This window comes from Oncorhynchus clarkii, chromosome 20, assembly GCF_045791955.1.
Source record: "Oncorhynchus clarkii lewisi isolate Uvic-CL-2024 chromosome 20, UVic_Ocla_1.0, whole genome shotgun sequence".
Taxonomy (NCBI): Eukaryota; Metazoa; Chordata; class Actinopteri; order Salmoniformes; family Salmonidae; genus Oncorhynchus; species Oncorhynchus clarkii.
The window spans coordinates 7,660,964-7,792,273 of record NC_092166.1 but is presented as its reverse complement, the minus strand read 5'-3'; the positions used below and the strand labels follow the sequence as shown (position 1 = coordinate 7,792,273).

General features: G+C 41.8%; 4 protein-coding genes and 1 long non-coding RNA gene across 8 annotated transcripts; 2 read left to right on the top strand and 3 right to left on the bottom strand.

The window, feature by feature from the left end:
- Window positions 1-21,417: 21,417 nt before the first annotated feature.
- Window positions 21,418-30,924, bottom strand: LOC139376667 (zinc finger protein 585A-like). Its single transcript, XM_071119504.1, has 7 exons — window positions 30,869-30,924; window positions 29,396-29,598; window positions 29,163-29,267; window positions 28,979-29,074; window positions 28,205-28,315; window positions 27,129-27,255; window positions 21,418-24,982 (listed from the first exon to the last, which is right to left on the bottom strand). The coding sequence occupies exons 1-7, from the start codon at window positions 30,903-30,905 to the stop codon at window positions 22,056-22,058; spliced, it is 3,606 nt and encodes a 1,201-aa protein (XP_070975605.1). The 5' UTR covers window positions 30,906-30,924; the 3' UTR covers window positions 21,418-22,055.
- A 4,912-nt stretch (window positions 30,925-35,836) lies between these two features.
- Window positions 35,837-36,199, bottom strand: LOC139376665 (zinc finger protein 614-like). The gene has a single exon (XM_071119503.1). It carries the CDS (start codon window positions 36,197-36,199, stop codon window positions 35,837-35,839), a length of 363 nt encoding a protein of 120 aa, XP_070975604.1.
- A 2,935-nt stretch (window positions 36,200-39,134) lies between these two features.
- On the top strand, window positions 39,135-52,589 carry LOC139375822 (tetratricopeptide repeat protein 19, mitochondrial-like). Of its 2 annotated transcripts, XM_071117719.1 has the most exons (10): window positions 39,135-39,947; window positions 40,205-40,296; window positions 41,302-41,412; window positions 41,795-41,833; window positions 42,312-42,368; window positions 42,734-42,795; window positions 43,184-43,278; window positions 45,895-46,049; window positions 47,959-48,121; window positions 50,316-52,589. In XM_071117719.1, exons 1-10 carry the CDS (start codon window positions 39,665-39,667, stop codon window positions 50,474-50,476), a joined length of 1,218 nt encoding a protein of 405 aa, XP_070973820.1. In that variant the 5' UTR covers window positions 39,135-39,664; the 3' UTR covers window positions 50,477-52,589. The 2 variants fall into 2 exon arrangements, with proteins under 2 accessions (XP_070973820.1, XP_070973819.1); XM_071117718.1 differs by lacking the exon at window positions 41,302-41,412 and having other exon boundaries at window positions 39,676-39,947; window positions 50,316-51,355.
- Window positions 52,590-53,241: 652 nt separating this feature from the next.
- LOC139375819 (nuclear receptor-binding protein 2-like) lies at window positions 53,242-113,876 on the bottom strand. Of its 3 annotated transcripts, none has more exons than XM_071117710.1 (18): window positions 113,446-113,876; window positions 81,235-81,357; window positions 80,743-80,844; window positions 80,336-80,425; window positions 79,833-79,873; window positions 78,564-78,658; window positions 77,222-77,245; window positions 76,900-76,983; window positions 73,137-73,192; window positions 69,941-70,036; window positions 66,139-66,271; window positions 63,633-63,735; window positions 63,482-63,532; window positions 60,716-60,845; window positions 60,263-60,316; window positions 59,396-59,459; window positions 58,715-58,770; window positions 58,238-58,395 (listed from the first exon to the last, which is right to left on the bottom strand). In XM_071117710.1, exons 1-18 carry the CDS (start codon window positions 113,560-113,562, stop codon window positions 58,306-58,308), a joined length of 1,509 nt encoding a protein of 502 aa, XP_070973811.1. In that variant the 5' UTR covers window positions 113,563-113,876; the 3' UTR covers window positions 58,238-58,305. The 3 variants fall into 3 exon arrangements, with proteins under 3 accessions (XP_070973812.1, XP_070973811.1, XP_070973814.1); XM_071117713.1 differs by lacking the exon at window positions 113,446-113,876 and adding an exon at window positions 81,497-81,532; XM_071117711.1 differs by lacking the exon at window positions 77,222-77,245 and having other exon boundaries at window positions 53,242-58,395.
- A 1,873-nt stretch (window positions 113,877-115,749) lies between these two features.
- On the top strand, window positions 115,750-117,992 carry LOC139375825 (uncharacterized). The gene is made up of 3 exons (XR_011627850.1): window positions 115,750-115,824; window positions 115,932-116,050; window positions 117,905-117,992. It is a non-coding gene; the product is annotated as an uncharacterized lncRNA (long non-coding RNA).
- Window positions 117,993-131,310: the final 13,318 nt, after the last annotated feature.

Below are 131,310 nucleotides of genomic sequence, written 5' to 3'. Positions count from 1 at the left end.
GTCTCAGACAATTATTGAAAAAAACATATATACATATATATATATATTAAAAAAAACGTTTACACAGCAGACATGATTTTACGCACTATACATGCCTGATGAAACCATAACTGTGACACATTTTGCAGGATGTCCAACATTTTTTTTGAAGTAGTTTGTTTCATCCGACTGGTCAGGTATAAGGACCTCTCTGTATTCAAAATGGTTTATTAAACAGTAATTACGCCAAACAGTTTGACGGACCGGAATTCTGCGTGAGATTATGCCAAAACTACCAAACCAGTCGGACGCAGACCTACAGTTACACATGAATAGGAAAATCAGACTTCATGGGAACAAAAGTCCGTTTTCTTTGCAACACTCCTTTTTCTGCTACAGCTGTGGAAATATTATCTGCTAGACAGGGTCTTGTTGTAATTGTAGGCCAGAAGGCAGAAGGGCGTGATTTAGCCTAATCTTAGAAATGCTGAGTCTGCAGACCCATGACGAGACATTTTCTACATTAAAATATGATAAAATGTCATTTGATACAGAATGTTTTGATACAGAATGTTTCAAATGAGAAAGAATGCAAGGTTCCGTTTTTATTTAAAAACAAAGCTAGTAGCTAAAGATGTTTAAATAATTGTTTTGGGCCACTGGAAAGAGATGTTTTAATAAGCTTCTATATCCTGAGTGAAAAGGTTATTACATGTAATTCTAAACTGTCAGTAGGTTAATCTATCACCTCCATAAGTATAAAGAGGGGTAAATCAGGATTTTGTGGTTGTTATTTTGTGTATGGAATATCAGAGCTCAACTCTTCAATTAAACAACCCTCCTTGGGTGGTCTCATCAGGTAAAACTATTTGCTGCCTTTCTCATCGACATTGTAAAAAATAGTTTCTGCACCAATCCTGGCCACTACAAGTATTGTGAGTCACACATTCATTTTGTACACTGTGGACAGTGATTAAAAGGGGGAGGATGTCAGCCCTGTGGTGTCTCAAAGTATCACACGCACAGGGATTCAGGTGAAATGCAAAAGGGCCCTGCCACCACTTCTTGACAATAAGCCTGGTCTGCTTATTTTTTATATAAAGAAATGTACAAATTATACATTTGTGACATCACTATTTAAAAATGGTTTAAAATAATAATTCAATACATTAATATATGAGATGTGTATGTAAAACTTTGACATTTTAGTCATTTAGCAGATGCTCTTATCCAGAGACTTACAGTTAGTGCATTCATCTTAAGATAGCTAGGTGAGACAGCCACTTATCACAGTCAAATATACAGAATACAAACATTCCATTCCAGCTAAACAATGGATATATAGCATTTAGCAAAAAAACAAACATTTTCATGCACATCTAAAATTAGTAATAATAATAAAAACAGTCATATTTTACACATACATGAACGATTGATTATAAGCAATAATTTCTGATGAAAAAAACAGAAATGTGAAATATGTGGATATAGCGTTTTGGAATCAACTCTTTATATTTAGGCCGAGTATGCCTGCTGTTGAGGCCTACAATGGGAATATTTGTTGTTGGGGTATTTGGTATTTTATTAGGATCCCCATTAGCTGTGGTGAAAGCAGCAGCTATTCTTCCTGGGGGGTCCAACACAAAACATTAAATATGACATAATACAGAACATTAATAGACAGCTCAAGGACATAACTACATACAAAACAATTTAAAGCCACATGTTAGCCTACATATCAATACAGACACACAAACTATCTAAGTCTAATAGGGGAGAGGCGTTGTGCCGTGAGGTGTTGCCTTATCTGTTTTTTGAAACCAGGTTTGCTGTTCAACTGTTCTTCAGGTCCTGGACTTCTCTGGTCAGGTCGGCCATTTTTTTATTAGTTGACTCAACCCGTATTTGGACAAAACACTTGAAGCTATTTTCTTGTTGTTGTAACAACTGCTTATAGAAATATTTTTATTCATTTAAAAGATCCTTTACCACTGTCCTCAACGGTACTCCCGCTAGCTTTGGTCTTTGTCATGGTAGCTACGTAGGTTACACTGTTATTCCTCATAGTTCCAGAAAGGGCAGATCGCAGGGAATAAAGCACGTCTCAGGACTTGTCTTGGGAACTCATACTGTACACCTTTAGAAGAAAAAGGGTTCCAAAAGGGTTCTTCGGGTTTCCCCATAGGAGAACCCTTTTTGGCTCCAAATAGAACCTTTTTGGTTCCAGGTAGAACTCTTTTGGGTTCCATGTAGAACCCTCTGTGGAAAGGGTTCTACCTGGAACCAAAAAGGGTTATTCTATGGGGACAGCCGAAGAACCATTTCGGTTGCAGGTAGAATCCTTTTGAGTTCCATGTAGAACCCTTTCGACAGCGGGTTCTACATGGAACCCAAAATAGTTCTACCGGGACCAAAAAAAGGTTGTACCTGGAACCAAAAAGGTTCTACCTTGAACCAAAATGAGTGTAGGTGCATGTTATTGTCCTCTAATAAGCTAAGAGGAAGTTACAGTGTATCTTGCTGTAACAAACCAGTTCACATAACGAGACTGTTATTTACATTCCTCCTCTACAGGGCCTCATAAACATGGATTTAGAGTTTTGAAAGTGTGATGGAATTAATTCTGGGTAAATCACTGTTGTAGTTGCTGGGTATCTCAGGCCAAGAATGCAAAGCTCCCACAGCAACTGTTAGCAAGCCAAGCTTCATTGTTTCTTTCTTTTTATATGTGTAATCATTAGTTGTTGTGTTCACCGGATAATGTCAAACCTGTCGAGCAATATGTAATGCCCTTGTTGAATTGTTAACTCAGGGGCAAAGGTGTTGAAAGAGAACAATTCACCAAACACCTACTCACAATGTGGGATGGTTGCCTTGGTTAAAGAGAATATTCAGAAATAAATATATTTTCCTAAGAAATGATCTTGTGGAAGCTAACCAATTTGGTATTTATCTGGGCACAAACACACACACACACACACACACACACACACACACACACACACACACACACACACACACACACACACACACACACACACACACACACACACACACACACACACACACACACACACACACACACACACACACACACACACACACACACAGTCTAGCAGACTGGAAGGCTGCTCGTACCCTACAATGACTGCAATGGAAGATTTTATTTTTTTTAAATGCTCAAGAACAGGAGGGATAATAAAGTCCCTTTATTTTTTTCCCTCACAGGATTTCAGTGAAATGTAGCATAAGCCCACCCTACGGAATACATATTAGGAACCCCTCTGCTAGTCAAGTCTGCACTAGTGAAGCGCCCCCCTTCTTTCTAAACCTTTCCTAGTAACTTTACCTTAATATGTGAAGTTCCTAGGAAAGGGGTTAGGGAGGAATGATGGTGCTTGACCAATATGTAGTCCGTACACACCACCTGGGCCCCACCTGCAAAGACACCACCCACAGATCCAGATCCCATAAACACATCCATTAAAGCCAGGCTGGTGTGTGTGTGTGTGTGTGTATGCGTGTGTGTGTGTGTGAGAGAGAGAGAGAGCGAGAGAGAGGGACATTGAATGTTTCTCACCAGATGGGCACAGAGGATTCCCATGACTCCGTGCCTGACTACCGGTAATCACAGAGCAAATGTAGTTTCTTGACTCCCCATTACATGAACGTAAACATCAATTCCCTTTGTTTCTGAGGGAGACCCCACTAATCTTTAATTGGCAACGACTCTTCTGCTCAAATGATGTCTCAGAAGTCCTGATCTTCTTCATGGGAAAACCAATACTATCTGTGTCTGTTTTTCCATGGGTGTAAATTCATCAAGTCCAAACTAGTGATGAAATGTGGTTATCAATTTAGTAAAATTGTCATTCAAGTCCAGGCTCTAATCCAGAAACTACACAGATTTTGTTCTTCCCGTTTGATGGTACATTCTTCTGCAAATGAAATGGAATTGCCAGAGCTTCCAACTGTCAGATTTATGCGTAGGGTTAATTTTTAGGCTGTGACTTTGTTAAATCTTCTCTAAGCAAAACAGTCAATTCTTAATTTTCCTTTGAGGAAGTGAAAAGAGTACAGCAACAAAACACCTGCACCCTTAATGACATACACAATACATTTTCCATGCACTGTAACCAATGATTACACTAATAGTCATTGGTGGTACATTTGACTTATTTAGAAACCTGAAAACCTCAGGTTGGGCTCCCGAGTGGCGCAGCGGGGATCAGTGCTAGAGATGAAACTACAGACACCCTGGTTCAAATACAGGCTGTATCACAACCAGATGTAATTGGGAGTCCCATAGAGCGGCGCACGATTGGTCGTCCGGGTTTGGCCGATGTAGGCCGTCATTGTAAATACTAATTTCTTCTTAACTGACTCGCCTAGCTAAAAAAAAATGTTAAACTCTTCTTTGTTTTACACGGTAAAGTAGCAGTTGTTCAAAGCTCTTTGACCTCTTCATCTGAAAATGACTCCACCAATGTCACCCCACACCAAAAAAAATAAAAAATGCAAGACATGTAACTACATCAATACATCGCAACTAGAGCTGCGAAACACCTGAAATCTCCAACACAGTTTACCAGCTCTACATTTATCTTAATGAAACACCTCAATCTTCCTGCGGTGAATTTCCCCAAAAACATCCAGATCCTCTTCAGCATTAAGATCAATGGACTTAAAATGATCTTTGAGCTAAAGACAATGTTTGCATTTGGGAAACTCATGCCCAGGTGTTCCCAGTATGATTCATAATGGCTGCTGATGTTCTCTCCACTTGGTTAACCTTGGTTAAGTCTGCCATAGGCCTCTCCTGCTGCTCTGGATGTGGTCTTTGGCTCATGTTTCTCCCGGCAGGAAGCACGGGTCCAAAGCCTTGCTGGTGCTGACGCAGACAAAGTCCACCACAATCCACCTGGAAGGAGGGCCTAGCCATACAGTCTGGGAGAAGGGCCTAGCCAGACAGTCTGGGAGGAGGGTCTGGCCAGACAGTTGCCCACAGCTGTTTCAGAAACAAGTGGAAAGAGATTCTGTGGTTTGTTTTTCAATAGAACAGGTTGCCATGTTGGAGAGAAACCACAACCTCACCACACGACCTCTCACTAGGTGTCTTTCCCCCACTATTATAACTGCACATTGGATTTTGGAAGTTTTACTAAACAATTTCATCATTGTACATGCAAGTTAACACCGGTGCACAGGCATAGCAAAAACATGAGGTCTCCCCTTGTCATGCTCTGTACAGAACAGTTCGCAGCACATTCTGAGCGTAACAGTTTTTTTTTTTTAATAAAGGGATTTTCTGGAAGATGTTATGTTATTGAGCAGGCAGTTTAGCAGCCCATCCAGGGGTCCAACACAGTACTGGGATGGAGTTTGTGCGACAATGCACTGCACTGTGTACCTTTGTTGACCTGCATGTACATTAAATAATTGCTTTAGATAGGACCCCCTGTAGCTTCAAAAGAATCCTCACACAGCGCTCTATAAGACCTCACGTGTTGACATTCTTCTCTTCGGTCTCTCATAAGACTGCCTCACTTTTCTCGTTCTCTCGCGCATGACTTTTATCCCGCCTTTTTCCTGCAAACAGTATCAGCTTAGTCACCCAACAGCAAACTGTCACTTTCCCAGAACAGAAGTCCTTATCACAGTCCCACCCATACGCCTGGGGAAGACTCCTACATACAGTCTGTCTGCAGCAGTAGCACTCACCCGTCACCCCGTGGGATGTTCTGCACAACGGTTCCATTTAGCTAATACAAAACAGCACTGAACTGAGAAAAAAAGGACAACAAAACTGTTTCTTCACGTAATTACCAAAAATATATATTTGTTTTATGTAAATGAGGTACTGGCTTTTCATCAATGAATAAAGTCATTGGGCCAATGTGTGCGTGCCAAATGGTATAGTGCCCTATTGCCTATATAGTGCAGTACTTGTGACCAGAATGGCACCCTATTCCCTATATAGTGCACTACTTTTGACCAGAATGGCACCCTATCCCCTATATAGTGCATTACTTTAGACCAGAATGGCACACTATTCCCTATATAGTGCACTACTTCTGACCAGAATGGCACCCTATTCCCTATATAGTGCACTACTTACAGGTTGACCTGGTCAAAAGTAGAGCACTAGGGAATAGGGTGCCATTTGAGATATCTCTGTGACTTGGCCATATAGGCTCCACAACACAAAAGGGGATGTTATACATTAAGAAAAAAAAGGTTGCTGATGCACTGTGGTTTGGTGTGAACACAACAATGAGCGGGTAAAACAAAAAGAAGGGGAATTAAAAAATAAAAAAAACATGAATTCCTTCCTCTTCCTCTTTCCATAAACTAAGCAGGTGAGGAGGGAAAAAGAGAGGAACAAGAAAGACAACCAAACACTAAAGCAGACAAAAAGACGATAACACATACCAGACGTGCATCTACGACTGTGTCGTTTTAAAAGACACACACAAAACGTTGTGTAGAAGAAGTTTTAAAGATGATGCAATCCAGGGCCAGGATTGTGTAGGCCGAAGTCATGTTTTTTTTTTTTTTTTTTTTTTAAACCCCAGGGTGGGTTAAGCACGGTCAGCTGCCGTGTAGAGCACTGATATGATATCAGCAGCAGAACAGGGACTTTTTCAAGTCATGGTCCATGTTCGTAGGTGACGTGAGCCCCCGTTAGTGTCAAAGCCCTCATTCATAAATGTGTTGTTTTTTTTTTTTATCAAATGTTATAGATAACTGTCGTGGCCTTGTTATGTCCAGAGGACATTAAACAAGAAACCATCAATAATATTAATTATTGAATCAGACTGCTGAAACCTAGGAACATTGGACAAATGGGTTTGTAAAAAGACAACTGAACTAAAATATAAACGCAACATGTGAAGTGTTAGTCCCATGTTTCATGAGCTGAACTAAAATATCCCAGAAATGTTCCATACACACAAAAAAAGTTTCTTTCTCTAAAATGTTGTGCACAGATTTGTTGACCAGTTCTCCTTCGCAAAGATAATCAATCCACCTGACAGGTGTGGCAAATCAACAAGCTGATTAAACAGTGTCATCATTACACAGGTGCACCTTATGCCACTCTAAAATGTGCAGTTTTGTCACACAAAACAATGCCACAGATGCAATTGCAATTGGCATGCTGACTGCTAGAGAATTGAATGTTCATTTCTCTACCATAAGCTGCCTCCAACGTCGTTTTAGAGAATTTGGCAGCACCTCCAACCGTCCTCGCAAACACAGATGTATGGCGTCGTGTGGGCGAGAGGTTTGCAGATGTCAAGGCTGTACGGTCAGCTGCCGTGTAGAGCCTCCACCATGAGTGTCCCATGGTGGAGGTGGGGTTAAGGTATGGGCAAGCATAAAGCTACGAACAAAATTGCCTTTTATCAAAGGCAATTTGAATGGACAGAGATACCGTGACGAGATCCTGGAGGCCCATTGTAGTGCTATTCATCCTCTGCCATCAAATCTAAGGTTATTTGTCACGTGCTCCGAATACAACAGGTAGACCTTACAGTGAAATGCTGAATACAACAGGTGTAGTAGACCTTACAGTGAAATGCCAAATACAACAGGTGTAGTAGACCTTACAGTGAAATGATGAATCCAACAGGTGTAGTAGACCTTACAGTGAAATGCCGAATGCAACAGGTGTAGGTAGACCTTACAGTGAAATGCTAAATTACAACAGGTGTAGTAGACCTTACAGTGAAATGCTGAATACAACAGGTGTAGTAGACCTTACAGTGAAATGATGAATACAACAGGTGTAGTAGACCTTAGTGAAATGCTGAATACAACAGGTGTAGTAGACCTTACAGTGAAATGCTGAATACAACAGGTGTAGTAGACCTTACAGTGAAATGCTGAATACAACAGGTGTAGTAGACCTTACAGTGAAATGCTTACTTACAGGCCCGAACCAACAGTGCAATTTTTAAGTAAAAATAAGTATTAGGTGAACAATAGATAAGTAAAGAAATAAAAACAACAGTAAAAAGTCAGTGAAAAATAACAGTAGTGAGGCTATATACAGTAGAGAGGTTATATACAGTAGCGAGGCTATATACAATAGAGAGGCTATAACAGTAGCGAGGCTATAACAGTAGAGAGGCTATAACAGTAGCGAGGCTATAACAGTAGCGAGGCTATAACAGTAGAGAGGCTATAACAGTAGCGAGGCTACACACAGTAGCGAGGCTATAACAGTAGCGAGGCTATATACAGTAGAGAGGCTATATACAGTAGAGAGGCTATATACAGTAGTGAGGCTATATAGAGTAGCGAGGCTATATACAGGCACTGGTAAGTCGGGCTAGGTATGGTAAAAGTGACTACGCATATATGACAAACAGAGAGTAGCAGTAGCGTAAAAGAGGGGTTGGGTGGGAGGTGGGACACAATGCAGATAGTCCGGGTAGCCAATGTGCGGGGGCACCGGTTAGTCGGGCTAATTGAGGTAGTGCAGTTGAAGTTTACATACACCTTAGCCAAATACATTTAAACTCAGTTTTTCACAATTCCTGATATTTATTCCTAGTAAAAATCCCCTATTTTAGGTCAGTTAGGATCACCACTTTATTTTAAGAATGTGAAATGTCAGAATAATAGTAGAGAGGATTTATTTCAGCTTTTATTTCTTTCATCACATTCCCAGTGGGTCAGAAGTTTACATACACTCAATTAGTATTTGGTAGCATTGCCTTTAAATTGTTTAACTTGGGTCAAGTGTTTCAGGTAGCCTTCCACAAGCTTCCCACAATAAGTTGGGTGAATTTTGGCCCATTCCTCCTGACAGAGCTGCTGTAACTGAGTCAGGTTTGTAGGCCTCCTTGCTCGCACACTCTTTTTCAGTTCTGCCCACAAATTCTCTATAGGATTGAAGTAAGGGGTTTGTGATGGCTACTCCAATACCTTGACTTGAATGTCCATAAGCCATTTTTCCACAACTTTGGAAGTATGCTTGGGGTCATTGTTAATTTGGAAGACCCATTTGCGACGAAGCTTTCACTTCCTGACTGATGTCTTGAGATGTTGCTTCAATATATCCACATAATTTTCCTACCACATGATTCCATCTATTTTGTGAATGGCACCAGTCCCTCCTGCAGAAAAGCACCCCCACAACATGATGCTGCCACCCCCATGCTTCACGGTTGGGATAGTGTTCTTCGGCTTGCAAGTCTCCCCCCTTTTCCCCCAAACATAACGATGGTCATTATGGCCAAACAGTCTTTGGCCCCATGTGCAGTTGCAAACCGTAGTCTGGCTTTTTTATGGCGGTTTTGGAGCAGTGGCTTCTTCCTTGCTGAGCGGCCTTTCAGGTTATGTCGATATTTTACTGTGGATATAGATACTTTTGTACCTGTTTCCTCCAGCATCTTCACAAGGTCCTTTGCTGTTGTTCTGAGATTGATTTGCACTTTTCGTACGAAAGTACGTTCATCTCTAGGAGACAGAACGTGTCTCCTTCCTGAGTGGTATGATGGCTGTGTGGTCCCATGGTGTTTATACTTGAGTACTATTGTTTGTACAGATGAACATTTTACCTTCAGGCATTTGGAAATTGCTCCCATGGATGAACCAGACTTGTAGAGGTCTACATTTTTTTTTTCTGAGGTCTTGGCTGATTTCTTTTGATTTTCCCATGATGTCAAGCAAAGAGACACTGAGTTCGAAGGTAGGCCTTGAAATACATCCACAGGTACACCTCCAATTTACTCAAATGATGTCAATTAGCCTATCAGAAGCTTTTAAAACCATGACATCCTTTTCTGGAATTTTCCAAGCTGTTTAAAGGCACAGTCAACTTAGTGTATGTAAACTTTTGACCCACTGGAATTGTGATACAGTGAATTATAAGTGAAATAATCTGTCTGTAAACAATTGTTGGAAAAATGTATTGTGTCATGCACAAAGTAGATGTCCTAACCGACTTGCCAAAACTATAGTTTGTTTACAAGACATTTGTGGAGTGGTTGAAAAATGAGTTTTATTGACTCCAACTTAAGTGTATGTTAACTTCCAACTTCAACTGTAAATATAGGACAAAACACACATCACAACAAGAGAGACAACACTACATAAAGAGAGACCTAAGACAACAACATAAGAAGGCAGTAACACATGACAACACAGCATGGTAGCAACACAACATAACAACAACATGGTAGCAACACAACATGGTAGCAGCACAAAACATGGTACAAACATTATTGGGCACAGACAACAGCACAAAGGGCAAGAAGGTAGAGACAACAATACATCATGCAAAGCAGCCACAACTCAGTAAGAGTGTCCATGATTTGAGTCTTTTATTGAAGAGATTGAGATCAAACTGTCCAGTTTGAGTGTTTGTTGCAGCTCATTCCAGTCACCAGCTGAAAAGAGGAGCGACCCAGGGATGTGTGTGCTTTGGGGACCTTTAACAGAATGTGACTTGCAGAATGGGTGTTATTTGTGGAGGATGAGGGCTGCAGTAGATATCTCAGATAGGGGGGAGTGAGGCCTAAGAGGGTTTTATAAATAAGCATCAACCAGTGTGTCTTGCGACGGGTATACAGAGATTACCAGTTTAAGGAGGAGTATAGAGTGCAGTGATGTGTCCTATAAGGAGCATTGGTGGCAAATCTGATGGCCGAATGGTAAAGAACATCTAGCCGCTCGCGAGCACCCTTACCTGCCGATCGATCTCCGTAATCTAGCATGGGTAGGATGGTCATCTGAATCAGGGTTAGTTTGGCAGCTGGGGTGAAAGAGGAGCAATGACGATAGAGGAAAACAAGTCTAGATTTAACTTTAGCCTGCAGCTTTGATATGTGCTGAGAGAAGGACAGTGTACTGTCTAGCCATACTCCCAAGTACTTGTATGAGGTGACTACCTCAAGCTCTAAACCCTCAGATGTAGTAATAACACCTGTGGGAGGAGGGGCATTCTTCTTACCAAACCACATGACCTTTGTTTTGGAGGTGTTCAGAACAAGGTTAAGGGTAGAGAAAGCTTGTTGGACACTAAGAAAGCTTTGTTGTAGAGCATTTAACACAAAATCCGGGGAGGGGCCAGCTGTGTATAAGACTGTATCATCTGCATATAAATGGATGAGAGAGCTTCCTACTGCCTGAGCTATGTTTTTGATGTAAATTGAGAAAAGCATGGGGCCTAGAATCGAGCCTTGGGTTACTCCCTTGGTTACAGGCAGTGGCTGAGACAGCAGATTTTCTGACTATATACACTGCACTCTTTGAAAGAGGTAGTTAGCAAACCAGGCCAAAGACCCCTCAGAGACACCAATACTCCTTAGCCTGCCCACAAGAATGGAATGGTCTACCGTATCAAAAGCTTTGGCCAAGTCAATAAAAATAGCAGCACAACATTGCTTAGGATCAAGGGCAAAGGTGACATCATTGAGGACCTTTAAGGTTGCAGTGACACATCCATAACCTGAGCAGAAACGAGAATGCATACCCAAGAAAATATTATAAACACCAAGAAAGCCAGTCAGTTGACTATTGACAAGTTTTTCCAACACTTTTGATAAACAGGGCAAAATAGAAATAGGCCTATAACAGTGAGGATCAGCTTGATCTCCCTCTTTCAATAAAGGACGAACAGTGGCTGCCTTCCAAGCAATGGGAACCTCTCCAGAAAGGAGAGACACGTTAAAAATGTTGGAGACAGGTTTGGCGATGATAGGGGCAGCAACCTTAACCCTTGTGTAGTCTTAACATTCTGTATATTCCCCCTAAGAGTAAAAAATGACCCGCCTTCACTAAACCCCTACAATAAAGCATCTTAATTTAATTTTAAACCCCAAATATATTTTGCATGAAGAAACAACCTGTCATTCATCACAAACTTTGTGAATATCTGGGTTTTCCCTCACAATGCAGAAAGACTGCATTTAAAATCAGTGGACACCACTCGTTCTTATTACATACACCTGTCATAATATTTATTTTTTTACTAAAGTAGAGGTTTATTATTATTATTATTGCTAAAGGTATTGCATAGGTGTAAACATATTTTTTTAAGCAAGAGATAGCACTTGTGTAGCCTAAAAAAAGTAGCATAAATGTGCAGAAAGTAGTTTGAATGTATTTTATTGAAGGGAAACAATAACAGTCTTGAACTTTTTTGGCAACATAGTGATATATTCTTATATACTGTTCAATTAGGAATTTACCTACAAAATACTAGTCTTCTCCCATTTTTTTTTTAACCATTTCCCCCACCAACAAGGTGCATAAACAACATCAATACATAAGAACAAAATAAGATAATAGATACAAAACAAAAACGTGAATAACACAAATCAATCAACTCTAATTAGCACATGTAGAACAGTATGCAAGTGTGTGTGCCTGGACTTTGCAGATGTATTTCTCACATGTAGGACAGTATGCAAGTGTGTGTGCCTGGACTTTGCAGATGTATTTCTCACATGTAGGACAGTATGTAAGTGTGTGTGCCTGGACTTTGTAGATGTATTTCTCACATGTAGGACAGTATGCAAGTGTGTGTGCCTGGACTTTGCAGATGTATTTCTCACATGTAGGACAGTATGTAAGTGTGTGTGCCTGGACTTTGCAGATGTATTTCTCACATGTAGGACAGTATGCAAGTGTGTGTGCCTGGACTTTGCAGATGTATTTCTCACATGTAGGACAGTATGTAAGTGTGTGTGCATGGACTTTGCAGATGTATTTCTCACATGTAGGACAGTATGTAAGTGTGTGTGCATGGACTTTGCAGATGTATTTCTCACATGTAGGACAGTATGTAAGTGTGTGTGCATGGACTTTACAGATGTATTTCTCACATGTAGGACAGTATGTAAGTGTGTGTGCCTGGACTTTGCAGATGTATTTCTCACATGTAGGACAGTATGCAAGTGTGTGTGCCTGGACTTTGCAGATGTATTTCTCACATGTAGGACAGTATGTAAGTGTGTGTGCATGGACTTTGCAGATGTATTACTCACATGTAGGACAGTATGTAAGTGTGTGTGCATGGACTTTGCAGATGTATTACTCACATGTAGGACAGTATGTAAGTGTGTGTGCATGGACTTTGTAGATGTATTTCTCACATGTAGGACAGTATGTAAGTGTGTGTTGATGGACTTTGCAGATGTATTTCTCACATGTAGGACAGTATGTAAGTGTGTGTGCATGGACTTTGCAGATGTATTACTCACATGTAGGACAGTATGTAAGTGTGTGTGCATGGACTTTGTAGATGTATTTCTCACATGTAGGACAGTATGTAAGTGTGTGTTGATGGACTTTGCAGATGTATTACTCACATGTAGGACAGTATGTAAGTGTGTGTGCATGGACTTTGCAGATGTATTACTCACATGTAGGACAGTATGTAAGTGTGTGTGCATGGACTTTGCAGATGTATTACTCACATGTAGGACAGTATGTAAGTGTGTGTTGATGGACTTTGCAGATGTATTACTCACATGTAGGACAGTATGTAAGTGTGTGTTGATGGACTTTGCAGATGTATTACTCACATGTAGGACAGTATGTAAGTGTGTGTTGATGGACTTTGCAGATGTATTACTCACATGTAGGACAGTATGTAAGTGTGTGTGCCTGGACTTTGTAGATGTATTACTCACATGCGCAGCACATAGGATTTGTTTTACAGTCCTTCTTTTGGGGACAGAATTGGCATCTCCTCCTCTCGTCTGCCCCAGCTGCAGCCTCAGGTGGATCAGGACAAGATTCAGCACCCTGAACAGCTTTCACAAGCGCTGCAGAGGCTGCTTTACGGGGGAGGCGCTCCCTTCTTTGAATGTGTAGGGTTACAAGTGCCTTCCCCAGCTGCTCCCTGAACACCCTCCTCTTGTTCCGCTTATCAGGCATCCAGTTAGGGTTGATCTTGTTTCATATCACGAAGGCATTGTATGAGGACACATCAATGATGTTATGGAAGATGACCAGGGGCCAGCAGGCAGTCATCCTCCTGCAGCTTTAAGTTCCAATCACCTTGTCCAGGTTGTCCATGCCTCCTTTGTTGTGGTTGTAGACCAGGATGAGGGCTGGCTTCCTGTCCTCACGATCACTGGTCTCAGCCGTTTTGTGCAGTGTGCTCAGAAGAACCACATTCTTCTTCCTCTTTGCGAGGTAAGAAACTAGAGTGGTGGTGGGGGTGAAGGCAAACATTGATGAGAAGGCCTCTCTTCGCCTTGTTGCGAGAAGTGCAGAGGGAGGTCAGGCTTGTTTTTTCTAACTGTGCCGACCATGGTAATCTTCCTGTTCAGGAGCTGCTGACTGAGTTCAAATCAGTAGTACACATAATCTACATTTCTCATTGTGTGTGTGTGTGTGTGTCTTTGTGGCTTGTGTGGTGTGTAAATTATTGTATAACTGCTGAGTCAAAAATTACCCTTAAGACAACCTTTGTACCCTGGTGGTGTACAGCTTTCATGGAAATAGGAACAAAGGCGATGTTTCACTTTTTATAATGTTGGGGTCACTCTAGGAAAAGTCAACAAATTTCAAGTTGAAAAAATATCATTTAGGAGGTTTTCTCTGCTGTTAAACATAGTGGCGGGTCATTTTTGACCCTTAAGACGACACGAGGATCTTAAACCATATGACCCAGATGTTTTTATGAGGTCAAGTTTAAGGAGCTCCTTTAGCACCTCGGACTCAGTGACTGCCTGCAGGGAGAAACTTTGTAGCGGGGCAGGGGAAAAAGAGGGAGAAGCATCAGGGATAGTCGCATTAGAAGGGGTGGGAGATGAGGAAATGTTGGACGGGCAAGGAGGCATGGCTGAGTCAAATAGGAATCCTGACATAATGAAGTGGTCATTAAAGATTGATTCTATAGCATTTTACAGAGGCCAGTTCATGAAGGAAAACTTGCTCATTAAAGTTTTATTGCAAGCGTCTATGACAAATCAGGACAGGTCGTTTCACTGAGTAGCCATTACGAACACAGACTGTAAAACAGTGATCACAAAGGTCATTACAGAAAACAGAAGACTGATACCTATCAGGATTATTTGTGAGGATAACGTTGAGGAGAGTAGCCTATTCTGGATGTTTGGAGTCATACCTTGTGGGATTGGTAATAATCTGAGAAAGATTTAGCAAGTCCTGTTGCTTTAGTACACATATGTCAGAGTCAAGGCCCGCGGGCCACATCCGGCCCGCAAGAAGGTTTTTTACGGCCCCTGGGATGATCTTGATTTATTATTAGAACCGGCCCGCAGCAAGCCGGCAGCCCGCAGATCTTTTACACGCACCAATACTACATTTCCCACAATGCAAAGGTGACGCACCGAGCAGTAGGCTGCTTCATTTCAATATTTATTGGCACAGCAGTCGTCAGCATCACAGTAAAATTAACTTTCAGATACCCATCAAAAATGGCAAAACGGAAGGTGGATACTGAGAACCGGGGGTTTCAAACAAGGTGGGAGTCGGAGTATATGTTCACGAAGGTAGCTGGAAAACCTGTGTGTCTTCTGTGTGGAGAAAGTGTGGCGGTACTGAAAGAGTATAATCTGAGACGACATTATGAAACGAAACACGCGGACAAAAACAAGAATATGGACATGGAACAAAGGCTACAAAAGGCAGAGGAATTAAAACGAGGCCTCAAATCTCGACAGGCTCTGTTCAAAAAAGCCAAATCACAAGGCCAGGCTGCTGTCAAGGCCAGTTTTATTTTGGCAGAAGAGATCGCTAAATCAGCCCGGCCATTTACGGAGGGGGATTTCATCAAAAACTGCATGATTAAAGTTTGTGACGAAGTTTGCCCAGAAAAAAGGCAACTCTTTTTAAATGTGAGTCTGAGCAGAAACACCATTGCCGAGAGAGTAGACCAGTTGTCCATCAATCTAAAAGAGCAGCTTGTGAAAAAGGGAAAAGATTTTATTGCATATTCCTTGGCTGTGGATGAGAGCACCGACATTTCTGACATTGCCCAGTTGTCAATTTTCATCCGCGGAGTGGACTCCAGCCTAAGCGTGACAGAGGAGTTTTTGGCTTTACGTCCTATGCATGGCACAACTACGGGGCATGATTTGTATGAAGAGGTGTCAAGATGTGTAAATGAGATGGAGCTGCCTTGGGAAAAACTCGTGGGTTTGACAACCGACGGAGCACCTGCGATGTGTGGACACAGGAGCGGACTGGTGGCGAAGATACGGGAAAAGATGCAAGAGGAAAACGCGACAGGTGAGCTGACAGCTTATCATTGTATCATACACCAGGAAGCGTTGTGCGGTAAAGCCTTGAAAATGGAGCATGTAATGAGCATCATCACGCGCACAGTTAACTTTATCAGAGCCAAAGGTTTGAATCACCGCCAGTTCAAGGCATTTCTGACGGAGTTAGAAACGGAGCATGGTGATTTGCCTTATCACACAGAGGTGCGATGGCTAAGCCAGGGAAAGGTGCTTCAAAGATGTTTCGAGCTTCGTGAGGAGATTTGTCTATTCTTGGACAGCAAAGGGAAAGACACAACACAACTCCGAGACGAAATGTTTCTGTGTGAAATGGCTTTTCTGTGTGACATTACGAGTCATCTGAATGCAATAAACTTGCAGCTGCAGGGTCGGGATCGTGTCATCTCTGATATGTACAGTACAGTGAAGGCATTTAAAACCAAACTGACTCTGTGGGAGACGCAGATGCGGAAAGAAAATTTGAGCCACTTTCCCAGCTGCCAGACCATGAAAGAGAAGCTCTCTACCAGTGCGTTCCCGAGCACACAGTTGGCTGATAAAATAGGTATGCTTACCACTGACTTTCGACGCCGATTTGCTGACTTTGAAGCACAAAAAAGCAGGTTGGAACTGCTCGGTAACCCATTTGCTGTTGACGTGGAAAGCTCACCACCAAACCTCCAAATGGAGTTGATTGACCTCCAATGCAATGATGCACTGAGGGAAAAATATGCGGCAGTGGGTGCTGCAGAGTTTGCCCGTTTCCTCCCCGGCACAATGCCCCAGCTGCGCATCCAGGCTGCTCAAACGTTGTCTATGTTTGGCAGCACATACCTGTGTGAACAACTGTTTTCTTTGATGAACCTGAACAAAACATCACACAGAAGTCGACTTACTGCTGAACACCTCCACTCAATTCTGAGGATTTCTTCAGCTCAGAGCCTTACCCCGAACATTGATGAACTTGTGGAAAAGATGGGACACCACCAAGTATCACCCTCAACCTCAAACAAGTGAACATTACTGTGCAATCACATATTTAGAGTTTTTACTCAGTTCAAGTTTAAAAGTTAAAATTTAATATTTGTTTTCACTGCATGTTACTTCTCCTTAAACAAAGTGTTGTTTTTGATTAATAGATTTTTGCACTTTATTTTTTTGTATTTCAATCCAATTATATTTTAAAAATATTTCAGTTGAGTGGATGATAGAAAATTGCTATTATTGTTTTTTCTTTGAAGTAAATTTAGCCCACTTTTGCTAAAATAGAAAATATAGTCTACTGATGGTGCCTTGAATACCGGTTTCTTTCATTTAATGTTCATGTTATGGGGATATTTATATAAAGGAAATTTGTCTTTTGTGTCTGTTGAAAATTAAAGATTACTGACAGAGCCATAAGAAAATATTGCTTTATTTATCTGATCATATTGTAATATATTTGTTAGGTTTTCAGTAGGTTCAATTAGGTTCACTAGACTATATGCGTCATTTAAAAATTTTTCAATGAACATTCGAACAGTCCGGCCCTCGTCTTGTAGCTGATTTTTTTATTTGGCCCTCCGTCCATTTGACTTTGACACCCCTGCTTTAGTACTTGGTCAGATGGTTTAAGCATGTCCCAGTTTAGGTCACCTAACAGGACAAATTCAGACTTAGTGTAAGGGGCCAGGAGAGAGATTAGGGTGGGCAGGGTACAGGCCGGTGCTGATGAAGGACAATAGCACCCAACAACAGTCAACGAAGAGCTATTTGAAAGTTTAATGCTTAAAACCAGCAAATCAAATTGTTTGGGGACAGATTTGGTGGAGACAACCGAGCCCTGAAGGTGTTCCTTGGTAAAGATTGCCACTCCACCACCTTTGGAAGATCTGTCTTGCCGAAAAAGATTATAACCAGAAAGATTAACATCAGTATTCAAAGCACTCTTCCTTAACCACGTCTCAGTAATGACCAAAACATCTGAATTGGAGCTGTGAACCCACATGTTAACGTGCAGAAAACCCAGGATTTTACGAGAGCAGAAATCAGTGAAGCAGATATCAGAGCACACGTCAGAATTGTGGCTAGCAACAGTAGATGGGCCATTTTAATCTAGGTCATGGGGAGGGATCAATCAATGAAATATCCTCCTAAAGGCCTAAACTCACTGAAGGCGCGGGTGCAACTTATTTTAGAATACATTGTTTTGAATGATAATGACCCAACTGCAGCCGGCCGGTGGGCAGCTAACGCTCTGTCGGCCTTGCTGCTGCGCTCAAGTAGAAAGTTGCTCGAGTAGAAAGTTTCTCTATTTTTGCGTTTTGCGTCACACAAAACACAAAAAAAGTTTGTACTTATAAAAAAAGAGGCTACTGGTTGAGGCTTTCCCATACGTTCTAATTAGAACAATTAACACATCACTATCAGCAAAGCGGATTGGAGATATGGACTATCCTGCTAGCATACAGTGAAAGCAAAAGCCAGAACTATCATCGGAGGTGTAGTTGGCGATGTTGAAAGAGAGAGGGAGGTGAAAATGTACAATTTATTTCAATGTTAGCTGTTGAAAAGTGAAACTTTTTTTGAGGGTGTACAAAACTGTATATATTATTCCGCAAGTTGCTAAGCAACCATATTTTAAAAATTGTATATATGTGTGTTTATATATTTGTTTTCTTCTTTTCAACAAAAGCTTAATACTGATGGTATTAGTATGTAGATACTACACATAACTGACAGGGATTCGTTCATTTGAAGTACCAATTATTTATCAAATCTTGTCAGCTACCAAATGCACCACCAGCCAAGCTAGAATCGCAACGATGTTCAAGCTGTAGGGGTTTTTACCACTCCCATCCTCTCTGCCCGCCTCGCGCGCCCGCTTCTGGGGAGTTTTGCGCATGAGGAAACGTTCCATAACTGCAGGTGACAGTAAATTAACTAGCTTGGTTTTATACTTGTTCAGACACACACACACAATACAGGCACAGATTTTCCATTATATTAACCAGATACTGTAGTGGCCACTCTAACAATGAAAAATAAATGTCTTCAAAAATGGAAGGCAGTCAATGAGGAGGCAAGATCAAGTTGGGCCATTCTAGCCAATGAGAGCTATACGCGTGTGAACACCTTAAGCATTACGAAACTTCTATTCGATCAAATAAACCATACCGTTTTTGTTAACCAAATTTGACACTTACATTCACCTCCATACAACAACGCCTTGCTTGGTGAGTGACACCGCCTGCTGGAGAATACAGACATCTCTCTCTCTTCGCCTCTGCTACAGTAGGCAGGATGTAACCTTTCACCAAAATGGAAACAACGGAGCACGTGCGTCACATTTTCAGACAAAATACATCAATTTTAATACTTATACTACTTAAAAAAAACTTTTTTTTAAACGTGACAGACACAATTATATTACATTACAGCAACTTTATTGCTAGGTCTCGAAAAGATATGAGTTTCTAAAAGAGCAACATTACTAACCATCTCACGTCAAAGCTACCATCCGATGCCGTTGTATTCGTAACTATGTATTTTACCCTTGTAGCTACTGCTTCTTCTTCTTTGGTATTATGGCGGTCCGCAAATAAATGTTCTAGGTGTACTATTCTATAGTGTGAATGTATTACGCTTAGTAAAAAAAATGCCCTACAAACTAACCCTGCATCCATTAAAACCTCCCCACTATACCAACTAACCCTGCACCCATTAAAACCTCCCCACTATACCAACTAACCCTGCACCCATTAAAACCTCCCCACTATACCAACTAACCCTGCACCCACTAAAACCTCCCCACTATACCAACTAACCCTGCACCCATTAAAACCTCCCCACTATACCAACTAACCTTGCACCCATTAAAACCTCCCCACTATACCAACTAACCCTGCACTACTTCAAGGTCTCAGAGCACGTGACGTCACCGATTGAAACGCTATTAGCGCGCACCACCGCTAACTAGCTAGCCATTTCACACTGGTTACACTTGCACCCATTAAAACCTCACCACTATACCAACTAACCCTGCACCCATTAAAACCTGACCACTATACCAACTAACACTGCACCCATTAAAACCTGACCACTATACCAACTAACACTGCACCCACTAAAACCTCACCACTATTCCACTACTTTGGCCCCGTCTGATCCTACTCCAGGCCAGCAGCCGTTCAAAACATTGTGTAACTCTTCTGCAGTAAAATCTCACCTACCCAAGTACTTCTCTGCAGCTGCCCCCACAACATCTATACTCTGTGATTTACGTTCCATTCCTGCGGTACAGTTGACAACCATGACCATGAATACCCCCCCCCCCCCCAATTTTTTTTTTTTTACTGGAGGCACATGTTATTCCTTTCACTCTCTTTTGGCCTCGGCCTACTCACAGGGCTCCTCTTAGGATCCCTCACCCTGGACCTATCTTCCTCTACTACTCTCTTCACTGGCTCAGCATACCACACCTTCTGCACTACCCTGATCCTGGCAACCTGAACTTGCCTTTCTCTCAGCGGACACCTCTGATCTCCAGCACCATGTGTACCCCTACAGTTAACACACACAACTTTTTCCACCAATACAACGCATTCTTTGTCTCATGTCCCCCTGCACACTGCTTGCCCCTATAGGTGTTTGGCATCTCTGGTATAGAGCAGGATTTGGATGGGTCTGTGCTATCTGTGATCCGTGGGATGTCCCTAACCTAAACTCTACCAAACCTTTTTATTTAACTAGGCAAATCAGTTAAGAACATATTCTCATTTACATTGACAGTCTACCCAGGCCAACCCCCCTATGGGACTCCCAACCAATCACAGCCAGTTGTGATACAGCCTGGAATCGAACCAGGGTCTGTAGTGACGCCTCTAGCCCTGAGATGCAGTATGTTAGACCGCTGCGCCACTCGGGAGCACAAGACCTTAACCCTTACCATTTTATAAATGTCTACTTCAATTGGGGGGGGGGGGTTAGAGTCGTCCCAAGGATCCCGGATAGCACGGACCAGGTGGATGTACACAAGAAATAAAGAACCTTTGTAAGAAGTTCGTAAACACTGGTCTGTGTTCATTAATCGGCTTTAATGTTGTAACCAACGTTGCACTACCACCGCAGACAGGGCATGGATGGATCATGGACAGTCACATTTCCATCTGAAAACGTTTAAAACACTGCACCCTCCTGGGCAGAGTTGTGTGGGGAAAAAGGCTAACAGATTGTGGTGAATGACATTTTATTTTTGTGTCAAATTGCCAGTTGGCAATCCATCCCTTACAGGATTAAACTGACACAAACATTACAATAATTCCGTGATAATTCAGTGATTATACTTCCTGTGTTCTGTGCAGTGCACATCCCATAAAGACTGAAGAAGAAATCAATACATAATAGTAAATAAGATCACAGCACATGAGCATTGTTAAACACAATAACAAAATGGAGGGGTGACAATTTATACTTGTTTACATTCAAAATGCATACGGTCTACCTATGTTGTGCTTATTTCAATCTCTCTTGTAGACTTACATTTGCAGTTTGTCAAGGATATTGTCAATGGGTTGCTGTACAATGCTGACAGAAAAAAAGGCAACATTTGACACAAAACAGAATATATATTATTTTTCTGTCAGCATTGTACAGCAACCCATTGACAATATCTTTTACACACACACACACAGACACAAAACTGCTAGATATTACAAATATGCAAAAAGTTAAAGTAGCAAAAGATGGATGCCTACTTGTCTGTTGACTAGAACCTACAACCAATTGCAAGCCATTAATGTCATCAACTAAATGTAATCAATGTTGAGTGAAAAAAAAGTATGACTGAGTCTGCATCTCAAGAAGGCAGTGTGTAAAAGCCAAGAACTAAGAACACGAATCTTGCTGATGTTTCCTCAATGTGTGTTTCCGTTGAAATGTCTTCCCACAAGCCAAACACTTATGAGGCTTCTCTCCTGTGTGCCTCAACATATGTCGTTTTAGATGAGTCTGAGTGAAACAGCGTATTTTACACATTGTGCACGCAAATGGCCGCTCTCCTGTATGACTCTGTTGATGGACTTTCAGGTTACCCTTCAGACTAAAACGTTTGCCACAGTCTGTGCAAATGTACGGCTGTTCTCCCGTGTGTACAAGTGTGTGTTTTTTCAAGTTAGACAGAGATGTAAAATCTTTACCACATGTGTCACATAGATGTCGTCTGTCAATATGAGAACGAACATGATTGCGTAATTTCTTATCTTCAGCAAATATCTTGCCACAAAACCTACAGGTGAACCCATCTCCTGTGTGACATACCATGTGTGCTTTCAATTTCTTTTCACTCGTGTACTGTCCCCGACAATGGGGGCAGGAGAAGACAGTTTTTTGTTCTGTGGGAAAATTCTCAGGTACGACGAGATTACGATGATTTGGCCCACAACCGCTCTTAATTCCCTGATGTCTCTTCAAATCGCTGGAGGTACCAAAGCTCTTTGAACATATGGTGCACATGAAGGGTCCCTGACCCTGTGAATGACGTCTCAGATGCTGCATCATGGTCTTTTTATAAGCAAAACATTTTGAGCACAAAGGGCATGTTCTAGATTTAAGCAAGGCTGGGGGAGAGATGCCAGGTGGCTGCGTCTGAGTGGGGGGAGCATCGAAGGTTGTTGGGTTCTGGGGTGAAGTGCTATGGCTCTGGGGAATATCTATCCCATTCTCCCTTGGAATCAGAGAACTGCCTCTGTCGGCTGGATCAACCTCCTCTGGATCAACCTCCTCTGGATGCTGGTTTGGATCAACCTCCTCTGGATGCTGGTTTGGATCAACCTCCTCTGGATGCTGGTTTGGATCAACCTCCCCTGGATGCTGGTTTGGATCAACCTCCCCTGGATGCTGGTTTGGATCAACCTCCCCTGGATGCTGGTTTGGATCAACCTCCCCTGGATGCTGGTTTGGATCAACCTCCCCTGGATGCTGGTTTGGATCAACCTCCCCTGGATGCTGGTTTGGATCAACCTCCCCTGGATGCTGGTTTGGATCAACCTCCCCTGGATGCTGGTTTGGATCAACCTCCCCTGGATGCTGGTTTGGATCAACCTCCTCACTCCAGTCTTGCTGTCCTCCCTGAAAGTGAATCTTCTCACACTCATTTGGCTGGCATTGCTGCAAGTCATTTAATGAGTTAACGTCTGTGTTGCAGGACTGAGGGATCTCCATCTCATTTCCCCCTGCAGGTAGTTGCTGTTGTCTTTGGTTCATCTCCTGACAAATGTTTGCTTGCGGCTGCGTTGTTTGAGGAGTAATTTTCCTGCACTCATGACATTTTCTTGAATCTGGAATACTCAAACAATTCTTTGAGTGTTTCTGAAGATCTAATTTGCTTGGGAAACTTTCCCCACAATCGTGGCACAAGTAAGACAGTATATTGTGTTGAAATCTTAGGTGCTTTCTCATGGTCTCTGCGGTATCGAAAGTTTCACTGCACAAAAGACATGTTCTGTAGTCATCGTAGAACTGTGCCTGAATGGGCAGAGCATTGGAGGTTGTTGGGTTCTGGGATGTAGTGCTTGAGGGCTGTGGTATCACTGCAGCAATAAGTGTGTTGGCCTCTGGGTGTGCCTTCCTGGGGAGTTGCTGTTGGTTCACCTCACACTTGTTTGGCTCAGAAATATCAAAGGACTTATTACACATAATACAACAGATAATATTTTTGTGTTTCTTACGCATCTTCAGGAGTTGACCGTGTTGGGATTTCAGGTGCTTTCTCAAATAATTTATACTATAGACAGTTTTATGACACACACGGCAAGTCCTGGCTTTGGACGACTCTGATAGCTCCGTGCATGCTAGCTCCGTCTGATCCTCCACGGATGTCGTAGACATGTTGTCCTCTTCTGGTTGAGCTGCCGCCTCACACACATTCTGCTGATGTTTCTGTAAGTCCTCATGGTGTTCAAAGTCTTGTCCACACTGGGTGCACTTGGAAGGGCTCTGCTCATTGTGACAGCTCATGTGTGCCGTCAAATCCTTTGCTTCGCTGAAAGTCTTTCCACACAAGGAGCATTTTTTGACACGCTTGCTTCTTTTAGGCTGCCCTGTGGTAAGGGATGGGTCAGGGGCCAGAGAATACTGAGGTTGACCATCAGAGGGCTCTTTATTGATATTCCTCTCACTCTTTTGTGATATGACCTGTCCTCTTCTCTGTCCTTGGGATCCCACTTTGTCAATCTGAAGCCTCTCTCTCCTCAGTGTTGAAGAGACCTCCGTCATAGGTAACAGCATATCAGTAATGTCAAGTCTGTGTAGCAGCACTGTTGGCTGATGGAGCCGACAGAAAGTAGATAAACTAGAAATGTCCTGCACTTCCTGTTGGCTGCTGTGGGCTTTTCCTTGGATTTTCAGCCCACTGTCAGTGTTAAGGTGGTGAAAAGATGTATTATTTTGCATATATTTTGCTAGCTCTTTACCTGGTGTGTTGTGTTTAATATTTTTCTCTGTAGTTTCATTGTATATATGCCCTACCTCTAAAGAAGCAGACTCCACCACTTTGTGCACAAACTCCACCCCTTTGTACACAGGCCCCACCCCTTTGTGCACAGGCCCCACCCCTTTGTGCACAGGCCCCACCCCTTTGTGCACAGGCCCCACCCCTTTGTGCACAGTTCGGTCTGAATCAATCCCCAGTTCCAACAAAGGGGTAATGTCTGACTCATTGTCAGATGAGACATGGCTCATACATTGCTGCACAGGTTCTGATTGGACCTCTGGGTCAGCTTCGATTGGGATTTGATTGTCGCCAGCAAACAGACCTGAGGACAGGATGACAAGAAAAGTCTATATATAAAAATTTTAAAAACATTAAAGGCTAACATGTTATATCCTCATATGGAGTGGTTGCAGATCTGACTTTTCTAGACCCCTCTTCCCGACGGCTAAAGGTCCAGAAGATTCTGTGCATGTGCGGGATGTCTCTCCTCTACTCCTAGAGAACAGGATGCTTTGGTGAATGGTGCTTGTTTAATCAAGTTAAATCAAAGTCTGAATCAAATGTCTGCAAGATCACATAATGATAGTATTCTACATAGTATAACGTTACTAAGCATAATATAATGCTCACTGTAGGCTACTTAATTCAAAACAACACTGTGCAACTCAAGAAGATCTAAATGCATATCTCCATGAACTCTGAGATGAAATGGTTGGTATGCCGAGATGCTGCACGGACGTTGCACTGGTAAAACATTAAGAATTGTCATTCACATCTGACAGTCAGAAATGTGAAGGGAGGTTTTCTACTAGTAGAGCAGAAGACAGTACGAGTAGAGCAGAAGACAGTACTAGTAGAGCAGAAGACAGTACGAGTAGAGCAGAAGACAGTACTAGTAGAGCAGAAGACAGTACTAGTAGAGCAGAAGACAGTACTAGTAGAGCAGAAGACATTACGAGTAGAGCAGTAGACAGTACGAGTAGAGCAGAAGACAGTACTAGTAGAGCAGAAGACAGTACGAGTAGAGCAGAAGACAGTACTAGTAGAGCAGAAGACAGTACTAGTAGAGCAGAAGACAGTACTAGTAGAGCAGAAGACATTACGAGTAGAGCAGTAGACAGTACGAGTAGAGCAGTAGACAGTACTAGTAGAGCAGAAGACAGTACTAGTAGAGCAGAAGACAGTACGAGTAGAGCAGAAGACAGTACGAGTAGAGCAGAAGACAGTACGAGTAGAGCAGAAGACAGTACGAGTAGAGCAGAAGACAGTACGAGTAGAGCAGAAGACAGTACGAGTAGAGCAGAAGACAGTACGAGTAGAGCAGAAGACAGTACTAGTAGAGCAGAAGACAGTACGAGTAGAGCAGAGCAGAAGACAGTACTAGTAGAGCAGAAGACAGTACTAGTAGAGCAGAAGACAGTACGAGTAGAGCAGAAGACAGTACGAGTAGAGCAGAAGACAGTACGAGTAGAGCAGAAGACAGTACGAGTAGAGCAGAAGACAGTACGAGTAGAGCAGAAGACAGTACGAGTAGAGCAGAAGACAGTACGAGTAGAGCAGAACAGTACGAGTAGAGCAGAAGACAGTACTAGTAGAGCAGTAGACAGTACTAGTAGAGCAGAAGACAGTACTAGTAGAGCAGAAGACAGTACTAGTAGAGCAGAAGACAGTACGAGTAGAGCAGAAGACAGTACGAGTAGAGCAGAAGACAGTACGAGTAGAGCAGAAGACAGTACGAGTAGAGCAGAAGACAGTACGAGTAGAGCAGAAGACAGTACTAGTAGAGCAGAAGACAGTACTAGTAGAGCAGAAGACAGTACGAGTAGAGCAGAAGACAGTACTAGTAGAGCAGAAGACAGTACTAGTAGAGCAGAAGACAGTACGAGTAGAGCAGAAGACAGTACGAGTAGAGCAGAAGACAGTACTAGTAGAGCAGAAGACAGTACTAGTAGAGCAGAAGACAGTACGAGTAGAGCAGAAGACAGTACGAGTAGAGCAGAAGACAGTACTAGTAGAGCAGAAGACAGTACTAGTAGAGCAGAAGACAGTACGAGTAGAGCAGAAGACAGTACGAGTAGAGCAGAAGACAGTACGAGTAGAGCAGAAGACAGTACTAGTAGAGCAGAAGACAGTACTAGTAGAGCAGAAGACAGTACGAGTAGAGCAGAAGACAGTACGAGTAGAGCAGAAGACAGTACTAGTAGAGCAGAAGACCGTAGAATAAGAAAAAAAGTCAATATTAAACCATTAAAGCCAAACATTAAAATGTTATAGGCTAACATGATAACATTATTTCCTGTCCAAAGTGAAGGGAGGTTTTCTACTAGTTAGAGCAGAGACTGTGCGTAAAGTAAAGAATCCCCCACATGCGCAGAACCGTCGGGACCTTCAGCTGTCGGGAAGAGGGGTCCAGAAAAAGCTTTAAAATCACATAACATTATTTCCTGTCCAAAGTCTATTTCTCCTACAATTGGTGTCTACATGTCCACATGTGTTGTGGTGGTGCTGGAGAAGGGTCTTCAGAGGCTGAGGGTGGGATACACACTGCACACACTCCTCCAGGACAGAGGGGTCAGGTAGGAACCAAGATGCCGTCTAATGGGAAGAGAGAGAATGGCGTTTAAAAAGACCAATGTATCCATTTTGTATTATAACATAAAAACACATGTGGTAGCTTTTAAGAAATGTGTCTTTATACATATTTTCACTCTGTTATAACCATCTAGTTATTCACTTAAAGAGCATTTGTCATTTAAGGATAAATATCTTTGTACAGTGAATTTTAAAAACAACTTTTATGACAGTATGCTGCTGAAGGTCCTAAGATGTTAGCATGGTCCCTGATGAAGGTAATAAGATGTTAGCATGGTCCCCGATGACGGTAATAAGATGTTAGCATGGTCCTTGATGAAGGTCATAAGATGTTAGCATGGTCCCCGATGAAGGTCATAAGATGTTAGCATGGTCCCCGATGAAGGTAATAAGATGTTAGCATGGTCCCCGATGAAGGTAACAAGATGTTAGCATGGTCCCCGATGAAGGTAACAAGATGTTAGCATGGTCCCCGATGAAGGTAATAAGATGTTAGCATGGTCCACGATGAAGGTAACAAGATGTTAGCATGGTACCCGATGAAGGTAATAAGATGTTAGCATGGTCCCCGATGACGGTAACAAGATGTTAGCATGGTCCCCGATGAAGGTAACAAGATGTTAGCATGGTCCCTGATGAAGGTAACAAGATGTTAGCATGGTCCCTGATGAAGGTAACAAGATGTTAGCATGGTCCCTGATGACGGTAACAAGATGTTAGCATGGTACCTGTTGAAGGTAATAAGATGTTAGCATGGTCCCTGATGAAGGTAATAAGATGTTAGCATGGTCCCTGATGAAGGTAACAAGATGTTAGCATGGTCCCTGATGAAGGTAATAAGATGTTAGCATGGTCCCTGATGAAGGTAATAAGATGTTAGCATGGTCCCTGATGAAGGTAATAAGATGTTAGCATGGTCCCTGATGAAGGTAATAAGATGTTAGCATGGTACCTGTTGAAGGGTTGGTGCTGGAAGCAGCTTCTCCAGCCTGGAGAGGAACTCCCACACCAGAGTCTGCAGTGCTGAGTTATACTTGGGGCCAAATTCCTCTGAAAACACACTCTAAGAAACAAACAAGTAGAGGAAATTCAGTACTTTTTCCAGTACTTTAAAAAAACAAACTTTTAGCCTTTTTTCTACCCAATTGGTTGTTACAGTCTTGTCTCATCACTGCAACTCCCGTAAAGACTCGGGAGAGGCGAAGGTCGTGAGCCGTGCGTCCCCCGAAACAAAACCCAACCAAACTGCTTCTTGACACAATCACTTAACCCGGAAGCCAGCCTCACCAGCCTCACCAATGTGTGGGGAGGAAACACCGTGTCAACGTGCGCTGCGCCCGGCCCGCCACAGGAGTCACTAGCGCGCGATGGGACAAGGTCATCCCTGCCGGGCCAAACCCTCCCCTAAACCGGACGACGCTGGGCCAAATTGTGCGCTGCTCCATGGGTCTCCCGGGTCGCGTCCGGCTGCAACAGAGCCTGGACTCGAACCCAGAAACTCTAGTGGCAAAGCTAGCACTGCCTTAGACCACTGCGCCACTCGGGAGGCCCAATATTCAGTACTTTAAAAAAAATCTAATAATACGTTTCAATTCCTTGTAAAAGCATTCACTCTGGAGTCATCACCATCAAGGATTCTTGGAAGATTAGAGAGAATGAGGACTAAATGAGATCCTAATCAAATAAAATTTAAAATCATCAGCAGCTCCTTAGTTACAAAACTGACCTGAAAGAAGTATTCCTTCTCGACTGGGTCTTCCAGCAGAGTTTGAATCAGCTTCAGGAAGTTTGATTCTGACGCTTCCACCTCTGGATCAGAAATCTACAGCAAGTATGGGATAGCTCAGTCATAATAAATTCAACTAAGTAGCAGCGTTACAAGTCTTGATCTGTTACTGGGTAGTACTAACCTCCTTGCCCCTATGGGTGATGATACAGGTCTTCATCCTATTCAGATGTGGCTGGATGGTCTCAGGGTTGGCTAGGTGATCAGAGCGACACAACTCCAGAACCAGCTGATGAAGTAAAAGTTAGACTGGTGGGTGGGGCAACAAACAAACAAAACTGAGCACTGACATCAGGAGATGAGAGTTGAGGAACTCTGGCCACTCCCTCGTCTCCACCAATCAGCACCATCTCTCACCTGTGCTCGCAGCCCCATGATGAGTTGGACTCTCTCCCTGTAACTCATCATATCAGGAACTCTCTCCAACACAGTGGTGACAAACTCCTCCACCAACCCGTAGTCCATTACGTCTCTCTGCTGAACAACTTGCCATAGAGCTGCAGACACCAGCCGCAGTGGAGGAACCAACAGACGCAGAGATGATAGGGGGAGAGGGAGACCTACCGCAGACACAAATTCAGTTAGTTGGATAACAGAGATGATAGGGGGAGATGGAGACCTACAGCAAACACAAATTCAGTTAGTTGGATAACAGAGATGATAGGGGGAGAGGGAGACCTACAGCAGACACAAATTCAGTTAGTTGGATAACAGAGATGATAGGGTGACCTAATGCAGACACAAATGCAGTTAGCTGGATAACAGAGATGATCGGGGGAGAGGGAGACCTACTGCAGGCACAAATGCAGTGAACTGGATAACAAGAGACCTTCCAAAAAGCCTGTTATTTGATAACCCTTTCTTGGCAGGTATCTTATGAGTAGTCCAAGGAAAAATTCTAAGATCCGATGACAGTATCGGGAATGTTTTTTCTGACCCTCCATTGGTCGTATTCCTGCAGTGCAGAAATCTCAGAGATCAATTGGTAAAAAAAAAAAACTCTGATTTACCACCCCAAAATACCCCTGCACAAGTGTAATGGCTGCACTCAATGCAATGGCACTTACAAATGTAGATCCTTCAAACACACCCAAACAGGGAAAGAGATCCCCCCAAAATTGTTGTTACCAAGTGCTCCACTAAGGCAGTTATTTATCTTATAACTTGTCCTTGTGGTAAAAATGATGTGGGTGAAATGAAGCGCAAATAAAAAGTACGAATCTCGGAGCATCGTAGCACCATTCTTGTGATTTTGCTAGTCATTGTAAATGTTTGTAGGCTTATATAGCCAAATTGTATCTATGATCGTATATCCATTTATATCTGTAAAGTAACCAATGATATCAAGCCATACCCGGCCATGATTACAGACACCTGTGTGTCCTTTGACACTATATAAACTAGTGACCCGTAATTTTTGTCATTATACCCTGATGAAGACAGCTTGACTGTCAAAACGTTGGTTATTAAATTATTGCATTTGAGCTCCTAGTTTCTTTTTCAAGCGTTACATTCCGCTTGCCAGCACCTCGCCTAAACAGCTGTGCGTTTCTCTCGCCTCCAGGTCAAGTATTTCTCTAGGATTTCTACTATATGAACAGATAACTACAGCTGGTTGGTGGAAATGTGACTTAAATACCTCTAAATATCAGACTCGTGCGATTATGCAAACTGAACATCAAAATTGCTTTACACTTCAAACCCTCAAAACACGTGCCACCAAAATGTAAACAATGGAGCGTATGAATAACGTTTTCAGACCAAATTCTACACCAAATGTATGCTAGATCTCGACAAGGAATGAGTTTCTATGAGAGTAACATAACTAACCGTCTCTCAAAGCTTCCATCCGATGCCGTTTTTGCATTTGCAACTATATAGCGTTGGGCATCTCTGGCATTGAACAGGGTTTGGATGTAAACACGGGAAATAAATAACCTTTTGTCGTAAAAAGGTCGTAAACACTGGTCTCTGTTCATTCATTGGCGGAAACGTCGTAACCAATATTGCACTGCCACCTACTGTACTTTTTATTTAGAACATTGGGCCCTCCTGGGCAGAGTTTTACCGGAAAAAAAGCTGTACTTTGTATTTTTTCTAAACACATTTACTGAACAAATATACAGTAATTCATATTTGGAAAAAAAAAGGATGACATTTTGTGGCTTTCACAACAGTTAATTATTCTGTGTGTAACATGTATGGGGCAAAGTAGTTCTGTGGACATTCATTACTGGATAGTAACACATTATCATTGTGAAACACAATATTTATTTTGAACCCTTATTTTAAGAGGTAAATCGGCTGAGAACACATTCTCATTTACAGCATCAACCTGGGGAATAGTTACAGGGGAGAGGAATGGGGATGATTAGGTGACCAAGATGGTATGAGGGCAATATTTGGGAATTTAGCCAGGACACCGGGGTTAACACCCCTACAATAAGTGCCAGGGGATCTTTAGTGACCACAGAGAGTGATCTTTAGTGACCACAGAGAGTCAGGACACCCATTTAACATCCCATCCAAAAGATGGCACCTTACAAAAGGCAATGTCCCCAAGATATTATTTTTAGACCAGAGGAAAGAGTGCCACCTACTGGCCCTCCAACACCACTTCCAGCAGCATCTGGTCTCCTATCCAGGGACCAACCAGGACCAACCCTGCTTAGCTTCAGAGGAAAGCCAGCAGTGGGATGGTATGCTGCTGGCAACATGAACCATATAGCTTCTTACGTCTTTTGCAAGTTCAAAATGCATATGGGCTACTTATTTTGTGCTTATTTCAATCGTGTATACTTACATTTGCAGTTTGCAGTTTGATATTGACAATGTGTTGCTGTACAATGCTGAGAAGCAACATGCAAAAGAAAAAACCCAACATTTTCCATTGATGGAAAAAATATTAAATTGTCATACTTGAGTAAAAGTGAGTCACCCAGTAAAATACTACTTGAGTAAAAGTCCATAAGCATTTGATTTTAAATACTTGATTTTAAATGCTAAAATATATTTAAGTTTCCTTATATTAAGCAAACCAGATTTACAGAATAAAACACTCAGACATCATTTACAAACAAAGCATTTGTGTTTAGTGAGTCCACGAGATCAGAGGCAGTAGGGATGTTCTCTTGATAAGTGAGTGAATTGGACCATTTTCCTGTCCTCTTAAGCCTTAAAAATGTAACAAGTACTTTTGGATGTCAGGGAAAATGTATGGAGTAAAAAGTACATTATTTTCTTTAAGGATGTAGTGAAGTAAAAGTTACACCCCCCCACCTCAGAACATCCTCAATTCATTGGGGCATGGACTCTACAAGGTGTCGAAAGCGTTCCACAGGGATGCTGGCCCATGTTGACTCCAATGCTTCCCACAGTTGTCAAGTTGGCTGGATGTGGACCATTCCTGATACACACGGGAAACTATTGTGTAAAAAAAACAAATCCAGCAGCGTTGTAGTTCTTGACACAAGAGTCCCATAGGACGGCGCATAATTGACCTAGCGTCGTTCTGCCCCTGAACAAGACACTGTTCCCCGGTAGGCTGTCATTGTAAATAAGAATGTGTTCTTAACTGACTTGCCAAGTTAAATAAAGGTACAATTATTTTTTAACAAGTGACCTCTAAGGGATCATAGCTTTCATCTATGTCATGGAAAGAAACAGTGTTCTTAATGTTTTGTATACTGTTTATTTTGACTACTTTCTACATTGTGGAATAATAGTGAAGACATCAAAATGATGAAATAACACATATCGAATCATGTAGTAACCAAAAAAGTGTCAAACAAATCTAAATATTTTATAATTGAGATTTTTTAAAGTAGCCACACTTTGCCTTGACAGCTTGGCACTCTCAACCAGCTTCATGAGGTAGTCACCTGGAATGCATTTCAATTAACAGGTGTGCCTTGTTAATAAAAGTTAATTTGTGGAATTTCTTTCCATCTTAATGCGTTTAAGCCAATCAGTTGTGTTGTGACAAGGTAGAGGGGTATACAGAAGATAACCCTATTTGGTAAAAGACCAAGTCCATATTATGGCAAGAACAGCTCAAATACGCAAAGAGAAACAACAGACCATCATTACTTTAAGACATGAAGGTCAGTCAATCCGGAAAATTTCAAGAACTTCAAAGTTTCTTCAAGTACAGTCGCAAAACCCATCAAGCGCTATGATGAAACTGGCTCTCATGAGGACCGCCACAGGAAAGGAAGACCCAGAGTTACCTCTGCTGCAGAGGATAAGTTCATTAGAGTTAACTGCACCTCAGATTGCAGCCCAAATAAATGCTTGAGTTCAAGTAACAGACATCTCAAAATCAACTGTTCAGAGGAGACTGCGTGAATCAGGCCTTCATGGTCGAATTGCTGCAAATAAACCACTACTACAGGACTGTCTTTGTGAGACGCAGAGTAGGTGAACAGATGATCTCCGCATGCGTGGTTCCACTGTGAAGCATGGAGAAGGTGTGATGGTGCTTTGCTGTTGACAATGTCTGATTTATTTAAAATTCAAGGCACACTTAACCAGCATGGCTACCACAGCATTCTGCAGCGATACGCCATCCCATCTGGTTTTCGCTTAGTGGGACTATAATTTGTTTTTCAACAAGAAAATGACTTAACACACCTTCAGGCTGTGTAAGGGTTTTAGATCATTTGGCAGTACGTGCCACCGGCCTCACAACCGCAGACCACATGTAACCACGCCAGCCCAGGACCTCCACATCCGGCTTCTTCACCTGCGAGATTGTCTGAGACCAGCCACCCTGACAGCTGATGAAACTGTGGGTTTGCACAACCAAAGAACTTCTGTACAAATGGTCAGAAACGGTCTCAGGGAAGCTCATCTGCGTTGCTCTTTGTCCTCACTAGGGTCTTGACCTGACTGCAGTTTGGTGTCGTAGCCAACTTCAGTGGGCAAATGCTCATTTTCGATGGCAACTGGCATGATGGAAAAGTGTGCTCTTCATGGATGAATCTCAGTTTAAACTGTACCAGGCAGATGGCAGGCGTGTGGGTGAGTAGTTTGCTGATGTCAACGTTGTGAAGAGTGCCCCATGGTGTGGGTGGGTAGAAATGACATAGAGGGGGGGGGGGGGGGGGGGGGGTAGAAATCGTTGAACAGGACGGGTCAGGTTCAGAACATTGTGACAAACTCTCCCAACAAATCACGAGGCAGACATACCAGAACATCACGATTTGAAACCAAAGTTTGCAGGCAGTGGTTTTAGTGAAGGTAGTTGATGCAAACTAGCCACTTCCAAAATGCACTAATTTAAAATAACCTCTGTGATCTCCATCTTGCGAGTTACTATTTAGTATTTTATTCAAGCGGATAAGGTCCTCTATACCAAGAGTCCATCATTGAAACCAGATCCTAGGCCTTTTCTCATTTGAAAATAGGTTGACAAAAAATAACTCAGTGCTTCAGATGTCCTGAGTGACATTCCATCATAGGGACACTGACTTGCTTTGCTATAGAAAAAAACAGCAATATGGGATGTGAGCGGACCAAGTAATTGGGCGTCACTCTAAAGCGGGAAGGTGGAATAAACAAGTCAGTTTTCTTGATTGAACACAGTTCTCTATTGAGGGCATTTGGTCAACACAAACACTCCAACATAATCAATGAAAATCTTCCAAGGAAAAAAACATACATCTTCTTCTCCAGATGAAACAAGAACATAATAGGAGTATCTTTAAACTACAACAAAAAGTCACGGAATTGTCACCGTCTTAGTGGTTCTTCCTGGATAGCTCCTCTCTCTCGGTTGCCATCTTCCAGAGATAGTTTTTCCTCCTCTCTGCTGGTTCCAATCTCTCTCTTATAGGGAAAGGAGAGTATGTCATTAGTACCGTCAGCTGTGCTTAATTGCCTCTGGTTACCTTGTCTCCCATGCCTTGTTGGGCTACTATCCATGAGCCCAGCCTGCCCTCTGGTGGTCCTTCCACAGGGATTTACGTGTTTTTATTGATACCAACATGAAGCATAATGGCTGAAATGTAAACAGGTGCATTTTGAGAAAAGTTACAAAAAAAATGGGCAATGTACAGACAAAAAAAAAACATGTTTTTGTGTACCATACTTCCCTACCTCCCTACCCACAATCCCACATCCTGAACTAGTTGTCACATCTAAAATCAAACAAGAGTTGTAACCTGGGGGGAATTGTCTCTTAAGGTGTCAGATATAATAATTAGCTTTTCCCTCTTTTGACTGACAAATTGCAGTGGATTGGTATGTGCCCTCCATAGCTCTGTTTACACACTTTTTTACTTTGGGAATAGCTTTTACACCAAGCATTGTTCACATAAGTGTTTATGCTACTCGCTGCCCATCAAACTCAATAGGTGTTCATTCAGTTTCTTTTTGGCCTCTACATAAGATGGGATCCCTCCAGAAAACACATAGACAGTGTGTGGTGCTTCTCTCATGGATCACATGTGAGCATTTGCCACAGATGTTGCAAAAAAATGCAGCGACTTAGATCAGAAACTGAAATACAAGACGTTTTCTCACACGCAGGTCACACATATGATTACTCCCCTTGTGTGAGTCCTCATATGCTTTGTTAGACTTGCCTTTTCATGGTAGCGTTTGCCACATTCACTACATGCCAGTCCTCAACTGGCAGCTTCATTAAATAGTACCCACAAACACCAGTCTCAACGTCAACAGTGAAGAAGAGTGGTTTCTTTCCTTTGTGAGTCCTCAAATGCACATCCAGGTATCCGTTGCCACATTCACGGCAGCAAAATGTTTTCGACCCTGTGTGAGTCATCATGTGAGCCATTAAAGACTCTGCTTTACTTTGTAGCACTTGCCACATTCATGGCAGCAGTACGATTTCTTCTTTCCCGTGTGAGTCGTCATAGGACTGTCCAGGTACTTCTTGGTTTTGAACCATTTGCCACATTCATTGCAGCAGTACGATTTCTTCTTTCCCGTGTGAGTCGTCATAGGACTGTCCAGGTACTTCTTGGTTTTGAACCATTTGCCACATTTATGGCAGCAGTAGGTCTTCTCTTTAGAGTGAGTCGTCATAGGACTGTCCAGGTACTTCTCGGTTTTGAACCATTTGCCACATTCATGGCAGCAGTAGGTCTTCTCTTTAGACTGAGGTAACCGGCGGAGTTTTAGAACATTAGAACACATGAAGGATTTCTCACATATAAAGGCACTTATAGGGCCTCACCCCTGTGTGAATCCTCATATGCCCTGTTAAGACTTTGGTTTTTCCTCTGAACCAATTTGCCACATTCATTGCAGCAACATGTTTTTCCTGCTGTGTGATTCTTCAACTAACTGCTGACCCCGCACATTGACTCTGTACCAGCAACCAGCAAGAATGTGGCAAATCCTATAGATGTATGAGATTGCTGGTCGTTCATACGAAGTATCACACAGAGGAGAAATCACACAAATGTCCTATATATATATATATATATATATATATATTACTGCTGCTCTTTAATTACTTGTTACTTTTATCTCTTATTCTTTTCCGTATTTTTTTGAAACTGCATTGTTGGTTAGGGGCTCGTAAGTCAGCATTTCACTGTAAACCTGTTGTATTTCGCGAATGCGACCAATAACATTTTGATTGATTGAGCAATAGGTTACGCACCTAGAAGGATTTGCCACGTCTTTTCCACCTGTGTGAATTCTCAGATAAATTTTGAAAATCGCTGACTCTGAAATAGCATTTACTGCACACAGGACATTTGTGTGATTTCTCCTCTGTGTGATATGTCGTATGAACGACCAGCAATCTCATACATCTGAAGGATTTGCCACATTCTTTACACTGATACACTGTTTCTCTCTGTGTGCATTCTCTGATGCTTATCCAAATTGTTAATAATAGGATTCATTGCACACAGGACACCTTGTGTGTTCCCCCCCCCCCCCCCCCCTTGTGTGAATCTATGTATGAACGGCAAGGTGTCTCTCTGCTATGAAGGATTCGTCACATTCAGTGCAATGTGATCTCTCTTCATATGCATTCTTTACAGAGCTTGGAACTGAGAAGCATTTATTGCACACGGGACAACTGAAGCATTTCTCCCATGTGTGACTTCTCATATGCCGGGTCTAGTTTGTAATTACAGTCAAAGTGCTTTGCAACGATATGCTTTCTCCCTTGTGTGAATTGTCTAATGTCTTATTAGGCTGGTTTAAAACATTTACTGCACATGGAACACCTGAATAATTTCTCCTCTCTGAAATTTCTGGTGTTTTTTTATATATATATATTTTTAATGTATTGCTCTGATAAAGCCCATACTGCACACATGACAAATGTTAAGTTTCTTCCCTGTGTGAGACATCAATGGTGCTTTGAGCTTATTGGTTGTCTAAGCTTTTGTACAGATAAGAACTTTGTCCTTTCTTTCCCAGTGTATTTAGTCCTAATAGCAGTCCTTCACTCTCCTCCCCATCAAGAGTTAATGATTTCACTCTTTACTGCAGAACAGTCTGGATTTACTGCAGAGAGAAGCGGAGAATCACTGGTCAGTTCTGTATACACAGTGGGGCAAAAAAGTATTTAGTCAGCCACCAATTGTGCAAGTTCTCCCACTTAAAAAGATGAGAGGCCTGCAATTTTCATCATATGTACACTTCAACTATGACAGACAAAATGAGAAAAAAAATCCAGAAAATCACATTGTAGGATTTTTAATGAATTTATTTGCAAATTATGGTGGAAAATAAGTATTTGGTCAATAACAAAAGTTTCTCAATACTTTGTTATATATTCTGGATTTTTTCTCTCTCATTTTGTCTGCCATAGTTGAAGTGTACCTATGATAAATTACAGGCCTCTCTCATCTTTTTAAGTGGGAGAACTTGCACAATTGGTGGCTGACTAAATACTTTTTTGCCCCACTGTATATACACATATACATACACACACACACTACCGTTCAAACGTTTGGGATCACTTAGAAATGTCCTTGTTTTTTAAAGTAAAGCACATTTTTTGGTCCATTAAAATAACATCAAATTGATCAGAAATACAGTGTAGGCATTGTTTATGTTGTAAATGTCTATTGTAGCTGGAAACAGCAGATTTCTAATGGAATATCTACATATGCGTACAGAGGCCCATTTTCAGCAACGGCATGTTGTGTTAGCTAATCCAAGTTTAGAAGTTTAGAAAACCCTTTTGCAATTATGTTAGCCAAGAAACTAAAGATCTCGTACAGCGCTGTGTACTACTCCCTTCACAGAACAGCGCAAACTGTCTCTAAACAGAATAGAAAGAGTGGGAGGCCCCAGTGCACAACTGAGCAAGAGGACAAGTACATTAGTGTCTAGTTTGAGAAACAGACGCCTCAAGTCCTCAACTGGCAGCTTCATTAAATAGTACCCACAAACACCAGTCTCAACGTCAACAGTGAAGAAGCGACTCAGGGATGCTGGTCTTCTAGGCAGAGTTGCAAAGAAAAAGCCATATCTCAGACTGGTCAATACAAAGAAAAGATTAAGATGGGCAAAAGAACAGACACTGGAACTCTGCCTAAAAGGCCAGCATCCCGGAGTCGCCTCTTCACTGTTGACGTTGAGACTGGTGTATTGCGGGTACCATGTTAACTAGAAAACTAAATGTTATTGGCAAAGAGGTTTGGAACTATTTTCTATTGGTCTAGAAGCATGTGACGTCACCAGGCAAACCAGAACTCCATCCCACCATATACATGTCTTTATTTTCTAATAGCGCTTAGACCAAAAGGACATTATAATAATTTTCTCAATTTCACAGTGTGGAAATATACAGTGTCTTTGAAAAGTATTCAGCCCTTGACTTTTTCCACATTTTGTTACGTTACAGCCTCATTCTCAAATTGAATAAAACATTTTCCCCATCAATCTACACACAATACCACATAATGACAAAGCAGAAAAAGGGTTTTAGAAATGTTTGCTAATTTAATAAAAATGGCACACCTTTATTTGGAGAGTTTCTCACATTCTTCTCTGCAGATCCTCTCAAGCTCTGTCAGGTTGGATGGGGAGTTTCGCTTCACAGCTATCTTCAGGTCTCTCCAGAAATTCGATCGGGTTCATGTCCGGGCCACTCAAGGACATTCAGAGACTTGTCCTGAAGCCACTCCTGCATTTTCTTAGCTGTGTGCTTATTGTTGTTGTCCTGTTGTAAGGTGAACCTTCACCTGCTATCGTTTTTTCCACTGCCATGAAAATCTCGTCAGCCACGGTTGTTTAATCGTTTCTGATGCTCCTCTGCAACCTTTTTTCCCATTGTACCAAATAGCTCAACAGCTACTGCTGTTCTACTGCTGTTAATCGCACGGTAATAAACACATTCAACAGCAGTACTTTAGACATTTAGGAAAAAGTACTCTTCAGATGCTCATAAATAAATCAACTAAAGTTAGTCGTATTGACCGCAGGCGCATAGAATCACTTCCGGCACAATTTTTTTTGTATTGCCCTTCAAAATAGAAAATAAAAACATTGATGTATTCAATACATATGCGAAAAGATTATAATTAATATTATTGCTGTTATGTACAACTTCCCTTTTATGTTGAACGCTTTTTGATTACAGGGAGTGACGTGTTTTGGTTTTCCACCAAAACCTCCGACTGAATTGTAATGTGTTTTAAAATGGCGTTACCCGCTGTCACTCGTGCATTCTTTACTAATAGGAATCAAATAAAGCAATGTATGGCAGAGGGCTTCCGCAACCTGCCTTTAGATAGTCGAGTTCACGCGAGGACACAATCATTGAAATGTCTGAAAAGGACGACTTCTCAATCGTATGCTATCCATGCTACTGTGCACAGAAGGTCACCGCTATACCGCAGCTGCGAAAGCAATGGCGATGAAAATAGTCGTGCTACTAGTAACTGGACTTATGCAATGGGGAGTGTAATTGGTAAGTAAGTTATTGTCATGTTAGATGTTTAAAATACTCTTCCCTAGTGTGTGTGTGTGTGTGTGTGTATATTGTCAATACATGAAACTTCTACCAAGAGACTCTCATCGATCATCTTTTACATTGATGTGCATATGATTTGCATTATTATGAGTCCTTCAACATGTCATTCATTACAAGAACGTGGTTAACGTTCATAATAGGTCATTTGACCTAAATGTTTTGTGATATACACCCCCCCCCCCCCCCCTTCATAGCGTTCTCTCTCTTCGGCAAAGCTGAGGAGAACACCAGAACTGATGCCCAGAAGAAAGAAGATGAGATTATTTTACTTTTGAAGAGAGCCAAGGTAACTAATTGTCATTGATGCAGGCAACTCCTCAATCCAGTTTCTACCTAGAATCTTAATCTCAACGAGAAGTACTGTACCATGCAACTGTATTTGCCAAGAGATTATATGCAATCTTCTGAATCTAACACCATGACTACACCGCTCGCGAGCGTTGCAAAATCCATTTAGGAATCCATGTTATTCAATTATTGCACCCACACTGCTCGCGCCAACGAGAGTCTGTTGCCAAGGGCTAAAATAGAAGTCATTCCTATTTCTGACGCAGATCGCGCTGCATGTCCTGCCTCTCCCATCTCCTCATTGGTTTATAGAAGACGTGCCATCTCCTCATTGGTTATACCCATGTGGGTGATTGAAAGACGAACTGTTGCCTGTTGTCGTGGTAATACTATGAAAGTTTAGATGCCGATCACCATATAAGTTAAACGATGAAAAAGCCTGGAAGGGGGAGAGATGACTAGAAACGATTCGGTTGACCGTTTTTACGTGTGGATTCATTGTTGGAGTAGAGGACCTTGTGCATTTCAGGTAAAATAACAACCTAATGTTTATATCCCAGGACAAATTAGCTAGCAACAGCAAGCTAGCTAAATAGGACAAATTAGATAGCAGCAGCAGCAGCAGCAGCAGCAGCAGCAGCAGAAGCAAGCTAGCTAAATGGGACAAATTAGCTAGCAAGTGCAAGCTAACTAGCTAAATTGCCATAAATGTTTTTGACCTGTCTCCAAATTAATATCATTGGTTCAGAGTTTGTTTTGATATTTTAACCTGCGTGTCGTGATGGCGTTTGGTGTGGGGGGACCAAATAAATGTATGCACGATGGCGCACGTGCGCAGCCGGTTTGGGTTCCATGTAAGTGTCATCAACGTAACATCATTTTAATTGTATCAATTCAGACCCAAATGTTTATCATATCTGTTCTAGACATTATGTTTTGATGAAGTGTCATTTCTTTACATGTTATGTCTGAGTAACATTGGTGTGTGTGTGTTGTGTTCAAGCTCAGTATGATGCGGGGGCAGTTGCATGGAGCCAATGGATTCCTCCACCAGGCCATCGCGCTGGCCCACCAGACTAACAATACACAAGCTATCATCTACACCTACAGCTTGGTAAAGCCTTGACTATTTAACAGGACGTTTTTAACTTGTTCAAATGTGCTTCAAACCGTGTTTATTAGCTTACACAGTGAACTTGTGGGAACACGTGTGGTTGACTGGACTCATTTGACACGTGATTGGTCTTTGTGCATTACAGAGTGAATTTAAGAATCGCAGCCTCTTGCAATAGTGATATTGCACACACATTGATACATGTTGTGATAACGATAGTTTTGAGGTATCACTCAATACACTTTGATGGAGTAATATGCTTACTCAGGAATTTCTGTAAGCATTTAATCATGTAATGCCATGCATGGTATTAAAGCCACAGTTGCCACAGAAAGTCAGCTGCACATCATTATTGTTGTTTCATTGTCCCCGGTCTCTACAGATGGCGAACCTTGCCTATGTCCAAGGTCAGCTGGATAATGTGAGTAATAGCAGAGGTCGCCACTCTTTCTCCTCTTCAGTGAACCCCCACCTGCTGTCCCACTTTTGGGATCCTGCTTATCAAAATTAACTAAGTTAAAAATCTGCAAGGAGGACTGCCACTATTGACGTTTCCTAATGTATGTGTTCTTCAAAGGAGGGCACAGATTGAGAAGAGCCAATAGGGGAAGTCTTGGCATTTTTTTTTTCTATCCTGTTTTTGTGGATGTCTGTAAGCTGGAGGTGAAGATGATGTCATATTGCGGAGTCTACCTTTGAAACCATTCAGTTGTACTCAGCTCATGAGGCGTTCATAAGTATTTCCTTCAAGAATTCGTGGTACATCATTCATTGAAATGACAATTGAGCAGAGGTTAATGTGATTGTGATGTGATGTGATTAATGTGATTTTTTTTTTAATGCTTGTGTTTTGAGCTGTTTTGCTGACTTCCAGTGACCCCTGTGCTCTTCTCCCTCAGGCAGAGAAACTCTTCAAAGTGGCCATGAGTTTCATGTTGTCCGAAGGAACACCACAGGTGAGGGTTGGTCGTGTGTCTAAGTAAGAGGTTAACGGGGTAAATTATATAAAAATGTCTGCACGCATTACTGTAAGTCACTTTGGATAAAAACATCTGCTACATGGCATATATTTTATTAATAGCATAGGAATAGAATTGTTGTGACATCTGGACAGTAAGAGTCGCTGGGTACTGAAGCAGCTTTTTGATTTTGAAATGAAGAGGACAATCTATCTATTGTCCATTTTGAAGAAAGAAGGACTTTCTGGAATAGTTTTGGGCTCAGCTCCGTCAATTCAGAAACCATTGGCAGTGCATTGTGGTCCAGACACTCAATGCTATATTGCTACTTCAGTCTTTTTCTCTCTCCCTCGGGTTCAAAGGATGACAATGGGGTCATTGAGATGTCCTTGAAGCTCGCTACCATATATGCCGGCCAGGAGAAGTAAGTGAACTTCAAAAGTAGATGTCTTCATGTGAGTTTAAATGGACATTGGAGCAATTGAATCAGCTTCGAGGTTTAAGGCAACCAAATGAGTTTTAGTGGTCCTTACCTCTTAAATAATGGACATCATCTAAATTAGGAGGCACCTTTTTAATGCATACTTTTAATCGATACAAGTAAGTCTCTGATAGCAGCCAGCCAGCTTAGTTGATTAAGAGTGTGCCTATACACCATTAGAAGGCCTCTACCCAAAGGTTTTCAGTTGAGAATGTTTTTTTTCTCCCTGCGCTTGGTTGTAGTCCTGTATTATAGGACTACATTTTCATGAACCACCTCCCAGTACCACGGTGCACCATTTACCAACTGTAACCTGTTTGTTTCTTCTCAGGAATGACTTGGCAGAGATGGGTTTCCAGTTTTGCACTGAATCCCTTGAAACCAAGTTGGAGAAATTCAAGGAACTTCCTGCTGAGGAGCAATCGGGTATCTAACGACCAAACCTTCAAATAGTTTTTAGCTGTAATAGCATAAGATTGTGTGTGTGTGAGACTCTGGATGATGTCATCATTATGTTGTCATCCAGACTCACATTTATTTATTTTCCAAGCTACAGTATGTCACGCTACTTTACATACAGAAGGTTTTTAAAGGGCAAAATAGTTTTGTCTGCTTAGTTTTGGCAAAAAAAATGGCAAAAAAAAAAGATCACGATACTGGTATCATCACAGCCCTAAACAGGATCCTCGTCTATCTCCTGTCCAACACTGCTCGTGTGTGTGTGTGTGTGGCACAATGCTGTCTGCTAAAAATGCATATCACTTGACTCAAACTTGCCTGTAGCTCACATCATTATCACAAATCTAGGCTTACATTTTAGTCAAAACAGCACGGTCTTGGTCTGACAAGCAAAGCAACTCACACAAATCTTTAATGCTAAGAAAAATATATGTTTTTGTTATAAGATGCATGAAGATGCAATCTATACTTTTATAATTTTTTCACCACTAATTAATTTTAACATTTGAAATGTTTGCTTCATAAGTAAATTATCCATTTCAAGCTATTTTGACATGTCAAAAAAGGCCTAAGCTAGTAATTGTTGGTTGATGGCCCATTTCTGGTGAGCTTGCAAAGTAAACCATTACTATTCTTGATCACCAAACAATTTTCGGAGCTGCATATTTATTTTGGCATTCCCCTACACTACACCCCATCCCATAGCTGTACAGCAAATCAGCAATCTGTTCGCTAGCTCACTGACCTGTGTTGATTGACATATTGCTGTTCCAATCAGAGGGCTGAGTGTGCGTTTCGCTAGCCAGTCTGTTGCACGTTTTCTTTTGCAAGGGCGACGCTGCAGCTACTGTCTCTGGCTGTGTGGAGAGTAATCCACAGACACTCTGTGCCACAAAATTCAAGTCATCAGTCAGTTATTTTTTGTCAAGTCTCAAGTCCAAGTCATGTGACTTGAGTCCACAACTCGGGTATTTTCAAATTGTCCCTGTAGGAACAACATCCTCTATGCACTTCCTGATGAACCAGCCCAGAGACCGAGTCAGTATATTTGTCAGTGTTATTCCCAGAGACGGCTCGGAACATATGTCTGTCTGTGTGATCAAAACAGTTCTGTAGCATGGATTCTGATTGGTCAGTCCAGCGTTGAACAGATCTTAACACTGGTGCGTCCTGTTTTAATTTCTGCCTATAGGCAGGGAATAGCAGAATAGAGGCGTGGTCTGATATGCTGAAGGGGGAGGCGAAGGAGGGCTTTCTATCCGTCTCAGAATGAAGAATAACAACACTGATCCAATTTATTATTCCTGCAAGTAAGGGAAGAGATGTGTTTTGTGGAATTTTGGGAGAATTTTCCTTTAAAGTCCACAATGGATCTGGCCTTGGGATATGCTGTTTCCAATTAGCTCAAAGTCCTGTGTAATTCTACGAGTGCCAGTGCAGTGTCTGTTTGTACTCTTCCGCGCCACAAAGCTATTTTACCCTGTTCGTGTGATGTACCTACAACCCGTGGGCTGTGTAGCTTGATCAAGCTGCACGATTAACATAATCTGTCTCAGACTTGGTTGTGTCTTGTATATCTGATAGGAAATCTGAGCTCACAAAGTTTATTGTCCAGGGACTGTATAGTAGCAGGTTATATACTAGAAAGGGGAGGGTGGTTTAATTAGACGAGAACTCCAGCTCGCCTTCCCCTCCTCTGGCGGCATCTTTTTGGAAAAAGGGCTCTCGTAAGCAATGGAACTGCTTTGGGTAGTCTAGATGGAGTATCCTTCTCCAGTAAGACTAATTTGTCTTGAGTAATCTCGATCTGATGTCCAGAAGTGCTTGTCGGTGATAGGGAATAATACTAGAAACTTTCGGATCAAATAAAGTTAAAAAAAAGACATTAAAAAAATACAAAATAATCAAGAGTGCTAAATTGGCAGGGAGCTAGCAACAGGGTGACCATCGTCAGCGCCATTTTGTTTTAAAAGCCAGTCCATTGTACTGTTCAGTGAACAACAGAGTGTCAGTTCATTGTAAAGTGCAGGCCTAGCCTCTTCTCTAGCTGTGTTGGGCCCTATGGTGTCTTCTCTCTAGTACAGAGTGTGTGTGTGCGCTGTCCTTGTTCTCCTTTCTTTGTAAATGTTGTCCAATTACAATATTTAAACCCTCATAATGTCATCTGTAATCCGGGGCGTGACAGAACAGCACAACAAACACTGCTCCCTGTGAACTGAATGTCTCAAGCAGACTGATGACAGGAATTACCATTGCACAATGCAGCCACAACCATGCTTGAAATGATGTTGTGGCCTGGCTGGTGTCGTGGTGCTGTCTCAGGCACACATTATGTACCGTGGCGGTATAGGCTGGAATCCGGCCTAATACCCTGTGACGTAGAGAGAGTATATCTTTCCCCTTGGTCACCCTCTCGCACGATCTGGTCAATAAAATCAGAACGTTTAAATAAAGAGGGCGATGTTATCTTCTGAAAAGTTGTGTAACCTTGCTTTTAGTATGTTGTGCATTCAACTTGTGACCTTTTTGATATTGAACTTGCTCGCTGACAGCATCCATCCGTGTGTTTCTCCCTCTCTTCAGAGGAGTTGCGGAAGGAGACCCGGCTCCTACTGGGCCTGACCCTGGACTCCCACGCCCGCTACATGGTCGCTATACACCGCCTGAGCCAGGCGGTGGTGGACTACAAGCAAGCCTTGCTGATCTGTCAGGAAGAGCAGGGAGAGACCCACCCACAGGTACCAGTTGGCCAGGAAGAGCAGGGAGAGACCCACCCACAGGTACCAGTTGACCAGGAAGAGCAGGGAGAGACCCACCCACAGGTACCAGTTGGCCAGGAAGAGCAGGGAGAGACCCACCCACAGGTACCAGTTGACCAGGAAGAGCAGGGAGAGACCCACCCACAGGTACCAGTTGGCCAGGAAGAGCAGGGAGAGACCCACCCACAGGTACCAGTTGGCCAGGAAGAGCAGGGAGAGACCCGCCCACAGGTACTAGATGTCCAGGAAGAGCAGGGAGAGACCTGCCCACAGGTACTAGTTGTCCAGGAAGAGCAGGGAGAGACCCGCCCACAGAAGACTGATGTAGTCTAAATGCTTTGCAGTTATGCGTCCTGATGTTTTGTAACCTATCAGATGTTAATGAGAGTGTAGCGAAATGCTTGTGCTTCTAGTTCCGACAGTGCAGTAATGTCTAACAATTCCACAACTACCTAATACACACATCTTTAGGTCTGGAATAAGAATATGTACATATAAATATATGGATGCGTGATGGCATAGACAAGATGCAATAGATGGTATAAGATGCATTACTCATTTCATATGGAAATATTGTAAGATATGTAAATATATATTAAAGTGACATTGTTTAAAGTGACTAAGTCTCTGTAGGCAGCAGCCTCTCTTAGTTAGTGATTGCTGTTTAGCCTTGGCCTTGAGATAGAAGCTGTTTTTCAGTCTCTCGGTCCCAGCTTTGATGCACCTGTACTGACCTCGCCTTCTGGATGGTAGTGGGGTGAACAGGCAGTAGCTCGGGTGGTTGTCCTTGATGTTTTTGGCCTTCCTGTGACATGCGGTGCTGAAGGTGTCCTGGAGGGCAGGTAGTTTGACCCCGGTCATGCGTTGTGCAGACCACACCACCCTCTAGAGAGCCTTGCGGTTGAGGGCAGTGTAGTTGGCGTACCAGGCGGTGATGCAGCCCGACAGGATGCTCTAGATTGTGCATCTGTAAAAGTTTGTCAGGGTTTTAGGTAACAAGCCAAATTTCTTCAGCCTCCTGAGGTTGAAGAGGCGCTGTTGCGCCTGGACTCCCACGCCCGCTACATGGTCGCGGTGGTGGACTACAAGCAAGCCTTGCTGATCTGTCAGGAAGAGCAGGGAGAGACCCTGCTGTTGCACCTACTTCACCACACTGTATGTGTGGTTGGACCATTTCAATTTGTCTATGATGTGTACGCCGAGGAACTTAAACTTTCCACCTTGTCCACTACTGTCCCTTCGATGTGGATAGAGGGGTGCTCCCTCTGCTGTTTCCTGAAATAGACGATCTCCTTTGTTTTGTTGACGTTGAGTGAGGTTGTTTTCCTGACACCACACTCAGTGCCTTCACCTCCTTCCTGTAGGTTGTCTTGTTGTTGTTGGTGATCAAGCCCACTAATGTTGTATGCAAATTTGATGATTGAGTTGGAGGCGTGCATGGCCACGCAGTCATGGGTGAACAGTGTGTACAGGAGGAGCCTGAGCACGCACCCGGTGTTGAGGGTCAGCGAAGTGGAGATGTTGTTTCCTACCTTCACCACCCTCCAAAGTCCAGGAACCAGTTGCACAGGGCGAGGTTGAGACCCAGGGCCTCCAGCTTAATGATGAGCTTGGAGGGTACTATGGTGTTGAGTGCTGAGATGTAGTCAATGAACAGCATTCTTACATCGGTATTACTCTTGTCCAGATGGGATAGGGCAGTGTGATGGGCGATTTAGTCATTTAGTTCAGTTCTTTGCCTTCTTGAGTACAGGAACGATGGGAGGCCATCTTGAAGCATGTGGGGACAGCAGACTGGGTGGCATTTATGCATCATTTATGCATCCTTGCTGTTTTGTAACCTAGAAGTTAATCTGTTCTTACTTTCTTTCTGCTGTCCTGACTACAGTCCTTGGTGCTGATGAGTGACCTGGCCACCATCCTGGACATGCAGGGTTGCCACGACGAGGCTCTGTCCCTGGTGAAGCAGGCTGTGGAGCTGAGCAGAGAAGCCGGCCACCCTGACCAACATGTGCTGCTGGGAAACATGGCAGGCATCCTACTGCACAATGGTAAGGAGGGATGAAAATGAGGACAACCTCTAGGAGGGCCTTGGTTTCCTCCAACACAAGCCAGTTTTCAGTGTCACAACATTAACTTTTATTGTGAATTCGCTAAATTAATGTAACTCCGTTGGTAGAGCATGACTCTTGCAATGTCAGGATAGTGTGTTTGATTCCCGGGAACCACCCATAAGTTAAAAAAATAAAATAGAAAAATGGTTGCATGCATACTGTGATGTCGTGGTAAAAAACAAAATGGTTGCATGCATACTGTGATGTCGTGGTAAAAAACAATAATGGTTGCATGCATACTGTGATGTCGTGGTAAAAAACAAAATGGTTGCGTCACGGTGATCGCCGGCCACGGTGAAAAAAAGTAACGCTCCCTATAGGCATACTTTCAATATGTTTTTCCACAGAAGGTGGGTAAACTGTTGAAAGAAAAAACAAGTGGGTAAACCTGTGGGACCGCACAGATTTTTAACATTTTGATTTTTTTATTTCACCTTTTATTTAACCAGGTAGGCCAGTTCAGAAAAAGTTCTCATTTACAACTGCGACCTGGCCAAGAATAAAGCAAAGCAGTTCGACACATATAACAACAGAGTTACACATGGAATAAACAAACAGTCAATAATACAGTAGAAAAAAAATCTATATACAGCATTTTCAAATGAAGTAGGATAAGAGAGGTAAGGCAATAAGTAGGCCATGGTGGCAAAGTAATTACAATATAGCAATTAAACACTGGAATGATAGGATGTGCAGAAGATGGATGTGCAAGTAGAGATACTGGGGTGCAAAGGAGCAAGATAAATAAATACAGTATGGGGATGAGGTAGATTGGATGGGCTATGTTCAGGTGCAGTGATCTGTGAGCTGCTCTGACAGCTGGTGCTTAAAGCTAGTGAGGGAGGTAAGAGTCTCCAGCTTCAGAGATTTTTGCAGTTCATTGGCAGCAGAGAACTGGAAGGAGAGGCGGCCAAAGTAAGAATTGTTTTTGGGGGTGACCAGTGAGATATACCTGCTGGAGCGCGTGCTATGGGTGGGTGCTGCTATGGTGAAAAGTGAGCTGAGATAAGGCGGGACTTTACCTAGCAGAGACTTGTAGATGACTTGGAGCCAGTGGGTTTGGCGACGAGTATGAAGCGAGGGCCAGCCAACGTGGTGGATAGTATATGGGGCTTTGGTGACAAAACGGATGGCACTGTGATAGACTGCATCAAATTTGTTGAGTAGCGTGTTGGAGGCTATTTTGTAAATGACATTACCGAAGTCGAGGATCGGTAGGATGGTCAGTTTTACGAGGTATGTTTGGCAGCATGAGTGAAGGATGCTTTGTTGCAAAATAGGAAGCCAATTCTAGATTTAATTTTGGATGGGAGATGTTTTATGTGAGTCTGGAAGGAGAGTTTAGTCTAACCAGACACCTAGGTATTTGTAGTTGTCCACATATTCTAAGTCAGAACCGTCTAGTTTAATGCGGGACGGGCGGGCAGGTTCGGGCAGCGATCGGTTGAAGAGCATGCATTTAGTTTTACTTGCATTTAAGAGCAGTTGGAGGCCACGGAAGGAGAGTTGTATGGCATTGAAGCTCATCTGGAGGTTAGTTAACAGTGTCCAAAGAAGGGCCAGAGGTATACCGAATGGTGTCGTCTGCGTAGAGTTGGATCAGAGAATCACCAGCAGCAAGAGCAACATCATTGATGTATACAGAGAAGAGAGTCGGCCCGAGAATTGAACCCTGTGTCACACCCAAAGAGACTGCCAGAGTTCTGGACAACAGGCCTTCCGATTTGACACACTGAGCTCTATCGGAGAAGTAGTTGGTGAACCAAGCGAGGAAAATCATTTGAGAAACCAAGGCTGTTGAGTCTGCCAATAAGAACGTTGTGATTGACAGAGTCGAAAGCCTTAGCCAGGTCGACGAATACGGCAGTTTGAGTAGGTGCAGCTGCATAAGTAACTGTACAGATATTAACATTAATGAATAACATTTAGTTCAAGGGGGTAGAAGACTTTTTTTACGACTGTTGGTCATCTCTGTAGTGTTCACTAAGGCGTGCAACAGAAAACGCTTCAAAGCGTTTTTGCAATAGAAAACAATGTGTGTCGTATTGGAAAAGGCCAATTCCAGGTCGTCCCACCTGTTTTTCTTTCCGTTTCGCGCCAAATGAACACAATCCTTCTTGTCTCCTTCTAGATCTTTTTGAGGAGTCTGTGAAGCTGTACAAGGAGGCCCTGGCTCTGGCCCAGTCTGCAGGAGATGAAGAAGCAATGGAGCAGATCCAGGAGGGACTGAAAGAGGTGGGAAACAGGAGGAAAGCACAGAAGGCAGAAGCAGCCAAGAATAAGACCGACTGACCGGTTGGATCAACTAAACTAATCTTATTAACACAACCCCAAGCAATCTCTCTTAACTTGTCTGTGCTGAAGGGATCTGAGTGGTCAGTGTTAGCACACGTTATGGAGTACAGGGCATTTAGCCCAGAAAGAGAAGAACAACAACACTGTCACATCGTAACAGATGTCTTGGAACAGTTTCTTACACTGGGCAATTAACAATTATCTGTGAAACCCCAATGATGTTGTCTGTATTGTGGGAAATCTCACTCCTTCAATGTGGTGTCTGTTTGTTGTCAGATTGGCATTAAGATGTAATGGGAACACCTCAGGGCTTAATTAAGTCCATGGCCAGAATTCAATCAAAAGGTGTGTTGTCGACAAGCGTAATTGCACTTGACTTTTAAATTTACGTTTGTGCTGGCATCTTCAGAGTTTGTCATGAATGCGATCTCTCCACGAACGTCGAGGGGAAATGCCCTTTTACAAAAGGCACATTGTTCGACAGAGCGATTGATGACAATGTGTCTTGTTTGAATTCAACCCTGAATGATGGTGCCTTAGTCTGAATCACTAAATGAAACTAAGATATGTAAATGTTGTATGGGCTATAGGACTTAACTGGCAGCTTCAAGAGTGAAAGGCCTAATCAATAACCTTTTTGTGAACAGAGATATATCATAAAAACTGTCTTTAAGATGGTAAAAACTGTATATATATTACATCCAGTGCATTTGGAAATAATTCCGACCTTGACTTTTTCCACATTTTGATACGTTATAGCCTTATTCTAAAATGGATTAAATAGTTTTCCCCCTCATCAATCAATACACAATACTCCATAATGACAAAGCAAAAACTGGTTTTTAGAAATGTATTAAATTCACATAAGTATTCAGACCCTTTACTCTGTACTTTATTGAAGCATCTTTGGCAGCGATTACAGCCTCGAGTCTTCTTAGGAATGACGCTACAAGCTTGGCACAACTGTATTTGGGGAGTGTCTTCCATTATTCTCTGCAAATTCTCTGAAGCTCTGTCTGGTTGGATGGTGCACAGCTATTTTCATGTTTCTCCAGAGATGTTTGATCGGTTTCAAGTCCAGGATCTGGCTAGGCCACTCAAGGAGATTGATTCAGAGACTTGTCCCGAAGCCACTCCTGTGTTGTCTTGGCTGTGTGCTAACGGTCGTTGTCCCGTTGGAAGGTGAGCCTTTGCCCCAGTCTGAGGTCCTGAGCAGGTTTTCAAGGATCTCTGTACATTAACTGAGCAATCTTTCCCTCTACTGACTAGTTCTCAGACTGTCCGCAATAGGCTGAGAGAGCCTGGACTGAGGGCTTATAGGCCTGTTGTAAGGCAGGTCCTCACCGGCAACAACTTTGCCTATTGGCACCAATCCACTGTCGCTGGACCAGACAGGACTGGCAAAAGTGCTCTTCACTGACGAGTAGCGGTTTTGTCTCACCAGGGGTGATGGTCGGATTCGCGTTTATCGTCGAAGGAATGAGCATTACACCGAGGCCTGTACTCTGGTGCAGGATCGATTTGTAGGCGGAGGGTCTGTCATGGTCTGGGGCGGTGTGTCACAGAATCATTGGACTGAGCTTGTTGTCATTGCAGGCAATCTCAACGCTGTGCGTTACAGGTAAGACATCCTCCTCCATCGTGTGGTACCATCCTGACATGACCCTCCAGCATGACAATGCCACCAGCCATAATGCTCGTTCTGTGTGTGATTTCCTATAAGACAGGAATGTCAGTGTTGTCATGGCCAGCGAAGAGCCTGGATCTCAATCCCATTGAGCACGTCTGGGACCTGTTGGATCGGAGGGTGAGGGCTAGGGCCATTCCCACCAGAAATGTCTGAGAACTTGCAGGTGCCTTGGTGGAAGAGTGGGGTAACATCGCACAGCAAGAACTGGTAAATCTGGTGCAGTCCATGAGGAGATGCAGTACTTAATGCAGCTGGAAATAGGTCTACACCAGACACTGACTTACTTTTGATTTTGACCCCCCCCCCGTTCAGGGACACTATTACATTTCTGTTAGTAACATGTTTGTGGAACTTGTTCAGTTGTTGAATCTTATGTTCATACACATGTTAAGTTTGCGGAAAATAAACTCAGTTAACAGTGAGAGGACGTTTCTTTTTTTTGCTGAGTTTAGTTGAAGTAAACTGGCTTAATCTGTGAGACGACTTGCATGAGTCAGGGCTCCCGCGGCGGGTCTAAGGCACTGCATCTCAGTGCAAGAGGCGTCACTACAGTCCCTGGTTTGAATCCAGGCTGTATCACATCCGGCCGTGACGCTGGCACACAATTGGCCGTGGTAGGCCGTCATTGTAAATAAGAATGTCATTAACTGACTTGCCTAGTTAAAAAAAGATTACATTTGGAACATTTTACAAAGTGAATCTGACTGCTATCAGATAAGTGTACATACAATGTGAGTCTTAACTTTAATACAACAAATACATTTATTTAGTAATATTACAGTTGATATAGATTATAAACTGATTTTGAATGACTAAGGCAGAGTGCTCCAGAACCTTGGTTGTGGGTCGGGACTTTTCCTATTTCAAATAAATTGAAGGCCACATTTGACACGTTGATCCATCAGACCTTCCCGAGCATTGGGCGGAATGGTCTTTTGAACGGGATTAGGCTTCATGTTGTGTTTGATGTGTGAGGAATGGCAGGCCCACGTGTGTAATAACAGAAGCCATAGCTCAACTCTTAGGGCCCAGATTTTTAGTTCAACAAAATAAACAACAAAATGCAACATGATTGCCTCATCTATACTCAATACTTTTTATTGTACAATATTTTACATGAGTTGTACAAACAGAACAAGGCAGAAGCAACTCAATACAAGGAGAGCTGTAATTTAGCTAAACAGACAAAGGAAGAGGATGTGTTAGGCCTTTCATTTGTTTTTAGTTATTTTTCAATTATCGATGATACAGCCTCACCCCCTCCAAATTTCACCAAGAAAATGATAATTGTCTACAATATGGAATGTAGACATAAATCCATCGGTGGTGCTGAAATGAGGAGAACCTTATTTGAACCTGTTTACACATGCCGTTAACATGTGTCCTTCGTCCTGATCTTGTCTGTTTACACCTATCAGATCACAATGCATTTTTTTTATATATATTTTTTTTTTTAAATCTGCACTTGTCAAAAAAAAAAATTGGGCAGAATCAGAATGTGGTGATAAGAGCAGGAAAAAGGCTGCATGTTAGCACCAGGTATAAACAGGGCTAGAGTGACTTGATTGCAGCGTGCTCAAGTACAATTCAACTCAAGACATCCACTCCTGTATACAGTGTGGACAGGACATGCTTGACCCCCAAAAATAGGTCTACGGAGGCACAGTACCGACCAGTTATGGGCAACGGAGTAACAAAGATTACTGATCAAATGAGTTTAACATTCATCATACAACATGCCAGCACATTGGTTTTGATCAACTGGACGGTTATATAATCAAGTAGATATTACAACATAAGCCGTATCTGATAATATTTCAAGCGGAACAGAACCCACAATGTTTTACAAATTCATGGTATGAAGTGTACTAAATGAATGCTGGCTTACACAATGGAAATTGAGGCTCATGCATGTTCCATACAGCCCAGTAAGGGAGCTCAATGGCAACTAAATTTGCATTAAAAAGTTGGTTTGTGTAACACTAGTTCTGGGTTTCCCTAAACCTCGGTCCTCGGGACACCAAGGGTTGTTGCGCTTAGTTTTTTTTTTGCCCCTAGCATTACACAGCTGATTCAACTAATCATCAAACTTTGATTATTTGAGTCAGCTGTGTAGTGTTGGGGGCAAACCCAAAACATGCACCCCTTGGGGTCCCGAGGACAAAGTTTGGGAAAACGCTGCACTAGTGTATAGTGAGGCACTTGGGCTTGATTGCAGCTAAAATCGATTAATAGTATGTCATGCATGTATAATGAACCATACAGTCAACAAGCTAAAAATCTGAGGTAAATAATTAGCAACTACATTTCCATAGTGTAGCCTATCAAACCAAGTTAAAAAGATTGACCTTTCAACAAATGCAAAAACACAAAAAAAACGGAATATTCCAATGTGGATACATGTAACATTTGTTCATACAGACTAAAAACACACAGCAACATGGAAAAGGCATATTGCAAGTTATGATTTTTTTTTTAAAAAGGTACATTTTCTCAACAGTGAATTGAATTCAGAAGCTCTTGTAGGTCTATGACTTTCCACTGAAAGACATTAAGGACCGAGCAAAATATTAAGATCGGAAAGGAATGATGATCATATCAATGAGGCAGAAAAATGTATGAATTCAAATTGTGAGGTAAGTCTTCCTCTCAGCTTGATAGGGTTTTCATTCTTAGAGAAACGCAGCATACTGTGTAAGGGATTGCTGGCAAGTTATTCTATTGTCTCCAGTTTAAAACTTGAGTTATTTTCACAGGTTCAATGTCTGACATTTAGTATGGAAGATCTGCCGTTAACCCAGACTTTCCCTGCAATTGAGCAAAGGTGTTAGGTCGGACACAAACACAGAAGTAGTGTTTGATTTATGGTATCAACCCAGTGGACATTTTGCTCATGGTCTATAACATTTTCTGGTTGTTAACTAGTTTTCTGGTTGAGAAGACGTCCTATAACCAGATTACAACCAACGGGTCTCTTTTACAACCAGGTAAAGCAAGAGAAACCGAGAAAAATGTTTTCATGACAAGGTAAAGAAGTCATGGAAAAGACCGTATATTTTGATTAACACATTATTTAGTTTGCAAAAAAATAAAAAGATCTTAACAAAAACAACCTTAAATACCATCCTTGTTCCATGTCAATTTTGTCTGCCGGGAACACAGACACGGTCTCCTCAGAAACGGTGATGGTCAGAGTGTGACCTATGAAAGACTAATAACACTCACGCGGTGAAGTGGTCATAATCAAATTGTATTTGTCACATACACATGGTGTAAAGTAACTAAGCAATACAACATGCATGCTAATTTTGTGCATCTTGTTTGTAGCCTTATAACATTGAAACATACCAGGGTGACATACGCAGCGTAGCCTCGGTAACGTTTGAAAAATAATCATCGAGATTGAATTACGCGCTTCACATTTTAGTGTTATGTGCTTCAATGATGTTTGCGATGTCTGTGAGAAAGCACCGATTATTGAAACGAAAAGTTACGATTTGCATAAAGGGAATGGCCACACGGAGACTAGGGTTGAATGGCGGGAACCCGGTTACTGAGATTCACGGCCCAAAACCACACCCTTTTCTCGGGATAAATAACTGCGAGAAACCGGAAAATTATAAATTATTTCTATGAACAGCATGGCGTGAATGGAACTTAAATTATATCCAATGTCTAAAATCTGGCTTCTCTACGGCATTTGCATGATAAATCAACGCTCAGGGAACATCAGTATGGACCGCAGTTCACAATGTATGTCTACCTAGCATGTCATCATGGTAAACACAAAATATATTGTGATGGCAGGCCTGCATTTTCTGCAGCATAGTCTATGCTACAGTAATATAAAGACTGAATGTCTTTACATCTGGCTTTAGGGATCACTTGTATTTTTTACATTGTAAAGATAATTGTTTTATTGCAGCTGCAGTTTTAAAAACAGCCCATCACTCGAATAGCTTTGCTTTAAAATCTGTGCACGTGCGAGCACACAGTCCTTCTCGCTCTAACTCCATTCTATCTATCTATCTATCTATATATATATATAATCTTGCGCAATACGCACACACCCGTGCTCCGCTGGCCTCTTTAAAAACACGCTCCTTAGCTGTTGGAGTCCCACGCAGGAGAAGCTAGACTAGAATAGCTTGGACACTTTAAGCATTTCTTATACCAATAGACTATTTGAAGAGGGACTGAAGCGCTTGTTTGCTGAATGGTAAATACAGCAGCCAGTATAACTACTTTGAAAGAGCGACCGCGCGATGTCGGTCGGCTATAGCAGTTATTTATTCAGACCCATGACCATTCTATCTTTGTGAAGAGAAGTGAAAGCCTTCTGTATCTAATTCGAGTCCTATATTGTTCAAGGATGTCATTTAGAATTATGAGAATAAAGGACAACGAAACGTATTTCATTTAACAGTTGAAAGAGAGGAAGGAAGGAAGCAAAAACAAATATAATATGCTAATAACATTTGGAGGAAATATTATTTAAAAGGTATATATGCGTCAGTCGACTAAAATTATACAAATAGGCCCCATTATACTTCAAAATTAAAAACTATTTCGCTAACCTGTACTTGTAACTTTACAAGACGCATGTGCTGCACCGGAATCGCATGTTCTCTCCTCGCTGTATCACAGTTTGATCGATGTGTGTAATTCCAGTCGATATTATACAGTTCACACTCAGGAAGTATTAGCCTACTGGAGTTAGCTATATGCTCTGTTGGGTAAATAAATGAAACTAACTACATCAATGGGCTTTTATGTTTTTCTGTCGTGCGTAATGTGCAGTAAACTATATAATATATATTGGATAACCGCACAAACATGTGTTTGTTTTGGTGGCTTGGGCTCATTAAATGTCTTTAATGTATATGGCGCATCAGACTTGAATTTTCGCTCAACGGTCTATTCAAATCCAGACATAGGCATATTTATATGCTTTATAAATGATTTTACCCGGGAGAAAAGTGATTTATTTGTAAAATACCAGGAAAATATCCAACCCTAACAGAGAAGCATGAACACGGATAAAATGGTATATGACCTACATCATTGTCCGTTCTTGTCATAAGTTTAACTCATCCCTACTTTTTTTCGGATGACTTGTATATGTAGAAGACTTAACATATTTTGCAGTTTTTTTTCCCTTCCGTTGGACAATCATTCATCAAGCAGAGGATGACCTCCCCATTGAAAAACCATTGTCTCAATCCTGGAATCTTGGGACACAAAATCTCAATGTGTCTGTACCCTCACCTTGCATGTGAGAGTGAGAGTTTTAGATTCGTTTTCTTTATGGGGTCATTGCCAAGGCTGCGCTGCGTGTGTAAAATGGAGCCCAATAGGTTATGGACAAAAAGGCCTCAATGCAGCAGTAAATGTTGAAGACCTTTATGTTCCTCGTATTGCTTACTTTGTCCACCGTCTCTTGCTATAATTCTAAACAAGGCCATTGACATCATCTGTGCGGAGAGACAGAGGCATTGAAGTGGCCAAATATAGTAGCTCTCCTAGCATAGTCTTATCTGGCTTGAGTTGGTTGGCACTTCTGTTTAGTAGAAAGAGAGATCGCTTCTCACTTCTGTTTAGTAGAAAGAGAGATCGCTTCTCACTTCTGTTTAGTAGAAAGAGATCGCTTCTCACTTCTGTTTAGTAGAAAGAGAGATCGCTTCTCACTTCTGTTTAGTAGAAAGAGATCGCTTCTCACTTCTGTTTAGTAGAAAGAGAGATCGCTTCTCACTTCTGTTTAGTAGAAAGAGAGATCGCTTCTCACTTCTGTTTAGTAGAAAGGGAGATCGCTTCTCACTTCTGTTTAGTAGAAAGGGAGATCGCTTCTCACTTCTGTTTAGTAGAAAGGGAGATCGCTTCTCACTTCTGTTTTGAGACAGCGTTTCTTGTTGCTTACATTTGCCACACAGATTGAAGCGCTGACTTGGCTCTCTTCCCTTACAAGCCTCACAAAAACAAAAATCTGGCACTTCCTAGTCCTGGAATGTTCACTCTTAAAGTTCCCCCACTAATTGCCCCCCCCCCTTCCCCTCTGTCCCTAAATTCTCTTTCTTGTTGTAGTTTTCCCAGGGTCCAGATCCCCCTTGGGTCAGCAGCATGTGTCGGTACAGCATCACTATGCCAGGGAAGACTCCTCCAATGGCGGCCCGGCCCAATGCTTACACAGGGCGTCTTCCAGAAAGCCCGCCAGCTTCTCACAGTCCTCCTGAATAAACAAGAGACCAGAAATAAGGAGTTATATATTAAGGGACGATATTTAGTTGCACTTTATTTTAAAGGTACAATGACCAGGTATTTAAAACAGGTTTGATTCTTTGGGATTCATTCAAATAAGTCCCACTAGGCACCATTTGGTATCAGGTAATTATCAAATTGTGTCAAATTTTTCAAAGTAAGTACCAGAAAAAAAGAAAGAAAAAAAAACCTCAATACAAAAAAACAATACTTCTGTATAAATACTACAGATTTAAGGCTGGCCTGGGTTGAGTTTAATTTAATCAATCAGTGTCTTCTGCTCCTCTTACCTCACTGATGAAGGCGAAGTGAACCAGCTCACTAGCCAGGTCTTTGGAGCTGTCAGCTAAATTGGAAAACACAAAACAGCCACCAAAACCCTTAACATATAAAGATCCTCAACCAGTCCTACAGTTAAAAGGGGCCCCTATTACTGCCATAGATTATTTGCTAGCAGTTACTGAAGTTTGTAGTGGCTGTTTAGATAAAACCAAACCACCGATTCCACTCCTGGCCCATAGACTACTTTCAGGTTGAGGAAACATCTAACCTCAAATAAAATCCTGAACTTCCCCTTTAAAAACTGCATGCGATCAACTGAATAACCCAATAGATGGAGCTGTATATCTGCATTTGTAACAGCCCCTCTGTATATTGGCATGTGGTTGTTAACTTGGTATCTGGTACTAGGTAATTTATCTGTTGATCTACAGTGGAGGGTAGGGGAGGGGGGCTAATTCAATGAGTTAGTGGCCGTTACTGTAGAAACACATTGCCTTGTCAAGAACATGAACCCCAACTGTGCCACGTCACAAGCTGTTTTAAAAAAAATATATATATATTTTTTTAAATGTCTCCGAAACCAATCTACCCAGTCTATAGGACCAGGAGATTAATGTACATCCTGTTTGGTTAATACGACGTCAAAAAGTAACGTTACAATAACGTTGTTGAACGTTGGATTGACTCACTAGGCAGAACGTCACAGTTCAGCTGTCGTTGGAGCTTGTCGTCCATCTTCAGGAGGAGAGAGAGCTGCAGATAACAGAGAATTCAATTCAAATTCTAATTGGTTTTTATTAGCTATTATAAAATGGAGAGGTGCGAGTGTGTGCACTGGGTCAGATTTGAACCAATCCCAACTCTCGTGCATACTGTACGTTAGTGCCGAGGGCTTTGATTTATTACATTTGTTTTTATTTCACCTTTATTTAACCAGGTAGGCAAGTTGAGAACAAGTTCTCATTTAAAACTGCGACCTGGCCAAGATAAAGCATAGCAGTTCGACACATACAACACAAAGTTACAGATTGGAATAAACAAACATACAGTCAATAATACAGTAGAAAAGGTCTATGCAAATGAGGTAAGGCAATAAATAGGCCATGTTGGCAAAGTAATTACAATATACCAATTAAACACTGGAGTGATAGATGTGCAGAAGATGAATGTGCAAGTAGAGATACTGGGGTGCAAAGGAGCAAGATAAATAAATACAGTATGGGGATGAGGTAGTTGGATGGGCTATTTACAGATGGGCTATGTACAGGTGCAATGATCTGTGAGCTGCACTGACAGCTGGTGCTTAAAGCTAGTGAGGGAGATATGAGTCTCCAGCGATTTTTGCAGTTTGTTCCAGTCATCGGCAGCAGAGGACTGGAAGGAAAGGCGGCCAAAGGAGGAATTGGCTGCGGCACTAACCACACAAACCAAGATGTTTTATTGTGCAATTATTTGTTGCCTGTAGTTATAAAAGCTCACACGTTTACATTCCAGCAACAATTCTTTGTTCCTTTTAAAGTGTAAGTTGTTGTAGATGAAAATGAACAAAAACTCACATGACTTCTGGTGCCTTCCTCAGTGAACTCCAAGTTACAATGCATTTGGACAACCTGTACAGTTTCAAGCATGACACAGAGAGAGAGAGAGAGAGAGAGAGAAAAAAAAAAAATCTGCTCAACTGATTTCCAACACTTGTTTCATGACCATAGGGCACCACCTTGAAATTGAAAGCAGACAAAAAGAAGGTTCATTTTAGTGCCTAAGTGTCTTAAGGGCACAGCGGCAGAAGATAGTACCGTCTGGTATCTAAAACCAGGAACCTTCCGGTTGCCAGTTAAAGAGACTGTATAGTTGATAATTGTTTACCCCAACATTTTGGTTGGGTGTTGCCGGTATGGTTCATATACAGTACATTTGCTATTAAACACTTTTTTTTTTTTGACTGGCCCGGGATTTGAACCAGCAACCTCCTGACTACTGGTCTGCATGGAACCCCTCGTATAAGTTACCTTTCTGGTCTCCATCTCCTGGGGCTCCGGGCTGGGAGTCTTCACTGTCTCCATGCGCTCCTGGAAGATGGACAAGGTCCGGGGCATGGTGAGGCCCCGCTGGAAGTTCATCAAGGGATAGATCCCATTCCTAGTGAGTACACAGTAAGAAAGAGACAATCCAATCAATTGAAAAACAGACTAAGTGAGTTAAATCATGTGATGTACAGTCTATACTTTAAATACTGACTAAATGCCACAGTCAGTATGAAAAAGGGGGAAGGGACAACAGTCCCTTGGAAAATCTTAGTCTTAATTGAGTAAATTGATTTTTTTTTCACATTAACATTTTAGTAATTTGTCAGACACTCTTATCCAGAGCAACTTACAGTTAGTGCGTTCATCTTAAGACCGCTAGGTGAGACAACCACATGTCACAGTAAGTACATTTTTCCTCTAAGCAGCGATCGGCAAAGTCAGAGCTACTAAGGAGAAGTGATAGTTATAAACATATGTGGCGGCCATCATAGCACCGGACGGTTCTAACATCAACCGGAAAGTCAAACAAATTTAGGATTAAAGAGGTTTACTATGTAGATCATATTTAATTTAACCAGGCGAGTCAGTTAACAGATTCTTATTTACAATAACGGCTGGCAAGTGGCGTGGAATAAGTGCAGCAATGATTAAAATAGCGGCCAACTCTAATAAAACACAACATAAATGTGTGTATAAGCATCCAATTAAAAAGCAGACAAGAGATGGATAGAGGACACAATTGAATGCCAGTTGTTGGCGCAAGCTGCCAAGGTCCGATCTGGATCCAATCGTAGGTCATTTGATTTGTTTATACCAGATATAGGAGCTGCAGATGCACACCCATAACATTTGATGATGAGCAGACCAACAGAAATTAGACAATATCTTACCGTAATCAACCAAGGTTTCGGTACACAGTTTTTTTTCCCCCCTTTATATTGCATCCCTCCTTCCTGATCAAGGTTTATATCCTTGATAATTTAGAATGTATGTATGTATGTATGTATGTATGTACAGTTGAAGTCAGAAGTTCACATGCACGTTAGCCAAATACATTTAAACTCAGTTTTTCACAATTCCTGACATTTCATCCTAGTAAAAAAATCCCTGTCTTAGGTCAGTTAGGATCACCACTTTATTTTAAGAATGTGAAATGTCAGAATAATAGTAGAGAGAATGATTTATTTCAGCTTTTATTCCTTTCATCACATTCCCAGTGGGTCAGAAGTTTAAATACACTCAATTAGTATTTGGTAGCATTGCCTTTAAATTGTTTAACTTGGGTCAAATGTTTTGGGTAGCCTTCCACAAGCTTCCCACATAAGTTAGGTGAATTTTGACCCATTCCGCCTGACAGAGCTAGGGTAACAGTCAGGTTTGTAGGCCTCCTTGCTCGCACACGCTTTTCTGCCCACAAATTTTCTATGGGATTGAGGTCAGGGCTTTGCGATGGCCACTCCAAAACCTTGACTTTGTTGTCCTTAAGCCATTTTGCCACATCTTTGGAAGTATGCTTGGGGTCATTGTCCATTTAAGATCCATTTGTGACCAAGCTTTAACTTCCTGACTGATGTCTTAAGATGTTGCTTCAATTTATCCACATAATTTTCCCTCCTCGTGATGCCATCTATTTTGTGAAGTGCACCAGTCCCTCCTGCAGCAAAGCACCCCCACAACATGATGCTGCCACCCCCGTGCTTCACGGTCGGGATGGTGTTCTTCAGCTTGCAAGCCTCCCCCTTTTTCCTCCAAACATAATGATGGTCATTATGGCCAAACCCTTCAATTTTTGTTTCATCAGACCAGAGGACATTTCTCAAAAAAGGACCATCTTTGTCCCCATGTGCAGTTGCAAACTGTAGTCTGGCTTTTTTATGACAGTTTTGGAGCAGTAGCTTCCTCCTTCCTCCTAACCTTTCAGGTTATGTCGATATAGGACTCATTTTACTGTGGATATAGATACTTGCGTACTATTGTTTGTACAGATGAACGTGGTACCTTCAGGTGTTTGAAAATTGCTCCCAAGGATGAAGACTTGGAGATCTTTCTAAGGTCTTGGCTGATATCTTTTGATTTTCCCATGATGTCAAGCAAAGAGGCAGTGAGTTTGAAGGTAGGCCTTGAAATACATCCACAGGTACACCTCCAAATTACTCAAATTATGTCAATAAAGCCATGACATCAGTTTCTGAAATGTTCCAAGCTGTTTAAAGGCACAGTCAACTTAGTGTATGTAAACTTCTGACCCACTGGAATTGTGATACAGTGAAATAATCTGTCAGTAAACAATTGTTGGAAAAATGACTTGTGTCATGCACAAAGTAGATGTCCTAACCGACTTGCCAAAACTATAGTTTGTTAACAAGAAATGTGTGGTGTGGATGAAAAACAAGTTTTAATGACTCCAACCTAAGTGTATGTAAACTTCTGACTTCAACTGTATATAGTACCATTCAAAGGTTTGAACTCATTCCAGGGGTTTTCTTTATTTTTAGTATTTTCTACATTGTAGAATAATAGTGAAGACGTCAACACTATGAAATAACACATATGGAATCATGTATGACAGCTATGCACACTCTTGGCAGTAAAAATAAAGAAAAATCCTTGAATGAGTAGGTGTCCAAACTTTTGACTGGTACTGTATGTAATGTAATCTCAGGCTGGAGCAGCCTTCTACTTTTAATTATCAAATAAATTAAATCCAATAACCGTTGTCCAAATCTGTCCTCCAACGCCCACACTTACTTTACGTCCTCCAGAAATTTGTCCAGTTCTAGCGGCGAAACATTCGAGTACCTTTAGGAAACGATGAGAAATGGGACAGCATATGAGTAATAACATCAACAAATCACCTCAATCAAACAGACCTTGGGGCCTGGTTTTTCTCCATCCTTACTTGATCTCCACCCCGGGCCGGTCCCCATGCTTGATCTCAGCCATCACACCACTGGGGTCGAAAGTTCTGGTCTTCTCTTCAAGGCAGTTATCATGAAGCTGATCTGTTAAAAGAGGGAATGCATTTGAGACTACCGTTATGTGATTAATATGGAGATTATTTTTATTGGATTGACCTCTAGAAGAGATAACTTCAACTTTAACGTCAAAGGGATATTGGACTCCTAACCTGAAAAATAAAAAATGTGGGATTGTATTCACAGTGGACTAAGTAACAAAATCCTACAATATTGTTTTTGACAAAAATATCCAGATTCACAATGTATTTGTGAACCGTTTCAGAAAGCTGGGTGTACTATAGACGTCACTACTTCACAGGAGAGGCATTTGAACATTTTTAAATTATTTTTTTTTTTAGCAAAGTGCCTTTTTTGAGCATGTCAATTTATGTGCCGTAATAACAAATAGCAATTTTTCAGTTTTTGATTTGTTAAAAATGTTTGAAATATCCAATAAATGTTGTTCCACTTCATGATTGTGTCCCACTTGTTGTTGATTCTTCACAAAAAAATACAGTTTTATATCTTTATGTTTGAAGCCTGAAATGTGGCAAAAGGTCGCAAAGTTCAAGGGGGCCGAATACTTTCGCAAGGCACTGTATGTAAACAGCTGGTGCACGATATCTAAGGAAGTCTCAAGGTTTTGCTCGCCTGAGGTAGAGTATCTCATGATAAACTGTAGACCACACTATCAGTATTTTTCGTAGCTGTCTACATACCACCACAGACCGATGCTGGCACTAAAAGACCGCACATTGATTCCTGCTTACAAGCAAGAATTAAAGCAGGAGCAACAGTCACTTGGTCAATAAAAGAAAAGTGGTCAGATGACGCAGATCCAATGACATTGACATTCTGTAAATTGATGTGGCTCTGTGCAAATTCACGGGATGTTTTGGAGGCAAAGCCAAATGTAAACTGAGGTTTTTGGATATAAATATGAACTTGATCGAACAAAACATACATGTATTGTGTAACAAGTTGTCCCGGGAGTGTCATCTGATGAAGAATATCAAAGCTTAGTGATTAATTTTATCTATATTTCTGCTTTTTTGTGACACCTCTCTTTGGTTGGAAAATGGCTGTATGCTTTCTGTGACTAGTTGCTGACCTAACATAATGATATGTTCTGCTTTCGCCGAAAAGCCTTTTTGAAATCGGACACTGTGGTTGGATTAACGAGACGTTTCTTTAACTTCTCTAGGGTAAGGGAAAGCATTTGGAATTTTTGATGAAAAGCGTGCCCAAATTTAACTGCCTTCTACTCAGGCCCAGAAGATAGGATATGCATATCATTCGTAGATTTGGATAGAAAACACTAAAGTTTCCAAAACTGTTACAATAATGTCTGAGTATAACAGAACTGATTTGACAGGCGAAAACCTGAGAAAAATCCATTCAGGAGTTAGGATTTTTGTTGTTGTTGTAGTGTTCTATTCGATGCCATTACAGTATCCATTGACTTAGGACTCAAATTGCAGTTCCTATGCCTTCCACTAGATGTCAACCGTCTTTAGAAATTGTTTCAGGCTTGTATGATTGTGATTAATTTTTTATCTCTATTTAGTTGGATTCACAAGAAGTTAATCTTTAAACCTATGGAAAATAGTTGTATCTTTTCTGAATTTTTATAATGAGTATTTCTGTATTTGAATTTGGCGCTCTGCAATCTCACTGGATGTTGGCCAGGTGGGACGCTAGCTGTTTTCTCCTGTCTTTTCCTTTTTTTCTCTTTAGTTCATTCTCTTGGTGGGGGGGTTCTTGGGGTGGGGAATGGCATTAATTAAAACATTTATTTTATTTTTTATTGCGGGGGGGGGGGGGGGGGACTTTGTGAGGGGTCTCGAATGGTTGAGGGACAGCTATTGGGGAACTGTGGGGGGGATCTTGGAGGGTTCGGGTTCACGTTTTTTGGCCTGTTGGTAGATCGGTCAACATGCCCCCTTGATCAGGGCATTGACCCTGGATGCTTCTGTGTGTCTCTCTGAATGGGAATCTGTTGGATGACTGGTATGGTGTAGTTATTGAGCGGCTTCACTGCAAGTATATTGTATGTTTGGAATATTCAATAAAATAAAAAATAAAATAATTATTAAAAAAATATTTTTAAATGTCATAGTGCTAATGGTTTGCCTAACTTGGTGAGATAAAGTTCAGAGAATCCATTTTGGCAATTTGGTTAAAGAATACATTTTGTGAAAATATTACACATTTTTAAAGCAGCATTACTCCCCCATGTTTCTTTCAACTACAGTGTATTTGAAGCGCTGAGTCTGTGCTTTTATCCAATGTAAAAAAAAGAATAATAAAATTTGAATTTTGGAAAATAAGACTGAAAAGAGATAGTCACATTCAACTTTCAGTATGGGGGCAAACGGCAAAAAAGGGGATGTTTTCTGACCAATTGTGTCAAGAATCTAAATGTACCTCTGATGTGACATTACTCACACTGATAGTTGATAAAGCAGTGGGCAGCCAGCAGTTTGAGAGAGTGCACCTCAAACAGGACCCTGTGAAACAGCAGGTCATGGGCCGTGGGTCTCTTCTTGGCGTCCATGCGTACACACGACTGGGTGAACTCCTGCAACAGACGAGGGAAAAGGGAGGTGCATGGAGAGTTACTACTACCATGGGTGGAATTGGGTGGAACGTGGTGATTTTTAAATACACAGTGCATTCTGAAAAGTATTCAGACCCCTTCACTTTTTCTACATTTTGCTACGTTACAGCCTTATTCTAAAATGTATTGAATAAACGTTTTCCCCTCATCAATATACACACAATAGCCCATAATGACAACACAATACCCCATAATGACAACACAATACCCCATAATGACAACACAATACCCCATAATGACAACACAATACCCCATAATGACAACACAATACCCCATAATGACAACACAATACCCCATAATGACAACACAATACCCCATAATGACAAAGCAAAAACAGGTGTTAAAAAAAAATCACATTTATAAAAACTAAAATACCTTTACATAAGTATTCAAACCCTTTGCTCGGAGACTCGAAATTGAGCTCATGTGCATTCTGTTTCTATTGAACATCCATGAGATGTTTCGACAACTTGATTGGAGTCCACCTGTTGTAAACTCAATTGATTGGACATGATTTGGAAAGGCACACACCTGACAGTGCATGTCAGCACAAAAACCAAGCCATGAGGTCGAAGCAGTTGTCTGTAGAGCTCCGAGACAGGATTGTGTCAAGGCATAGGTCTTGGGGAAGCGTACCAAAACACTTCTGCAGCATCGAAGATCCAAGAACACAGTAGCCTCCATCATTCTTAAATGGAAGAAGTTTAGAACCACCAAGACTCTTCCCAGAGCTGGGCGCCCAGCCAAACTGAGCAATCAGGGCAGAAGGGCCTTGGTCAGGGAGGTGACCAAGAACCCGATGGTCACTCTGACAAAGCTGCAGAATTCCTCTGTGGAGATGGAAGAATCTTCCAGAAGGACAACCATCTCTGTAGCACTCGCCAAATCAGGTCTTTATGGTAGAGTGGCCAGACAGAAGCCACTCCTCAGTAAAAAATGGCACATCACAGCCAGCTTGGAGTTTGCCAAAAGGCACCTAAATACCCGCTGACCATGAGAAACAAGATTCTCTGGTCTGATGAAACCAAGATATACTCTTTGGCCTGAATGCCAAGTGTCATGTCTGGAGGAAACCTGGCACCATCCCAACGGTGATGCATGGTGGTGGCAGCATCATGCTTTGGGGATGTTTTTCAGCGGCAGGGGCTAGGAGACGGGATCGAGGGGAAATATGAACAGAGCGAAGTACAGAGAAATCCTTATTGAAAACCTGCTCCAGAGCGCTCAGGACCTCGGAAGGTGATCCTTCAACCCAGTCTAGCAGGACAACGACCCTAAGCACACAGCCAAGACAACGCAGGAGTGGCTTCAGGACAAGTCTCTGAATGTCCTTGAGTGGCCCAGCCAGAGTCTGGACTTGCATACGATCTAACATCTCTGGAGAGACCTGACAATAGCTGTGCAGCAACGCGCCCCCCTCAAACCTGACAGAGCTTGGGAGGATCTGCAGAGAAGAATGGGAGAAACTCCAAATACAGGTGTGCCAAGCTTGTAGTGTCATACCCAAGAAGACTTGAGGCTGTAATCGCTGCCAAAGGTGCTTCAACAAAGTCCTGAGTAAAGGGTCTGAATACTTATGTAAGTGATATTTCCGTTTCTTATTTTTAATAAATTAGAAGAAAAAAAAATCAAAATCTGTTTTTGCTTGGTCATTGTGTGTAGATTGACGGGAACCCCCCCCCCCCCCCAATTTTAGAATAAGGCTTTCCGAATGCACTATACTGTGTGTAACATATATATATATTTAATGCATTTCCAAGCTTTATTGATTGATATGTAGATGGGGAGAGGACAGGAAAAGAAAGTGAGCAGTGGATCGAACTAACACTACTACTAGACGAGGCCATGGTGCGATTTAGTGTTGATGGGTTCTGACTTCTAAACTTGAAAATATTAAATATCCTTATTCATGTCACTGTTAGACATCAGGGATCCTATGGGAAGGAAAATGGCCACCGTCTGGTACAAGTCAAACAGGACAGCCGTGAGTTAGGGAGTAGTAAGGAATTTGGGCAGAAATCAGGTCAGATGTAGTGAGGTACAACAGATCTCACTAAAGTTCTGTCTAACAACAGAGATGTATTGGCTGTTCAGATGTGTAAGGAGGAGACTCGGCATAGGAGAAAGGATTAAATACCAGTATTTGTGTGTATATGTCTTTGTCTGTTCAGCTGTCTGACCCTTTGGGTGAATAAACTTTGTTTGAGCTTTAATAAAATTGTACGTGAGTTTTTACAGAGGAACTGGGTATTTAGAAGGAACTGGGTATTTAGAAGGAACTGGGTATTTAGAAGGAACTGGGTCTTAGAAGGAACTGGGTCTTAGAAGGAACTGGGTATTTAGAAGGAACTGGGTATTTAGAAGGAACTGGGTATTTAGAAGGAACTGGGTATTTAGAAGGAACTGGGTAATTAGAAGGAACTGGGTAATTAGAAGGAACTGGGTATTTAGAAGGAACTGGGTAATTAGAAGGAACTGGGTATTTAGAAGGAACTGGGTATTTAGAAGGAACTGGGTAATTAGAAGGAGCCATAGCCTCTGGTGATTGAAAGAAAGATGGCGTGTAACGTTACACATAGCATTACGGCTGCTGACATCTTTCCTACAATGTGCTTATATAAAAACGGCCTGTCATCTTTCACCGAGTTACTACAAACACTTGGTAGGAAGGAAGAAATGTGTGATGGGAATTAGAGAGAACCGTGGCTTTCAGTGACTGACGAAGATGACACACCGACAGTTTGACTCAATGTATTATAGTATGGTAGCAGTTGCCAACTTTCCTTCACACATTTACCACTACGGTACAATTAATCCCTAGGAGTTGTATAATAGGAGATTCTAATACTCCATAATTATTGGTTATTAGTCCCAATTTTCCCAGAATGAACACCCAGGGGTTAAAGTCATTGCACACCACTGCATTACGGCAGTGTGTCTTCTTAAATTTACTTTTGAGATAATGCTGGCATCCTGGCGGAAGCAAACCATTTTTACCGAGGCTATGTTGTGCGCGTTCAAATGCTGAAATAAGTGAGCGTTGCAAGGTTGAAGAGAATATACCAGCTAATGTAGCACTAACCCAGCAGGTCAAATTTGGCACATGGCACCTTAATGATGCTTTCTGGTTGAGATGATGTCATTATTGTTTTTTATCTGGTCACACCGGTTGTATACGTTTTGTTAGCGTCTTTTTAGACGTGTTGTTAATGTCTTTTTAACAACCAAAAAAATCCATTAACAAAAAAAACGTATTCAAGCAGTATTCAACAGTGGAGGCTTCTGAGGGGAGGGCGGCTCATAATAATGGCCGGAATGGAGTAAATGGAATGGAATCAAACACGTTGTTTTCATGTGTTTGATTCCATTATATTCACTCCATTCCAGCAATTACACTCCATGTCAGCCTTTATTACGAGCCGACCTCCCCTCAGCAGCCTCCACTGGTATACAACCAGTATATGGTCCCCATGTGGCTCAGTAGGTAGAGCATGGCGCTTGTGTAAATATGATTCAGGTGTAAATAGGAAGTCATAAAATAACTAATATGAAAAGCAACCAGGTTTTGCCCTGTGGGAAATGCCTAACTTTAGGCACGCCAGGTATGCCCACTACTCCTGTGCAACTTGCCTTTATGAGCGGGTCCTCTAAAGACTGGGCGGCGTTGGTTATAGCCTCTTTGGATACCACAGTGTCCCCGTTGGCCTGGATCTCCAACACTGCCATCTAAAGTTGGGGAGGACAAAAACAAAAATGTGCTGGGTCGTGTTAATTAGGACAACACAACGGTAAAACAGAAAGCTAAAATGGGCGAGTCTTATTATCATGACCAAGGCTAGATTGTCCCTCCCTCTATCAGTCTGTTTTCTTCCATTTGGTAGCTAATGAACACAACCCTTATTTTGCATTTGTGATTAATATTATGCGTCAGTAGGCAGCAAAAAAAAAGGAAACATTTTTAGTCGGAAAATGAGAATGGCTTATCAGACGAGTTCAGGTAAAACATCAGAATGTTTTTTCTTGTTTTGTGTCTATTGAACATAACATAAATATGGGTTTCAATTAACATCTGTGACATACACTATATACACACACACACACACACACACACACACACACAATGTGGACACCCCTCAAATTTGTGGATTCAGCTATTTCAGCCACAACCGTTGCTGACAGGTGTATAGAATCGAGCACACAGCCATGCAATCTCCATGGTTAAACATTGGCAGTAGAATGGCCTTACGGAAGAGCTCAGTGACTTTCAACGTGGCACCGCCATAGGAGCTTGTTGTCCTGACACCACACTGCCAGCTCTCTGACCTCCTCGCTATAGGCTGTCTCAACATTGTCGGTGATCAGGCCTACCACTGTTGTGTCGCCAGCAAACTTGATGGCGTTGGAGTCGTGCGTGGCCACACAGTTGTGGGTGAACAGGGAGTACAGGAGGGGACTCACCCCTGAGTGGCCCCCATGTTGAGGATCAGCGTTGCAGATGTGTTGTTGCCTACTTTTACCACCTGGGGGCAGCCCGTCAGGAAGTCCCGGATCCAGTTGCAGAGGGAGGTGTTTAGTCCCAGTGTCCTGAGCTTAATGATTAGCTTTGTGGGCACTATGGTGTTGAACGCTGAGCTGTAGTCATTGAAAAGCATTCTCACATAGGTGTTCCTTTTATCCAGATGGGAAAGGGCAGTGTGAAGTGCAATTGAGATTGCGTGATCTGTTGGGGCGGTATGCGAATTGCAGTGGGTCTAGGATTTCTGGGATGATGGTGTTAACATGAGCCATTCAAAGCCATTCAAACTTCATGGCTACAGACGTGAGTGCTACAGAGCGTTAGTCATTTAGGCAGGATACCTTCGCTTTCTTGGACACAGGGACTACGGTGGTCTGCTTGAAACATAGGTATTACAGACTCAGTCAGGAAGAGGTTGAAAATGTCAGTGAAGACACTTGCCAGTTGATCCACCCATGCTCTGAAAACACGTCCTGGTAATCCATCTGAATGTTGACCTGTTTAAAGGTCTTACATCAGCTACGGAGAGCGTGATCACACAGTTGTCTGGAACAGCTGGTGCTCTCATGCATGTTTCAGTGTTGTTTGCCTCGAAGCGAGCATAAAAAAGGCATTTAGTCCATCTGGTAGGCTCGCATCACTGGCAGCTCGCAGCTGGGTTTCCCTTTGTAGTCCGTAATCGTTTGCAAGCCCTGCCCCGTCGATGAGCGTCAGAGCCGGTATAGTAGGATCCAATCTTAGTCCTCTTGACGCTTTGCCTGTTTGATGGTTCGTCGGAGGGCATAGTGGGACTTCTTATAAGCGTCCTGATTAGTATCCCAATCCTTGAAAGCAGTAGCTCTAGCCTTTAGCTCAGTGTGGTTGTTGCCTGTAATCCATGGCTTCTGGTTGGGATATGTACGTACGTACGGTCACTGAGGGGACGACGTCGTCAATACACCTATTGAATCCAGTGACTGAGGTGGTATACTCCTCAATGCCATTGGATGGATCGCAGAACATATTCCAGTCTGTGCTAGCAAAACAGTCCTGTAGTATAGCATCCGCATCATCTGACCACTTCCGTATTGAGTGAATCACCGGTACTTCCTGCTTTAGTTTTTGCTCATATGCCTGAATCAGGAGGATAGAATTATGGTCAGATTTTCCAAATGGAGGGGAAGGGAGAGCTTTGTTGGTGTCTGTGTGTGGAGTAAAAGGTGGTCTAGAGTTTTTTTCCTCTGGTTGCACATGTGACATGCTGGTAGAAATGAGGTAAAACAGATTTAAGTTTGCCTGCATTAAAATCCCTGGCCACTAGGAGCACCACTTCTGGATGAGCATTTTTCTGTTTGCTTATTGCCTTATACAGCTGCTTGAGTGAGGTCTTAGTGCCAGCGTCAGTTTGTGCTGGTAAATAGACAGCTACAAAAATACATTACAATTTCTAATCGGCTGTGGTAAGAAGCGCGGCATCTTTCTCAGGGCGCGGCATCTTTCTCAGGACGCATGACTCAACCTTCGCCTCTCGAGCCCGTTGGGGGGGTTGCAGCGATGAGACAAGACCGTAGTCACGAAATTGGGCTGAATTTAAAAAAAAAAAAAATAAATGTTGAAGTAGTTTGTCCAGATTGGTGTGGGAGAACTTGACTGGCCTGCAGAGCCCTGACCTCAACCCCATTGAACACCTTTGGGTTGAATTGGAACGCCGACCGCGAGCCAGGCCTAAATCGACCAACACCACCAATTATCTTGTGGCTGAATGGAAGCAAGTCCCCGCAGCAATGTTCCAACATCTAGTGGAAAGCCTTCCCAGAAGAGTGGAAGCTGTTATAGCAGCAAAAGCATGAACCAACTCCATAAATGCCCGCCATTTTGGAATGAGATGTTCGATGACGAGCAGGTGTCCACATACTTTTGGTAGTGTATTTAAAGGGTATCTGGTTGTTTATTATTGGAACACTGCAAGAGAAAGTGTTTTGTGTTGGCGTAGAGTGTTCACCCTAGACGCTGATCCTAAATCTGTACCCAGGGGGAAACTTCACCCCGGGTTGTTTTATCTGTACCCAGGGGGAAACTTCACCCCGGGTTGTTTTATCTGTACCCAGGGGGAAACTTCACCCCAGGTTGTTTTATCTGTACCCAGGGGGAAACTTCACCCCGGGTTGTTTTATCTGTACCCAGGGGGAAACTTCACCCCGGGTTGTTTTGTCTGTACCCAGGGGGAAACTTCACCCCGGGTTGTTTTATCTCTACCCAGGGGGAAACTTCACCCCGGGTTGTTTTATCTGTACCCAGGGGGAAACTTCACCCCGGGTTGTTTTGTCTTACCTCCAGGGTACATATGCCAAAGGCGAAGATGTCAATAGAGCAAACATCCTCAGCCACTAAAGCAGAATAGTGTAGGAGAGAGACAGAGACAGACACAGAGACAGACACAGAGCGTGTGAGACAGAGACAAGGGGAGAAGGAAAGAGAAAAGGTTATTTTAGAGACCCCTTTGTCTGAATTACACAAATTTGAAGACAGCTCAATGTACACTACACACAAAAACTATTTACAAAACAAAGCATATAAAATATGACATATCAAATCAAGCTTTATTTTTATATAGCACATTTCAGACATGGAATCCAACGCAATGCCCTTCACAGGAAAAAATAAACGTAAATATTTACTACACAAGCATAGACGATAAAAAAAATCAAATAATACAAACTGAAAGACTAAAAAGTACCCTAAGGAAAAGCAAAGCTAAAGAGGTGTGTTTTAAGATCTCTTTTAAATATGTCCACAGTTTCAGCCCTCCTCAGGTTCTCTGGCAGAGGGCTGGGGGCATAGTAACTAAAGGCTGGGGGCATAGTAACTAAAGGCTGGGGGCATAGTAACTAAAGGCTGGGGGCATAGTAACTAAAGGCTGCCTCTCCATGCCTCTTGGTCCCCTCAGGTTCTCTGGCAGAGGGCTGGAGGCATAGTAACTAAAGGCTGCCTCTCCATGCCTCTTGGTCTCCTCAGGTTCTCTGGCAGAGGGCTGGGGGCATAGTAACTAAAGGCTGGGGGCATAGTAACTAAAGGCTGGGGGAATAGTAACTAAAGGCTGGGGGCATAGTAACTAAAGGCTGCCTCTCCATGCCTCTTGGTCCCCTCAGGTTCTCTGGCAGAGGGCTGGGGGCATAGTAACTAAAGGCTGCCTCTCCATGCCTCTTGGTCCCCTCAGGTTCTCTGGTAGAGGGCTGGGGGCATAGTAACTAAAGGCTGCCTCTCCATGCCTCTTGGTCCCCTCAGGTTCTCTGGCAGAGGGCTGGGGGCATAGTAACTAAAGGCTGGGGGAATAGTAACTAAAGGCTGCCTCTCCATGCCTCTTGGTCCCAGGCTTTGGGATAGTTCAAAGGCCAGTGACAGAGGACCTGAGGGACCTACTGGGTACAGAACTTAAAAGCATGTCTGACATGTGCTGGGGTGCACAATAGTGGATTGATTTAAAATCCAATATAAGAATCTTAAAACGTATTCTAAAACTCACAGGCAGTGAGTGCAGAGACCTTAAAACCGGTGTAATGTGTGCTCTCCGTCTGGTCTTGGTCAGTACCCGTGTTGCAGCATTCTGTATGTTTTGCAGTTGACCAATGGCATTCTTGGGTAGACCAGACAGGAAAGCATTACAGTAGTAGTCAAGCCTGCTTGTAATAAAAGCATGGATGAGTCTCTGTCAGCCGGAGAGAAACAGATGCACATTGGCAATGTTCCTTAGGTGGTAAAAAGCTGTCACATTCCTAAAATGTGATTCGAAATTTAGCTCAGAATGTAAAATAACACCTAGGTTTTTCACCTGGATTTTTATCTTTCTTGCCCGTGAATTATAATGTGTGGCTAGATTCTCCCTCTGTGCTTTGGCTCCAACAATAAGTACCTCGGCCTTGTCTTAATGTAGCCGGAGGAAGTTGTGAGCCACCCAATTATTTACAATCACCAATACAGCCTAATAATTTATCCATGGAGCTAAAATCCTCTGGTGACACAGAAATGTAAAGTTGTGTTACATATGCGTAGCACTGAAAATCAATGCTGTGCTTTCTGATAACGCTGCCAAGGGTTAACATATATTAACTGAACAGCACCGGACTCAGTACCGGAAATAGAACCTTGTGGAATGTATTTTCTCTGAGTTATGTTCACCAAGGGTGACAAAAAAAACCCAGTTCTAAACCAATTTAGAACTGGACCGGAGAGGCCAACACACGTCTCCACAGTCTGCCCAGAAGGACATCATGGTCAACAGTGTCAAATGTAGCACTTAAATCTGAGAGTACAAGGACAGAGAGCTGTTTGGCGTCTGATGGCTCTAAAAGATAATTGACCACTTTAACTAAGGCGGGTCTCTGTGCTGTGGTGGGCATTAAAACCAGATGGGAATTGTAACCTTTTTTTTAAGTTGACACTGCTGTTTGAACACCAATTTCTCCAGATGTTTGCTTAATAATGGAAGGTTGGAGATTGGCTGAAAATTGCTAAGAGCGTTAGAATCTATACTGAACAAAAATAAAACGCAACATGCAAGTTTATATCCAGGCTGTATCACAACCGGTCGTGATTGGGAGTCCCATAGGAGCGGCACACATTTGGTCCAGTGTTGTCCGGGATTGGCCAGTGTAAGCCGCCAAAGTAAATAAGATTTTTTTCTTAACTGACTTGCCTAGTTAAATAAAGGTTAAATAAAAAAATTAAGTGTTGGTCCCATGTTTCATGAGCTGAAATAAAAAATCCCAGAAATGTTCCTTGCACTCAAAAAGCTTATTTCTCAAATTGTGCACATTAATTTCCATCCCTGTTAGCAAGCATTTCTCCTTTGTCAAGATAATCCATACACCTAACAGGTGTGGCATTTCAAGAATCTGATTACACAGCATGATCGTTACACAGGTGAACCTTGTGCTGGGGAAAATAAAAGGACCTCACAACACCACAGATGTCGCAAGTTGAGGGAGCATTCAATTGGCATGTTGACTGCAGGAATGTCCACCAGAGTTATGGCCAGAGAATGTTAATTTCTCTACCATAAGCCGCCTCCAATGTTGTTTTAGAGAATTTGGCAGTTTGGCAGGCCTTACAATCGCAGACCACGTGTAACGACACTAGCCTGGGACCTTCACATCCGGCTTCTTAACTTCTTGTAACTAGGGGGCAGTATTTTCATTTTTGGAAAAATAACGTTCCCAGAGTAAACGGGCTATTTTGTCAGGACAAGATGCTAGAATATGCATATAATTGACAGCTTAGGATAGAAAACACTCTAAAGTTTCCAAAACTGTAAAAATATTGTCTGTGAGTATAACAGAACTGATATTGCCGGTGAAAGCCTGAGAAAAATCCAATCCGGAAGTGACTCATGTTTTGAAAGCTCTGCGTTCCGATGCCTGTGAGATCGACTGAGACCAGTCACCCAGACAGCTGATGAAACTGAGGAGTATATGCGTCGGTAATAAAGCCCTTTTGTGGGGAAAAACTCATTCGGATTGGCTGGTTCTGGCTCCCAAGTGGGTGGGCCTATGCTCTCCCAGGCCCACCCATGGCTGTGCCCCATGTGAAATCCAATGATTAGGGCCTAATTCATTTATTTCAATTGACCGATTTCCTTATATGAACTGTAACTCAGTAAAATCGTTGAAATTGTTGAATGTAGGGCTAATATTTTGGTTCAGAACAGATTACTTTTCTTCAGAACGGTTTTTAACATAGGCACTCTCCCCACTGCACTTGTTATATATGTCAAGTTGCTCTCTCAGAATATCATAACGGACCTGCAACTGCCTTTCTCTACTTCCGCTCTGCCTTTCTGCAATTTCTCTTTCATTTATTATTTCTCACTCCAAGGGGCTCTCCTTTTGGATGTGGCCCTTTTCAACTTTACTGGAGCTATAGCATCAATGGTTACCCTTAATTTGTTATTAAAGTTAACTAAATTATCATAAGAGAAAGGCAGAACAGGTGGTGGAGTATTGTTCATGCACACAAGCCAAAATAAGAGCTACATCAAATGCATGAGGAGTTAATGGAGTTAAAGGGAGAGTAAGAAAGATGGGAGATAGACACTTACAGCCGTATTCAGGAGCAAAATAGTGCTGGTTCGTTTCATCATCCCGATGATGCTGCACATTTCCGTAGATCGCCTCTGGGAAAACTAGGAAAGGGACAAACAGACCAGAGTAAAAAAATAAGTCTCCATCTCGTTCACACTCTCGAAAATAGATTATATTCACAATTACTCTTCAATAGGTTATCTAAAAAATAGTTTTTTTTTGACCAAGTGAAGGGCAGTCTTGAGAACATAAACCACAACAGAACTTAGTTCCTAAATTAGTAGTGGATTGTAGACTAGAAGGGGGGAAAAAAACAACAGTGACAAATAGGATTCTTACCATTGACAAACAGCCTATGCCACACTGTAAACAAAACAGAAAGACACTGAGAATTCAAACAAATGATCATGCCCCAAGAGGAAAAACTGAGGAAAAGTTAGGTATTTATTCAATTATATACAGTACCAGTCAAAAGTTTGGACACACCTACTCATTCAGGGATTATTTTTTTTTACAACGTAGAATAATAGCAAAGACATCAAAACTATGAAATAATCTAGTAACCAAAAAAAAAAAGTCAAATTATATTTTTTACAAGATTCTTTAAAGTATCCAGCCACCTTTTGCCTTTGACAGCTTTGCACACTCTTGGCATTCTCTAAACCAGCTTCATGAGGTAGTCACCTGGAATGCATTTCAATTAGTTAGTTTGTGGAATATCTTTCCTTCTTAATGTATTTGAGCCAATCAGTTGTGTTGTGACAAGGTAGGGGTGGTAAACAGAACCAACTTGGTAAAACACCAAGTCCATATTATGGCAAGAACAGCTCAAATAAGCAGAGAAACGACAGTCCATCAATACTTTACTTCAGGAACTTTGAAAGTTTCTTCAAGTGCAGTCGCAAAAATCAACAAGCACCCTGTTGAAGTAGGCTCTCATGAGGACTGACCACAGGAAAGAAAGACCCAGAGTTACCTCTGCTGCAGAGGATAAGTTCATTAGTTGCCAGCTTCAGAAATTGCAGCCCAAATACCAAATAAATGCTTCAGAGTTCAAGACACGTTTCAACATCAACTGTTTAGAGGAGACTGGTCGAACTGCTGCAAAGAAACTACTACCAAAAGGACACCAATAAGAGGAGACTTGTTTGGGCCAAGAAACAGGAGCAATGGACAGACTGGTGGAAATCTGTCCTTTGGTCTGATGAGCCAAAGGGTGGCTACTTTGAAGAATCGAAAATATATTTTGATTTGTTGAACACTTTTTTTTGGGGATACTACATGATTCCATATGTGTTATTTCATAGTTTTTATGTCTTCACTATTATTCTACAATGTAGAAAATAGTAAAAAGAAAAGAAAAACCCTTGAATGACTTGGTATCCAAACTTTTGACTGGTTCTGTAATCCCCATTCAACTTAATAGAATGTGATATCACTGTAGGTCTGTTAGAGGGGTACATCGGTAACAGCCGTCTCTTATTACCATTGTTTTTTGGTGATTAGATAAACACCCGCGTTGTAATTCTCCAATCTTTTCCCTGCAAATGTCCACTTGTGCACTACCTCTGACGGTTTTAAAAGCATAGCATTTCCTATGATTTAAATCCAACTAGCGTCAGGGAAAATGGTGGAGTACTGGTACTCTCTTCCCCCCCTCCTTGCCCTGTAGACCACATACCCGAGCCGATCTTGATGAGTCCGTTGTGCTGGATAAAGATGGTGTCACACGTCAAGTTACCATGGACTATGGGCGGGTGGCAGGAATGCAGATAACTAAGGATATAAATTCGCATTCGTATTAAAAAAAACTAACCTTTTTTGCGTGCGTGTGATTTCTGTCCTGTGTTAAAATCAAATGTCAGTAAGATATTATGTCTTGTCATGTGCTGTGTATAATCTACTTCATAAATCTTCTACAGGAGAAGCAGTTTCACATCGTTCAGCTTGTCAGTAATATTATAGGTCTTGTCATGTGCTGTGTATAATCTACTTCATAAATCTTCTACAGGAGAAGCAGTTTCACATCGTTCAGCTTGATGTTAAAGTTGCTCATTTATAGTAGTTAAATATAATACAATTTAAGAAACATGGCAGTCAGATTCTCCCCAAACCTGCTGGGATACTGCTTTGTGGAGCCGCCATCTTCTGTTTTCCTCTTGTTACCATGTGGTGTAAAGTACTTAAGTACTTTAAAGTATTTTTACTTAAGTAGCTTCAGGTATCTGTACTTTTGATATTTTTGACTACTTTTACTTCACTACATTCCTGAGGAAAATAATGTACTTTTTTACTCCATACAATTTCCCTTTGAATGCTTAGCTGGACAGGAAAATGGTCTAATTTACTCACTTAAAGAGAAAATCCCTGGTCATCCCTACTGCATCTGATCTGGTGGACTCACTTAATAAATGTTTTGTTTGAAAATTATGTATGAGTGTTGGAGTGTGCCCCTGGCTAACAGTACATTTAAAAAAAACATCTGGTTTGCTTAATAAGGAATTTGAAATTATTTACACTTAAGTATATTTAAAACCAAATACTTTTTTATTTTTTTTTACTTAAGTAAGATTTTACTGGGTGACTTTCACTTTTGAGTCATTTTCTATTAAGGTGTCTTTACTTTTACGCAAGCATGACAATTGGGTACTTTTTCCACCACTATCCTTTAGATATATCACTGAATAAATAGAGTTCACACAAAATATACAAAACCAATATTCTATCACTCATCTGAATTGTAGTTGAACTTTTGGTTGAAAATTTAACTAGATTTGAACCACAATTTGACTGTTGGTTTATTTCAAGCTAAATTCACATTGGTAGAAAATCAACCAAAAAAGGGACCGATTTTGTGTTACACATTTGCCCAGTGGGGGGGGGGGGGGGGGAAGAGGACATCATTTTGGTGAGTTTTGAGTGACAGGTTGAATGGTGCCGGGTTTCTTACCTCAGAGCTGACAGAATCTGAGTGCACCATCGCTTCCATGCCTAAAAACCGACCACACGCAAGCAGAGAAACAGTTTTACTGAATGACTTAAAGAGATACAAAAACAGTGGCCGTCTACAAAATCTTACACCATCTGGATAAGTGTTTAACCTACTGGTGCAATCTGATGCCCTGCTGCAGAGCATTTGAATCGGTTAGTATGTGCAGCGCGACTGCTTTGCGGGTGGTCTGGAATGCGTCCAGAGACAAAAACAGGATAAGAAACGTTCTAAATCCTATATGTTGTGTTAGTTTTAAAGCCAAACACTAGATGGCGCTATTCCCAGTTGAGGTTTGATGAGGGAGGAGGAAGACAAGTGGAGATGATAGATCTGACAGCATGGTTAACGCCAGTCAGGCTACCCATAGGAATTACCCACCCACTTGACTACTTTAAAATGGTGGAAGCCCTCAGTCTTTTGGTCATTAGAGGCCTCTATCATTCTCTATGGAATGGACTCACCTTGACATTCATGGTCTTGTGGTTTTTCTTTGTTTTCTTTAAGAACTGCTTGAGACTGCCTGATGACATGTACTCTGTGATGAAGATCACCTGAGTTCAGAGATAGACATGGAGAGATAGACATGGAGATATAATGAATGGAAGGGGGAGGGGCATCAGTGTTCTTGGAAAAACGTGTTTATCCGAAAAGGTGTAAAATTATATGTCCATATACTATAGTCATTGAAATTCACAAGCCGTTTTGAATGGACTTTTTTTTAAAAGGAGGGGAATTACTTCTCCCGGATGCTGACAGTTTGTTCCTGTGTAGAGTATGTACTGGTTACCTGTGAGTGTGTGTGTGTGTGTGTGTGTGTGTGTGTGTGTGAGAGAGAGAGACCAAGGTCATGCGTGCTCATGTCCCTCACCCTCGCCCGACTCTCCCTGGTGTCCAGCCAGTACTTATGGAACTTGACAATGTTGGGGTGATCTACATGCATCAGGCTCTCAAACATCTCCCTCATTCGATCCTGCAAGACAAACAACCATGAAGACCCACACTTCTGAAATGTTTTACTGTCTTTATTTAAATTAACTAGGCGAGTCAGTTAAATAACACATTCTTATTTACAATGATGGCCTTGGAACAGTGGGTTAACTGCCTTGTTCAGAATGACAAACTTCTTGTCAGCTCGGGGATATGATCGCATAACCTTTCGTTTACTAGTCCAACGCTCTAACCACTAGGCTACCTGCCCGCCCCATGAGCTCTCAAAGCCGGTTATCAACATCACTCTTTGACACACACGACAAAAATATCTACCTTCCTAGTCCTGCCGGGTCAAACTTCTTTTTTTTTTTGCCTTTAAAAATGTGGGGGAAAATAAAAAAAAATCAGGACAGAATTATCAAAACGATACCTCGTGAGATTTGAAGACCTTCTTATCGGAGAACTGCACTTCGTTCCACACCACCTCTACCCCCTCCTCTGTGTCCATGGCCAGTGAGGCAGTCTCGATGCCCGGGACATTCCCCTGACTCACCTACAAAAACAGAGGAAAGCGTAGGTCCAAAGTATTAGTCAGCCCTCTTCGAAACTGTTAAAATGCTTCCCTCTGTGGCCTGGCTGCTCCAGGGGTAAAGCCGGTCTCCAGTGTTGGCATAGGTTAGAATCTGGCCTACTGTCATGACACATCTCCATCTTTCCCCATTGTCATCCTCCATCTGTTCAACCAAAGTCAGAAAAAGAAATGTATAATGCTTCCCTCCTTCTTCCCCTCCTTGAGGCAATCAGTGATATAAAACAATTGAATAGGTGAAAGCAAGGGTACTACTACCTCTTAGTTTTTCACCAATCCAGACATGTCAGATCAGTGATTACTTCAAAAGAAAATGAGGATTTGTTAGAAGTATTCAAATGAGCCCTGGATTTGTGCTGCATGTTATAGTGGTTCATTTTAGAGGTACAGAAGCAAAGCTTGGACCATTTAAAAATGAACAAACATTGTTTACAACTTCCAATATGTTCTAGAATAGACACTGAGTGTACAAAACATTAGGAACACACCTCATCTACACTGATTGAAGTGGATTTAACTAGTGACATCAAATCAGTAATCATTGACTGACTGGCTGTAATGAAAGCTACGTCATAGAAAGAGCAGGTGTTCCTAACGTTTTATACACAGTGTATGACTCAAGTATCCCCATAATATGTCTGGTAGTTGAACAACTGAACCATCTACCACACCTGACAGGGAGTTGCAAAGGAAAGTATAAGAACATGTTAGAAAAAAAAACAACACACATTTTACATTAGTTCTATTTTGCGTAAATGAGTCTAAATTGAATAAGTCAATGCTCTTCGGACTCACGCTGTAAGGGATCAAAAGGAAATGATCCCGTTCCAAACGGACTGCACGCTATCCTGTCTGGAGAGCAAAACGGGGTCAACACAAGGAAGATAGTCGCTAGTGAAAGTGTTACGGATACAAGTATCCTGTGTGTGTATCCTGTGTGTGTGTGTTTCTTTTCTCTCCGTCTCACCTCACAGGTAAAAATCATCACTCCCCAATCAGTCAACAATCAACCCATCAATCAGAAGACACACCTCCTCCTGTTTCCTACCCTATCACAGTTCCTTCCCCATGGTTTAAAAACCCCATCATTTGTTTGCTCTAGAGCTCAATCTTCTTTGTAAATGCCATCTATGTAGATCCCAGTGTTTCACTCTCTCGTTGTGTCTTAACCTCTCTTTTGTTTAAGCACCTCCAAATCACTTTGTCATCTCCTGTGAGTATTGTTGTTGCTTATGGTGTTTGCTGGTGGGAAAAGGGGAAACCAAGACAAGTCGCCCATGGGCATACACTACCCGTAGGTAAACTTTGTTAAACACACTAGTTAGAACTGGGCGGACCACCCACTGTATTTTGGTTAGTTAGTTAGCTGTTGTTGAAATAGGCTAGTCTATCTTAGAGGTGTTTTGAATACTTATTGTTTCTTTCCTTGGGTCCAGCTCAGCCCCTTTTCCTGCTCCCCCCATTACCGTGTGTTTATAAATAAACCCTGAGTTTGACGGTATTATTTCAGTTGTCGTGGTTATTTCGTTCACTTTTACTTTGTCACTATTATAATTTACATGAGTTATGTTACGGGTCTCATTACCATCCCCCCCTAGACTGTCGGGCCAAAAGGGATTCGTAACAAAGTCTACACACCCCTTGCATAGTCTTAACATTTTCTGTCTTAAAACATCTGAATACATTTGGATGTTCTAATGATCTACAACAACCTACCCCACATTTACAAAGTGAACGAATTGATTGTAAATTGGAAAATGTTCTCTTATTAACAAAAAAAACACAAACAAGTGCTGGTCCCATGTTTCATGAGCTGAAATAAAAGATCCCAGAAATGTTCCATATGCACAAATGGCTTATTTCTCTAAAATGTTGTGTACACATTTGTTTACATCCCTGTTAGTGAGCATTTCCTCCTTTACCAAGATAATTCATCCACCTGGCAGGTGTGGCATATCAAGAAGCTGATTAAAACAGAACGATCATCATTACAAATCAAACTTTATTGGTCACATAAACATGTTTAGCAGATGTTATTGGTCACATACGCATGTTTAGCAGATGTTATTGGTCATCTCCTAGCAGATGTTATTGGTCACATACGCATGTTTAGCAGATGTTATTGGTCATCTCCTAGCAGATGTTATTGGTCACATACGCATGTTTAGAAGATGTTATTGCGGGTGTAGCGAAATGCTTGTGTTTCTAGCTCCAACAGTGCAGTAATATCTAACAATACACACAAATCTAACGTAAAGGAATTAAGAATATATAAATATTTGGATGAGCAATGAATAGAATGCAGCATATACATGTGAGATGAGTAATGCAAAATATGTGGTTTAATTAAAAAAAATGTAAACATTAAAGTGGCCAGTGATTTCAAGTCTATGTATATAGGGCAGCAGCCTCTAAGATGCTGGTGATGGCTATTTAACAGTCTGATGGCCTTGAGATATAATCTGTTTTTCAGTCTCTCGGTCCCAGCTTTGATGCACCTGTACTGACCTCGCCTTCTGGATGATAGCGGGGTGAACAGGCAGTGGCTCGGGTGGTTGTTATCCTTGATATTTTTGGCCTTCCTGTGACAAGTCACTGACTTCCTGTAGGGGTCCTGGAGGGCAAGTAGTTTGCCCCCGGTGATGCGTTGGGAAAGACCGCACCACCCTTTGGAGAATCCTGTGATTGCGGGCGGTGTAGTTGGCGTACCAGCCGGTGATACATCCCAACAGGATGCTCTCAATTGTGCCTCTGTAAAAGTTTGTCAGGGCTTTAGATGCCAAGCCAAATATCTTCAGCCTCCTAAGGTTGAAGAGGTGCTCTTGTGCCTTTTTCACCACACTGTCTGTGTGGGTGGACCATTTCAGTTTGTCAGTGATGTTTACCGAGGAACTTGAAGCTTTCCACCTTGTCCACTGCGGTCCCGTCAATGTGGATAGGGGTGCTCCCTCTGCTGTTTCCTGAAGTCCACAATCAGCTCCTTTGTTTTGTTGATGTTGAGTGAGAGGTTATTTTCCTGGCACCACACTCCCAGGGACCTCACCTCCTCCCTGTAGGTTGTCTCATCATTGTTTGTAATCAGGTCTACTACTGTTGTGTCGGAGGCGTGCGTGGCCACGCGGTTATGGGTAAACAGAGTACAGGAGGAGGCTGAGCACGCACCCTTGTGGGTCCCCTATGATGAGGATCAGCAGAGCAGAGGTGATGTTTCCTACCTTCACCACCCATCAGGAAGACCAGGACCTAGTTGCACAGGGCGGGGTTCAGACCCAGGGCTCCGAGTTTAACGATGAGCATGGAGGGTACTATGGTGTTGAATCCTGAGCTATAGTCAATGAACAGCATTCTTACATAGGTTTTCCTCTTGCCCAGATGGGATAGGGCAGTGTGCAGTGTGATTGCATCGTCTGTGGATCTACTGGAGTGGTAAGCAAGTTGAAGTGGGTCTAGGGTGTCAGTTAAGGTAGAGGTGATATGATCCTTGACTAGTCTCTCAAAGAACTTTGTGATGACAGAAGTGAGTGCTACGGGGCGATAGTCATTTAGTTCAGCTACCTTTTCTTTCTTGGGTAGAGGAACAGTGGTGGACATCTTGAAGCATGTGGCGACAGCAGACTGGGATAGGGAGAGATTGAATATGCCTGTAAACACTCCAGCCAGCTGGTCTGCGCATACTCTGAGGACGTGGCTTCCCCAGCGAGGGTTATCGCGATTAAATGTCTTATTCACGTCGGCCACGGAGGAGATCCCACAGTCCTTGGTAGCTGGCCGCGTCGGCGGCACTGTGTTATACTCAAAGTGGGCGAAAAAGGTGTTTAGCTTATCCGGAAGCAAGACATCGCGGACTCCCTTTGTAGTCCGTGATTGTCTGTAGACCCTGCCACATACGTGTCTGAGTCGTTGAATTGCGTCTCCACTTTGTCTCTGTACTGATGTTTTGCCTGTTTGATTGCTTACGGGAGGGAATAACTACACTTTTTAAAAAAATATATTATAATATTCGGCCATATTCCCAGTCACCTTGCCATGGCTAAATGCAGTGGTTTGCGCTTTCAGTTTTGTGCGAATGCTGCCATCTATCCATGGTTTCTGGTTTGGGTAGGTTAAAAGTCAGTGGGTACAACAATACATTTCCTGATAAACTCAGTCACCGTATCGGTGTACTCCTCAATGTTATTCTCAGAGGCTACCCGGAACATATCCCAGTCCGCATGATCAAAACAATCTTGAAGCATGGATTCCGATTGGTCAGACCAGCGTTGAATAGACCGTAGCTCGGGTACTTCCTGTATGAGTTTCTGCCTATAGGAAGGGAGGAGCAAAATGGAGTCGTGATAAGACATACCGAAGGGAGGGCGGGGGAGGGCCTTGTAGGCATTTGAGTAGCAGTTGTCCAATGTTCTCAGAGCAAGTGCTACAGTCAATGTGATGAGAGTACTTCGGTAGCGATTTCCTCATTTTAGCTTTGTTAAAATTCCCTGCTACAATAAATGTGGCCTAAGGATATGTGGTTTCCAGTCCAGTGTAGTTATTTGAGAGGCCGTTGTGGTATCGGCTTGATGGGGAATATACACGATTGTGACTATAACCGAAGAGAATGCTCTTGGGCGGTAATATGGACGGCATTTGATTGTGAGGTATTCTAGGTTGGTTGAACAAAGAAACTTGAGTTTCTGTATGTTATCACAATCACATCATGAGTAGTTAATCATGAAACATACACGCCAGCCCTTCTACCCGTAGAGATCTTTATTCCCATCTGCTTGATGAACTGAGAACCCAACTGGTTGGACAGACTCAGACAGTATATTTCGAGAGCCATGTTTCCGTGAAACAGAGTACATTACAATCCCTGATGTCTCTCTGGAAGGAGATCCTCACCCTGAGCTCATCAACTTTATTATCCAAAGACTGAACATTAGCGAGTAATATACTCGGAAGCAGTGGGTGATGTGCGCGCCTCCTGAGTCGGACTAGAAGTCCAACCCCGAATACCTCTTCTACGCCGGCTGTGTTTTGGATCAGCCTCTGGAATCAATTGCCCTGGGGGGTACGAACAAAGGATCCAATTCAGGAAAGTCGTATTCCTGGTCATACTACTGGTGGGTTACCGCCGCTCTGATGTCCAAGAGTTCTTTCCAGCTGTATGTAATAACACCCAAAATAATTCTGGGCTAATAATGTAAGAAATATAACAGAAAAAAAAAAATACTGGGGAGCAGCAACATGTGAAGACGAACAATTTACTATTAATACTTGACCAACACCTCCCCCACGTGTTCATTTTGTAACATTTAATATGGAATCGAACCCAATTTACTAATCTGGATTTTTTTCCTGAATTTTTTTGTCTTTTAATCGTAAAATATCGAGACAACGGCCGCGGGCTCACCTGACACGGACTCTGTTTCCCGACCTAGACGTGGTAATGGCGGCTATCATTAAATCTGAACAGACTGTGATGGATAAGGTGGAGTCACTATCCACACAAATACCTATTCTCGCCACCGAGGTATAGATAAAGATCGACTCCGTTAACGAAGACTTGACAAGACATGACACCCGTCTGAATAGTCTGGAATATGGCGCAAATATTTACTCCGACACAGTGGTGACACTGGAAGAACAAGTCACTCGGCTTTCATCAGATGTCGTCAAACTCACTTCCAAGGTTGAGGACCTCGAGAACAGACAGCGCCATGGGAAACTGTCGCATTTTCGGCGGGAGAGAGGGACTCGAGACCGTAGGCGGAATGCGGCCTACCCTGTCCATAGCTAAACTGCTACAGGAAATTCTAGGCCTCGATTACACCCCCACCCATGACAGGGAGTACAGAAGCATACAGTCTGCACCAAAGAATGGGGAGCCGCCCAGAACCATAGTAGTTAAATTCCACTACCTTCAGGAGGAGGAGGTCTTCCCTAAGGCAACGCGAGAGGCTCCCATCACCCACTATGGCCAGAATATTCGCATTTACCCGGACTACACGGTGGTAGTCATGAAGAAGAGGTTCAGTTGAACATGGTAGCCTTTTGCTCTAGTCTTGGAGAGGTAGATACAGCCTTCCAACAGGGGGAAAACCAGCATAGGGGTCCAAGGTTTTCTGGCTATTTTGTTGTTTTTAGCCATTTTTTTTCCCCTTTTCTTTATTACTCTGACCTTTCAGCACACTGGCCATGAGATCGTACTTACATTCATTTCTGATTACTATGCCTAATTCACATACTCTAGGCTCCACAAGCTGTATCAGCTGGATCATGAAAGGAATGAACCAGGTGGTGAAGCGTAGCCGAGTGTATGCTCATCTTAAGTCCTTAAATCCGTTCGTTGTTTTTCTCCAAGAGACCCATCTCCGGTCCAGCGACCATGACAAACTAAAGAGAGGATTGGTAGACCAAATATTTCACTCCAACCTTTGTTACTAAGGCCAGAGGGGCAGCCATCCTTATCAGAAAAAAACAGATGGCAGATGGTGATGGGGAAATTGTTTAGCACACAGGTTATTCTAGGCTAACCTCTATGGTCCTAATTGGGATGACGCTCAATTTCTCTGAACTCATCGCAACACTTTCTGACCTTAACTCTCATCATTTGACATTGGGTGGAGATTTCAATTGTGTATTGCATTTAAGTCTAGACAGATCCAGACCGAAGCCCAACAATGTAATTTCAAAATCAGGCGCAGTAATCAACTGATTTCTAGAATCCTATAATTTGTCTGATCCATGGAGGAGGAGCAATCTCACTGTTAAACAGTACTCAATTTTTTCCCTCCAGTCCACCGCTCATACTCTAGGATTGACTTGTTTCCTCCAGTCCACCAATCATACTCTAGGATTGACTTGTTTCCTCCAGTCCACCAATCATACTCTAGGATTGACTTGTTTCCCCCAGTCCACCGCTCATACTCTAGGATTGACTTGTTTCCTCCAGTCCACCGCTCATACTCTAGGATTGACTTGTTTCCTCCAGTCCACCGCTCATACTCTAGGATTGACTTGTTTCCTCCAGTCCACCAATCATTCTCTAGGATTGACTTGTTCCTGCTGGACAAGATCATTCTTCCTTTTGTAACTAATAGCCAATATCACAGCATTGTTATCTCAGACCATAGCCCTGTCCAGCTAGATATCCTCTTTCTGGACAGTACTGTGTCACAATGTGCGTGGTGACTTGACCCACTACTACTATCCTGTAGTGCCTTATAAAAAAAACATATCAACTCACATTGATGTCTTTTTACAGATCAACTGTACCCATGAGGTGTCTCACTCTACTGTGTGGGCCAAATGATTTCATACATGACAAACAGCGTGCCAAACGCTTATCGGAGCTATCGCAACTCATTCTAGATGTGGACAACAGATATGTCTGTTTTCTGACTCCTGAACTCTACAAAGAGAGACTGCTACCACCAATCTGGAATTTGACAATCTTTCCACCAAACAAACGGAGCAGCTTCTGTTTAAGTCCAGGTAAAAATTCTATGAACATCTCACCAGCTTCGACAATCCGCTGCTAGCAGCAGCATACCTGAAATCTGTGTTGCAGCTGATTTAACTTCTACCTATCCCAAAGAAATCAATCAATTTAAGCAATTCTACTCTGCTCTTTATTCGCCAGAGGCTCTTCCTGACACATCTCGTATGCATACATTTCTAGACATCCCCGGTCTCAATTCATATGAACAACCAACATGGATGTCTCAATGAGTGAAAGATGAAGCTACTCTGGAAATCCAGTCCATGTAGAGCGGTAAAGCCCCCCGGGTCTGATGGCTTCCCTATTGAATTTTCTAAAGCATTCTCCTCTAAATTATCCCTTATCCTCAGCTCAATGTACAAGGAAATCCTTTCTAGTCAGAAACTGCCACAGACCCTTACCAAGATGACTATTTCGGTTTTGCTTAAAAAAAGTAGAGACTGTGACTCATACCAACCTATAAGCCTTTTGTGCTGCGATTATAAAATTCTCACTACAGTCCTCTCGTGCCATTTAGAGACAGTGATGCCTAATATAATTAACTCTGACCAAACTGGATTTCTCAGGTAATCTTTTTATTTTGATTTAATGTTCTTTATTCTGCTCACTGAACAGCCAGAGTTTCTCATCTCTCTTGATGCCGAAAAGGCTTTCGACCGGTTGAGGGGAAATATCTATTTACAGTACTAGAGGGATGATTTGAGTTTGGCCCGTCATTCCTATGCTGGATTAAGATTTTGTACTCGTCCCCAGTGGCTTCTGTTCACGCCAACAATGTTACCTCCAGATACTTCCTTCTCCACAGGGGGGGCCAGGCAGGGTTGCTGTCTATCCCCTTTCCTATTTGATATGGCTATTGCGGGCAGAGGAAAGGATTAAGGGAATATTAAGGGGCAACATAACATAATTATATGCAGACAATCTTCTTTTATACATCTCTAACCCTGTGGAGTTTATAACCTCTCTTTTGGACATGCTACAAGGTTTTGGGACATTCTCTGGTTATAAGTTAAACCTAACAAAAAGTGTGCTCCTCCCCATTAATCAGTTAGCAGAAGGAATTGGGTATGCCAATTTCCCATTTAAGGCAGAGCATCAGGTCTTTACTTATTTGGGGATAAAGGTCACACACTCATTTAAAGCTCTGTTTAAACAACTTCTAAACACTCCTGGAGCGCACTATGCAGGATTTCATAAGGTGGTCGTCTCTTCCCATTCCATTATTAGGTCACATTAATTCTGTTAAGATGACTACTGCCAAGGTTTTTGTACTTATTGCAAATTATTCCCATTTTTCTGCCAAAGTCGACGTTCAAACTGGACAGCTACATTTCTTTAAAAAAAAAAGTTTTTAAAATTTTTACCCCCTTTTTCGTGGTATCCAATTGTTAGTAGTTACTATCTTGTCTCATCGCTACAACTCCCGTAGGGGCTCGGGAGAGACAAAGGTTGAAAGCCATGCGTCCTCCGCCATGCGTCCTCTGAATCACAACCCAACCAAGCCGCACTGCTTCTTAACACAGCGCGCATCCAACCCAGAAGCCAGCTGCACCAATGTGTCGGAGGAAACACCGTGCACCTGGCGACCTGGTTAGCGTGCACTGCGCCCGGCCTGCCACAGGAGTCGCTAGTGCGCAATGAGACAAGGATATCCCAACCAGCCAAACCCTCCCTAACCTGGACTACGCTAGGCCAATTGTGCGTTGCCCCACGGACCTCCCAGTTGCGACAGAGCCTTGGCGCGAACCCAGAGTCTCTGGTTACAGCTACATTTTTCAACTTAATTTGGAATAAGTCAAATCCACAAATGAGAAAGGTCTATCTAGAGAGACCTAAGCTCGCAGGCGGGCTAGGCCTTCCCAATTTTTTACACTACTACAGGTCAGCAAATACATATAAAATGTGTTTATTGGGTTTCTACATTTGAAAACAAGGCTGGTCCAACTTGGGCCATTATGGAGTTACAGTCAAGCCTTCCAACTTCTCGCTTCTGTGCTCCCCAATGCCCATGAACCTTGACACCCATGTTTTGAACCCCATTGTTAGAGGTCGACCGATTATTCGGAATGGCCGATTTCAAGTTTTCATAACAAAAATCAGTAACTCTGCATTTTTGGATGCCGATTACATTGCATTCCACAAGAAAACTGCGTGGCAGACTGACCACCTGTTACGCGAGTGCAGCAAGGAGCGAAGGTAAATTGCTGGCTAGCATTAAACTTATAAAAAAACATTCAATCTTCACATAATCACTAGTAAACTACACATGGTTGATGATAGTACTAGTTTAACTAGCTTGTCCTGCGTTGCATATAATCAATGTGGTGCCTGTTAATTAATCATGGAATCACGGCCTACTTCGCCAAGCGGGTAATGATCTAACAAAAGCACATTCGCGAAAAAAAGAACAATCGTTGCATGAATGTACCTAACCATAAACATCAATGCCTTTCTTAAAATCAATACACAGAAGTAAATATTTTTTTTAAACCTGCATATTTAGTTAAAATAAATTAATGTTAGCAGGCAATATTGTCTTATTTCACTGTAGAGCCTCTAGCCCTGCTCAATATACTTTATCCAACCCTTTAGTTCCACCTCCCACACATGCGATGACATCACCTGTTTAAATGATGTTTCTAGAGATAATAACTCTCTCATCATCACTCAATGCCTAGGTTTACCTCCACTGTATTCACATCCTACCATACCTTTGTCTGCAGAGCTCGTGCTGCTAGGTGACCTAAACTGGGACATGCTTAACACCCCGGCCATCCTACAATCAAAGATTGATGCCCTCAATCACACAAATTATCAATGAACCTACCAGCTACAACCCCAAAGCTGTAAACACGGGCACCCTCATAGATGTCATCCTAACCAACTTGCCCTCCAAATACACCTCTGCTGTTTTCAACCAAGATCTCAGCGATCACTGCCTCAGGCCTGCATCAGTAATGGGTCTGCGGTCAAACGAGTTGTGTGTGTGTGACTAAATTTGTTGGATGCATTTGCTGTTTGTTTGGATTGTTTAAGATTATTTTTGTGCCTAATAGAAATGAATGGTGAATCATGTGAATCACTGTCAGCGAGCAGGCCTTTCTAATCGACCTGGCCCGGGTATCCTGGAAGGATATTGACCTCATCCCGTCAGTAGAGGATGCCTGGTTATTCTTAAAAAGTGCCTTCCTCACCATCTTAAATAAGCAAGCCCCATTCAAAAAAATGTAGAACCAGGAACAGATATAGCCCTTGATTCTCTCTAGACCTCACTGCCCTTGACCAGCACAAAAACATCCTGTGGCATTCTGCATTAGCATCGAATTGCCCCTGTGATATGCAACTTTTCAGGGGAGTTAAGAACCAATATACACAGGCAGTTAGGAAAGCTAGAAATGTGCAGAAATGTGCATCCTGTTGCAGAAACTCCAAAAAGTTGTGGGGCACTGTAAAGTCCATGGAGAATAAGAGCACCTCCTCCCAGCTTCCCACTGCACTGAGGTTAGGAAACACTCACCACCGATAAATCCACGATAGTTGAGAATTTCAATAAGCATTTTTCTATGGCTGGCCATGCTTTTCACCTGGCTACCCCTACCCCGGCCAACAGCCCTGCATCCCCACAGCAACTTACCCAAGCCCTCCCCATTTCTCCTTCACCCAAATCCAGATAGCTGATGTTCTGAAAGAGCTACAAAATCTGGACCGCTACAAAATCAGCCGGGCTAGACATTCTGGACCCTCTCTTTCTGAAATTATCTCCCGAAATTGTTGCCACCCCTATTACTAGCCTGTTCAATCCCTCTTTTGTATTGTCAGATTCCCAAAGATTGGATAGCAGCTGCGGTCATCCCCCTCTTCAAAGGGGGAGACACTCTAGACCCAAATTGCTACAGACCTATATCTTTCCTACCCTGCTTCACTAAGGTCTTTGAAAGCAAAATTAAACAGATTACCGACCATTTCGAATCCCACCGTACCTTCTCCGCTATGCAATCTGGTTTCAGAGCTGGTCATGGGTGCACCTCAGCCACGCTCAAGGTCCTAAACGATATAACCGCCATCGAAAAGAGACAATACTGTGCAGCCGTATTCGTTGACCTGGCCAAGGCTTTCGACTCGGTCAATCACCACATTCTTATCGACAGACTAAACAGCCTTGGTTTCTCAAATGATTGCCTCGCCTGGTTCACCAACTACTTCTGAGAGTTCAGGGTGTCAAATCGGAGAGCCTGTTGTCTGGACTTCTGGCAGTCTATGGGGGTGCCACAGGGTTAAATTCTCGGGCCAACTCTCTTCTCTGTATACATCAATGTTAGTCTCGCTGCTGGTGATTCTCTGATCCACCTCTACACAGATGACACCATTCGGTATACCTCTGGCCCTTCTTTAAATACAAGTAAAACTAAATGTATGCTCTTCAACCGATCGCTGCCCGCTCCTGCGCGCCCGTCCAGTATCACTACTCTGGACGGTTCTGACTTAAAATATGTGGACAACTACAAATACCTAGGTGTCTGGTTAGACTAAACTCTCCTTCCAGACTCACATAAAACATCTCCAATCCAAAGTCAAATCTAGAATTGGCTTCCTATTTCGCACAAAGCATCCTTCACTCATGCTGCCAAACATATCCTCGTAAAACTGATCATCCTACCGATCCTCAACTTCAGCGATGTCATTTACAAAATAGCCTCCAACACTCCTCAACAAATTGGATGCAGTCTATCACAGTGCCATCTATTTTGTCACCAAAGCACCATATACTACCTACCACTGCGACCTGTATGCTCTCGTTGGCTGGCCCTCACGTCATACTCGTCGCCAAACCCACTGGCTCCAGGGCATCTACAAGTCTCTGCTAGGTAAAGCCCCACCTTCTCAGCTCACTGGTCACCATAGCAGCACCCACCCGTAGCAGGCGCTCCAGCAGATATATCTCACTGGTTACCCCCAAAGCCAATTCCTCCTTTGGCCGCCTCTCCTTCCAGTTCTTTGCTGCCAATGACTGGAGTGAACTGCAAATATCACTGAAGCTGGAGACTCATATCTCCCTCACTAGCTTTAAGCACCAGCTGTCAGAGCAGCTCACTGCACGCCCATCTGTAAATAGCCTATCCAACTACCTCATCCCCATACCGTATTTATTTACAGTGCCTTGCGAAAGTATTCGGCCCCCTTGAACTTTGCGACCTTTTGCCACATTTCAGGCTTCAAACATAAAGATATAAAACTGTATTTTTTTGTGAAGAATCAACATCAAGTGGGACACAATCATGAAGTGGAACGACATTTATTGGATATTTCAAACTTTTTTAACAAATCAAAAACTGAAAAATTGGGCGTGCAAAATTATTCAGCCCCTTTATTTTCAGTGCAGCAAACTCTCTCCAGAAGTTCAGTGAGGATCTCTGAATGATCCAATGTTGACCTAAATGACTAATGATGATAAATACAATCCACCTGTGTGTAATCAAGTCTCCGTATAAATGCACCTGCACTGTGATAGTCTCAGAGGTCCGTTAAAAGCGCAGAGAGCATCATGAAGAACAAGGAACACACCAGGCAGGTCCGAGATACTGTTGTGAAGAAGTTTAAAGACGGATTTGGATACAAAAATATTTCCCAAGCTTTAAACATCCCAAGGAGCACTGTGCAAGCGATAATATTGAAATGGAAGGAGTATCAGACCACTGCAAATCTACCAAGACCTGGCCGTCCCTCTAAACTTTCAGCTCATACAAGGAGAAGACTGATCAGAGATGCAGCCAAGAGGCCCATGATCACTCTGGATGAACTGCAGAGATCTACAGCTGAGGTGGGAGACTCTGTCCATAGGACAACAATCAGTCGTATATTGCACAAATCTGGCCTTTATGGAAGAGTGGCAAGAAGAAAGCCATTTCTTAAAGATATCCATAAAAAGTGTCGTTTAAGCCACAAGCCACCTGGGAGACACACCAAACATGTGGAAGAAGGTGCTCTGGTCAGATGAAACCAAAATTGAACTTTTTGTCAACAATGCAAAACGTTATGTTTGGCGTAAAAGCAACACAGCTGAACACACCATACCCACTGTCAAACATGGTGGTGGCAGCATCATGGTTTGGGCCTGCTTTTCTTCAGCAGGGACAGGGAAGATGGTTAAAATTGATGGGAAGATGAATGGAGCCAAATACAGGACCATTCTGGAAGAAAACCTGATGGAGTCTGCAAAAGACCTGAGACTGGGACGGAGATTTGTCTTCCAACAAGACAATGATCCAAAACATAAAGCAAAATCTACAATGGAATGGTTCAAAAATAAACATATCCAGGTGTTAGAATGGCCAAGTCAAAGTCCAGACCTGAATCCAATCGAGAATCTGTGGAAAGAACTGAAAACTGCTGTTCACAAATGCTCTCCATCTGAGCTCGAGCTGTTTTGCAAGGAGGAATGGGAAAAAATTCAGTCTCTCGATGTGCAAAACTGATAGACATACCCCAAGCGACTTACAGCTGTAATCGCAGCAAAAGGTGGCGCTACAAAGTATTAACTTAAGGGGGCTGAATAATTTTGCATGGCCAATTTTTCAGTTTTTGATTTGTTAAAAAAGTTTGAAATATCCAATAAATGTCGTTCCACTTCATGATTGTGTCCCACTTGTTGTTGATTCTCCACTTGTTGTTGATTCTTTTTATATCTTTATGTTTGAAGCCTGAAATGTGGCAAAAGGTCGCAAAGTTCAAGGGGGCCGAATACTTTCGCAAGGCACTGTATCTTGCTCCTTTGCACCCCAGTATCTCTACTTGCACACTCATCCTCTGCACATCTATCACTCCAGTGTTTAATTCCTATTTTGTAATTACTTTGCCACCATGGCCTATTTATTGCCTTACCTCCCTTGCACACAATGTATATAGACTTTCTACTGTATGTTTGTTTATTTCATGTGTAACTCTGTGTTGTTGTTTGTGTCGAATTGCTTTGCTTTATCGTGGCCAGGTCGCAGTTGTAAATGAGAACTTGTTCTCAACTAGCCTACCTGGTTAAATAAAAGGTACAAATATATATTAACTAGGTAAATTGTCACTTCTCTTGCGTTCATTGCACGGAGAGTCAAGGTATATGCAACAGTTTGGGCCACCTGGCTCATTGCGAACTAATTTGCCTGAATTTGACATAATTGTGACATAACATTGAAGGTTGTGAAATGTAACAGCAATATTTAGACTTAGGGATGCCACCCATTCGATAAAGTACGGAACGGTTCCGTATTTCACTGACAGAATAAACGTTTTGTTTTTGAAATGATAGGTTCCGGATATGACCATATGACCAAAGACTAGTATTTCTGTGTTTATTATAATTAAGTCTATGATAGAGCAGTCTGACTTGGCGGTGGTATGCAGCAGCAAGCTCGTAAGCATTCCTTCAAACACAGCCCTGTTTATGACTTCAAGCCTATCAACTCCTGAGATTAGGTCAAAAGGCATATGAAATATAAAATGGTAGAGAGAGAAATAGTCAACGTGTCATAATTCCTATAATAACTACAACCTAAAAAAACTTCTTAACTGGGAATATTGAACCACCAGCTTTCATATATTCCGAGCAAGGAATTTAAACGTTAGCTTTTTATTTTTTTACCTGGCACATATTGCACTTTTAATTTCTTCTCCAACATTTCTTTGCACTATTTAAACCAAATTGAGCACGTTTCATTATTTATTTTAAACTAAAAAAAAATATTTTTGTATTTTATTAAGTTAAAAGTGTTCATTTAGTATTGTTGTAATTGTCATTATTACAAAAAATATGTGTATTTTTAAATCGGTATCGGCGTTGAAAAAGCATAAAATTGACCTCTAGTTAAGAACTCCCTTAAAATCTGGTCCTATTTCCAAAATCACTTTAGCCTTAAACACGCAAGCGGCTTCTCTCCAATAACATGAATCATCTCGTCCCAGGGTCACAGATTGACTTGGCATTCCAGTTTTGGCATAGGAACGGTGTGATGTTTTTTGTGACCTATTTGTTGATAACACATTAGTCTCATTCGATACTCTTGAGTGTTGACCATAATATTCCCAATAACTACTTATTTTATTAGATACACAGATTTGCCAAAAAAAACATTTCCCTTCATTTCCACTCGAGCCTACTAAGTGTCAAGTCCAGAGGTGCTTAGATCTTAACCCTTATCTGAAGGGCACAATCTCCAGATTATACGACATAATACTCCACATTAATCCGCCTTTCTGTGCTTGGGTCCCAACAAAGTTTGACTTAACCTGGTCTCCATTAATACCTGGAGAGCCTGTCTTTTACTTTGTGCAACTTGCATCGTTTGGTAAGCAGTCTGTTCTAGTGGTCATTTGTGCTGATAAGAATTTATTTAACCTATTTTTATTTTCCATTGTTTGTTTCTATTACTGTTTGTTTCTTTCCTATTTAACTTACTTTTATAGATGCCTTGTTGGGTGGGTGGGTGGTTTGAAGGGAGAGGGAGGGAGTGAGGGGTTGTACTGTTTTTGTTGTTATAGCCGAAAAAATCTATGAATAAAACGTTTAAAAGTTCTCTCTAAAAAAAGTGCAGTTGTCACCCAACACAATGCCACAGATGTCTCAAGTCAAGTTGAGGGAGCGTGCAATTGGCATGCTGACTACAGGAATGTCCACCAGAGCTGTTGCCTTAGAATTGAATGTTAATTTCTCTACCATAAGCAGCCTCCAATGTAGTTTTAGAGAATTTGGCAGTGCATCCAACCAGCCTCAAGTGACGACCACGTGTATGGCGTCGTGTGGGTGAGCAGTTTGCAGATGTCAACGTTGTGAACAGAGTTGTGGCTTGGCATCCTGGTATGGGCAGGTATAAGCTACAGACAAACAATTGCATTTTAAAAATCAATGGTAATTTGAATGCACAGAGATATTGTGATGAGAGCCTGACGCCCTGATGTGAGGCATCATGTTATGGGTATGCTTGTCATCAGCAGGGACCGGGGAGAGTTTGTCGTGATTAAAATAAATATGAAAAGGAGCAAAGCCCGGGTAAAAAGTAAAGTATTTTCAAAACCTAACCCTGGAATAGCTTTATTTTTCAGAGAGACAATTACACACATTTTCATGGTTAAGACACACCAGAATGGCTTTCCAAGAGGTGTTGAGTGTTGCTGAGTCCTGACTTAAAATTTGCTTGAATATCAGAGACATGGTTTGGGGGGGTTGTAGTTCTGTAGAAAAACAAATTTGATCCTTTTTCTACATTAAATTCAAAGACAGCAGAATGCGAATCATGTGTAAGGGGTGTGTAGATTTTCACGACTAGAACTACCTTCATTTCTGGCATTAATAACCATTCACGGTATACACCGTTTCCAAATCCTGTGATTGGACGTGAAGTAGAAAGCAACAGTATCCTATTTATTGGAGATGGTAAAACGTGAGAGGCCCATTGTTTTGAATAGCCTGACTACATGTCAGGCCACACAAGGTCACCTTTAAAAAAAAACATTTAAAAAGTAGCCACCCCCCCCACTGCTTTGGGAAACAGTTGAGGGATGGGGTTGGGACTAACCGTTCAAATTCATAGACAGAGTTCCATAACATGCTTATTATTTTGAGTCCTGATGCGATACCACAGTTTAACTCATTTAAAAAAGGCATTTATGAGTTAGTATCAAGTTTCACATGTATTTTTACGTGTCTTACAGAAGAAGTACAGTGAAATGCCTTTCTTGCAAGCTCGAAAACCCCAAAATGCAGTAATCAATAACAATGTAATACTAAAAAAATAACAAAAAAGGTAGAACAAAAACACAGCAGATATAAAAAGACAATGAAGCTACAAACAGGGTCAGTCAGTTCCAGTCACATATTAACAATGTGAAACTGAATTGATCAATCGCAGATGAAGGACAGCAGCACCTCCGCCTCACAGATAAACCCCCATCCCACATGGGAGGACACATAAGCAGTATTCAGACTGTAAATACAGGTCCTCTTCATTAACGTCGTACCATAAATAAATAAATAAATAAATAAACATGGAAAAATTACAACATAAAAACAGAAACCTTTAAAAAGTTGGGTTCATACCATCAAAGAGTGGGCCACCAACAAAAAAAACGTCAACAATGGGGAGAATGCATTGCATGACAATTTCACAAGCAAATAGCACTTGATAAACACAGTTGGACTGTCATTCGCATGAAGAATGGCATGCGGATTTCCTCGTACAAGTTGCAGTTCATGTCACAGCTCAAAAATATTGGATACGGAAACTATCTGCAGTTAAGACGGGATAGTCTAGAAATGTAAAAAAAAAAACACTGGTGTAATGTACTCCTTTTAAGTAGTCACTGTCAAATAAACAATAGTACCCAGAATTGTAGCCAATCCAGCACAATATTTAGATGTTCTCTCATTCATGAATTAGTACAGTGTCTTGTAGTTCTGTCTTGCACAGCGATGTAAACAGTTTGTCGTCCCACTGCAGTCTTCAGTACGCATAACAGCAGGTTCCGATTACCATGCTTCCCCTAAAAAAAGGTTGCAGGATGTATAATCTCTCACTCACACACACACCCCAAAAATGGCACCCTATTCCCTATATAGTGCACTACTTTTCACTAGATTCCTATGAACTCTGAACAAAAGTAGTGCACTGTAAAAAGGGAATAGGGTGCCATTTGGGATTCAGACATTATCACTCAGTGGGAGGGCTGTTGTTGAGAAGAAACATCTATAAAAAAAAAATCTTTACTGTGAGGTTTTTCCACCAGAGAGCCCGTTAAAAAAGTAACTTATTCAAGGCCTGAGTCATCCACTTTATCAAAATGTAATAGGCTGTGGTTTAGACTGGAGTTGTACGAGTGTCTTATTTGTGACGTGCATTGTGCACAATCTGCCTCAGACTCCGTGGCGTCTCAGTAGGCCAAATGGTGAAAGATTGGAGGGCTGGAAAACCACATACCCCACTGTGACCAACTGGATATCGAACCAGTGTTGCCTGCAGGCCTCCAGACAGTATTAGCCCTCTGAGGTAAAGCCGAGAGCGCAGAACTTAAGTTTGAAATAAGCCCTAAAGTTTTTATTTATTTCACCTTTATTTAACCAGGTAGGCTAGTTGAGAATAAGTTCTCATTTACAACTGTGACCTGACCAAGATAAAGCAAAGCAGTTTTACACGATTGGTTGTCTCTCTGTTGTATCAACACAAAAAAAGCTATTGGTTATCAAAAGTACACCAACTAAAATAGACAATATTATAGCTACATATTTGAGGCAGAAGTTTACATTAGGGGCCACTGGTTATTGCAATTCTAAAAATGTTCATGCAGTTTCTCTTTACTACACAAAGGTTGGTAGGCACAACAAAGCAGGAGTTGGAACCAAACCAGATTTGCCTGTTCTTGCTTAGAGATGTTACCCCAACAGGTCCTAGACGTGCTCAATGGGATTGAGATCCAGGCTCTTTGCTGGCCATGGCAGAACACTGACATTCCTGTCTGGCAGGAAATCACGCACAGAATGAGCGGTATGGCTGGTGGCATTGTCATGCTAGGATGAACCTGCAGGAAGGGTACCACATGAGGGAGGAGGATGTCTTCCCTGTAATAATGCACAGCGTTGAGATGGCCTGCAATGACAAGCTCAGTTCGATGATGCTGTGACACACCGACCCAGACAGACCCTCCACATCGATCCTGCTCCAGAGTACAGGCCTCGGTGTAACGCTCATTCCTTCGACGGTAAACGCAAATCCGACCCTCCCCCCTGGTGAGACAAAACCGTGACTCGTCAGTGAAGAGCACTTTCTCCCTGTCCCGTCTGGTCCAGCGAAGGTGGGTTTGTGCCCATAGGCAACGTTGCCTGGTGATGTCTGGTGAGGACCTGCCTTACAACAAGTCTACAAACCCTCAGTCCAGCCTCTCAGCCTATTGCGGACAGTCTGAGCACTGATGGAGGGATTGTGCATTCCTGGGGTAACTCGGGAAGTTGTTGCTGCCATCCTGTCCCGCAGGTGTGATGTTCGGATGTACCGATCCTGTGCAGGTGTTGCTACACGTGGTCTGCCACGTCGAGGACGATCAGCTGTCCATCCTGTATTACTGTCTTCGGCGTCTCACAGTACGGACATTGCAATTTCTTGCCCTGGCCACATCTGCAGTCCTCATGCCTCTTTGCAGCATGCCCAAGGCACATTCACGCAGATGAGCAGGGACCCTGTGCATCCTTCTTTTGGTGTTTTTCAGTGTCAGTAGAAAGGCCTCTTTAGTGTCCTAAGTTTCCATAACTGTGACCTTAATTGCCTACTGTCTGTAAGCTGTTAGTGTCTTAACGACCGTTCCACAGGTGCATGTTCATTAATTGTTTATGGTTCATTGAACAAGCATGGGAAACAGTGTTTAAAACCTTTACAAATTAAGATCTGTGAAGTTATGGGACTTTTCTTTTCTTGCTGAATTTAGTTCCTTTCTCAACCTTCGAAATATACACACACTTTTTACATTTAGTGCAACATTGAATTACGTCACCAAGCAATCAGTGTGACTAGATCAGCTTGCTGGAGCAGGTAATCTATAGTTGTTTACAGGCACTGGACAGACAAATGTAGGGCACGAGATGCGACTGAAATTTGAGGGTGGGGAGAGAGCAAGAGAGGGTGGAGGAGGAGGCTTGGCTTGAAGTGCTGGGCATCTTATGACATGCATTATCTGAATTAGGCCCACAGAATTATACCTACGGAGAAGCAGCTTCTATGGAGGAACTTTGAATGTCTTTGAACTTCAGAGAGTTGGCTTAACTAACGTTGGACCAGAGCTAGCTAACAAGCTTGTATGTGCAGAGCAGCACCAGAATAAAGCCCATCTTTAACTAGCGTTGGAAAAGTTAATCCATTTTTCTCTCTTTCTAATTTTGATTCTGAGAAACCTGCAATATTGCCTTATTTTACATGACCCATTTACAAAATGTTATTCCTTTGTTGCAGTGTTACATTGATCCACTTTGTCTGAAAAGCTTATAGAATGTTAAAGTGCCCTTCAAAATGGTTATTTCTTGCCCGCTTTTTGGCAGTAACCTTCATACTGGTTGAATCAGGCAGGAATCAAGCTCACAAAGCATGCCAGTTCCTGTACGCATGATGTGACCCGCATGTCAACAAATAGCAATTTGCCACAGTCACTGGCTAATTATCTCAGGCAGGCGATCACAGTCACCACAATTCTTAGTGTTTCCCCTTTGCCAAGGAATGCATTGTGCCTGAGAACTCAAGCAGTAAATTAAAACTCTTCAGCTCACTTTAACAGGATTGGGTCAATTCCATTTTAAGTCTGTTAAAGTCATTCGTTAATGAAACGTGTTAACAAACCCAGGGAACACGTCACAACACGGTCACGCTACCTGAGAGTTCCAGTCCCCCCCTTTCGACACGTTATCAGACTGACTGCAAGCATAAAGGCTTACTGCTGTGTAAAAATAACTACACTGAACAAAATCTGAAGGATTTTACAGGGATAAAGTGCATAAGGAAATCAGTCAATTGAAATAAATGGTCATTATTGGAGGCCGGTTGGAAGGCCTCACCCAATTCTCTAAAACATTATTGGAGGCTGCTTTATGGTAGAGAAATTAACTATGGCAACAGCTCTGGTGACCTGACCGTGTGGTGCAAGGACAACAACCTCTCCCTCAACGTGATCAAGACAAAGGAGATGATTGTGGACTACAGAAAAATGAGGACCGAGCACACCTCCATTGTCATCGATAGGGCTGCAGTGGAGCAGGTTGAGAGCGGCAAGTTCCTTGGCGTCCACATCAAACAAACTAACATGGTCCAAGCACAAGTTGTGAAGAGGGCACGACAAAACTGCACATTTTAGAGTGGCCTTTTATTGTCCCCAGCACAATGGGCAAGTCCGTTAAGAACAAATTCTTATTTACAATAACGGCCTACCAAAAGGCCTTCTGTGGAGACGGGGGTTGGGATAAATCTTGGCAAAAGGGAAATGCTCACTAACAAAGACGTAAACAAATGTGCACAAAATTTGAGAGAAATAAGCCACTTGTGCATCTGGAACATTTCTGGGATCTTTTATTTCAGCTAATGAAACATGGGACCAACACTTTACATGTTGCATTTATATATTTTTGTTCAGTATAATTACAAGTCACAAGTCCTGTCCTGTGAACGTTACAGTGGAAGCCACAATGTCATTCAAATGAATACAGGAATCCCTTGGTCATCTTGAGGGTTGTTTGCTTCAATATGCATACATTTTCAAACATTGTCCTCCACTCTCTTTCATCCCCTGATAGACATTTACTCCCATTGTTGGCATTGATTAGATTCATTTATTATGATTTGCGTCTTTGGGGTCAAGTCTTAAGGCAGCATCTGTGGAGTAACTCAAACCCCGGATACATTTACCACATTGGGACGGTATGAAGACAGTGGCTTAGTTCCTGCAACATTGTAAAAATCTAATTTCCCTTCAATAAGCCTTGAGATAAAAAGAGGAGATACTCCAGCTCACACGCTCCTCTTGATCTTGAAGCGTTCAGCTCATATGTAGAGTACGGAGTTACTGTTGGCTTGTACAAAAACCCAACCTAGTGTTTTGGTGATATAAAAAGGTATCTCTTGTACCCAATATTTTCAAAGAAAGGATCATAGAAAACATTGAATAATTGTGTACTGGCTACCAAAAAACATCTTGAGGGTTACAAAGTGGGAAAAAGAAAGAGATGATAACTGTGCTATGCAAAGGTATTTCCGATAGCAACCATATAATATCATGCATTACTCCAATGGTGTAGCCTGTTGTGTAATATAGTAATATTGTCCACTTTAAAAAAGGACTTCTGTATTCTCCATCATTGGAATAGCAGCTCTTGCAGCAGGACTTTTCAAAATGTCTCTTTTTGACGATGTCCTTGAGAACGCAGTGATTATGAAGTGCCCTTCCATCTACTCAAAACGTTACGGTAATTCTTGGCAAGTCGCTGTGCACTGTTTTGTAGACATATGTCACATGTCCTTATCTCACAGGATCCATCACTATTGACTGTAAAGAATGTCGTCGGCGTGTGGTTCCGGTGTGGTAGAAAAGATAATATTGATGTTCAATCTCATAGATGGGCCACATTATTGATTGCCCCGGCCGACCTTGGTGTCACGGCAGTTATCTGGAAAGCAACTGTACAGTACACTTATAGTTCACTATAAACCAGCCACAAACTTTAAGCGATGACTCATGCATCACGTGTGTTTACCTGGGCCAGAGCCTGGCTGTGACAGAAGGCAACAAAAATTAAATACATCCATACATATTCCTGGGGGGAAAAGGTTGATCTCAGCTACAGTAATGACAGATCTGAGAAGAAAGATTTTGTTGAAAAGGTCTTTAATTTTGGCTCTTCAAAAAAAAGAAAAATACTTTCTAACTGGTGTGACGACCCTCCCACTCTGTCTGCCGTAATCTCTCTTTGCTCTTGTTTTCCTTATTAGGATGCCGGTGGGCGGAGTTGGGAGGGTCGTCAGCTACATGGGAAACACCTGGGCCCGGTGTGTCCCAGGATAAATACACCACTTCCACATTAATGGAAGAGACTCTCTCCATGCAGACACCTTTCTAGATTTTGTTGTGTATCTTGGTGGCCTTTTGGTTGTTTGCTTTGGCACCTTTCAACACCCTGCAATATCACATCCATGCATGCAAAAAACACTCACTTACACTACTGATTACTGATTACACACACCATTGTATATTGTACTTAGTTTGCTCCTTATCTCCACGTTGTCTCCCTTTTTGTTACGGGCTTTGAGCCGGTTCGTGACACTGGCGCAGAGAAAAAAAAATAAAGAGGGACTGAGGTAATGTAACTTCTCCCTCCAATCACTTACATCCCTTTGCTGCCCCCCCTTCTTATGTTGGGGATCCCCCCCCCTTGAATGTGATGGAAAGGGAGCATTTTGGGGGAAGGATTTTTTTGGAATGGAATGCAGCCCAGGAGAGAGGTGACATGCTATTGCAAATTCTCTAAAGTGAGAGGAGGCCTGGCCAATCAGTGGACCAACAAGTAGTGGTGTATTCATTAGTCGGATTCCGTTGCAAAAACGCTCTGCAACGGTAACTGCTTACCGTTTGCTCTATGAACCAACCGGCAGCAAACGAAACGGGGAGGGACCTATCTGAATTTGGCCAGTAGAAACCTTTTCCGTTGCAAAACATTATCCAATATAATTTGATTTGTTTAACACTTTTTTTGGTTACTACATGATTCCATATGTGTTATTTCATAGTTGATGTCTTCACTATTATTCTACAATGTAGAAAATAGTACAAACAAAGGAAAAACCCTGGAATGAGTAGGTGTGTCCAAACTTTTGACTGGTACTTTGCATACCAAGCCATGAACATGAGTGACTGACAGGTTTTCTGTGTAAATTCCCATGGGTGCAAAGCAACACCGCACACTCATGGCATACGTATACAAGTAGTGGCTAGAGCGTATTCCGCCCACAAAGCCCAGAGTTTTAGAAACAAGTAAAAACGCCCACGTCAGTTGCCTTTCCAAGAAACCTGGGGAGAAGAAAAACACAACAGGAACAAGGCCATCTACAGAGCCCCATGTTGCAACACAGATGTCTTTCCGGATGTGCTTTTCGCTGGCAGTGAGCTGAGAGGGTGACAAAGGACAGAAACCCACATCGGACTTGCTTTTCTTTCCTAAAGGGGGCTATTCGGGTACAAACAAGCTGGTTGTCCTCAAAAGATTGCGGGTTCCAGAGAACATAATAGGAATGTTCTTGCTCATGTGGTTCCTGATACGATCTGATAAATCTACCCACCATCTCAGGACCTCCTCCTCGTGACTAGAGTCATATCGTCCAGAGGCAAAACAGACTTATGGAAATGTGCCTAATTGTCCGGGTGAAGAGCACCCCCATATTAGGCCTCTCAAATTGTCTGCAAACTGCCATGAAGATCTTGGGTGTGATGCAGTAGCCTTCTTTACTGTTGAACAGACCGTTATCAGAGATTCTTTCAGACCACTCCCATGTAATTCTCTGAGTATCAGCTCGTCCCCTCAGGCAGACCCTATCGGGTCGCTACGTGTAAGCTGAACAGGTACAAGCATCCTGCATTATTGCCATGTCCATCAAATACCTAAATAGCAATAAATTAAGTCGAGCTGTGTTCCCGAGTCACTGACAAAATGTGTCAGGGCAGTTGTGCAATATGTATGTGGTTGTACAACGTGTACAATATCTAGGACATGGGTAAAGTGCAATGTATTTTTGTATTATGTTTTTAGAAATTGAGTGTGTAATGTACAGTGTCTAGGATAGTTTTCCCCTCTACATTAAAGTTCTTCCTATCCTGCTGTACCACTTAATGGAGGGTTCAGCCAATCTAGATTGGAAATTAATGAAATTAATGTTGAGTTGTCTATGTATTAGGCCAGTTGTGACATCTACAATAATTCGTTATTTACTTTTGACACTACCCATGTTATATTGTAAATAGAGTCATTACTTACAGTTTTAGTCATTTAGCTGATGCTCTTCTGCTGAGCGATTTACAGGAGAAATTAGAAATAAGTGCCACGGTCAAGGGCAGAGATTATTCTTTCACCTATCCTATTGTGTACATATCAGGCTAGTACTAGACATACTAGTTGGGGCGGCAGGGTAGCCTAGTGGTTAGAGAGTTGGACTAGTAAACTAAAGGTTGCAAGTTCATATTCCCGTGCTGACAAGGTACACATTTGTCGTTCTGCCCCTGAACAAGGCAGTTAACCCACTGTTCCTAGGCCGTCATTGAAAATAAGAATTTGTTCTTAACTGACTTGCCTAGTTAAAAAAAGGAAAAAAATACTACCTCTTCTATTACTGGTTTTATCATTTGACTTATTGATTATTGTACTGCAATGTTGAGGGAACTAGCACACAAGCATTTCACTGCACCTTTTATACCTGCTATTAAACTGTGTACACAGCATTTACGTTTGTTATTATTTGATTAGCTAGCATCATCCCCTGAATTCCGATTAGTTAACATTTCCCTGATATTAGGATTATTGTGGATGCTGCATCGACTGGCCTACATAGGACAACTCAAGGTACGGCTCAAAATATTGGATTAACTAACTCCGGTGTCAAACATCTAATAGAATTACCTGGTGTTACTTTGTGACAACACAGAGTTATCATAATCTTGGGCTATGGGTTTTTTGCTGTGACGTTTAAGCCATCAATTGAACCCAACGAAGAACCATACATGCATCTATTAGGGACAATTTGAGTTATATGACATTTGTAGATATAATATATACTCATCCAGTTATATCTATAAAACTAGAAAATGTCATATCAACACATTTTCTAAAAACACATAGATTTAGGTTCTTAGTTAAGGTTTCAATAGCCAACCTTACTAACTACTACGGGTATAATTCATGCCTATTTTAACACTGGCAAACAGGCAGCATTTATGAAATTCTTCGGTTCATGAAATGTAATTTTAGTGAAATAATTTTTGGAGAGAGGAGAAGAGAAAGATCAACGTCGAGTCCTGTCCTTGCCATTGAAGTTAATCTATGCATTCAGGCTATTTTAAGTGGATTGGGTATTGTCATACAGGCTGGTTCATGTATGGCTGAATACACTGTATAAAGCCATACACAAACCTCATTAGGCTGCTATAGATATTTTTGTCCAATTTTGGGATGTTGACTATAATACAGTAAAAAAATATATATATATATATTTTTTTAAAAAGGGCCCAATTCAAGGAGGCTGCAAAGTGTCGGACTACAACAGCTTTGGACTGGTCATTCATCAAAAAGGTCCCCAAATCAAATCCGTTACCGGGAGGAGAATGTCAACAAGTGCCTCCTGGAGTTATTACCTCTTCTTGAAGCCAATGCCATTGCAGTAGATTAGAACCCCAAAGATTCTAACCTCAAGAGTTACAGAATGCCGGATCAACCCAACAGGTAATATTGAACAGGTACAATCAAAATGGAGGAAAATAACTTCTGGAGGCTACAGACAAACCCATAAACGTTGTTCACATGTGCGCAAATCACATCAGATACAGTAAATGGGCTAAATGGTTAGAATACCCATGTAAATACCAGCTAGGACATTCAATAGGACCTTGGGAAATGCCTTCAAAACCAGCTGCTAGGGGATACGGCCACAAACCCAAGTCTACTTGATGGTTTGCGGTCGGGGTTGGACAGGTGTCATCCCATGACTCTGGATCAGAAGGTTGCGTGTTTAATCCCAGTCATGGACACATGTTTTATTTGTTTTTATCTCTATCCCAAACCTTAACCATTTTGAATGAGTGCCTAAACTTTAACCTTTAACTTTGAAATTAAACGTTTGGAGAAATGTAATAATACAGGGGAGCAGTAGCAACAAAAACACTTTGAAATGTCTAATTCTGCATTAAGACAGACAGCTTGTTGGTAAATACACAATTCTTAATTTTCAATAAATGTTTTGATGCGTGAATGCGTGAATTTACCTAACATTTCAGGTGATTCAAATGACTTCCTTCCCGACATGTTCAGCTCTCTTAAAAAAAAAAGGTCCCATTATATTTCCACAAATAGTGATGTTCTGTTCGCAAAACGTTTAACTTAAAAGTTTTCCCCAAATAAATGAAAATGCTCCCCATAAATGTGTATCCCCTATACGGTAGAACCTACAGATGATAGGATGTTGCTTTACAGTACTGCATTTATTCCAGTCTTCTTCAAAATCAGTAAAGCCTAGAGTCCACTACGAAGATTACAGCACAAGCACTTTCCTGATGGAAAGTTGAAGGTTATCTCCAGACATAACTCGTCACAGCTACGACTCGGCAAACGGGGCTCGCTCTGCTGCCAAAAAGGCAGATTAGACTAAGGGAGCGAGTGTGTGCCAGTTTAAGAGTCTGGATCAGTCTATATTATAGTCGCTTAAATTGCAATCGAGTCCAGATTTGAGAGGATTAAGAAAATAAGAAAAAAGTCTGTTGCAAAAAAAAAAAAACTTGTGTACGTACACTAACCATTTGAAAAGTTAATATGAATTTACTCTGAACACCCGCGTCAAATGTGAACAGAGAGATGGCCTCATCAAGCCAATGTCCTGGAAAATGATCACAGCGGGATCTACTCTCATTTAATTCCCCCCCCCCGGCCAGACATCCCTCCAGCAGGTCCGAGATCAGATCCGCCAGCTCAATGGCAGTCTTGTGACGCTGCGGGTTTGCCGTCATTCCACCAACAAGGATTTCTATTGTGCCAATGTGGTGCTTTCTGTTGACTCAGATGCTAGCGGTGACTGCATCTGCCTGAATTATTGAATGCATTTGGAAACATTAGCGAAAGTAAACTGTTCTATGCATCAGCTGTGTGTGCCAAATGTAATCAATCATATATCATCCAATGTACAAACTCTGGATGACAGTTCTAAAAAAATACCTAGAAGTGCGTATATAGGCTGCATGTTCTGTATGAGAGACTGTCTTAGAGACAGTCACAGCTATACATTGGCAGAGGAATCTGGGGTTTCCTGTTATGTCGTGTCAGTCAGTACCTTCCAGAGTCACAGTACACAACACTCAATCACCCTATAGGACATTTAAAACCCTATAGGACATTTAAAACCCTATAGGACATTTAAAACCCTATAGGACATTTAAAAAACATGTTTTTTGTATTATTTTTCCTTTATTTAACTAGGCAAGTCAGTTAAGAACAAATTCTTATTTTCAATGACGGCTGCCTGTTCAGGGGCAGAAACAACAGATTTGTACCTTGTCAGCTCTGGGATTTGAACTTGCAACCTTCCGGTTACTAGGCCAACGCTCTAACCACTAGGCTACCCTGCCGCCCCAATGACCGGTTGTCTAAACTGTAAGCTTGGTAGATAGCTAAAAAAAAAAGTAAACATTTGAAATAAAACAATAACTCATTGCCATGGTGATTTGCCAACACATCTATAGCGCTAAGTCTCTGGAAACAGTATGTCAAAATATGTGGAAAAGAGAATAGGCTAACAGATAATTACAGTCATTATTTATAATAAATAACACAATTGCAGTCTTTTATTGTGTTGGATTTGTCATTCAAATCTGACCAATGCTGAACCCTTGTCAAGGTTGACAAAAGGAGGGCTGATGCCCCCCAAGGGCTAGGGTGGTATACTGCCAAGGGCTAGGGAGGTATACTGCCAAGGGCTAGGGTGGTATACTGCCAAGGGCTAGGGAGGTATACTGCCAAGGGCTAGGGAGGTATACTGCCAAGGGTTAGGGAGGTATACTGCCAAGGGTTAGGGAGGTATACTGCCAAGGGTTAGGGAGGTATACTGCCAAGGGTTAGGGTGGTATACTGCCAAGGCATAGGGTGGTATACTGCCAAGGCATAGGGAGGTATACTGCCAAGGGTTAGGTAAGTATACTTTTTTTTTTAAACTAGTATGTGAAGTTTACAATAGAAATAGACATTGATTATTAGGCCGTTTCTATGAAAAGTCTTAATCATACTGGGTCCTAGCAGGAGAACAGTACTCTAAACAGCACTGTAAAAGGCATACCTACATAGAGAACAGACATTTTATGAAATACACAAACTGGGGTTTCATACCTGGACGAAAGATGGGAAACACACTGCCCATGAAAGCAAAAGAGAAGAGAGGCTAATGTTGGTAATCTGTTGTTTCCACCAGGACGCAGTCAATGCAGTTTCCTCATACTCGCTGTCTCCTAGAAACCACAGAGGTGGTGCCTTTCAAGCCTCCTCATAAAAAAATCTAACAGGCATTCCTCAGAGCGACGGCGCTAACCATATTGAGTGGAAAAACTCTGCAAACAAACCTGGCTTTCAGTCTCTTTGTACGAATGGCTCGTTCTAACACGACACACCCTGTCCTAAAGCCCCTTGACACACACACATACAAGTACACAGGGGAAACAGTATCATCAGTAGGCCTTCACACAGACTCTATGGCAGGAGAACGGACTAGTATGGTATCATAGGTGCCGAGTTAGGGGGTGACTGGGTCAGACAACTCCCATTACCAGACATGTTTAAACATGATAAGTTTGTATACTTAAAAACACACGTATCTAGAGAATGCAATGGGCGAACACAAACTCAGAAGCCTTGTGTAGATTGCATTGTGTAAAAAGTTACCCACCACATGGTGATTTGATTGACTGGACACTCATTGGCCCATATTGGTATGACCATGACTTTGTTCAATTGTCAGAGCACCGAGTAAGCCTACTGCTGAATGTAAAAAAATAATAATAATAATGTTTTTTTATTTTTAAATGATGTGATAAAACATTGAAGGGAGGAACGGAAACCTGCAGCTCATCAGCTCTCAAAAGTTGGACCATTTTTTGCAACGGAGGCCTATACTATGTCTACGCCCCCGTCGCCCAATGTCGGAGGCCTATACTATGTCTACACCCCCCGTCGCCCAATGTCGGAGGCCTATACTAGGGCTACGCCCCCATCGCCCAATGTCGATGACTGCGCGACACCTATATGTGGTATGCTAGGGCCCCTCATAGTACTTCAAAATCATAGTTATTGGATTTCACAGCGAAGTGTCTGTCTACATACCACACTTCATCGCCCATTCACAGATACCTCATTTGCCAAACCCCAGTCTCACACCTAACCCCTATGCTGTCATAGTCTGTCAGGGGGAACGTTCTCGTCAGTTGCACAACTGAACGCATTCAACCGAAATGAGTCTTCTGCCTCTGAATCAGAGGGGTGCGGGGATGGGTGATGCCTTAAAAAGCGACGTCCATGTCATCGACGACCGGGGAGCGGATGTTATTGGGGGAGGGGGGGGCAGAACAGCAGATTTTTTTTTCATCTGGCCAGCTCAGGGGTTTGAACCAGCAACCTTACTGGCCCAACGCGCTTAACCGCTAGGCTACCTGCCCACCCCCATCTACACAGCCAGGCCTAAATGATTCCCAGTCACTGCAGAACAGCACTGTTACATTAGCCGTACAAGAAAAATAGAAGAGAAGCTCATGACGCTGACGTCTCTGAAGCGTTTAAAAAAAAAAGGTACAATCTCTAATATTTACCGCTGTTCGATTGTCACTTCACCACCCAATAGCCTAACTTAAAACTATCGAAGCCGGTCGAGACCATGCTACTCTCAAAGGAGGATGTCTCCCATTTTGACGTTCCCCCCCCCCCCTCCCCCCCCACACACACATTTTTGTTGTCCATATCTTGCCAATGTATATACTTTGTAGACATGTCATGTGCTCTGCTATTTTCCCATGGAATCCGACTTGGATGTTTTCGATGCATCACAACAAATTCAAGTGGATAAGGGGCAACTTAAGATTGACTATTGAAGAATGCAATGTAATAAATGCCTCCTGAGTTTAGTAATAGCGTCATACCTCATCAGAGCACAAACTGAGCATGTTTTGCTCCAAAGTCTGTAACACACACACACACACATAGACACAGTAGGTCACAAAAGTGAGTACACCCCTCACATTTTTGTAAATATTTGAGTATATCTTTTGTACTCACTTTTGCTGCCAGCGGTTTAGACATTAATGGCTGTGTGTTGAGTTATTTTGAGGGGACAGCAAATTTACACTGTTATACAAGCTGTACACTCACTACTTTACATTGTAGCAAAGTGTCATTTCTTCAGTGTTGTCACATGAAAAGATATACTCAAATATTTACAAAAATGTGAGGGGTGTACTTACTTTTGTGATATAATGTATGTATGTATGTATGTATGCATGTATGTATATATATATATATATATATATATATATATATATATATATATATATATATATATACACACACACACACACACATAAATATAACTGTATAGCCTCAAAACTCTCATGGATGGTCAGTCTTTGCATCCATAGCTTTGTCAATTAATTTCAGATGTCACATTGCTTCAGCCCCATCCTTGAGCTATTTACCAAAACAATGACGGGGTGCAGATTTCCCCTTTAAAAGACATGGTGTGTTTGAGGTACACATGTTCTCCATAGATCTACAGATCTTCAAATGCCTGAAGAAGCATTTTACCTATCAATTTGATATAATAATCCTATATTCTGTGCATCACAAACAATGTCTTAAGAAGGGAGATCTTACTAAAATGAGTTGGACTGTTTTTTAAGGCGTTCAAGACATATTTTCATAATACATGATACAATGCCATATTTTGTTTTGTCAATGGCTATACGTTTATCAGAGTTTCTTGAAAACAACCAAAAGAAAAATCATAGTTGTTAGAATGTTAAGATTTTTTTTTGTTTTAAGCTAGCTACAACATTTCAGGCATTACAGCATAAATATATTTAGCAGAAAGGACATGTTTCGCTGTCATGTAAGGCTAGTGGAACAGAGAAATGTATAGAAGTGACAATCATTGTAGCCACCTGAACGTGACCCTTATTGCGCAACGGAAGAGTTCGGCATTCATTGGTGAAATAAAAACAAGCTGTACATTGCGCATGTCTCCTACACGAATTGAACAATTATCTGAGAAATACAGTACCTGCTCCTTTCGCTTCTGCCAGCGACCGCAGGGGCTTTCTTCCAAGATTTCACTCTCATCTTCGCTCTCTTCCTCTTTCCCCCGAGACCCCGAATTCTTCTCCTCGGACATGGTCATTTCAATCCAGTCAATCCCCCCCCCCCCTTTTTTTATTTAAGGAACGCGCGTTTATCAACTAAATTCCTATGTTTAGCCTACCAAAATTAATCCGATTCGCATTGGTTGCAAAATGCAGAAACTGTTACGAATTCTACGGTTTAACCTGCAGTCCGTCGTCCTCTCAAACCATATCCAACAATAAAATGAGTTGTCAAAACAAGCGCATTCCCCGAGAAAGAGCCAATAGGGGATCTTCCAGGAGGTGCTGCAACACGCACAGCCGCTGTTGAACTGTGCTTGAAGTAAGAGCGGGTGGTATGCCACACTATACAGTCTTTCCATAGTGGCCTCTGCGGCTTTTTGTAAAAAATAAAAAAATAAAAAAGAGAAATGGGATAATCTCAATCGTACCCTCCTCGTGTCCTCTCTCCTCGTATCCTTCTCAAAACCCATTGGAGGAGAAAGTCAGAGGTCCCGGCGCTCTGACTTTCTCCTCCAATGGATTTTGAGAAGAGAAGACGCGAGGATAATACAATTGAGATTTTCCCATTATTTCCTTTCCGTCGGACAAGTTTCTGTGATCTTTGGCCACTTCCTGATTTTTTTCTAATGTAAATACTACCGTAAAAACTGAAACGAAAACGCACACCGATTGTGGGAGAGGACGTCTTTTTTTTTTTTTTTTTACCCACCTCCTCCCTTGCATATCTACCTACCTCTCATGCAGTTCCCTCTTTTTGATTTTACCTTGTATTTAATAGCCTACTTATGTTTAATAGGCTATTGTACTGATTAGCAATTTCCTTTGGGTTGTACAAGAGAGATTACATTCCATAATGTGTTTAAAGAAATAAAATATTTAACCTTTATTTAACTAGGCAAGTCAGTTAAGGACTTGCCTAGTTCATTGAGACAGCACATGACAAATGCCGAGGATAACCGCCCGGCTCAGGAAGTACTAGGTAAAGGCCCTCCTGTCTCTGACCAGGTTCTTTGGCTTCAGCGCAGAGACCTTCTTCCTGGCCAAAAGCGTATATTTTGTCAATACCCATGGTTCTTTAGGATCCCAAAACCATAAACACAGGCCGGGGGCAGAGAGACAACCGCTTTAATCTCATTTTTATTTTCTCTTGAACTGCTTACAGGTAAATAACAACAACAAATCCAAAAAAACAGGGTTGTTCTGGAATTGCGTGGCATTTGCTTCCCTTGCTATTGTAACCACGAAAAACACGTTAAAATTAAAGTTATTGAACTGTTTATCAATGATAAAACATAATGCAAGTCATTTATACTGGAAAACTTTGTTTAAAGCACTTAGGGTAAGCAAATTGGCTTACTTAGTGATGCGTAGAGTTGAAGTGTCATATTTTTGGGATTTAGACATATCAAATTTATTTGAATGCTAAAAAGTGAATTTTTTTTTGGGGGGGGGGTCTATTGTATAAATCAATAAAAACAAAGGCTAATTAAAATCACTCATTGATGATATACAAGGACCTTGAGCATTCTCTCCAGCGGCAAACAGCCATAGGGTCCTCACATTTATGACTTACTAAAAAGGTGTGATTGGCTAATAATATTCCTTAATATAGGTGTGTCTAAATCCAGAGTCACTTGGTGTTACTCTATTTAAATGAAGGGAAATAACATTGCGATGAATCATATCACTTTAGTAAATTAAGGAATGATGACCTTAGATTTGAGCATTTGAGGCCTCCATTTCAGAAAATCCTAATTTACCCGCCAAAAAATGTTGTTTGTTGTTTTTTTTTTATCATCAGTGGTGTTACTTCTCCTCGCATTTTAGAATAAAAAATAGTTCGAAGTCAAGTATGAGTACAAAAAATAAATCTTGCAGTAGCTGTTTTCAAAGTGTTTGTCATTTTATTTCATATCTGGTAGCTAATGCTAATCACAATAAAGAACTATTAATCCTATCATGACAAGCAGCAACCCTGCCTGGCTGGGGGTGCTGTGCGTGCTGGGGAGCTGAGTGACATTTTTTTAGAAGTGCTGCACACAGTCATACAAATTGGTCTAATTTGCTGAACGTCTACTAAAAGTGAGACTTTGTCCTTGTGTTTCTTGACTATTTCCACTGTTTTGTTCACAAGCTAGGTTGTTTTTCAATGTTTGAGGCTACAGGTCAGATATATCAAAATATATTTATAACTAATCCAAGATCATTCATCTGTGTCGTTTACAGTGGGAGCAAATGAAGCATAGTGGGAAAAGCCAAGAACGAGCTAGCGAGATCCTATTAGCACGTTGTTGCAGGTATTTGCATATTTCCGTCAGGGAACTCCTCCTCTGTAAAGTACAAGTGTGCAAAACTCAACCTTGCACTCCTTCTAAACAATGCATTTTTTTTCCTTTCTATAAAGGATCAAGTGCATCAAGTCTATAAAACTTTGTGCACAGAAAATAGTAGGAGTTACCACCCACTGTCTCAAGGATGGTTAACTCTGGGAAGTCCTTTGGCCTGCACTGAGGTAAATCTGAGGTAAATCAACTTTCCTTATAGCTTATTTGTGGAACAATCTTCAAAACGTTCTTACATTTTTATGCTTTGGTGCCTCTAGGGCACTTATGAACCCTGATTGTGGACCTTATTACTGATGAATGTGTTTGTTTTCTATGAACGTGTTTTTTCTTTCTGCTTGTATTTATATGATGTGTGTATGTACTGTAATTTCTGTAAATCAGGGATCATCTGTAAAAAAAAAAGACCATCTCAGTATTGCTCCCTGATAAAACAATTTTTTTTTTCCTAAACCTGCTACGAAAAGTAAATTCTGACAAAAGCTTCTAGCCATGACCCATATTTTGTCTAATCTGTGATATTTTGGTTAAAAGACTCAAGTCATGCCCATCCATTTGTTTAGTTTTTATATGGCAAAAACATATTGGCTGGTAAAATATCTTACTGTGGCCACAGTGGGTGGTGGAAAAAGAAGTTAGTTTCAAGTCCTACTGGTGGTGATAATAACTAATGTTAGCAAAATGGTAAAAAAATCTATATAGTTATTTTAATTCAACCTTTATTTATCCAGGCAAGTCAGTTAATACCTCTACGGGATCGGTGTCCCGCCCTGCAGGACGGTTGAGCTAACGTAGGCTAATGTGATTAGCATGAGGTTGTAAGTAACAAAAAAAGAAATCCCAGTACATAGACATATCTGATATGGGCAGAAAGCTTAAATTCTTGTTAATCTAACTGCACTGTCCAATTTACCGTAGCTATTACAGTGAAAGAATACCTTGCTATTGTTTGAGGAGGAGTGCCCAATTATGAACTTCAAAATGTATTCATAAACCAATTAGGCACATTTGGCCAGTCTTGATACATTTTCAACAGAAATGCAATGGTTCATTGGATCAGACTAAAACTTTGCACATACACTGATGTCATCTAGTGGACAAAATCTAAATTGCGCCTGGGCTGGAATAATACATTATGGCCTTTCTCTTGCATTTCAAAGATGGTACCAAAAAAACAAACATTTTTTTTCTTTGTATTATGTTTTACCAGATCTAATGTGTTATATTCTCCTACAATAATTTCACATTTCCACAAACTTCAAAGGAAACATCCTTTGATATGGTAGGTCCTGCGCTACAGGCAGTTAGAATTGGGTATGTCATTTTAGGCGAAAATTGAAAAAAGGGTCTGATCCTTTTAACCATCTGGCAGTCCGACGGACGAATCTGGGTTTGGCGGATGCCAGGAGAATGCTTCCTGCCCAAATGCATAGTGCCAACTGTAAAGTTTGGTGGATGAGGAATAATGGTCTCGGGCTGTTTTCCATGGTTCGGACTAGGCCCCTTAGTTCAAGTGAAGGCAAATCTTAATGCTACACAATACAATGACATTTTAGACTATTCTGTGCTTCCAACTTTGTGGCAACAGTTTGGGGAAGGTCTTTTCCTGTTTCAGCACGCAAAGCGAGGTCCATACAGAAATGGTTTGACGAGATGATTGGTGTGGAAGAACATGACTGGCCTGCACAGAGCCCTGACCTCAACCCCATCGAACACCTTTGGGATGAATTGTAACGCCGACTGCAAGCCATGCCTAATCACTCAACATCAGTGCACGACTTTACTAATGGTCTTATGGCTGAATGGAATCAAGTTCCCGCAGCAATGTTCCAACATCTAGTGGAAAACATTCTCATAAGAGTGGAGGCTGTTATAGCAGCAAAGGGGGGGGACCAACTCCATATTAATGCCCATGATTTTGGAATGAGATGTTCGACGAGCCGGTGTCCACATACACTGGTCATGTAGTATATTTTCTTTAGGAATAAGTACAGGTATCCTACTTTATAGTATTTTTACCACTGTCCTTTTCCAGACATGGCCTGCCGAGACGACACCGCCAAGACAATGACTACCTGGTCCTAACCCTGTGATGCCACCGCAGAGTCGACGAACGGTCCATTACTACAACCATGGGCTGTAGCGTACATTTCGTTTGAGCAGGCCTGTCAATGTCTCTGTGTTGGATCATTCTTGAATTACAGTGGGATTTGATTAAACTTAATTTTCCTATATTTGTTTTTATCTCAATGTATTTGGGTACATCTTCCCATTCTTCGTAAACTAATATGGTAGCCCTGCCATGCTATGTTGTTATCTTAGGTCTCTCTTGTCGTGATGTGTGTTTTGTTCTATATTTTTGTTATTTCATTTTTAATCCCAGCCCACGTACCCGTAGGGGAGGCCTTTTGCCTATTGGTAGGCCGTCATTGTAAAGAAATAATTTGTTCTTAAGCACGATTCATCACTACAGAGAACGCGTTTTCCAATGCCGCAGAGTGCAATGGTGGAGAGCTTTACACCACTCCAGCCAACTCTTGGCATTGCTCATGGTGATCCGGACGAACAGTTTTTGTGCTGACGTTGCTTCCAGAGGCAGTTCTCGGTAGGGAGTGTTGCAACTGAGTACAGACAATTTTTTTGCACTAGTTGTTGCTCCTAGATGTTTCCACTTCACAATAACAGCACTTACAGTTGACCGGGGCAGCTCTAGCGGGGCAGAAATTTGACAAATTGACTTGTTGGAAAATGGGGCATCCTATGACGGTGCCACGTTGAAAGTCACTGAGCTCTTCAGTAAGGCCATTCTACTGCCAATATTTGTCTATGTAGATTGCATGGCTGTGTGCTCGATTGTATGCACCTGTCAGCAACGGGTGTGGCTGAAATAGCCGAATACACTAATTTGAAGTGGTGTCCAAATACCTTGTGTATGTACTTTTTACTATTTATACATTTTCCCTGACACCAAAAAGTACTCGTTACATTTCAATTGCTCGGGCAGGACGGAATTATGGTCCAATTTACGCAATTATCAATTGTCATCGCTACTGCCACTGAATAGTGTGTTTGTAAATTATGTCTAAGTGTTGGAGTGTCGTCTGGTTTGCTTAATATAAGGAATTTATATGTATGACAACTGGGTCCTTTTTTTCCACCACTGTACTTAAGTATATTTAAAACCAGATACTCAATTTGCATTTTACTGGGAGTCATTTTCTATTAAGGTATTATTATTTTTTAATTTTTTTAAATGTCACCTTTATTTAACCAGGTAGGCCAGTTGAGAACATGTTCTCATTTACAACTGCATCCTGGCCAAGATAAAGCAAAGCAGTGCGACACCCACTACAATTTACATACCGCCTCAACAGATCCACAAACAACACAGTCGCCGTAGCACTGTACACTGCCCTATCCTACCTCGACAAGAGGAATACCTACAGTGAGCTCCAAAAGTATTGGGGCAGTGATACATTTTTAAAATCTCTGTATACCACCCTTACCTTGTCACAACACAACTGATTGGCTAAAACGTATTAAGAAATTCCACAAATTAGCTTTTAACAACGCACACCTGTTCATTGAAATGCATTCCAGGTGACTACCTCATGAAGCTGGTTGAGAGAATGCCTAGAGTGTGCAAAGCTGTCTTCAAGACAAAGGGTAGCTACTTTGAAAAATCTAAAATATATTTTGATTTGTTTAACACTTTTTTGGTTACTACATGATTCTATATGTGTTATTTCATAGTTTTGATCTCTTCACTATTATTAGACAATATATAAAATAGTACAAATAAAGAAAAACCCTGGAATGAGTAGGTGTGTCCAAACTTTTGACTGGTACTGTACAGTATGTTACACCGTGGCTGCCATGGCATTTCTCTTTAAAACGTAATGGGGGGGGGGGGGGCAGAGGAGTGTGTGTTGAGAAAGAACTGCAGCATGTAGCTGAGTCACGTGAGTGAGAGCACAGAGCAGAACCAACACATGTAGTGACATATATATATTTTTTTTACCACAAATATAACGAGACGTTTCACTGGATGTATAAATGTGAAGCATCTGCTTGGCGTTTTCCCTCACTACCAAATATGGGAGAAGAAGGATTTTGGCCGACATTCAGCATATGTTCTCATCGGTGAAACCATTTTTGTTCACAATACAGTTTTCGGTTCCCAAAACTAGAATCAGAGTGGACAGAGTGGACTAAGTTTTGTAGACTTTGCCTTCCCAAAATGTTCTTCTTATTATTTTTTGTAATTGCGTTGTTTGGAAAATGCGCAAAGGCGAATTGAGTTATTGCACACGCACACTTTAGAGTAGTCGTTCCCTAACGGAAATATGCAGATGACGCTAGAACACACTAATGCTTGGCTCTGCCCACGTCCATGCTTGTTCTGCCCACTATGACAAATGTATACCCAGTTATAAATATCTTTGTTTTTACCAGTTGAAGGTAAGCTATTTAGATTGTCATAATGGCGACAATTTCTTCCCCAACCCCCTTTTTCTATAAAACATTAACACGCTATGAACTGATGCGCATAAATAAATACCTGCAGCAAAACACTGGAAAAAAAGATGCGCATTAGATACATCAACTCGGACGTGTTTAAAATCGATTCTAATATAATGCCGACTTTGCTTTTGGAAAACGGTATCAAGCTACTGTAAGTGTTTGTTTTTTACGCATGTTCAGTTCTTGGTTCTTGGGCTGCACGCGTGGAATTTTGATATGGAAGTCCCTAGCGTGTTTCTGTTATGGGGGAAAGGCCTCAATGAAATTGACATTAAAATGTAGAGAATGAAACATTTGCATCTGTTGGCCATTATTAAGTAGCCTGTTCATTTCCATACCATTGTAGGTTACTGTAGGCTACTATTTGATACAATAAATATGTTGACACGACTATTTAACTGGAGTCATCGCAAATCACTTGTGTAGCCTACCTGGAACTGGCAAACGGATTTAATAAATAGCCTATAACTTCAATGTATTGTTGGAGCCGTGTGTTACTTAAGCAATAAGGTCCGAGGAGGTGTGGTACATGACCAATATACCATGGTTAAGGGCTGTTCTTAAGCACGACAAAACACAGAGTGCCTGGACACAGCCCTTAGCCGTGGTAAATTGGCAATATACCACAAACCCCCAAGGTGCCTTATTTCTATTATAAACTGGTTACCAACTTAATTAGAGCGGTAATAATGACGGTCTGATATACCACGGCTGTCAGCCAATTAGAATTCAGGGCTTGAACCAACCAGTTTATAATATGCAATTATTAATGGCCATGTTTAGTTAATTAAATTGGAAATGATCAAAGCTCTATTGCCATTGCCGATCAGTTGTTAGAACGCATTAGATTGACAGTAACAGTAGTCAGATTAGGCTACAGGTAAAATACATGATATAACAATAAACACTGGCTGTTGTTGACAAGTATATAGACAGTACATATTGTACACATTTAATTATGTGACTGGTGTGTTAATTTGAAGTAAGCAAGCTGCTAAATTGTTCGGTTCACATTTTGCCTAGGCTACTGTAGACTATCTGAAATGAGATGTAGGCCTATTAAAGCCTATAGGCTACCTGCATCTACAGTTGAAGTCGGAAGTTTACATACACCTTAGCCAAATACATTTCAACTCAGTTTTTCCAAAATTCCTGACATTTAATCATAGTAAAAAGTCCCTGTCTTATGTCAGTTAGGATCAATTTATTTATTTTAAGAATGTGAAAATAACAGAATAATAGTAGAGATAATTATTTATTTCAGCTTTTATTTCTTTCATCACATTCCCAGTGGGTCAGAAGTTTACATACACTCAATTCGTATTTGGTAGCATTGCCTTTAATTTGTTTAACTTGGGTCAAACGTTTCGGGTAGCCTTCCACAAGCTTCCCCCAATAAGTTAGGTGAATTTTGGCCCATTCCTCCTGACAGAGCTGGTGCAACTGAGTCAGGTTTGAAGGCCTCCTTGCTCGCACAACTTTTTCTTGTCTGCCCACAACACGGCGGGGCGGCAGGGTAGAGCGTTGGACTAGTAACCGAAAGGTTGCAAGTTCAAATCCCTGAGCTGACAAGGTACAAATCTGTCGTTCTGACAAGGTACAAATCTGTCGTTCTGCCCCTGAACAGCTACCCCACTGTTCCTACGCCATCATTGAAAATAAGAATGTGTTCTTAACTGACTTGCCTAGTTAAATAAAGGTAAAATAAAATAAAAATGTTCTATAGGATTGAGGTCAGGGCTTTGTTATGGCCACTCCAATACCTTGACTAAGCCATTTTGCCACAACTTTGTAAGTATTGTCCATTTGGAAGATCCATTTGCGACCAAGCTTTTACTTCCTGACTGATGTCTTGAGATATATCCACATCCTTTTCCTCCCTCATGTGTTATCTATTTTGTGGAGTGCACCAGTCCCTCCTGCAGCAAAGCACCCCCACAACATGATGCTGCCACCCCCGTGCTTCACGGTTGGGATGGTGTTCTTTGGCTTGCAAGCCTCCCCCTTTTTCCTCCAAACAAAACAATGGTCATTATGGCCAAACAGTTCTATTTTTGTTTCATCAGACCAGAGGACATTTCTCCAAAAAGTACAATCTTTGTCCCCATGTGCAGTTGCAAACCGTAGTCTGGCTTTTTTATTCTGGTTTTGGAGCAGTGGCTTCTTCCTTGCTGAGCGGCCTTTCAGGTTATGTCGATATAGAACTCGTTTTCTGAGCGGCCTTTCAGGTTATGTCGATATAGGACTTGTTTTACTGTGGATATAGATACTTTTGTTTCTTCCAGCATCTTCACAAGGTCTTTTGCTGTTGTTCTGGGATTGATTTGAAACTTTTTCACCAAAGTATGTTCATCTCTAGGAGACAGAATGTGTCTCCTTCCTGAGTGGTATGACGGCTGCTTGGTCCCATGGTGTTTATACTTGCGTACTATTGTTTGTACAGATGAACGTGATACGTTCAGGCATTTGGAAATTTCTCCCAAGGATGAACCAGACTTGTGGAGGTCTACAATTTTTTTCCTGAGGTCTTGGTTGATTTCTTTTGATTTTCCCATGATGTCAAGCAAAGAGACACTGAGTTTGAAGGTAGGCCTTGAAATACATCCACAGGTACACCTCCAATTGACTCAAATGATGTCAATTAGCCTATAAGAAGCTTTTAAAACCATGACATCCTTTTCTGGAATTGTCCAAGCTGTTTAAAGGCACAGCCAACTTAGTGTATGTAAACTTCTGACCCACTAGTGAAATAATCTGTCTGTAAACAATTTTTGGAAAAATTACTTGTGTCATACACAAAGTAGATGTCCTAACCGACTTGCCAAAACTATAGTTTGTTAACAAGAAATGTGTGGAGTGGTTGAAAAACAAGTTTTAATGACTCCAACCTAAGTATGTAAACTTCCGACTTCAACTGTATCTTTCTATGCAAACCATGTCAAAATTGAATTACAATCATAAACCTAGATTTTAGTCTGTAGCTTATGCCTATTGAAATGCCAAGTTAATCTCGCAAATAGGCAAATTTATAACAGTTTATAGTGTAATGACCTGGCTAGATCATAAAGGAACAATTGTACAGACAGAGGATTGAGTTTACGAATTCACAATTTATTACCCCAACTCCACACAGGCTACTGTTTGGGCGTAGTCCACGCCAAATACATTTAGGATACCCGTATAAAACAACCGTGAACATCTCTTGTGAAGACCAGACGTAAGAGAGAGAGCAATGGCTAAACATGCCCTTAAACTTGCGATGGCGCCCCCCCCCCGCCCCGCTCCACCAACCACCAGAACATTCCAGGCATTCCCGTGGTTGGCAGATAGCAGGTTGATTTGGCATGTCGAACCCCGCAAGTACAACAAAACCAACGAACAGCATAACACACAACACACAGCTTGCAGTGCGGGTCTGGCACATTATAAGGGAACAATTGCTAGAAATAAGCCAACATTAGTTTTTTTGAAGTTGGACCAAGTGTTTCTTGCTCAGAGATTTCGAGATCCTCTGTCCCACTTCCATCACTTAAACTCTCCTGTCGGTTTTATTTATAGGCTATGCTCATGCCCAAAATGGATTTATTTATAAATATAAACCGGGTTTGAGCCCTGAATTGGCTGAAAGCCGTGGACTGATTGTATCCCAGGGTTCTGACAAAACGTTTATTTTTAGTATTCTAATTACGTTGGTAACCAGTTTATAATAGCAATAAGTCACCCAGGAGGTTTGCCTAATATGGCCAATAAACCACAGCTGTATCCAGGCAGTCCGCATTACTTACTCCCCCTTAGCCGTGGTATATTACCCATAAACCATGCCCCCCCTTGTGCCTTATTGCTTAATCATAGCAGTCAAAACTAGTTAAATCGACATCCATTGATGGAAAATTATCTGGCGAGTTTAATAAGGGCACATGAACTTTTCTCTTGCGACATATTGAATATTTGTCATAGTTCGCAATGATTATAATTTTTTATGAAAACCTATTTTTTCCCCCTTCTTAATTACCTCGATAGCGTAATGGAACAAATGGTTTATTGTATAAATGTGGCAACTCTTCTCTTGCTGTGGGGGGGGAAACAAAAATGTGAGCTGGTTTTCAGGCTTTTTGGGCGGCTTGAATGGTCATTGGACTATAATTTACCTGTTAGACCTGGCAACCCTGCTATCGGGAACCCTGTGATGACAATTGCTCCATTCTTAAAACCATGGACTGACATGTGCATGTGGTGTCAGTGTTGTATTGGTTTTGATATTTACAGTGCATTCGAAAAGTATTCAGACCCCTTGACTTTTTCCACATTTACATTTAATGACACTACTGTTGAAAAGTTTGGGGTCACTTATAAATGTCCTTGTTTTTGAAAGAAAAGCAAATGTTTTGTCCATTAAATTAACATCAAATTGATCAGAAATACAGTGTAGACATTGTTAATGTTGTAAATGACTATTGTAGCTGGAAACGGCTGATTTTTTTATGGAATATCTACATAGGTGTACAGAGGCCCATTATCAGCAACCATCACTCCTGTGTTCCAATGGCACATTGGGTTAGCTAATCCAAGTTGATTATTTTAAAAGGCTAATTGATCATTGTAAAACCCTTTTGTAATTATATTAGCACAGCTGAAAACTATTGTTCTGATTAAAGAAGCAGTAAACTTGCCTTCTTTAGACTAGTTGAGAGTCTGGAGCGTCAGCATTTGTGGGTTCGATTACAGGCTCAAAATGGCCAGAAACAAAGAACTTTCTTCTGAAACTCAGTCTATTCTTGTTCTGCGAAAGGAAGGCTATGCCATGCGAGAAATTGCCAAGAAACTGAAGATCTTGTACAACACTGTGTACTACACCCTTCACATTACAGCGCAAACTGTCTCTAACCAGAATAGAAAGAGTGGGAGGTACCGGTGCACAACTGAGGACAAGTATATTAAAGTGAGAAACAGACACCTCACAAGTCCTCAACTGGCAGCTTCATTAAATAGTACCCGCTAAACACCAGTCTCAATGTCAACAGTGAAGAGGCAACTCCAGGCCTTCTAGCATAAACAAACTGAAGTATAAAGGCTTGCTCCATATATATCTCTTAACCTCTAAATTAAACCCCAAAGGCATGGGACCTATATTAAGGTATTAAGGATACGTTTTCTGATATCCTTGATATGCTCTTAAATTGAATGCCCTTAAATTGAAAAATAAAGGGCACTGACCAATATTTCAAATTGAGGTATGTTTAATGGGTTCCCTTTTGCCTTTTAAAATTAAGGGACATTTAAGAGGCCAATTGTTTAATTTAAGGCTGATTGAATTCACATTCAGGGGTCTTGGCAGTCCTGTTTCTTTGTGAGTCATTGGGGTATGTTGTGGTGGACTGTCATTACAATTGCTTCACAGGAACCTGGCAAAATTACGTTTGTAGTGTAGCTAGCCACTGAATGGCTCTCAATTCACTGTCAGCATGCAGTTAAAGCTATAACCACTTTTGCAGATAACTAGTGCCCTCAAACCGTATCCTGATGTCGACAGCAGATTGGTGAAAATAAGTTACATTAACTGATCGCTAAACATTAACTGATCGTTAATGATCGTCACGATCGTCGTAAGGAATGAACCAAGGTGGAGCATGGTAGGCGTACATAAAAAATACAAAAATGAACACCAAACAAAACCAACAAACGAAACGTGAAGCTATACAACTAGCGCTGACAGGCAACAAAACATAGACAAGATCCCACAACAGAAAGTGGGAAAAAGGGCTGCTAATTATGATCCCCAATCAGAGACAACGATAGACAGCTGCCTCTGATTGGGAACCATACTCGGCCAAAAACAAAGAAATAGAAAACTAGAATGCCCACCCCAAATCACACCCTAACCAAATAGAGAAATAAAACGGCTCTCTAAGGTCAGGGCGTGACAAGGATGGTATCATAGGATCTGTCAACAGATTGGGATGCATTGTGCCGACAACATCAATATAGCCTTTCCAGACTCTGAAGTGAGGGGAGCCATACTTGCAAACATTAGAACATTTTCAGTTTAATTTGGATCTCCTGTCTTCAAATGCTCATCAGCCAATTACAATCGTCGACAAAGTTACACATGACAGAAGCTACATTGTAGCTTGTCTCAACAGATAACCTGGCACGTTAGCTGACAGTGAATATTTCCTGTAACAAATTCCGCATCAACCTATCAAAAATCTTAGACTTTATATCCACCAACCAATGGCAATTTTCTTTTTAATAGGTCCATTTGGCCACCAGAGGGATATTTTAAACCTCCGAATTCAAGGTTTACTTTAGTTCCACTAGGTCTGTAAAGGTTAGTGTACCAATATTGGATAATGCTTCCTTGACTAGACTACTAGCTATTAATGTTAGACAAAATTCAAAAGGCACGTTTTCACATATATGACAAGCCCTCGTTTTGTAGTGCAATGATCAGACAGTTAGTTAGTTATATGCGGTAATATTGTGATCATTTGACTGCAATCGCAGAATCTCAAAATCCTTGAGGAACTGATTACAAATGGAGGACTAATGTAATAATTGAAATTATGAGCGCAACAAGTTTTTCAAAAGTAGGCATGAATTAATACAAACATTTTGCTAAACTTGAATATGTATAATGTGAGTCCCTTTTAATGTGAGGTGCGATTTGAGAAAACAGTGTTATTGGTGTGATAGCCATGGAAGCATCGACTGAATAAGTTAGTTGTTACACTATATAAACTGAACTAGCAACCAGGCAGAGCAGAACAAACACAATGAATCAATACAATACAATGCTCCGCGCTCAACTTATTGGCCCTCGTAGTTCCATCAGGAAACTCCCAGTCCTCCTCTTGAGTTTGAAACACTTCCCCACTGTTTCCTGACACTATATTCTCCAGCAGCTCTGTGACCTGGTATCCATCACCCCCTGTTCTCATTGATGAAGACATGACACCTGTTTCCACATCTCTAAACAAGCCGCTGGAGGGCCTTCCATTCTTTCTCGATGTGTTGCTCAATGGTTGTGTCTCCCAGACAAGTCGACGAACAGCACTATAGTACTCGACTTTGTTGCACTACTGCTCCTCCTAACTCCTCACTGTAGGAAGCATCCACCCGTATGACCAGGAGGAGAGTGTGGGGTCCTGGAGGACAGAGGAACACGGCACACAATCTCCTGTTTAACCAGCTCAGCAATTTCCTCTACAATCTCCTGTTTAACCAGCTCAGCAATTTCCTCTACAATCTCCTGTTTAACCAGCTCAGCAATTTCCTCTACAATCTCCTGTTTAACCAGCTCAGCAATTTCCTCTACAATCTCCTGCACCCGGCATCCTGGAGTGTCGATCAGTGAACTCCTTGTTTTGTTTCATTCTTACTTAGTAGTATTTGCATTAGGGATCCCCATTAGTCCAAACATACTAAAGGACTTACATGATATATAAAAATAAAAATATAACAGTACATCATTTAACATTATTACACCACAACATATCTACAATATAAAATGTTGAATACTACCATACAACAATATCACAATGAATGCGTATGCATGTGTCTGTACCTTTGTGTGTGTCTCTTCACAGTCCCTGTTGTTCCATAAGGTGTATATATATATATATATATATATATATATATATATTTTTTTTTTACATCTGCTTACATCAGTTACCTAATGTGGAATAGAGTTCCATGTTGTCATGGCTTCCTTGTAGCCATAGTAGTTCTTTCTAACTCAAACAATTGTCTGCCCAGGATGGTGTTTCCTTCTTTTCCCAGACCATATATGTCCCAGCAGCACAATCCTCAGCTCTGAGAGTTGGAGGAAGTTATCTCTGGCAAAGAGAGGAGGTTTATCCATTTCTAAATCGGAATCTACGAACATGTAGACTGAGGAATGTTCTGGCGGCAATGCGGGCACCCTCACGCTTACAAGTAGTGTGTGCTCTCGTACTCCGTGATGAAGTAGTTTTAGCATGTTAACCTTGGCAAGACTGTGGCATCCTCAGAGCATGTTCAGACCAGCTGAATAATGATGAGTGAGAAAGTTAGAAACACAAATATCATACCCCCCCCCCCCCAAAAAAAAAATGTGCTAACCTCCAGTTACTTTAATGGTGAGAGGTTAGCACGTCTTGGGGGTATGATATTTGTGCACCTGTAACTTTCTCACTTATCATTATTCACTTATCATTCAGGATTATCCGTAATCAGGGTAGCACCCACAATGTCGAAGTGTCTAGAAACATATTTTATCCTTATTTTTAGTAAAAAGTGATTCCAAAATGACAATATATTTATTTACTATTCATTTGTATTGGGCACAAAATAATCTGTAACACAAGCAAAACGAACAGCAGATGCATCCAACAAATGTGTAGAGTCACAAGCTTGATGTAGTCATTGCTTGCTGTGAATGTGGACAACCAAATATGGATTTGTTGTGCCATCTTTTGTGTTTTTACAGGCAAACCTGGGGAAAGGACTGAAAAAGAAAAAAATGCACTTATTAAAGAGTCAAGACAGACACCAGAAAGAGGCCCAAGACTCAAGATCAGAGACCAGTGAGGGTTGTTCAGATCTCACTCAATCCGGTAAATTGGTGACGGTATACTTTGAGCTGCTTACCCTGACACTGGCAGGGTTACAGTCGTCTCCACTCCCCTCCCTCCTCTTTGACCCTAACTATTCGACGTGTACAGATCTGTAAAGGTCAAAGCAATGTAGTGAAGACTAAGCCACTGCAAAGCTTAAACTTATTCACTCACACCCTTCGGATCTGCAAATATTTATAGTTGAGTTCTGGAGTAGGGAAATTAGCTGTTAAAAGTTCTACTCTGCGAGAAGACGTTGCATATGCACATTTCCACCACAACTAAGATTGTTGAAGTGCAAGGAGAAACGTTTCTGCTGTTTTGGTCCCGCAGCTCCCACGTTGTAGCAGCTGTGCAAATGCACAGATAGTCCCCGCGTGTAAAATATATACAGTGCCTTGCGAAAGTATTCGGCCCCCTTGAACTTTGCGACCTTTTGCCACATTTCAGGCTTCAAACATAAAGATATAAAACTGTATTTTTTTGTGAGGAATCAACAACAAGTGGGACACAATCATGAAGTGGAACGACATTTATTGGATATTTCAAACTTTTTTAACAAATCAAAAACTGAAAAATTGGGCGTGCAAAATTATTCAGCCCCCTTAAGTTAATACTTTGTAGCGCCACCTTTTGCTGCGATTACAGCTGTAAGTCACTTGGGGTATGTCTCTATCAGTTTTGCACATCGAGAGACTGAAATTTTTTCCCATTCCTCCTTGCAAAACAGCTCGAGCTCAGTGAGGTTGGATGGAGAGCATTTGTGAACAGCAGTTTTCAGTTCTTTCCACAGATTCTCGATTGGATTTCTCTGGACTTTGACTTGGCCATTCTAACACCTGGATATGTTTATTTTTGAACCATTCCATTGTAGATTTTGCTTTATGTTTTGGATCATTGTCTTGTTGGAAGACAAATCTCCGTCCCAGTCTCAGGTCTTTTGCAGACTCCATCAGGTTTTCTTCCAGAATGGTCCAGTATTTGGCTCCATCCATCTTCCCATCAATTTTAAACATCTTCCCTGTCCCTGCTGAAGAAAAGCAGGCCCAAACCATGATGCTGCCACCACCATGTTTGACAGTGGGTATGGTGTGTTCAGGGTAATGAGCTGTGTTGCTTTTACGCCAAACATAATGTTTTGCATTGTTGCCAAAAAGTTAAATTTTGGTTTCATCTGACCAGAGCACCTTCTTCCACATGTTTGGTGTGTCTCCCAGGTGGCTTGTGGCAAACTTTAAACGACACTTTTTATGGATATCTTTAAGAAATGGCTTTCTTCTTGCCACTCTTCCATAAAGGCCAGATTTGTGCAATATACGACTGATTGTTGTCCTATGGACAGAGTCTCCCACCTCAGCTGTAGATCTCTGCAGTTCATCCAGAGTGATCATGGGCCTCTTGGCTGCATCTCTGATCAGTCTTCTCCTTGTATGAGCTGAAAGTTTAGAGGGACGGCCAGGTCTTGGTAGATTTGCAGTGGTCTGATACTCCTTCCATTTCAATATTATTGCTTACACAGTGCTCCTTGGGATGTTTAAAGCTTGGGAAATCTTTTTGTATCCAAATCCGGCTTTAAACTTCTTCACAACAGTATCTCGGACCTGCCTGGTGTGTTCATTGTTCTTCATGATGCTCTCTGCGCTTTTAACGGACCTCTGAGACTATCACAGTGCAGGTGCATTTATACGGAGACTTGATTACACACAGGTGGATTGTATTTATCATCATTAGTCATTTAGGTCAACATTGGATCATTCAGAGATCCTCACTGAACTTCTGGAGAGAGTTTGCTGCACTGAAAGTAAAGGGGCTGAATAGTTTTGCACGCCCAATTTTTCATTTTTTGATTTGTTAAAAAAGTTTGAAATATCCAATAAATGTCGTTCCACTTCATGATTGTGTCCCACTTGTTGTTGATTCTTCACAAAAAAATACAGTTTTATATCTTTATGTTTGAAGCCTGAAATGTGGCAAAGGTCGCAAAGTTCAAGGGGGCCGAATACTTTCGCAAGGCACTGTATATATATTTTAAAGTCAGTCCTGCTCCCCTCCTCTCTACCTAAACCTCCCTCACAGTCCCTTCAGTTTCCTGTTTGTTTTTCTGTTTAGCTTACCTTAGTTATCCCTCACCCATTCCCAACCAATCAGAGAGCATGGAAAAGGCGCATCTGGAAACTGCACCCACTCAGGTCAGAGCGTTATCGTTGTCCGAAGAAAGAAGACACGTTTTTCTGAGGACTATTATTATTGTTAGTAATGGGCGGCAGGTAGCCTAGTGGTTAGAGCGTTGGACTAGTAACCACCAGGTAGCCTAGTGGTTAGA

What these genes read in the sequence shown, in the direction of transcription:
- LOC139376665 (XM_071119503.1), bottom strand. Translation starts at nt 36,199, where the DNA reads ATGTGTTCTAATGTTCTAAAACTCCGCCGGTTACCTCAGTCTAAAGAG.
- LOC139375819 (XM_071117710.1), bottom strand. Translation starts at nt 113,562, where the DNA reads ATGACCATGTCCGAGGAGAAGAATTCGGGGTCTCGGGGGAAAGAGGAA. An exon ending in ACTCATCAAGATCGGCTCGG is followed by an intron (nt 77,246 to 78,563) that starts GTATGTGGTCTA and finishes TTTTGTTTACAG; the next exon opens with TGTGGCATAGGCTGTTTGTC. An exon ending in AGGAGATGGAGACCAGAAAG is followed by an intron (nt 60,317 to 60,715) that starts GTAACTTATACG and finishes GAAACTGTACAG; the next exon opens with GTTGTCCAAATGCATTGTAA.
- LOC139375822 (XM_071117719.1), top strand. Translation starts at nt 39,665, where the DNA reads ATGTGTTTTAAAATGGCGTTACCCGCTGTCACTCGTGCATTCTTTACT. An exon ending in TGTCCGAAGGAACACCACAG is followed by an intron (nt 42,369 to 42,733) that starts GTGAGGGTTGGT and finishes TCGGGTTCAAAG; the next exon opens with GATGACAATGGGGTCATTGA. An exon ending in AGGCATCCTACTGCACAATG is followed by an intron (nt 48,122 to 50,315) that starts GTAAGGAGGGAT and finishes GTCTCCTTCTAG; the next exon opens with ATCTTTTTGAGGAGTCTGTG.
- LOC139376667 (XM_071119504.1), bottom strand. Translation starts at nt 30,905, where the DNA reads ATGCAAAAACGGCATCGGATGGAAGCTTTGAGAGACG. An exon ending in AGAAGGAATACTTCTTTCAG is followed by an intron (nt 28,316 to 28,978) that starts GTCAGTTTTGTA and finishes TTTGTTTCTTAG; the next exon opens with AGTGTGTTTTCAGAGGAATT. An exon ending in CAGCACCAACCCTTCAACAG is followed by an intron (nt 27,256 to 28,204) that starts GTACCATGCTAA and finishes TCTTCCCATTAG; the next exon opens with ACGGCATCTTGGTTCCTACC.